The following is a 132,875-nucleotide window of genomic DNA, read 5'->3' on the forward strand; positions in this document are numbered from 1 at the left end:
CCAGAAGCTCCTCCAATGGAAAGTATGACCTTAATCCCCTTGGCTTGGCATGACCTGATCTCTGGGCTCAACTTGGTGCATTCATCGGTCGTTGGGTCACAGTGACCGGCTAGGTTGATGGCGGGGGTGCGGCCATTGCCGAAGGTGGTGAGAAAAGCTACGTTTACAAATTGGTAATTCCCTGTAGCACAAGTTTCCGCTAACGTGCCTTCATTCCCATTTTGACCCCAATATATAGCGATTCCACCGGCATTAGCCCCCAAAGCCAGAACTAGTGTAACTAAAGAGAGCAATGCTAGGGACATTGTGGACTTTGGAGCCATATCTTGAGAAAGGTTTATGTGTGGTTTGATTGTGGAAGTTTTGGTGGGAAATAATATGAAAGAGGTGTTGCATTATATAGAAGAAGAGACCGTAATGTGCTGCTGGTGACAATTTTGTTATATTCATTGATGCGTGGCATTGAAGTTACGTTTGCCCTTTCTTTGTAGTATTGCTAATTATTTTCTAGTTTTAGATTGAAGCACGCTTGAGCTGATATGGTATGTATTGTCTGTAGGCACTTGTCAGTTTCAATATTGCAAATCAAAGGAAAATGGTGAGACAACAATTATCTTCCAAAAATTATTTGCAATTACTTGTGAATGCTATTATATTTATGGGGAAAAATCTATGGCACCACTTTTTTTTACATAATTTTTACACATGTTGTTTTGGAGCCCACACGTAATGTATTTTGACGATCCGAACTGTATATCTTTTAAAACATTGTTCAAAGATTATCTTAGCTAAATTAGACAAGTTGAAAATTATTGAGACATTCATTTGTAATGTAGAGAAGGTCGAATACGATTCTACAAATAAACCATAAACCCTTAATTCAATGATCATATGGTTTTATATTTGGGTAAGTTGATAGGCATGATCTTTGTTTAACCAATCAAGGAGTGGATTGGTACACACTTGTCCGCATGTACTCCAAAACACAAGTCCTGTGGACAGGGAGAGACGAACGCTGCAAAATATGTGCCTTATAAAATATTAAGATAAATATATTTACTTGATCGATCACACTCACATTAAGGTTATTATAGACCGTGACCTTTTTTATCCTTTGGATCTTGAGGGACCCTTTTATTTCATAACACCATATTTTAGATCAATCAAGGGGTGTGCTATCCACACACCCCATTTTACTTCTCACACACTCCTTGATAATTTATGTCGGTTGATCTTCTTCAATTCATCCGATCCGACGGCCGAAAATTAAAAAGGTGTGTGAGAAGTAAAATGGGGTGTGTGGATATCACACCCCTCAATCAACTTTTAGATTTCAATGCGTATAATGACATTGGTCTTCACTGATTTCCATGTGTGTGTGTGTGTGTGTGTGTATGTATATATATTCAATAATGCTCAACACACATAAAAGTAGTGTTGACTTTAGAAATTACAAAGTCTACGTTGTGCGCTAACTACGTCTTTTTTGTGAGGCAGGCATGCCAATTCGCAATTGAGCTCGGTTGGATAAGTATAATAGATGTGGTGGTAGTGGCTAATGCATTATGGTCGAGAAAGGCACATGTATCGGCCTTGGGTTCTAGAACTTGAAGACAAAGGTTGCCTAAATCACTGTAAAGTTTAGGATCTCCTGTATCAAGCTCGGCTGTCTCGACTATATTCGTTAGAATATAAATGAGCCGAATCGATATCAGACTGTAGGGACACATGTACTCAAAAGAAGATGAGGTTTTTTTACGGTGAACGTGGTTCAACCCTCTAAATGCTGAACTACAAAATGCACTTGAGAGTAACCAATCATATAACACTCAACTTCGCTGGTAAGCTAATGAAGTGACCTCTTTCGGTGAATTAGTTGAAAACCCTTCATTGGCCAAGACTTGGATAGATAACTAATCGACTAGAAGCAATGTTGTTAGTCCAAACTGAAAGTGCTTCTTAATCGTTGGTTCTACGGCTCTAGTATTGTTAGTCCAAACTGAAGATGTGTTGACGAGATATGTTGATGGGTGAGTTATGATAGTTAGTGTTTTTCTCAATATTGTGAGAAGGGTTTTGCGTAGAGCGTTTTGAGTTGTGAAGTTGAAGGGGCTTCTCTATGTTGCAAATCCCCTGTATTTATCCTTGATGCCTAAGTCAGTCGAGTGGTAAAATTCTAACAAGATTCCAATTCTTTGACATATTCTTTGAATATACGTGGAATTATTCTCGACTGAAACTTCATCATCATGCTTCACCTTCTTCAACTCAAACCAAGATTCTGAATCTAGTCCTATTATACTATTAATTCAAACTCCATCCAAAAGTCAATCCCGATCCTCAATCACTTTAAGATAATTGCCAATAACCCATGAGATAATACTATCAAAACCATTATAATATCTAAAAAAGTTAGGGGTGTGCTATCCACACACCCTTTTTTACTTCTCACACACCCCTTGTTAATTTATGTCCGTTGATCTTCTTTAATTCATCTGATCCGACGGCCGAAAACCAAAAATGTGTGGGATAAGTAAAAAGGGGTGTGTGGATATCACACCCCCAAAGTTATTATAAATCATCATAACCTTCTTTTAATCTGACGGCTCGAAACCAATGGGCCGAGCGCAAAATCAGATATAAACACATAATCCGTGAAAAGAGGACGATCCACTTGGGCATGGTCATGACTACTGGCACTCAGCCCAAACAAAGTAACATGCCAGGTTTTCCAAAAAAAAAAAAAAAAAAAAAAAAAAACATGCCAGAGCCCAAATATCCCTCTCAAGTCAAATGGCCATGGTTTGAAAATGTCAGCAGAAAACCACGACTTTGATTAAACTAACCAGAAGAAAACCACCTTACGATTATTCCATGACATTGACTCATATTGAGGAAGTTACATGGCAATGAACTTGCAATTGCTCCGAAAGCACAGTCGAAGGGGCTATATATAAAATCGTGTAATGCAAAAGTACTTCTGAGTTATTATATTAGAGCTTAATTTAGAAGCACTTTAAATATCCCTCGTACATGATTAACTATGAAATTAGAAGAGCTAGAAAAAAGCTTAAACGAGTTGAAGATTGTTGATGCACAAAATCAATGAGGACTTTGGTACAACAGAAAGTGTCAAGTTTGTAACCTTCGCTAGATTAGTCCGGTCACTAGTGTTGATAAGTATGAAAATGGATAGAGACAGGGAAGTAAACACAAGATGTATGTGGTTCACCCAGATTGGCTACGTCTACGAAGTAGAGGAGTTCTCATTAATTGTGAAGGGCTTACACAAGTACATAGGTTCAAGCTCTCCTTTAGTGAGTACTAGTGAATGATTTAGTACAAATGACATTAGGAAATATTGTGGGAAAATGATCTCCTTTTATAGAAGAGAGTTTCTAGCTTTGTTATGATATTGACACGTGTCGTGTTGTGATTGACTTCTGATGTTGACACATGTCGCGCTATGATTGGCTTCTGGTGTCGACACGTGTCGCGCTGTGATTGGCCTCCTGGTTGGAGGGAAACTCTTCTGAGTCATTGACGGTATAACATTGACCGGTGCTCGGTAGTTTCGGGATTGGTCAAGTATGGTACAAACATTGCTCCCCTAAGTTCCCGAGTGAGGGAAACTCCTCGGTTGGGGACTTGCAAGATCCAAGCCGCTGAGTAATCACGAAGATTCTAAGTACCGAAGTGTGATATCGTTTTCACTTGCCTTATCTGTCTCATAGGTAGATGTGGCATCTTCTCTGGAAGTACTTTTCCTCCATCCATCTTTAACCGGTGGAGATGCACAAAGTAATGTATCAATTTCACTTGAAGCTTACTTGTAATTTCGGGCTTGGTCAAACAAGAAGGTTAGAGCAATCAAATGGAGCTTCACAGGATAAGTTTGTGAGGGTGAGTTTTTTTTGTTTTACTTTTACTTAAGTCTTGATTTCGGTTGCTTGCCCAGGTTATACAGAACTCAGGTGGTGCAAACCTTGCTGTAGATGTATGGAGTCTTGGACATGAACCACCTTGGAGCCAGTATAAAGGGGTATGAATTTAGATCTGCAAACGAATACTTTTGTATATTTGGTTTTATGGTTAATTTCACCCTCTGGGTTTATGCTGGGTTTTAGTACAATTTTAAAGGGAGGTATAATCTGGTGAGGTTTCTCAAGATCATGCAGAAGAAGGCAGGGCTCTATGCTCACCTTCGCATTGGCCCTTATGTTTGTGCTGAATGGAAATTTGGGTAATTTTTTTCTCTAGATCTATAATTTTTGGCTTTTATTTTTGGGAGTTTTAACAAAACACTCATAGTACTGTTCACTTTTAACGAAAAATCACATTTATACCTTTCCCTGGTACTATTCACTATACTTTTAAAAATGATTTTTCATTAAAAGGGAAGTTTTTTTTGAACTTTTCGTTAGTTTTTCTTTTATTTTTCTTATTTGTAAGATTTTCCATTATCATTCCATTTTCCTCTCCTAATTTTAGAAAAAAAGTATTTAATTTTTCTGATTGTGTGGTTTGTAGGGGTTTTCCTATTTGGCAGAGGCAAGTTTTGATTTTTGCCTTTCTTTTTTCTCACAGGGGTTTTCCTCTCCTAATTTCAGTGTAATGTTTTTTCATTAAGAAGTTGTTCTAATGATAATTAGTGATTTCAAACAAATTATGTGAAGTGAAAAGTCAAATTTTGTATGTTTATCATTTCAATTTATCTTTATGCGGACTTTTTTTCTGTTGAATGGAAAGCATTCGTTTTTTGGTCTTTCTTTTTTATTTGTTAGTTGATTGCTTGATGCATTTTATGACAGTGATATGCAAAATGCAAAACATAATTTCTTTGTTTCTGTATACTGTTAAGATAATTCTACCAAAGGAAACAGAGATGAGTGAACTGCATGTTGCTTTTGTTTCTTATGGAAACAGAGGATTTTTTGCAACCACATCTTTTGTAATCAAGAACGTTCAACTTCATCTTGTTAATTGTACAGAGGATTTTTTGCAGCCACATTTTTTGTAATAAAAAACGTTCAACTTCATCCTGTTAATTGTACAATGTCCTTTCATTTCAGGCACTCAGCCCAAACAAAGTAACATACCAGAGCCCAAATATCCCTCTCAAGTCAATTCAATCAATTTTTTCCAGGAAAAATCAGCAATGACTGACTTATACAAACATAAAAAAGCACGACTTTGATTAAACAAGAAGAAAAACGCGTTACGAATATTCCACCATGACTTTGACTCGTATTGGGGGAAGTTACAAGGCAATGAAGTTGCAATTGCTCCGAAAAAGCACAGTTGAAGGGGCCTATTTATATAATCGTGTAAGTATCCCTCGTACATAATTAGCTATGAAGTTAGAAGAGCTAGAAAAAAAGCTTCAAGGAGTTGAAGGTCATCAACAGAAAGCAAGAAAAACGCGCCCATTACCACGAGACAAGAGCTCATAATTTAGCCATCGGTTATCTTCTATTGCACGCCCTATTTTTCCTAGGGTTTTCATCACGGCAGCCGCCAAACGGTTTGGATTCCGGTTACAGTTGCCAATGGTGGGTGCCCTTCAGCATGATACTAGTTTCTTCAGTAATATTCTTCATGGCTTTCCTATACGCCGTGACAATGTTCTACCGGATAGAGTATCATTTGGGTGTCAGCTATTTGGAGCAAGATCTCATATACAAGAAGATACAGGAGGCTAAGCAGCCACCCCCTGAGAGTCATGTGTCCATACAGTTAAAGGAGTGTCATACCTCTGGTGAAGTTATCAAAGTTGATGTTTTTAAGCTCTTGAAGCGCAAAGTTTACATTTACTTCACAACTTTAAGTTTGTTTGCTTTAACAATACTTCAGTTGTATGTGTGCCGGTTGTTTTTCCCAAGGTTTTAAAAAAACGTTAGGTGCTAGTCGGGTGGCGGGCTGGGTTCTAGTGCCTAGGCGGACTATACGGATTTAAGTAATACATTATATAAATTAATTAAATTTACTACATAATATATATAAATAAACATTGATACTATGTTATCTAAAAATATATATATATATATATATATATATATATATAGGTAAGTTGTATCATTTTGTAAGCCCATATTATAAGCCCAAGGTTCTAAAAAACGCTGGGCGGAGGGCTGGGGCCTAGCGCTTAGGTGGCTAGGCGGACTAGACGGATTTAAGTAATACATTATATAAATTAATTAAATTTACTACATAATATATATATATATATATATATATAAATAAACATTGATACTATATTATTTAAAAAAAAATAAAGAATATATATAGGTATATATGTTAAATATGAGTATATATGTAAAGTTCCAAAGGTGTATCATTTTGTAAGCCCATATTGTTGGGACTCTCAATAAAATAAAAGGTTGGCCCTCCAATCTTTTTTTAATTAATCCTTCACCGACTCAAACCTAACAAATGCTAGCTAAAGGGTTACTAATTGCTTAAAACCCTAACTAAAGTAGTCGCTCTCTCCAATTACAAACTATCTTCTACAACCTACCGCCGCACCCATCTCTGCAACCTTTTACAACCCGTCGCCATCACCCATCCCTGCAATTGCACAAATCTCATCTACCTCTCTCTCTCTCTCTCTCTCTCTCTCACCATATTCGACTTCTCTTCTAGCAAACAGAGAGGCAGACGACATGACTCGGGGAGACAAGAAGGTTGTGAGTCCGTGCCATAAGTTTTTTTCCCAGACCGCCTAGCGTCCGCCGAGCCTGCCTAGCCCGCCCAGGCGGCCGCCTTACACTGCTTAATGTCCTTGCCGATTTAATGAACGATTTCGGGTAATTCACAGCAGAGCACTGCCGCCTAGACCGCGTTTTAGAACAACTTTTTCCACGCAGTATGACGACGTAGTTTCATGGTTGGATGCATGGTGGTCCGATGACGGTCGTAGAATCGTAGGTTAACGTACGTACAATAAATTCAATGTATATTCTATATAGGGAAAAGCTATGTATTCTTTCCCGTCCTATAAATTGAATGAATGTATACTCTATAAATTAGCAGCACCATTACTTGCCTTCATGCAGATTGCTACATGACCAAAATAATTAAAGAAGATTGGCTTACCAAATTTCAAGGCTATAGCAAGAGGGGAATAGATCTTCTCTGGATCCCCTTCTATCCGTATCCTGCATACCTCCCTACCGTCACTCACCTCCGCCTCCCACCCCAATTTCCACTGCATATTTCCCCGACCTTCAACCCCTCCCATTTTCTTCTCTGAAGTTCTGCTTCGTTGATCGCCGTTGGAGATGAAGACAAGGACGTTGAGGAGAAAGAGAAAGAGTGAGAAGTTGGAGAGGACGCGAGTGATCTCATCCTCACGATTTTACGTGAACAACTGAGATAATTTGGTCCCCAAAATCTATATGAAAATGATCCGGAGAGGATCCTGTCCCATAGCAAGAGGGATAGACTTCTCTCTTTGACGGAGCAAAGAGAAATAAGTTGACTTCTCCACAAGAAACTGCTTTGAAGTTTCTTGCATCTTGGCATTTTCCTTTTTCGTAGTTTTGTTAGAGGGATGGACTTTTATTAAGACTTTTATCATTCTATAAATTATATCGGTAGAATCCTAACAGATACAATTTTGGCAAGCTAATCTCTAGTTTTGAAAATGTTATTAGAAGTCTAAAATAGCCTTTCTGCACTTGTTCCTCTCTCACTTTTTTTTTATCAGAAAAAACACATGATGACTTTTCGGAAATGCCAATAACAGCTCAGTTATTATATACACAAAGCGTGAACAATTTTTTATTTGAAAAAAAAAGGGACATCATGAAGTGAGACCCCAACAATGGCTAAATTGGTATATAATCATAGATATTATCCCTAATTATAATTAGTATCTCGCTCGTTCCATGTTACTTGTAAGAATAATACGTCGGGTTTTACCCAAGAATGCCCTAGCAAGGTCCTCCTAATTAGAAATGGCCCAATTAACTACGTTTGGGCTCAAAGCAACATGTTTGGGCTTCAACGACTACAATGATAATAGTAGCAATAATTTAAGCGCCAAACTCACTCCACCTTCCCACCTTCCCACCTTCCCACCTTCCACCCTGCTCAACCTGGACTGGAAAGCTGAATCGAACTCCCCTCCTTTGACTGTAACTTACAAATCCCATCCGGTTCCTCTGCAATTCCGCAAGGTACAATCTTGCCTTCCCCCAATTCCTGAAATTTCAATTTCTGCAAACCCTAAATCCCTTTAAACCCTCTTTCCCTTCTTATTATTATGCTTCCAACTTGATACGAATTACCACATAAATACAATCATGAACTGAGTTTAAAGATTTCCTGATCACCCTTTTAGTTTTGGGCTAAATGTAATGTAAAACTAATCAAAATTGAATTTTTTTGCAACTAAAAGTTTAATTCTTTGTAAAAAAATCGGTGAAAAATGCAACCTTTCAGTACCCCACTTAGTGGGATAAGGCTTTGTTGTTGTTGTTATTGTTGTTGTTTGAAGAACAGTGATAAGTAGTGAAAGATGCACTTTTTAGTATTTGTTATCTGATCCATGTGAGACATGGATGTATAATAACCTGGTATACAAGTTAAGGTGAATATATGTGTTTGTAGACATAGCTGGGGAAGATGGAGAATATGCAGTATGCTGAGGAGCTTGTGAGGGAGTTTCTTGTGTTTAAAGGATTCACTAACACTTTGCAAGCTTTCGATTCTGAATTATCTACGGATATCAGTAAAGGGTTTCAAGTAGATAGGATAATGGAATTAATCTTCTCAGTGTATGTACCTAAGTTTCAGGCAGAAAAATTAGTTGGTCTGTTCAGTTTTTTCAAGCAGTGTCTCTCTTCATCATCCGAGACAGTACTTTTGACTACTCTTTCGAAACTGGAGGTGTCTATTCTACGCTACTACGTTGTTAATGCCATCCAGTCAGGGAGGAGGGACAAGGTTTTAGAGTTCTTTGGAATGATTGGGAATGATTTGTTGCAAAGGGGCCAGGATTGGACTGCATGGTTTGGTGGGTTTGTCTTTTTGTCTTTCTATTTTGATATAGTGATCTACTGTCTTTTGTTGATTTACCTTTTTATATGTGTGATGCAGCCATTCCTTATGTAAAGAAACCAAACTCTGATCCTGAGTTTCGTATATACTTTTCAAAGGAATGGTATGAGGCCTTGCGTTTATCTGTCAGAAATTTCTTTAGTGAGATCTTCAACGGTACTCATATCCTTCAGAATTTGGCTAATTTCATTTTTATATATGTTGTCTTTTGAGAGTGGGCTGTTCGTCGATCTTGGTACTTGTTGTCACATGGCGCCCAACTATGTAGGCTTTTGATATTATGATAATTTGAATTTCTCAGCTACCATATGAAAACCAGTTTCGTTTATATCAACCTTGTTCTTATTTTTTTGAGTTTATATATTTCAAGTGAAGAGGTCGCACTTGGTGCGATGGCAAGTGCCTTCGCCCATGAGCGGTAGGTCTTGGGTTCGAGACTTGGGAGCAGCCTCTCCATAAATGGGGGTAAGGCTAGCCGACATTCACCTCTCCCAGATCCTGCGTAAAGCGGGAGCCTTGTGCACTGGGTACGACCTTTTTTTTACATATTTCAAGTGAAAACCAGGTTAGTTTTACATTGATTTCTGCCCTTTAATTGCGCAATATGACTAAGTTTGAAGAAAATGCCCTTAACTAAACCACGCATACCAGCCCTTATGAAAATTAGTTCAGAAAAGACTACTGTCAACCATCTGAAAAAAGACATCAAGCAACTCAAGCTCAAGTTATCAAAACTTCAGGCTTTGTTGGAGGAAAAAGATGGTCAATTATGCCAGTTAAGAAGGTGAAGTTTTTCATTGTTTCTTCCCTTTAGACTTGAGAGTATCACGTTTAAATAAGTTGTATAGACTTGGTGCAAGGGATCGTCAGTATTTTGAGACTATCATGTTTTTGTCTCTTCCTTATTCCTTTATTTTACTTTTGAAACTCTGTAGTTGTTCGTCAGTAACCGATGCAAGCACTGAACGAACCATGAGTTCATCAAGTGTAGTGCATGAGGAAAATCGTCTTATATCTAAGGATACTCAGGAAACTTGCCCTCCTGATACTTTTCAAATAAGGGGAGCAGAGGTGGATCCAGATTGGGTTGTTGCTGGACACATGGGAAACAGACCAGAGTTTAACATATCTAAGTCTGATCCTAATTTAAGTTCTCAATCAACTCCTCGCGTGAGAGATGGTGGAACTGCTGATAGTATTCAGCTATACGAGGATGACCCCTATAATGGTAAGTAACTTCTGTACTGAATTATTTTCCCTTTGTGTTGTGGGGACAGTGCAGTAGCTGTTACGGAGATTATCTGTTTAGTAACTATGGAATGTGATTACAGAAAATGGCAGGGAAAGCCATTTAGAAGACTTCACTGAATTTAAGGTTGACTTCCAGGTAAACTGCTTCTAAGGCATGATTGGTTTGTGATGCTACAAGCTCATATTCAATTCGTTGCGCTTTAGTATTTTTGTAGCTCCTTGTTTTCTGATAACTTTTTTTCAGCTTCAGTTGTTTATGTTTTATCGGAGACTCCATAACTTTCGAATCATCATTGTTTATAGGAGACATTTTTGGGCCACACAAGTCCAATCAGTCGCTGCCGCTTTTCTGCATCTGGAAATAATATAGCCAGCGCATCTGAAGATGGAACAGTAAGGTATTAGTTCTATAGTTAGTAGTTACGAAAGTGCTACATTTATTGCTCAACTCCTTGACTATTGGCTGATTTCTCAACTCTTTGACCATCGGCTGATTTCAAATCGTAATCTGTATTTGTTCATTAAATAGGATATGGACCTATGACTCGTCAACTCCGGCATCTAGAAATGCAACCATTTATTGTGGAGCCAAGATTATGTCACTTGACTGGGAGTGCAAATCTGACCGATTGGTATGCATGCAGATTAGATTTTCAAAATGCACTTAGATATTGCTTGGCATTGGAATCTTAACCTGATTATTTGACAGTGGAATATCTAGTTTAAGTGTTTTTGTTCTTTTGACAAAAGCTTCTGATAGGCACTGCTAATGGAGGCATTAAAGCATGGAATGTCGATGCAAAGAGAGTTGTCTGTGATCTTAGCACGAGTGAAGAATTTCCAAGGTTCTTCCTGATATTACTCGTACTATTGTGTACTTCTTGGCTCTGTTATTTACCCTTTTTTTCCCTTGCTACAGTATCCTGGATATAAAGTGCAGCCCTGTAGAGCCAATTTTTGTTACTGCAGCAGCATCCAAGGGGTACATTCTTTCTGTAATCTTATCATATTTTCATACTAGACTCCGTGTTTGACCAAAAATTTTCCCCTATTGTAACAGCTCTATTCAACTGAAGTATGATACGAGCACTTTGCTTGAAATGATTATAATTTAAACATGAAACCATTCCTTTTACCATTACGTATATGCATATATGCTCATGTGTGTTTTTGTGTGTTTGGGGATTAAATTCTCATGAATGTCAGAATTATGACTTTTATTGTATTTGTAGGCACGGATCAAGTTATGTTGATAGTATGGGGTTCGCTTCATTAACTGTGTGGAATATGAAGACGTGGAAGGCTATGGTATATGCTTTCTTTGTACCAGAAGATCATTTATGCATGCTATAGCAACTTATATTCTTAAGCCTTTCATTTCCGACACTTGTAAGTTTAGTGCTTAACCTTTTGGGTTTCGTGAAGACAGTTCTTCCTCTTGGTAAAGATCCACCTGCAATAACATCCCTTAGTTTCAATCACAATGGGAAAGTTTTAGTGGCCGCTGCAACTGATGGAATGATTCACATGTTTGGTATCCACACATATTTTTGAACACTTTTGCATTTCTTGTGTTATTTATTTTTATTTTTCCAAGGTGGTTAAATTTTTGCCCTCAACAAAGGCATTTTAGCTGTGTGTTTAATCCCTCGTCTTAATAGAATCATAAACTGGTGCCCCCTTCTGCATAGCTTAGCTTGCCTGCATATGTACACATACTCATACAAATACGAACACCTTAACAAGCCAAAGATATGTCTGCCTATCTACAAATAACCGGGTGGCCTGCACATGACTCTGCTATAAGCTCCATTCTTTTCGGCCCTGATGAGACAAGTATTTTCAGTTTGGGAGTAGATGGAAAGGCAAGTGCTTTACATTCATTTTTGCATGAAGTTTGATTAGAGCATTTAAAATTTGCCCCCTCGTTATTACTTGAACTACAGCTGGTCTTATAATTTTGTCCTCTCAAAAGTATTTGCCTAACAGAACTGTTTTTGCGCTGTCAGGTGTTTGAATGGAGCTTGCAAAACCAAGGTCAAATCCTATGGTCAAGAAACTGTACCAGGTACTTTTTCTTTGGCATCCCATATTATTAATAGATATTAGTTACACTGCAGTCTTGTCAAACAAAACTATTTCTCCATACACCTGATTAACTAGCGCTGCTCTCTTCCATTCCGTAGGTTCTGTGACCCTGAGAGCTCAAAAAGTTGCAGACATGAAATGGCTTTAGATGCTACCGGGAGGAGACTATTGGTAACATCCGGTTCCGTAAGAGCGCCCATATACCAGGTTGTTCTCTCTTCTCCATGCGTTTGTGTGAGTGGCTTCATTATGTATAGGGTTTCCCTGATTGCGGTGTTTTGAATATCTATGTGATGCATTGCGTTGATACAAATTTTTGTTTTGTTAACTTGGTTCAGGTTCGGGGTCATGTGAATGGGTTGAGCCCTCTCCCACACAGTGCTGCTATAACTACTGTAGATTGGCACCCGACTTTACCCATCTTCTTAACAGGATCGGCTGATAACTCTGTCCTGGTAACATCTATGTCATAAATGTTTGACTTTTATCTCCGTGTTCTTGGTGTGCCTGACGTTGGATGAAGTTCACTTCCGGTGTGTTTGAACTGGTTTCGTTCTGGCTTTCATCTGAGCAATGTGTCTTGTATTAGTGTGTAGGTGTAAATCATTGAACAGTTTTTATAGAGCATAGCCCTTGAGACAAACAAGCATCATAGTTGATGACATTTTATTACAAATCGGAAAATACAACTGAATGAATCTGTATAAGTTCGGAAGTATATAACAGATTAGGAGAGTAGAGCTTTACCGTTTACCTTTGAAATCTCCCCTACAGCTTTTCCTTCACAGGCAACGGTCGTCACATAATCCGATCTTTGATATCATCCAAGAACCGGAAATAGGCATATCGCCAAGTTGTCTTGAGAACTAAAGTACCACAGACACTCCAGAATCCTATGACGAAACCAAGCACCAAGCTGACATAAAATCCTAAGCTTATGAAACCATCATCATCTTGTTTGGTCTTGTCACTTCCACTGCCATTAGGGACTGCAGGATCTTCAGTTGTTGCATCTCCCGGGCATTCTGGTGTGAGCGGTTGCCCGCAAAGTCCAAGATTTCCCGTAAATGCAGAAGCATCAAAGGTTTGAAGTTGAGTGCTTAGCGGAATCCTTCCTGTTAAGTTGTTGTATGACAAGTCCAAGACACTAAGATAATGTAAGCTGGAAAAGCTCGAAGGAATGCTACCAGATATCTGGTTTCGTGACAAATCGAGCGATTCTAACATCTCCAACTGGCCAAATTTGTTAGGAAGCACCCCAGTGAAACTGTTTCTTGAAAGGTTCAGAGAAATCAACTTCATCAAACTTGTTACACTTTCTGGAATGTCTCCATTTAAGTTGTTGCTTGAAATGTCAATGCTTCTCAAACGCTTAAGATTTTCGCCGAACTCAATCTCTATTCCTTTCCAAATCAGTTGCACAAACCCAACAATAATGTTGTCCTCAACCTCGGGGGACATAGAAGACAAAGCTGTTATGTTAGGGAGGCAAAATGGTAAGGCCCCAGATATATTGTTCTTGGAGAAGTCCAAAACATGAAGGGCAGGAAGACTGCATAGGCTTAAGGGTATGCTTCCATAAAACTCGTTTGACCTTAAGCGAAGAACCAGCAACTTTGTTAGGCTCGGGCCTATCCATGTCGGTATCTCTCCAGATAGTTTATTGGCACCGAGATCAACAACCCTTAACTCTGTACAGTTCTCCAAAGATGGCAATTCTCCAGAAAGGTTGTTGTCATGTAAGCGTAACAATGCAGCATTCTTTAAGTAGCCTAATGAGCTTGGAATTTTTCCGAAGAAATTGTTCTTAGCCATGTTCAAAGAGAACAATCCTTGAAACTGCATCCAACAACTAGGAAGTTCGCCGGATAGCTGGTTCTCGGAAAGGTCTAGATTAAACAAGTTTGGAGTTTCTGTTTCACAAAAGGAAGATAAGGGTCCCGAAAGCATGTTTTTGGAGAGAAGCAAGATGGCTACACTTGAAGGAAATGGCGGAAGTGGACCGTCCAAGCGATTAGATGACAAGTCAAGTGAAAAAAAGGTGCTGTTTTTTGTTGATAGATTTGGCAACTTTCCATGGATTTGGTTCATCGATAGGTTTAACTCGAATAAGCTGGAAGACAGGTCCCAAAACTTATCAGGTATAGAATCCGAAATCTCAGCATCAGACATGTAAAGTGAAGTAAGTTTTGTCTGAGTTTGAATCCATTTCGGAAAAGCAGGGCCAACCTTGCAGGAGTCCAATCCTAGTGATTTGATTTGGAAAGGCGGAGTCCAATCCGAGCTCAAGTTGAAAGACAAAGGATTATGAGAAAAATCCAAAGAGTTTAAACGCGAGAGATTGGAGAAGTGTACTTCAGTTACGACACCATTCAAAGAATTCCAAGAAAGATCCAAATCTTCGAGGCTGGAAAGTTGTCCGATACTCTCTGGTATAGATCCGTTGAGCTGATTTTTGGAGATAAATAACTGCCTTAACAACGAAAGACCTGTAAAATCAGGCAGTGATCCGGTGAACTGGTTTAGAACTAGGCTCAAGGATCTTAGCTGGGAGAGTGGCTGAAAACTTTCTGGAAGAGATCCACTTACATTGGTGCCATCAATGTACAATTCTTTCAAGGATGAAAATCTTGTAAGGTTATCAGGAAATGAACCCGAAAATAGGTTCCCACTCAAGGACAAGGACTCGAGGGTGTCTTGAGCACAAGACAAGTTTTCGACAGAGTCTTCAAGTCTGTCAGAAAGTTTGTTTTCCAGTAAATTCAACAACTCTAAGTTGCAAAGGTTTCGAAAGGACTTTGGTATCCTGCCTTCAAGTTTGTTATACGAGAGATCAAGAGACACGAGAGAAACCATGTTTGCAAAAACATCTGGGAAGGGACCTTGCAACTGATCACCAGCTAAACCAATGTGAACAAGGTTGGTGCTAACATTGGCCATCCAATAAAATATCGAAAGATTAAGAAAATTATACGAGAGTTCAAGGACTTCAAGAGAGTTAGAAGAATTGACAAAAGAAAGCGAACTCAGTTCGACATTGGGAAGATTACATGAAGATAGCTGAAGCTCAACAAGTGAAGGGAGTTTGCTTATAGACTCTGGCCAATTTACAACCTCGGAAAAATTAAGACCCGACATGTTCAAGTACCTCAAAGAAGAAAGATGAGATAACCACTCGAGATTTTCAAATGTGACAAAGTTCCATGCAAGATCAAGAGCATACAAACTAGAGAGGTTTCCGAGTTGGGGAGGAATTGGTCCGCTAAGACTAGCACCTGCCAGTTTGAGGTGCTTCAACCGGCTTAAAGAACCGATGAACTTGGGAATTTTTCCTTTGAAATTATTGAAACTGAGGTCCAAGTAAGTTAGATACGGCAATTCAAGTAGAGAAGGAGCAATGACACCACTCAAAGGAGTTTCAACATTATAAACATCAGAAGAGTTATAGTAAAGATCTAGTGTGACGACATGACCTGTTTCGTTGCTGCAAGTGATTCCTCTCCACTCGCAACAATCTTTGCCGGTTTCCCAAGAGGCAAGAACATTGGACTCATCGACGAGGCCTTGTTTGAACTGAAGCAGAGCGGTTTTTTCTGTTTGTAAGCACCTGATGTTGGAACTGATTCCGGCACTCAAACAACAATTGACAGATGTAAGCACAAACAAGACAGAATATATGACTTTGAACAACATGGTATGTGAATTTGGGAGTGAAAAGCAAGAGATGTTGCTTTAAAGATTGATCATTTGCAGTGCGTGAATGGTTTCATATCAACACGGAATGTGATGGGCGGAGGTGAAAGGGATGTTGTTAACTTTAATACATTTTGCTAACAAAACGGAACCGAAAGTCATTGTGTTCATTTGATATAATATATGTCTATGACCATTTGTTTGTTCTTAAGCTTTCTATGGGTGGCAAAGTCAAAAGTAAACGCCAATATAATATTTATAAATCAATAGAAAAAAATGGGGATTTCATTTTTTTTAAAGGACCAACTTGTGGCAGAGCCATGTTGATCTACTTTTTTGGGGTTGAAAGGACTCACAAAAGTATTTTAGCCTTATCTAACCATCATTGCATGATTCAACATGGCCACGAATCAGACCTAGGACTAGCTATATGAAGATGGGAATTTAATTGGAATAATAAGGTGGATTGAGGTGTTTTGTCCCACCTTTTAGGATGCTACCCCGAGTGGCATCTAAAGGTCTGATTGTCCGGAGGTAACCTTCCCCGTCCACACCAATCCCTTACAGAATGTATGTTTAAGAAAAATGGATGATTTCACCACTTCAATAAGCTCGGTGAAACTGATCACACTGCCATACTATAATAAAAGAACGACTCCAATCCAATAAGGTTCTTCGCTTTGTGAGGATCGGGAATACGTTTATCGTACACAGTCTTACCGGCGCTCATTAGGTGTAGCCCAAGTTTTATAAATCAAATGAAAGAGGAATGCTAAAGCACTCTAGAATATAAGATTCTAAAAGACGTTAGGTGCTAGTCGGGGTCTAGGCAGACACATAGGCGGACTAGACGGATTTAAGTAAATCTATTATATTTCGTGTAAATAAGTACTTGTTTATACTTAAAAAATATATAATTTCATCATAAATTATAAAATAGAATGACATATATATATATATATATATATTATAAAGTATTGGAACATAATGAAAATATGGAAAACAAACATATAATGTGCGTTCATTTAAGTATTCAACAAGTTTCTTACAATTTATTGAAAAAAATAAAATGTAAATGGAAGTTATCTATTTTCTGTCTAAGTAAGTCGCAACCTAGAGTGTCTAGGCGGGTCTGGATGGGCTAGACAGGTGTTTAGACGATCTAGGCGGCAGGGACGAAGCCAGAGATTTGTGTGAATGGGGGCATCCTCAAACAACAAAGTCATAATTAAAAACCTCAAGAATTTACTAAACACAATACTTATATATTAATCCAAAAAGTTTTTCATACAACAGTCCCTTACAATATCCCTCGACGCGTTTTCATGTTCTGAAAGCGTTGCATGACAACATCATTACCAATACCATCAAATATCTCTCTCTATAAAAATAACCATGTTATCATTCATCCATTGATCTCCCATTCGATTTCTCAATCGATTCTTCAGAATTTTCATGGCCGAAAATGCTCTTTCAACGGTTGCAGTAGCAACTGGAAGAGTTAGTGCTAATGTCACAAGCAAGTAAACCAGCGAATACACCTTGTGTTTTTTGCATTGAACCATTTTTTTTGCAAGATCTCCAATCTCTTTTAAACCTGAAAACTCAATGCTAGACCGCATATCCATAATGTAAGTCTCAAGTTGAATCTTAAGTATCACTAGCTCATTCATAGAGAAGTCTTTAGGATAAAACTGGGCAAGACGCAATAGCTTTTGGCTATCAAAAGCAGAGAAGGAGTCAGCTGGACATAAACATGCCAAACAAAGAAGTAACTCAGTGTTGGTCTCATTGAAACGATTATTTAGTTCTTGAAGCTGCCAATCCAAAACAACATAAAATATCCCAACACAATAATGATGCATATTTGTGACTGCTTGTGCTTTTCGTTGCCCTCGCCTTCGAGAAAGAAACATATCATCCATATTAGGCACATCAATATCATGTTTAAGACAAAAATCTGAGACTTTACTAAGTAAAGAATCCCAACCACTTTTCCTCATTATCTCCAACCTTTGCTTACAAACTCCAACCAACTTCATTGCATTTACAATATCCTGATCCTTCCTTTGCAATGCTTGTGACAATTCATTGGTTATTCCTAGTATATCTTTCATCAACTGTAGATTAAACACAAAATCAAATGATTGCATGGAATCCAATAAATTATTCGCTTTACATCTTTGTTGAGAGCTTACTCCATCATCTGCTATTACTTCAAGTACATAAAGTATGGATGAAAACATAGTCATGATACTTACTAAAGTACCAAAGTGTGAACCCCAACGTGTTTCTCCAGCACGTTTCAAAGTAGTTTCTTGATTTTTGCCTTTCCCACTTGTAAACTCACCACTGTTAAGTGCTTCAATAACTGCAATAGATTGCTTCTCTCGAAGAAGATCATAACGCTTCGATGAAGCTCCAACAACATTTACCAAAATAGTAACTATACTAAAAAAAGACTCAATTTGGATGTTCTTCTTTGCCACAACTACAAGAGCTAATTGAAGTTGATGTGCAAAGCAATGAATATAATAGGCACAACCACTGTCTTTCATAATAAGAGCTTTAAGACCATTGAACTCACCTTGCATATTGCTGGCCCCATCGTAACCTTGCCCACGCAACCTAAACATGCTCAATTTATGCCTAGAAAATACCTCATCAATGGTTTCGTTGAGTGAAAGAGCAGCAGTACTAGTAACATGCTCAATACCAATAAAACGCTCAACGACATGCCCATTCTTGTCCACATAACGCAATACAATAGCCATTTGTTCCTTCGTTGATACGTCGCGAGATTCATCAATCAAAATAGAGAACAGCGAAGTGCCAATGTCTTTAATAATAGTCTTGATGGTCTCAGTTGCACAAGCATTTACAATGTCTTTTTGAATATCTGGTGATGTCAATTTGTGATTCTCCGGAGCATTTTTCAAAGTAACAGCTTTCACATCCTCATTGTGGTCGGCAAGAAACTGTAGAAGCTCAAGAAAGTTTCCATGGTTGCTTGAATGTTCAGATTCATCATTACCACGAAATGCAAGCCCTTGTCTCAAAAGAAATCGACAACAATCAATTGATGCATTCAACCGAGCTCTATATTGAATTCGAGCTTCATCATGAGTTTTAGAGAAAAAAGATTGGATATGTTGCTTTTGACTCCTTAAAGCTTCAAAATTACTCCATGCTTGATTATGTGCACTATTGACGCCTCCAATATGAGTTAGAAGTCTTTCTTTCTTCTTCCAGTTAGAAAATCCTTCTCCAACAAAGAAATCACCACCTGTTTGTTCTCCAATGTTTGGTTTAAAAAGGTAGCAACACAGACAAAAGGCAGCATCTTTTTCTACACTATATTCCAACCAAGTAGGAAAATCATCAAACCAAGCAGGGTTGAATCGTCTTTGCGTGTCTCCATATTTCTTGTAAGGAAAATTATGGGTTTTAGGTTGTTGAGGACCAGCTAGCACATACGCTCTTCGTACTTGATCTCGAATATTAGGATTGTAATCCAAAATTCGAATTCGCTTACCAGGATCTGATGGAAGATTTGATAAAATAAATTCTGTACTATCTTGTCCCCGAGTATCATCATTTTTCTCAATAACTGGGGATGGCGGCACTGATATTTTTTTGAAAAACCTCTCCATGATGTTTTAGTCTGCAAAGTCAATCATATTGATACCAATAACATATAAGGTTCATACGTAATTTGTAGAATTTATAGAATAAAAATCTCAATAAAATTCTTAGACTCTTAGTCCTAGAGTATACTGTGCTAATATGCCTAATAACTAATCCATATCCAACCTAGGCAACAATTCAATTAACCAATATGGCAATACCAATAAGCATACAAATTCTTCAACAAATAAACATTTAATTCAACTAATCATATGAATAAATGTATACCCATATTCATAGAATTCGTAATTTCATAATTTCATTCATCAATAATCATAGAATTCATATCAATAATCAATAACCAATTACCATATGATTCTATATTTCTATACCAATTAAACAAAAATTCGTCTTAAATAATTAATTATGGTTATGGATTATAGATTTAGGAATTAAAAATTTTACCCTAAATATATATATGTCGGCTAGAGAGTAGCTGGCTGGAGTGGCTGGCTATTGGCGTGGCTGGGAACATCACCTTGCTCTTGTTCCGTTCCGTTTCAAGATGTTGGGAATTTGGGGAAAGAGAGCAGCACCACGCTGCTCTCTGATTGGCAAGGGAAATAAAAAGGAAACGGAGAGATGGGAATCAGGGAATGGGGGTGGACTGTGGAGACAAGCGGTCCCCCTTTTAACATACTTTTTTTTTGTTAACATATACGAAACGACGCCGTTTCGTTTATTTTTTTTTTGTACCAGGACCAAAACGACGTCGTTTTGGCCTGGATTTTTAAAAAAAAAATATAAGACCCAGCTCTGCTTCTGCAGAACCAGGTCGGAGAGCAGAACCAGATCAGTTCAGTGAGGGCTCTGCTGCTGCAAACCCAGCTCAATTTGAGCAGCATGCCAGCGTCAGAAAAATCTTAGTGGGGGGATCCACCCCCTAGGCCCATGGCAGCTCCGTCCTTGCTAGGCGGGCGTCTCAGCAAGTCTAGGCGCCATTTCTTAATTTTCAAACGTTTAGGTATTAATCGGGGCAGTGACCAGCCGTCTAGCGTTTAAACAATACCTAAACGGCATTAGACGGAAATTTTTAAAATAGTGCTGGAATATCACGATAACGGTAAACCAGTTATGCAAGTTAGGTGTCCTGGCAAACCACCCAGCAGCCCGCGTGTGAAATATGCCCAGCATATGCGTAGGCAGAAGTGTTGGTCCGAAACAGGCCCAAAACCGTCTCGTGACGTGACCCACCCGTGCCCCTTTCGAGACAAGCTCAGCTTTGAACGTAAGAAGTTGAACAACATTTTACTTTTGTTCGATACAACCAAAGCCCTCCCGTCCCTCCTAAACACTCTTTATCCATCTGTCGCCTCAAAACCTCCGCCAAATTCAGCGGCGACTTCAACACGATTTAACCACTCCCTACCTACATACATACGTTCTTTTAAATCCCTCCGCCACACACTTCCCCCTCACCTTCCTCCTCTCCCTCAGAACCTCCGCATTCCCCTTCCAAAAACCCGAATCTCCCTCCCTCTTCCTCTCTCTCTCTCTTTCCTTCCAAACAAAATGGCGCACGTGGTGGCTATGCGGGCGATTCATAGCTCGATCCTCTCTCCCAGCTCTGGATCTGCACGCGGCCGCGCCGCCGACAAGCTGAAGCCGCCGACGAGCTTTGCGTACAAAGTTATGGCTTTTGAGGAGAAGCAGAAGGGATGGAGGTGGAGAGTGTTTGGGAATAGGAGGTCTGAGATCACCGCCAAGCTTCCCCTTCAGACGGAGGTCGTTCCCGTCTCGCCCGAAGACTCGCCCAAGGTTCGTGCTACTGTTCAATCTTCCTTTTTTTTTTTTTTGGGAGCGTGATGTGTTTGGTTGCTGCCGTTAACAATGCGGTCTAGTGGTATTCCTCCTTATATAGTAACTCCGAGGTCTCAGGTTCGACTCGCTTGGATGGCAAGTTTGATACTTTAATTTAAAAAAAAGTATAATCTGTTTCGTTGCCCAGAAATTGTAGGAAATCATGACCAAAAGTGAATTTCTTTTGTTTTTTCGATGTTGAATTGATAGTAATTAGACTGATTACTAGATGTTTAGCTTCTTAGACTGTAGAGATGTTGCTTTTGGTGGCCGAGGAAGGACCTCCTTGGAATTGCTTTTATAGAAAGCACTTCTGCTCATAAGCGCTTTTATTAGAATGACTTGAGAGATTTCGTTTAAAGTTCGTGTGCTTTAGAATGCATGCTCAGTTTGTTTAGTTTGTGTTGCTGATCAGATAGAGGATCAGCTGAGGGCAATTCAGCAACTTGACGACACAGCAGTGGGTATGTGGTCAAGGCCTGTGGTCAAACGTAAGACAAAGATTGTTTGCACAATTGGTCCTTCCACCAACACGCGCGAAATGATCTGGAAGTTGGCAGAGGCCGGAATGAATGTTGCTCGTATGAATATGTCGCATGGAGATCACGCGTCTCATCAAAAAGTTATCGACTTGGTTAAAGAATATAATGAACAACATGAAGACAATGCCATTGCGATCATGCTTGATACCAAGGCAAGGCTCCCCCTATTGTTTCTTGTTTCCTTCAATATCAAGTCATCAGTTTGAATTGCTTATCTTTTACTATTCGGAGAACATCTAAGCATTCCATTGATGAATGTTGTTCTGTATCAGGGTCCTGAGGTTAGGAGCGGTGACCTGCCACAGCCAATCAATTTAGAAAGTGGGCAGGAATTTACCTTTACAATCAAAAGAGGGGTTGGCACAGCAGATTGTGTTAGCGTGAACTATGATGATTTTGTTAACGATGTAGCACCGGGAGACATGCTTTTGGTTGATGGTATGCTGAATTTTACTTTTCTTTTGGTTAAAAATTGAAATTATGTTTATATGCACTCTGAATCTTGATTTGTGCTGCAGGTGGTATGATGTCATTTCTGGTGAAGTCCAAGACAGAAGAATCAGTGAAATGTGAAGTTGTTGATGGAGGAGAGCTTAAGTCTAGGCGACATTTGAATGTGCGAGGGAAAAGTGCAACATTGCCTTCTATCACTGGTTGGACTCCTAGATTGTCGATTCAATCCTTTACAATCCATTAAAGATGTTTTCTTTTATTTCTTTATGATCTGTTTTCCTAATAATATAGTTGTCTAAACTTATTTATTGCAGAGAAAGATTGGGAAGATATTAAATTTGGAGTGGACAATAAAGTTGACTTCTACGCTGTTTCATTTGTCAAAGATGCGCAAGTTGTTCATGAATTGAAGAATTATCTGCAAAGTAACTTTCCAAATACTTTTATCATATATTCAGAAAATACATTTGAATACTACATTTTGTGTAATGCTTTTGAATAAATGTATCTTAACCTATTTTATATTGCAGGTAATAATGCAGATATACACGTTATTGTTAAAATAGAAAGTGCAGACTCTATCCCAAATTTGCATTCGATTATCACAGCATCCGATGGGGTAATTTCTCGAATCAATGAGTGGAAACGTGATGCTTAATAAATGATTTACATGCTCTTTCTCCTGGATATTTGCATCTTAATATGTGAATAACACATTTTGAAGATAATACTGACATGCAATTATCTGATTTTAGGCAATGGTTGCAAGAGGAGATCTTGGTGCAGAGCTCCCTGTTGAGGAAGTTCCGCTTTTGCAGGTACTTAACGATAAACACATTGCAATTGAATCCACTTAACAAGATTGTTACATTAAGTTGAGTTCATTTAGTACATTCTGAATTCTCTCTTTTATTTCAAAATGTAGGAAGAGATAATTAGGATATGCCGTAGCATGGGAAAGGCTGTTATTGTGGCAACAAATATGCTGGAAAGCATGATTGTTCATCCAACACCAACCAGAGCTGAGGTATCCGACATTGCCATTGCTGTTAGAGAGGGTTCTGATGGAATTATGCTTTCTGGAGAGACTGCTCATGGAAAGTAAGTTGTTGTGGCTATTGGAATTATACTGTCGGAACCAGTTTTGGACTATATACTAACATTTAGACCGTAGCATAATGTAATAAAGAGATTTCATATCCATGTAGGTTTCCTTTGAAGGCAGTGAAAGTTATGCACACTGTCGCACTTCGGACTGAGGCGACTATCTTGGGTGGCGCAGTGCCTGCCAATCTTGGTAAAGCTTTCAAGGTTAGGGAACATATACTTATTCATTCAGTTTCAATAGGCAGCATCTTATTCATTCAGTTTCAACCGACTCTGAAGTCGTTTTTCCTGCAGAACCATATGAGTGAGATGTTTGCTTACCATGCAACCATGATGTCCAATACTCTTGGTACCTCAATCGTTGTCTTTACCAGATCTGGTTTCATGGCTATTCTATTGAGCCATTACCGACCTACCGGGACCATATTTGCCTTTACGAATGAGTGAGTTTTCATGTTAACTGTCACAGAGGCATTATTTGTGATAGTGTTACTAGAATTTTGTTTTGATTCTCCTTGATAGATTTGTCATCCCCCTCCTCCGGGCGGGTGCACGGCAAGAATTTTGTTAAAGTTGTAACTGTATCAGTTAAAATATGCTGTGCAAGTTCTATTCATTAGGAAAGTGAATTTGATTTTTTGACTGATCAAGTACTTTGATGGCCATGTAGTAAGAGCATACAACGGAGGTTGGCTTTGTATCAAGGCGTATGTCCCATATACATGGAGTTCACAGAAGATTCTGAAACAAGCTTTAACAATGCCTTGACTGTGCTGAAGGTGACGTTATGCTGCATATTTCCTAAATTTACGGCAACATAAGAGTAATTTAAATTTGTATTTGGTCACATACGGGAATTATCCAATCGGCCATTTTTATATCGGGTTTCATTTCCCTTAAAGGCTCATCCTTGAATCAATCTTGACAGTATCAATATTTTCGTTTATTTTAACTTTTTCATACGACACTTTTGGTTCTGATTTGGACTAACATAGCTATATGCTATTCAACCATGCCAACACTGATGATGCATTTTCCGGTGCTTTGTTTACAGAAGCAAGGATTGGTAAAGGCAGGAGAAGAGGTCGCACTCGTTCAAAGTGGCAGGCAACCCATTTGGCGGCTCCAATCCACTCACAACATTCAAGTGCGCAAAATTTAGGTGCAACTGAGATGGAAATGTCTCCCTCGTAACATAGATTTCTTCGTCTACACTACGATAATTTCCAACGATAGCGTATCTCTTGTAGTTCCAGCGGAATTGTTGTGGTAGTTTCTTGCTTTGGTTGTTTTTTCTTGTATTGCACTCTTTTGTGATCCTATATGCTTATTTTTTGTTTTACAATTTTTCCTTAAATAATTTTGGTGTATGTTTTAGAACAAGAAGAAGTTGTTGAGTTATAAATTTGGCAGTTGGAATGAAATGTCTTAACTTATTACTCAAACTGTAATGTCTTTTAATAGTTTGATTGAGGAAACAGATCGTCACCTTTTGATATCCGCTGCTTACCGTTTGTTGCATAGCCGTTAACCACTGGCTAGGGTGGATTTTACGTCGGCTGCACGAGTGTGGGACTAAGATTGAGGGAGTTTCGTGCTTGAAAGTTGTTCTACCGATGATGTGAATTTACGGATGGTTTGAACTTGAAGGGGCATTGATGGAATGAGGCAGATTTTTTGTTTATTAAAAAAGTTATTTATAGCTACGTTTTTTAAAATCAATTTTAATCTTACTTGTCCCGTAACTCAAAAATCACCACTTTACTTTTTAAAAATCAAAATTTGTTTCATTTTAACTTGTGAATTCTTTTTTTTTTCCTGAAACTCAAAAGTTCTCATTTTACTCTTTGAAACTTAAAATTGGTTCTATTTTAACTTGTGATACTCTTTCCCTTGAAACTCAAAAGTTGCTCCAGCACTTATGTGAAACCCACCACCCAATAAGATTATGCCACACGTGTCATTGAATTTGATTATAAATCTTCACTATGCATAAATATTTAATAATATTAAGTTTAAAAGAAGAAATTAAGAATTTGAATTTTTTTTGGGTTGTTGTGCTTGAGTTACAGAGATGAAAAAAAAGAAAGAATTGATTAGTCTGTTGTATCCAAATCAAGCACAGGTAACAAAATAACATAATTAAGGCGATGTTGAGCGAATTCTGAGTTTTATAGAGCAAATGATGACTTTTGAATACTAGGGGGCATGAGATCAAAATCGAATTACAAAGGGTAAAGTGAAACGAATTCTGAGTTTCAAAAAGTAAAGTGACAACTTTTAAATTATATGAATAAAATAAATTTACAAACGAATTCCAGATGACGTTAAAAATAAATCTTAACAAAATTTCAAAAGTTAAACAAAAATTGTTGATATGGACGGACTTCATAAACAAAATTAAACACATTCATTAGGATAATGACATCCGATTTATTTATTGAGATAGTATTTTAAGGACAAACCAAAACATAGAGTTACAAAAGTCAAACACTTTTGATGATGGAAGAACTATATCCACTTTTATCATCATAAAACTTGGACCATAACATCACACCACCATACTTCGACGACTTCTTTATCACCGGCAGAATTTTCGATTTCAGCACAGCAGCCGGTATATACCCACTTCCGGCTGCCTCAGGAGCGGCCGGCAACCCCATAAATATCTTCCCTGCCTTGACCGATGTAGTCCATCGCTTCCACGAGTTTATAAGGTTATCGGTGCTACCAGAGCTGTACTGGCACGAAGGATTGTTATAGAACTGAACCCAAACATAGTCGAAAAGCCCTGTATTAAGAGCACGCCCGAGAAACTTATCAGGAAACGGACATTGAGGAGCTCCTGCTACATACACACTTCTTCTCGGCTTGCTATACGCCTTGAGGCGTCGCGCGAGGACGTCCCAGTACTGAGTAGAACCGAGTTCTATGTCAAAATCAACACCGTCCAAAACAGCGTCGCCTAAGGGGCGAGAAGTTGATTTCTTGCCGCCCAAGAAATTGTTCCATAGATAATCAGCGACATCTTTTGCATCAGCAGCTGATGCTAGAGAGTAGTTTCCAGCTCCGCCTCCGATAGACAGCAACACCTTGATTCCTCGGCTGTGGCAACTCGTTATGCCACGGCTGACGATAGCGCAACCACCGGATGCCGGGTTGCAGTGGCCTGCAAGGTTGATTTCGGGGGTCTGGCCGCCGCCAAATTTGTTGAGGAAGGCTATGTTCACGTACGAGTATCTCCCCGTGGCACATGTTTCGGCTAGGGTACCTTCGTTCCCGTTTTGGCCCCAGTAGATAGCGATGCCGCCGGCGTAGCAGAGTTCGAATCGAACGAGCTGTGCTAAGAGGACAAGGAGTAGAAATGAAGCTTGGGAGTTTCCAGCCATTCTTGCTAGACTTCTAGTGTTATAGTGAAAACTAATGAAGTTATGTTTTTTTATAGGAGTTTAAAGTGCCCAACTATACCTTTGAACAGTTGACTGTGGAAAAGGACACGGTTTGCTTTACTGGACATAAGGAATCATTGACCTTTTTTTTCGGTCGAGAGGATTCATTGACTTAAGGGCAAGATTAATGATGATTTTAATGTGTTTGGAGAATAAATTTAAGGTTATTAAGAAATTTTAAGATGATGAAAATTGAAAAGATAAAATTTAATTTTTTAAAATTTGTGAATTTTATTGTTTAGTTAAATACAAAATTAAATATGTGTATAGAGTAATAATATATAAATGAAAAATTATAATTAGGAGATGTGCTAGTAATGGTGGTAATAGCTGCTATGATGATGGTGGGTGGTGGCGGAAGGCAGTGATGCATTATGGTTGCGATGGTGATGGTGGTGGGTGCGAGCCGTGATAGTGGTATATGGTGGTGACATGTGGTAGTGATGGTCACTTATAGTTGAGTTTTTTGTATTTTTTATTTTAAACTCTCACCGGTGGAATTTTGGATATGACCTTTAAACTTGAGAATTTGAGGTTCTAAATTCTAAGTTTTTTTTCCCACAAAGAAATTCTAAATTTCTATATTTATTGAATCCAAACAATAAAATTGGTGCATCTCAATGTATAAATTTTGAATTTTGTCCAAATTCTTTCTCTCAGCCGAACATATTGGTATATCTTCTATTGTAGATGTTATCTATATATTGGCCAATTAAATTGGGGTTAGAGGTAACCTAAAGAATAAAAAATTGGAGTTAGAGGCTACATAAAGCATATGGAATAAATTTAAATTTCAACCAAAATTGCAGTCAAACTACAAGTTCGCACGTCATAAGTATAATATACTCGATCAGTGGCGGTGGATTAAAATATAAGGGCTTGTAATTTTTCATGGCAAAGTCTAACAGATTAATGAGTTGAGGGCTTGTTATGCCAGCTTCAAAGCAGTTCAGATTCCCTTCAACTACTCAGATACAGAACATAACCTATACTGCCAAAATGTCACTTGGCATCCTAACATATTCTTCTAATTTTTCATTAGTTGAAGGGGAATCTGAATTGTTATGAAGCTGCCATGATACATGCATACACAAATACAAAACTATGAACAAGTAGAAGCCAATACATTTGCACCTATTAATTAGAAATAGGGGCAAAAATTGAGGATTTCTGCACCTAATAGTTAGGAGTGGCGGATATTGAAATTGCACTTAAAAAAAGCGTTGCTATTAATAAATAAGGGCAAATAAGCACTTATTTCCGCCCCTAATAGTTTTGTTGTCATGTAGGCAAGTGACATGCAAACAATATTAGGTACGAATGTTTAAAGTATTATGGGCGATTATTAAAGCCCATACTTTATTATATATTTAATGCATTTATATTTATTATTATTGCATTTTGGGAATTATATTAATTAAAAACGTTTTTTAGGGTCAAGTATGTTTACGATTATTTTATTTTCCCCCACCACCCTAGACGAAAAAATAAACTGTCAATAAAAAAATTAATATTAAAATGATTCATACTTCATTTATTATATACAAATGGTACAAGTATCAAGAAGAAGTTTAAGCCTATTAGATACAAATGGTAGTCTAAACAAAATTTATATGTCTAATCAATCTTCTGCATCTGAAACACCGAAAAGATGAAAAGTTAAAAGCAAGTGTCTTCCATGATCCATCTGGTAGATACACCAGAGAAGGTAAAAGCAAATTAGAGTAAAACTATTTTTAGAAAAAATAAGAACCAAAACAATCAAATTATGGAGAACTCACAACCATGAAAAGAAACGAACAAATTAAAACAATCAAATTATGTACCTACCGTTCACAAAACATCAAAAAAAACAAAACCTCCAAAACAAACAAAAAATAAAACCTAAATTAAGCCAATAGGGGTTTATGATGTAATTTATAATTTTGATAACACACCTATATTATACAAAAATAAAATGAAAAAAAAATATGTATGAAGAACACACCTAACAAATTTCACTTCCAAATTTACCTACAAAACAACAGTTTGAGAGGAAAAAACAAAAAAAACTTCAATCAAACTAAATAAGTTTAGTTTTTTTTCTCTACTACAAACCTTTTTAAATCTCTCTTTCGCTATATTAGACTCATCAAAGGGAATATTGAAAGGTAGAAAATTAAGAAAAAATAGATATGAAGAGAAAACAATATTAGATCTAGAACAAAAAGTGAAGAAGGAGGATAAAAATATGAAGGAACAAGATGTTACAGCAATATTAGAAAATATGAGAAATACAAAAGAATTTCAATAATAATAATCATAAAGAAATTTCACAACATCAATTATATATGAGATTAATATAAACAACTAGAGATAAAGTTAGAAAAACTGACAAACTTGAAGATTGAGGCTTGCATAAATGCAATGTCCTAAAGATATAATTTCGCCCATACTCTTGTGCTTGTAGTTCAATAGGCTTCCATCTCCCAGGATTCAACAATCTATAATCCGAAGTCAAAGCAGTTCAATCTTCGGACTCTAGCGAACTTTATATATTCTGTATTCTCAAGACACGACTAGAAATTTGACACACGAAGCATGAGAGAAACAAAGTGGGGAAACCCTATTTCTCAAGAGTAAAAATTAACTTTAATTTTCTATATCTTAATGATAATGGTTTCATGAGTTTATATAGAACCCAAGTACTTCTTGTTAAGGAGATGTAACTTTTCATCTATAAGTATACATTACTTATCAAGGGAATACACCTAAACAACATAACCTTTCTAAGAAATTGGTTAACATTATTTTTCATTCAATTATTAAAATTATATATTACAATATTTCATATTATAATATATAATTTCCAACAATCCCCCACATGAATGAAAAATTAGGAAGAATTTGAGAGTACAGGCGGACAAGAGATGCATCGGGAGAGGTGTCTTTTGGACTTGAACCTACCCTAATGAATACTTATCGGATTTACTTGGTGACACAGTGAATATAGAATCTTGAACTGTTCACCGCAGCAGTAAACCAAGACAATAAGCAACACACATCACTAATCCTAATATATTACGGTTCATACGGTTGTGTTCATTTTGGTCCTGAACAAATCCTGGATTCATGAAAGCTTTAGAGAATTTAGCCATCTCATACTCATAGAAGCGACCCACTTCTACTCTCACATAGGTGACCACTAATTAAGAATAGTCTGCTCTATTCCTCTTATTTATAAGATATCACTGTCATTAAGTATAAATATACACCCTGAAACTTCTGCAGACAACATACTTCTTCCATCATAGGAATGAGGTATATAGTGTGTTAACTTCTTTGAATCATGCTCAACCAGTTTGCCTGTTGAACTTAGACCATGGGATCTCCAATCAATTAAGTTAGGTTTCCGCTCGGCTGATTCATTAGTTATGTTGGTTTTAGCCTCATTCCCCTCGATGATCAACTTACTCTCTAGTCTAACATTTAATAATGGGGTGTGCTATTCACACACCCATTTTTACGTCTCACACACCCCTCGTGAATTTCTGTCCATTGATCTTCTTCAATTCATTCGATCTGACGGCCGAAAATAAAAAAGGTGTGAGAGAAGTAAAAATGGGTGTGTGGATATCACACCCCTTAATAATTGAATCCACCACTAGGTTGACTGTCATTAATGGTGTGCACAATCCATCTTATGAAATTATATTTCATACGAGAGTAGTTGTTTTCCAATGTTAAGTCCTCGAAACATATGTTAGGACTTATGTAATAATTTGCTAACACTAGGAAGTAGACTTCCCCCACATTTAAGGTATCTATAGAAGGTTTATAACCTTGTCATACCTTAAACAATAACTCATTACAAGAGATGACATTTTGATTATCTAACTCAATTAGCAAATTACATTTTCCATTCTTCTTATGTAAATCTCATATCTCAAAGATACGTGCAGCTACTCAAATAACGAAGCCAAAATGATGCTATTCAAAGGGCACCGTAACAACTATCAAAGGTTACAGTCTGAGAAAGAACTATCATCTCCATAACTAGTAACCAAATTGTTACAGTTTGAATGAACCAAATCCATGACCCTACGACGGAAATGATCGTGCCTTTCCATGAGAAGCACTTCTTAGCTTTTATTTCAAAATTGTCAAGGATCTAGAACCCCCAGAGGAATATTATCTTCTTTTGATTATAGGCCTCAGCCTATACAATGTAATTTGTGAATCGTACATGCAACCCTTAAAATTGCAAAATATTCCCCATACTTTTAGTGTCTTTTAATTTGATTCAACATAAGTCTTGGACCTTGACCCCATAATTAAATAAGCGTCTTTTGACGTTGACAGATAACTCATCTAAAATGAGTTAAGTTTATCATTTTATTTTCGTTGCTTCTCAAAGCCAAATTTATCCACTTTCTGGGTTCTTATCATGACTGACCATGACTAAAGACTAAACCCAATTTTGCATATGCACACATATGTCTGAGTAATTGTTCAATTTCCTTCATATGTATTCCATTCTTTCCATGAATAAATATGAATAATCTGCACTCATCTTATATTCTATGATACCATGGAAGTTGGGTTCATATCTTCTACTAGAGTTTTCCAAACTGTTTCAATACAAATTTAGAACAACCCCATTTTATTTGGGTAGTCATTCTTCATCAAGAGCTTTCGCTAACATCTTTATGAATATAAGGGTTTTCTCAACAAAACCCGATTAATCATCCTCGTGCCCAATCAAATATTGATTTCCTTTGTCCCAAGAAAGAAACATTGCATCAGTCCACGAACTGGTACACATAATTGCCCTTTTAGATTTGCAAATAATGCAAATTTTTGAATCAAGCCATTTCATTTAGCCTTAACCGTTACCTCCTTTCTAATAGAAAAGTCAATGCCAAACATACTTGCCAGATATTCATGAATGATGCAATTGAATCATGAGAATCGCATATGTGAAACAAAAGATTCATGATTGCAGTGCAACATATATTATCAATATATCCATGTTTTCTCTGAAAATATCTCAAAACCAATCATGATAATCAAAGAAAATTTAGAATAGCCATATCTGATTTCAGCCCCTAACCACAAACCACACTAAACTGATTGGTTAAAGTACCGAATACCTTTTCATGGAGATATCCAGGTCACTTATCAGTAACTCATGAAATAATTTAATTTTGTTCTTTGAAAGAAACACTCTGGGCATCACCCCATATGACAATTCAAATTTTAACATGGTGGTAAATGGCCAGAGACATCAATACCTTATCACTGTCAAATGTAGAAAAATCTATTTATTAATTTTCTTTTAATCTCATAAGAATGACAGATTCATTTTGGTGAGAATAACCAAGCAAGAAGGCATTTATGTTGTAACAACATATGCAAACAATGAAAGCACACATATAGCTGCCAGAAGAAAACCGAAAAATATCTTCCAGTATATACACAACGCAATTTCCATTAGTGTGGCAACATACAGACATTATTGTATATATCAAACACATCAAATAAACTAATACACATCAATATGCACATAAAATCCAGCTCCATAAATTTTCCAAACCAAAATCAGAGTTTCTTCTACTTAGCGTTTAGGGCTATGTTCAATGTTATTGATTTTAACTTCTTCTATTATGTACTCAGACTCATACTCTCTAATATTGCAAGAGAAAAAAATTATATCCTTAGATTGTTAGAGCAATATTAGAAAATATGAGAAATACAAAAGAATTTTAATAATAATAATCATAAAGAAATTTCACAACATCAATTATATATGAGATTAATATAAACAACTAGAGATAAAGTTAGAAAAACTGACAAACTTGAAGATTGAGGCTTGCATAAATGCAATATCCTAAAGATAGAATTTCGCCCCTACTCTTGTGCTTGTAGTTCGATAAGCGTCCATCTTCTAGGATTCAACAATCTATAATCCGAAGTCAAAGCACTTTAATCTTCGGACTCTAGCGAACTTTATATATTCCGTACTCTCAAGACACGACTCGGAATTCGACACACGAAGCATGAGAGAAACAAAGTGGGGAAACCTTATTTCTCAAGAGTAAAAATTAACTCTAATTTTCTATATCTTAATGATAATGGTTTCATGAGTTTATATAGAACTCAAGTACTTCTTGTTAAGGAGATATAACTTTTCACCTGTAAGTATACATTACTTATCAAGGGAATACACCTAAACAACATAACCTTTCTAAGAAATTGGTTACCACTTTTCAACAATTATTAAAATTATATATTACAATATTTCATATTATAATATATAATTTCCAACACAAGAAAAATGGAGATGAGAAGAAGAAAATGAAGGAACAAGCAAAATGGAAATGAGAAAAAGAATATGAAGAAGCAAGAAAAATGGAATGAGGTATGAAGAATCAACAAGAAAATGAAGATGATGAGAAGAATATGAAGGAACATGAAAAATGGAGATGAGGAGTTTGTGCCGTGAAAGAAGATCAAGAGAGAAATATGGGGAATGTGCGTGTTGGTTATCCTATAATTAAGGTTTTGATAAATATCTTATTTATTTGATTAATAATTAAGAAAAAAGTTAAATATAAGGAGATAAATGCTTCTAATGTAAATTATTAAGTTAAAATATATATATATATATATATATATATATATATATATATTAAAGGCTCATTCATCCGCCACTAATAACTAAATTTTGTAGATGTGTTTTTTTTCGCCCCTAAAAGTAGTAACACTAATAGGGGCACTTATTGTTTCGCCTCTATTACAATTAATAGAGACAAATCTATATTTCTGCCTCTAGTAAAGATTAATAAGGGCAAATCTTTATATCCGCCTCTAATCCATTGCCCCTAATAATCACTATTCTTGTAGGCAGATGAAGGTGTGTGGGTGTGGCTGGGCTGGGATTAGGGTGGAAGGGACAAGGAGTCTCTCCTTTTTTTTCTTTTCTCTCCCTTCCCTACCTTCTTGTTTGAGCGCTCAAGATTTTACCTTTGTAGAGAGAGAGAAAAGGAGGGGAGGGAGGGAGGAGAGGAAAAAAAGGAGGGGGAGAGAATCCCCATCTGTGTGGGAGATTCCAGATGGGATGGAGGAGATGACATCTCTTGGGCTGCTGTTGCCTTTAAAAGCTTTATTTATTTATTATTAAATCAATTTTTAAATTGGATGACTAAAATAATGAGTTGAGTCAATTTCACGAACTATTTACAGTCAAAACTGAATAAGTTGATCTTATGCCATTTGTTGAAGAGGTTAATTAGAGCGATCAAATAGTAATAGACTACTACTGTGTACGTGACTGGGTTAGGAATAAACAACTTGCTCTTTTCACCACTAGTGTTTGGAATGTTGAAGGTGTGGTGGATGATGGATCCCTGATCCAAGTTATAGTATAAAGATAGCCTTCTCTATCAGTCTATTCACATATTAGTATGCATGAGCTAGCTAGCCTTCATACATACCATTGACAATTTATTTGGACCTATATATAATTTCATTTCATACCCACACACATGGACGGACGGAGTCAAAAACATTTTTTAGCGGGGGCAAAGAATAATGAAATTAAATGAAATTTTGATACAATGCTATTAATTTATTGTCCAACATGATTTTGGGTAACTAGTGCTTAGAACGGTAAAATTGTAAACGATTAACTAATAGAAAAATTACATGGTTCGGAAGGGTGAGAGAGTAGGAAAAGTATAGAACGTGAGAGGATATTTTGAGTGTTTGGAGTAAAACTTCATTTCCAAGTATATAAGTAATTTATAGTTTTAGTTGGAGCATTTTTCATGATTGGGAACAACTGCCCCGATGCGCATATGCTGCCTCCGTCCATGCCCACACATGTAAAATTATTTTATTCCAGTTTCAAAGTATAGTACATGCAATAAGATGTTTTATTGTCAAAAATACATATGCATGTAATTAACTCTAGCCAGTAGGTTAAGGAAAAACATGTTAACAATGATGCGTAACTTATGAGTAACTTGTTCACTAAAATAAAAGTCATGAGTGTTTAAACATACAAAAGTAATATCATCGCTAACACACTTTAATATAAGTGGTATGGCCCACATCTTTAAAAATATGTCTCAGCAATGAGGTTGATTTTATGCGTTCAGGTTGCATTATTAAAAACTTATTTAGCATTCATGCATTTCGGGTTCGAAACTGTCATTTCCTAGAAGTTTGGAACCCTTCCTCCCGCCTTAATAATAATCATTTTAAAAAATAAAAAAACTTGTTTAGCAACATAGTGTGGATAAGCAAGCCAGGAAGAGAACTTAATTAGATGCTGTCCTTGATGAATGCGCTATAGCCATTGTCACACTGCCAGCTCCAAAGCATAACTCCTCCGTACTTGGGGCGAATTCTTAATAGTTGGAAGAACCTATGAATTGAGAGCATCAGCAGGAATAAATCCACTGCTCTTATCAGCCTCCGGAGCCGCCGGTATCCCCAAAAACACCTGGCAGGCGGGAACCGAGGCCCATTGGTTCCACCGGCCGCTCAAAAGAGCGTCAGCATTACTGAGTAGAATTGTGCTCTATGTCAAAATTAACGCCGTCCAAAACATGGGCGCGAAGTTGATTTCTTGCCACTTAAGAAATTGTTCCATAGATAATCAGCGAAATGTTTTGCATCAGCAGCTGATGATAGAGAGTAGTTTCCAATTCCGCCTCCAAGAGACAGGAACACCTTGATTCCTCGGTTTTGGCAACTCGTTATGCCACTGCTGACGATAGCGCAACCATTGGATGCCGGGTGCAGTGGCCTGCTGATTTGGGGGGTCTGGCCGCTGCCAAATTTGTTGAGGAAGGCTATGTTCACGTACGAGTATTTCCCCGCGGCACAGGTTTCGGCCAGGGTACATTTGTTCCCTTTTTGGCCCAGTAGATGGCGATGCCGGCGTCGCAGAGTTTGAATCGAACGAGCTGCGCTAAGAAGACAAGGAGTAGAAATGGGGCTTGGGAGTTTCCACCCATGCTTGCTAGACTTCTAGTGTTATCGTGGAAACTGACGAAGTTATGTTCTTTTTTTTATTTTTTTTTAAACATGGGTTTAACTTTAAAGTAACTCCGCCTATGTAAGTTTATCTTACATTGCCGGTCCCAAGCCCGGATAAAGGAGGAGGGGGAGGGCGTCAGGTAGTCGACAGCCAGCACTCCACAGTTACGTCGAATCCTTATGACAATGAATCCAGAACGAAATCGCGCTAAAGCTAGGACGTCATCCGTAAGTGGCGCGCTATGTGGCCCGAGCACAGTGATAAGTGAGAAAGGGTCGCTGTATCTCCATCGACACCCGGATGCAGTGTTAAATGAGCAAGGGGGCCATAGAAACTTCTTTTCGAACGACTCCACTCAAAGTTGTTTGAGAGCATATGCTCCTATCAACTTTACACAGGACACACAAAAGAAGTACTTTGATCCTATTAGACGGGGGATGGTAAAGAAGCTAGGACAGAATGGTAGAGTTCAAGAGAGTAGAATGCGTTTAGGAACGTGGAATATAGGAACCTTAACGGGAAAATCTATGGAAGTAGTGGAAGTTATGGTGAGGAGAAGGATAAATATTATGTGCCTACAAGAAACTAAGTGGGTTGGTCTTAAGGCAAAGGATCTAGAAAACTCAGGGTTTAAGCTTTGGTATTCGGGCACAAATAAAACGAGAAACGGTGTTGGCATCATTGTGGACAAGACATTGACACAAGATGTTGTACATGTCAAGAGGGTAGGAGATAGAATCATGGCAATCAAGATTGTAATAGGACAAGAACTCATCAATGTGATTAGTGCGTACGCACCTCAAGTAGGGTTGGATACGAGTTCGAAGGAGAAATTTTGGGAAGAACTTGGAGACTTGGTGCAAGGAATTGCTCAGACGGAGAAGTTATTTATAGAAGGAGATTTAAATGGACACGTGGGTAGAGAGACATGCAACTATGGAGGTTTTCATGGTGGCCATGGTTTTGGGGAGAGAAATGAGGATGGGGAAGCTATCTTGGATTTTGCAATGACATATGATCTCTTCTTAGCCAACACATTCTTTAAGAAGAGAGAAGAACATGTGATCACCTACAAGAGTGGGTCGTCAAAAACACAAATAGATTTTCTTCTAATGAGGAAAGGGGATCGTATAACTTGTAAGGATTGCAAAGTTATACCGGGGGAGAGCTTGGCTAATCAACATCGCTTGTTGGTGATGGATGTACATATCAAAAGAGTGAGAAAAAAGAACAAGACTTGGAAGTGCCCAAAGACTAGATGGTGGAATCTAAAAGGAGAAAAACAAGTCATTTTCAAAGAGCAAGTAATCACCCAGTGTGTGTGGGATAGAGAGGGGGAAGCTAGCCAAATGTGGGATTCCATGGCTAGCTGTATCCGAAAAGTAGCAAAAGAGGTATTAGGAGAGTCCAAGGGCTTTGCTCCACACCAAAAGGAATCTTGGTGGTGGAATGAGGAGGTACAAACAAAGGTAAAGGCTAAGAAGGAATGTTGTAAAGCCTTATACAAGGATAGGACCGATGAAAATGGTGAAAGGTATAGAAGAGCGAAGCAAGAGGCGAAGGAAGCTGTGAGAGAAGCTAAGTTAGCGGCTTATGACGATATGTATAAGCGACTAGATACCAAAGAAGGAGAGTTGGATATCTATAAACTAGCTAGAGCAAGGGAAAAGAAGACAAGGGACCTAAACCAAGTGAGGTGCATCAAGGATGAGGATGGAAAGGTTCTTGCTACAGAGAACGCGGTCAAAGACAGATGGAGAGGTTATTTTCATAATCTTCTCAATGAAGGACATGAAAGGAGTACTCCTTTAGGGGAGTTGAGTAACTCAGAAGAGTGTAGAAACTACTCCTTTTATCGTCGAATCAGGAAGGAAGAAGTGGTTGTAGCTTTGAAGAAGATGAAGCATAGAAAAGCAGTGGGCCCAGACGATATACCGATTGAAGTGTGGAAAGCCTTGGGAGAGACAGGTATAGCATGACTCACTGACCTTTTCAATAGTATTTTGAAAATGAAGAAGATGCCAAACGAGTGGCGAAAGAGCACCTTGGTGCCTATTTACAAGAATAAGGGCGACGTACAAAATTGCATGAACTATAGGGGTATTAAGCTAATGAGTCATACAATGAAGCTATGGGAAAGAGTCATTGAGCATAGATTGAGGCAAGAGACACGGGTTTCGGACAACCAATTCGGGTTCATGCCAGGGCGCTCAACCATGGAGGCAATCTATCTCTTACGAAGATTGATGGAAAGATATAGAGATGGGAAAAAGGATTTACACATGGTCTTTATAGATTTGGAAAAAGCGTATGATAGGGTCCCAAGAGACATTCTTTGGAGGATTTTAGAGAAGAAAGGAGTATGAGTAGCATATATCCAAGCTATAAAGGATATGTATGAAGGAGCAAAGACTGCCGTAAGAACTCATGAAGGACAAACCGAAAGCTTCCCCATAACTGTAGGATTACATCAAGGCTCATCCTTAAGTCCTTACCTTTTTGCGTTGGTAATGGATGAGTTAACAGGACATATTCAAGATGATATTCCTTGGTGTATGCTTTTCGCAGACGATATAGTGTTGATAGATGAAACTCAGGAAGGGGTAAATGCGAAGCTTAACCTTTGGAAAGAAGTGTTGGAATCTAAAGGTCTTCGCCTAAGCCGATCAAAGACAGAATATATGGAGTGCAAGTTCAGTGCAAATGGAGGCCAAAATGAGTTAGGGGTGAGGATCGGAGATCAGGAAATACCAAAGAGCGACCGTTTTCGCTACCTATGATCTATCTTGCAAAAGAACGGAGAATTAAATGGAGATCTCAACCATAGAATACAAGCTGGATGGATGAAGTGGAAGAGTGCATCCGGCGTGTTGTGTGATCGTCGTATGCCACTGAAGCTTAAGGGAAAATTTTATAGGACGGCAATAAGGCCGGCGATGCTGTATGGCACAGAATGTTGGGCAGTGAAACACCAACACGTACATAAAATGGGTGTAGCGGAGATGAGGATGCTTCGTTGGATGTGTGGGCACACGAGAAAGGATAAGATTAGGAATGAGGATATTCGAGGTAAAGTAGGAGTAGCCGAAATTGAAGGAAAACTGAGAGAAAATCGGTTACGGTGGTTTGGATATGTGCAAAGAAGGCCTACTGACGTTCCGGTTAGAAGATGCGACTACGGGACAGAGGTTCAGGGCCGAAGGGGTAGAGGAAGACCTAGGAAAACTTTGGAAGATACTCTAAGAAAAGACTTAGAGTACTTGGATCTAACGGAGGACATGACACAGGATCGAGCACAATGGCGTTCTAAGATTCATATAGCCGACCCGACTCAGTGACTTGGATTTTTCAAGTCTTCAATCGAGAAGTTTTCCCCACTCGGGAAATTAAGGGAACACTACCTCAACCTACAGGCTCCACTCACAAAGCTTCAACATACAAGCTTCAACAAAAGAAAAATTCAAAGAACTTAGTGAAGAAGGCTTTGGTGTATTTAACACAATACGTTGAAATGAAACAAAGCTTGTTTATTGATATCTCCGATAAGTTAAAAATATGTACATATACATGAGTCAAATAAACAAACAAGAGGGAGCCTTCACAAAGGTTGCTTAGGAGAAGTCTCAGCAGTCGGCAGAGCCCCAGAAAGAGAAGGCACTGGAGAGGGATCATTCGGAGCCTCAGTACTGGACAGCACCCTAGAAGGAGGAGGCATCAGAGGTTGATCATTTGGAGCTTCATTACGCGGTACAGCCCCAGAAGACGAAGGCAATAAATGCCTTTGGAACAAACCCACAAACCTTTGATGATCATGTAAAATCTGACCATCAGATTCCTTCATCTGGTCAAGCTTCCTCTTCATGTTTGTAGCATAGTCATGAGCGAGCCGGTGCAACTGTTTATTCTCATGCTTGAGCCCTCTAATCTCCTGTTTGAGACTCATCACTTCAGCCGCCAATGATTTAACTTGGCGGGTTCGAGCAAATAGGCGTTGGGCCATATTAGACACAGAACCTGCACACTGAACACTGAGAGCCAGAGAATCCTTAACAGCCAACTCATCAGACCGTTTGGAAAGTAGTCTGTTATCTTTGGGAGTGAGAAGGTTCCTGGCCACTACCGCAGCGGTCATATCATTCTTCATCACGGAATCCCCAACGGTAAGATGACCAGTAGGGGATAAGAAGGATGGGCGCCATATGTTGTCTGGAGAAGGCGTGGCTGCCTTTTCAACAAGGTTCAAGTCAAAACGACGGTCGGAGGGGCCAGACATTTTTAAAGGTGTTGAAGAGAAAAGAGGTCGGACAAATCAAGATCTTAGAAATGCAAGAATGAAGCTTCTACTGGTGGAGATTCAAGTGTGCTTTGGAATTAATACCAGTCTCTATAAAAATCCGCACTCGATGGAGCTTCAGAAATCGAAGAGGCGCCTGCTCAGAAATCGAAAAAGCGTTTGCTTTCTCAAAAGTTAGGCTGCTCAGAGACCACGAGGGCCGATCTCAAGAATCGAAAAGGCGTTTGCTCTCTCAAAAGCTGGGCTGCTCAAAGACCACGAAGGTCGATCGCAGAAATCGAAGAGGCGCTTGCTTTCTCAAAAGATGGGCTGCTCAGAGACCACGAGGGCCGATCTCAGAAATCGAAGAGGCACTTGCTTTTTCAGCCTTGTCAGCACCTATCACATGCACACTCAACTTTGCGGAAATTACGGGCATTTTGTCGAAGATTTCTAGTGAAGTAGAAAGCACGTAAATGTTACTGTTCAATCATTCACTTTCCACACGCAACATCAGCTCACGGGTACCACAGATAACTTTGCCAAAAATCTCTGACAAAGTTTAGACACGTGAAGCTTGCAGCTCCCATTACATCGCTATGACCAAGAAGGGTAAAAGAATAGCAAAGAAACAGCACTAACAAAGTTTAGACACATAAATTTTGAAGGTCTAGCTACCATATTATTACCCACAAAGGTAAAGGAACATGACCATTGCTGGATAATTGGAAAGTCCCTGTGGGTCAACCTCTGTGCTCCGTGGCAAGGTAGACTAGCAAACAGGCCTAACCTTTACTCACATTCGAGAAAACACTCCCAACAAGATTGCTTGCTTCAAGATCGAAGAGGCACCGTCTTCCGAATCTCGAGAGCCAGACTCCCAACATGATTACTTTCTCAAAAAGCGACGAGACACCGCTCTCCGAATCTCGAGAGCTAGACTCCTAGCAGGATTGCTTTCTCAAAAATCGAAGAGGCACCGTTCTCCGAATCTCGAGAGACAGATCCCCGACATGATTGCTTGTTCGAAAACCAAAGAGGCACCGCTTTCTCAACTTCGAGAGCCTCTTAACAGACAGGCAGACCTGCAAAAATGCTCAACCCTTCCTCATATCTGAGAGGGCACTCCCAACCATGGAAGAAAATATCCAAAATATCGGCGAAATATCGCCGATATTTTCGTTTTTTTGAGTTACCGATATTTTAATGAGTATCCAATGAGTTTTCGTCAAAATATCGCGATATTATCGATAATATCACGATATTAGCTATAATATCGCGATATTAACTATAATATCGCGATATTAACTATAATATCACGATATTAGTCCAAAAATTCCTGAAAATTTTGAAAAGTCTCAATTTTGAGCATACAGGGGTTCGAACCCCTCCCACTTAACTCCTTAACGCCTTAACCATTATACCACTTATGTTGTTGTGATAATATGCTACAATATTTATATATATGCTTTTGTTTTGAATTCTTTTTACAAGAAACAAATTTGCACATATTCCAAATTTTTTGTGGTATTATATTTTAAATTGTGTCAATTAATTACTTAGTCAATGGCATGTGGTTTTTAATTTTTCTATTTTTTATTTGGTCACTTACATGGTAGGGCTGGAAAAAATTCTGGAAAATCCCAAACCAAACCGAAAAAGTCCCAAACCCAAACCAAAAAATCCCAAACCAAAACCATCATGAAGTTTGGGAATCCCATCTCGAAAAATACCGAAATTTTCGATATGGGATTGGTTTCCAAATCCCATTTGTTTGGTAATCCCGAAAAATACCGAAGTATTTGGTTTCCTATTGACTTTTGGGTTTTGGTTCTTGAAAACCATTGCCATGGTTGCTAACTACTCTTCAAAATACACTCACTCTACACATAGAGATGATGAAGATAGTGAAAATTTTGAACCTCATAGGAACTCTATGTGGTACTAAGTCACTCATGTATCTTACCATGCAATGTATAAAGTGTAAAATATTGTACTAATTCATTATATATAAATGATTATGGTGTGTTTAGACTTCTTTCATTAATTTCTACATATTTTCTACACTCACAATGTTTGTCAGCTCGCTATATAATCAACTTGATAATGTTAAATCCATCATGCAATGCATTTCATTCCAATTTTTTGTGATAAACTAATAGATAATTGACTAAATAAACATCCTGCAAAGTTTCAATAAAAATTTCCAAGTTTTTCTTACAATTTCCGTGGTTTCCATGTAATTTTTATCGATATCGATATTATCCCGATATTTCCATCGATATTCCTTGTTTTCGAACTACCGATATTTCCGATATTACCGATATTTTCTTCCTTGCTCCCAACGAAGCCTCTTGAAATACTCAGCTTTCTTTCCCCCCGAGAATACCTCTGCAAACAAGCTACACTAGAGCAAGAATATCTCATATCATCAGGGTTAAAAGCAAGAGTATCCCATATCATGCTTTTTCCCTGTCTTTTCCTTTGGCCTTGTTCTTACCTGTAAGACAAGGAGAAAGAGAGCAATCAGCCAGCACTTGGAATCAAGCTTCCAGTCCGGAACTGACTGTTTGGAACCTCATTGCTCTCGAGTACTCATCTTCAACATCTTATGCTTCCCGAGAAGATACCACATCTGCCTGAGGAACAAATAGGGCAAGTGAGAAGGATACAAGGAAGCATGTGGAGACAAGCGCAACAGAACACGTGCCGATACATCCACTACTTTGTCAACAGCAAAAGTATCCCATATCAGCAGGGTCGAACGTACTCTAGATTTGATGGACTTGTTTTGACCCTCAAATTCTTCAGTCGGCCTTATACTCTGGCGGAAACAAGAAAACCCTCTAGCCCAGTTCAAGAATAAGCCTGTGGAAAGTTACTTCTTTGAAAGCAAAAGTATCTCATATCACATTTTCTCATTTTCTTCTCTTTATCCTTCATGCTACCTGCAAGATAAGGAGAAGGATAACAATCAGCCGGAACTCGAAATCAAACTTCTGATCTGGGACTGATTGCTTGGAGCTCTGATTGCTTACCTTGTCTGTCACCTCTTTCAGCAGATCCCCTAGCTCGGCGACTTGGGGGACTCCTACTACATGGTTTGTATCGCGCTTGACCAAGCCTGAATCTACAAGTAAGCGTCAAGTGAAATTGATACATTACCTTGTGCATCTCCACCAGTTAAAGATACCACCCCTGGAAGGAGGAAGAGTACTTCCAAAGAAGATGCCACATCTACCTATGAGACAGATAAGGCAAGTGAAGACGATACCACACTTCGGTACTTAAAAGTTTCGTGATTACGAGATCATTCTTCCACAATATTTCCTAATGTCATTTGTACTAAATCATTCACTTGTACTCATTAAAGGAGAGCTTGAACCTATATAATGTGTAAACCCTTCACAATTAATGAGAACTCATTTACTCCGTGGACGTAGCCAATCTGGGTGAACCACGTACATCTTGTGTTTGCTTCCTATCTCTATCCATTTACATACTTATCCATACTAATGACCGGAGCAATCTAGCGAAGATCACAAACTTAATATTTAAGATGATATTCTTTGGTGTATGCTTTTCGCAAACGATATAGTGTTGATAGATGAAACGCAGGAAGGGGTAAACGCGAAGCTTAACCTTTGGAGAAAAGTGTTGGAATCTAAAGGTCCTCGCCTAAGCCGATCAAAGACAGAATATATGGAGTGCAAGTTCAGTGCAAACGGAGGTCAAAATGAGTTAGGGGTGAGGATCGGAGATCAGGAAATACCAAAGAGCGACCGTTTTCGCTACCTAGGATCTATCTTGCAAAAGAACGGAGAATTTGATGGAGATCTCACCCATAGAATACAAGCTGGATGGATGAAGTGGAAGAGTGCATCCGGCGTGTTATGTGACCGTCGTAGGCCACTGAAGCTCAAGGGAAAATTTTATAGGACGGCAATAAGGCCGGCAATGCTGTATGGCATAGAATGTTGGGCGGTGAAGCATCAACACGTAGGTGTAGTGGAGATGAGGATGCTTCGTTGGATGTGTGGGCACACGAGAAAGGATAAGATTATGAATGAGGATATCCGAGGTAAAGTAGGAGTAGCCGAAATGGAAGGAAAGAGGAGAGAAAATCGGTTACGGTGGTTTGGACATGTGCAAAGAAGGCCTACTGATGCTCCGGTTCGAATATGTGACCACGGGACAAAGGTTCAGGGCCGAAGGGGTAGAGGAAGACCTAGGAAAACTTTGGAAGAGACCCTCAGAAAAGACTTAGAGTACTTGGATCTAACGGAGGACATGACACAAAACTGAGCGCAATGGCGCTATAGGATTCATATAGCCGACCCCACTTAGTGGGAAAAGGCTTTGTTGTTGTTGTTGTTGTATGGGTTTAACTTTAAAGTGCCCAACTATACCTTTGAACAGTTGACCATGGAGACACGGTTTGCTTTACATAAGCTATCAGACTTAAAAGCAAGATTAATGATGATCTGTTACAGTGTGTACAAGATTCTAAACACGCAAATTGAACATGGAATTTTATTTTTTAGAATTTGTGAACTTTATTGTTTGACTAAATCCAAAATTGAATTGACGTATTGAGTCATTAACATGAGATATTATAGTTAGGAGATGTAATGGTGGTGGCAAATGCGGTAATGATGGTGGCGGCAACATCAGTGATAATGGTATATGATGATGACATGTGGTGGTTGTTGTCGTTCTTGGTTGACTTTTTTGTATTTTTTGTTTTTAAACTTCATTGGCGAAATTTTGAATAGGACAACTATCTACATGAATTTAAACTTGGGAATTGAGGTCTTAATTTCAAGTTTTTTTTTTCTCACACGGAAATTCTAAATTTTTATTTTTATTAACCAAATAATGAAATTGATGCATTTCAGTTTGTAAATTTTGATCGATTTTCAAATTGAGGGACCAAAATAATGAGTATTAGATCTATTACATAGATCATTTGTGATAAAACCCCAAATAAATTGACCCTTTGCCATTTGTTGAAGAATTAGAGCGATCGAATATAGTTATATACTACTGTGAGAGTTGGTTATAAGAATAACGAACTTGCTCTTTTCACCTCTAGTTGTTCGAATTGTTGAACGTGTGGTGGATGATGGATCCTGATCCCAATTTATACTTATTTTAGATTACTTAGTTAAGTGAGGGCTTATTTAGAAGTGCATTTAAAATAACTGAAAACGCTTTCGGTGAAAATATTTTTGAAAACAATCCTTAGTTAAATTGCAAGTGAATCCCGGAAAATCACTTAAAAGTGTTTCGTACAAAAAACATATACTGATGTTTCTTGTACAAAACACTTCAAATACTTTTGGAACCCAAAAACATTTTTTCTAAAAGCGTTTTCAGTTACTTTAAAATCACTTACAAATGATCCCTAAATTTAGATGGAGTGTATAGATCAACTCAACCAAATAGTTTTAATCAAACAACCTTGAAACACTTTATTTATCTAGTGTGTCGAGATTACATTATTGGGAACTTATTTAACAACATAATATGGACAAGCAAGCCAGGCACAGAACTTAATTAGATGCTGTCCTTAATGGATGCGCTATAACCGTTGTCAAACTGCTTGCTCCAAAGCATAACTCCTCCATACTTAGGCGAATTCTTAATAGCTGGAAGAACCTGTGACTTGAGAGCATCAGCAGGAACAAATCCGCCGCTCGGAGCAGCCGCAGGAGCAGCCGGTAACCCCAACAACACCTGGCTGGCGGGAACCGAGGCCCATTGGTTCCACTTGCTCAAAAGAGCGTCGGCATTACCGTTTGCATAATGGCATTCGGCGTTGTTGTAGAACTGGACCCAAACATAGTCAAACAAGCCGGTTTGGATAGCGCCGTCTAGGTGAGTATCCGGGAACGGACATTGTGGAGCTGCAGCTAAATAGACTGTTTTTGCCTGTCCTTTGTGTCCGTTCAGTGACCTGGCAAGCTCATCATAGAACTGCCCACCACCTGCCTCAATGTCGAAATCAACGCCGTCCAAAACAGCGTCTCCAAGCGGGCGCGAAGCTGACTGACCACCTAGGAAGTTGTTCCAGATGTATATCAGCAACTTGCCTGGCATCATCAGCTGAAGTGAGAGAGTAACTTCCGGCAGCCCCTCCAATCGAGAGGAGGACTTTTATGTTTTTGGATTGGCAGGCTCTGATGTCGGAGCTCAGCCCCTTGCAAGTACTGCCGGGGTCGCAGTGGCCGGCGAGGTTCAGGACAGGGGGTTGGTTGTTGCCGAAAGTCGTGAGGAAAGCTATGTTAACAAACTGGTAGTTGCCTGTGTTGCAAGCATCTGCTAGGGTTCCTTCGTTGGTGTTTTGGCCCCAATACGTGGCGATTCCGGCAGATTCAGAGGACTTGCATGAAGAAATGAGGACCAAGAGGGACAGCGTTAGGGCTAGGGTTTGTGTTTTGGTTGCCATTTTTGTACGTGTGTTTTTTGGTTGTTGCTCAAAGTGCTTGGGAGGGTACATGCATTTATAGGCGCAGGGGACATATCTGGTTTAAGGTTTAGGGAAGAAAAGTATGACAGACGTGTCGTGCGGGTAAGAAATTGGTGCCATTCCTTCTGCTTGGAAGCTTATTGGCAGACGTGTCTTAAAATCTCTGTGGAGATAATTCTGGACTGTGGATTTTAGTCAAGTTCACTTGAAAATTTAGAACCGTCATTCGAATTAGGGCGACTTTAAAAGTGTTTTTGCTTAAAAGTGCTTTTAGTAGAAGTAGCCTATCAATTATTTTTTTTTAAATGTAGGCACTTTAAGAAAAAGTATTCGGAAGTGTTTTTTTTTTCTCTTCTATTGTTTTTTTTTTTAATTTATAGGCACTTTGAATTTTTTCGCTCAAAAGGTATCAGAAACACTTTTAAACATGTTCTTAATAAAATGAAAGATTTCTAAACTTAGGATGAAAAACGAAATGATTTTCAAACGAGACTTAAACCATCGATTAGGTTAAAAAAAACCCACCAAACCTGACAAACAATCCCGATGGAACGTCATATTTATATACATATATAGAGACAAGCTAGAAACAATACGTGGAGAATCAACACAGCCTTATCATCACATAAACGTTTGGAAGTTTGTAAGTATGAAACCGAATGGAATATGCTGTGTGAGAGAAGGAGCATAGACTCCCAATTACTTTAGTCTAAAGAAGGCTTTTCAATTGCACTGTACAAATGAACAGTGTATGGAGCCGAATTTCACTTTATTTGCAAAATTGCCACAGCCCTTCTCTGCTGTTCAGATTGGAATTTCTATTTATTTATGAAATTGCCACCGCACGGTGGAAGAGCGCCCACGCGTCAATCATCGTGCAATACTTTTCCGTCCGTTCCATCCCCCTCTTTCATTCCCTCTTTTTCTCTCCTGACTCTCTCTATAAACATCCATCCCCCATCCCTCCCTTTTCTCACTCTGTAATTTCCCTCAGATCCCTCACCGATTCTCTCTCTCGCCAGCCGCGAACTCCTTGACAGCTCGCCATTCTCACTCTGTATGTTCAGCTGAGATAACTCATTCAACCGCAGAAACGAGGTGTGAAGGTGCGGACTTTACCAATTCTGCGCTTTATTTTCCAATTAATATCTGAAAATTGACAATTTAAAAATTTTTGTTTTATCAAAAACGATCGGAGGAAGTGGGAAATGGCGAGCGCAGTGGACCCAATTTCATGGCAGGTTGGTTTAAACTTTAAAGCAGTTCCAAAATTTGGGATCGTTTCGGATATTTTTAGGTTTTTCTGATTCTTGAAAAAACCATGGTTAAGAGTAAATTCATTATATTTTAATTTTTATTGAATTCAGGTAACCATCTTCAGTTTTTCGGTTTGATTTAAAGGAATTTTTTAGGCAGAAAAGCTAGGGCTTTCCGGTGAGTTCTTCGGGTTGTACATCCGGGTGGCTTTAATTTGTTTAAATTTGGGGCTTTTGTGATTTGGTACTTATAAATGGTTTGAAATTTACGTTATTCTAATTTTAGTTCCCACTCAGAAGTTTGTACTGCCTCATCATTAGAACTGTTTCCGTCTGCTCTTCTTCTTGAAACAAGGTCGCAGATCCACAGGCCATCAAGGTATGTCATTTAATTATATATTGTATGTATTGTATTATGCATGTGTGTGAATGCGTTTTTCTCTGTTTATCTGTATTGGTTTTCTTCTGATTTGGTTAATGGACTTTGTTTTTATTTCAGATAATTTGGTTCATGCTAAAGTTATTGAACGTACGATGGAACCAGTGATCTTTCAAAAAGGTTGGTTCTTCTATATTTTTATCCGTTTGGTTGTTTTGAATGGACTTCCTATATTCTTAATGAAGCTAAATTGAATAGCTGTTTTTCGTATACTGTTTTTGCTTTGTTAAATTAGTTCTTTTTTTGTTGAAAAATGTTATTTGGTTTTGCAGATCAAAGTTTTTCAGCAAGAAAATTATCTGTCAAATTAAATTTATTGTTATAATTCTACATGTTCTTGGTTTGCATTTATTTTACTTGATTGTTGGAGCTCTATATTTTTCCCACAGTCACTGTGCTTATTTGTGTGGAGCTCAGTTTTGGTGATGTTTGGTGCCCAACAGTGTTGCAAGAAAAACAATGAGTGGAAAAAGATGAAATTAGATTCTGTATTTGTCTAATTTTTTAAGCAGTGCTGAAATCCAGTGGTTTATTTGACTGTATATATTTGATTCGAGTACGGCTTTTGCCATGGTTTTGTATTCAGTGTGTATCCCAGCTGGAAAAAAAAAAGGAGAGATGTGAGATTCGTGAAACCGTTTTCATTTGGGTAAAATTAGTTTTCTTTTTTTTTTTGTAGTCTGTGGGGATTGGTTTTCTGTCTTAATTTTTTATTGAGATGTTTTTTCGCAATTGGTAGTCTCAGATTCGTTCATGTTTCATGCTTTTGTGTAACTGAACTAGGGTTTATTAAACTCATTGGCACTTCGGATTTCCAGTGGACTAACCACCCCGGATTAGGAGAGATCCGTTGTTTGGCTCCGTTTCTGGGATCCCATTTCCTGTCCGGACTTCAAATTCCCCCGGATTTTTATCCTTTCTTTTTTGTTTTGCTTGATTTGTTGTGTATAATTATGGTTAGGATTGCTCCTGGGAGATTAAGATCTGCTTCTGCTTCGCTTTTCTTGGATAATTGGGTTTTGTTTGGTAGCGGTTTGGTTGGTACATTGCGTAGAGATCTGTTTGGTAACCATATTTGCATATCTGTTTGGCATTAGGTGTGCTTTTTCTAACAGAAATCGACCAATAGATCTACCTAACTTCACCATTTGATTTTATCTGCTTACCTGTAATTGTTCTGTTAACCCTAAGCCGTAATTTTCGAAACAAGAGCTATGATTTTTGTTTGGATCATGTAATTGATATGTGATCACCATGAATTAGTAGTTGATGTTTTGGTTTTTTATTCTGTGATCAGAAGCCGGAGGTTGTCTTGACCTTGCTTTAGACTAAAGACTGTTAAAGGCAGAGGCTGGGCTCTAAACTATTGACTCTTTAAAAGAAAATTTGAAATTTAGTGTCATTACATCACGCCGTTACCTAAGTTCTCTCATCCTAATCCCTTGCATTCAGTTACCAGTCCATCAGAAACTCCCATTCAGACTTACAATAGATTATTAATAAAAATGAATTCACCATGCATTCCGAAAGATAACAGAAGTAAAAAGTTAGTATCTAATTTAGTGTTCTGTAATTTGAGAACTAGGGTTTTGTTTCTTTAGAATCTTTAGGGGTATTTGTATTTGCTCAGAGTTCTCTTCTTTTTTTTTTCCTGTACCAAATTGCTTTATTTTAAGATTAATTAGTTACTTTCAGTTTTTTAATGAGCTTTGAATTATTCGAGCTCTGGACTGCAAATTGTTTATGGTAGCTATTTTGAATGAAGCATAAAGGTGTGGCCTTCTAGGTGATGGTGGTTAATTAGTTACTTTCAGTTTTCTTATGAGCTTTGAATTATTGGAGCTTTGGACTGCAAAATGTTTATGGTAGCTATTTTGAATGAAGCATAAAGGTGTGGCCTTTTAGGTGATGGTTGTTTTAGTATAACTATAAGCAGCATGACTATATTATTTGCTACTAACTGAGAGAGTGCACCTGCAATTCAAGCCCTTAACGTGTTCTTTATTTTTTTTAATTGAAAATCATGTTTTTGTACCCTATGTTTCCACCTTTAATTAAGGAAGTGGTGAGGTGTTGGATTGTCTACTAATGTGTTATCTGATTCAGTGTTTGGGTAATGCCTAAATCAGTTGTGTCTCTTGCTGATTGTTCACATGTTCTCAAGCATAAATCAATAAATCTTAGAAAAAAGCATTTTCTTTGGTACCTATACACAGTTGAACTTTTTTTTTTCTTAACTTTTTCAGCTGGTTCTTTTCCGTGATTTAAGAAATTGAGGATCCATTTGAAAGACAGTAGTACAGATAGAAAATAGGGTTTAGGTACTTTTAATCATAATCCCTGCCTTATGCTTTCATAATTCATCATCCCAGCATTGTTTTCTATCTTAATTCTTGCACCAGTTGTTACCCTTGACAAAATCACGTAGAATTCATATTCTTTGGAATGATTCAAAATGATATCATGTGAAGAAGTTACATCACTGCTTTGATATCGTGACTTTCAATGTGCTTAAGAGCTTATGTGCAGTTGCATTTTTCTCTGTGCATTGCAGTTGATATCATGACTTTCAATGTACAAGTTTGATGGTTTTAAAATTTTAATTGTGGAAATGGGGTTGAATTGATTATGTTATTAATTTAGCCCGGAAAGATTGAAGACTTTGTGTTTATGCTTGCAAGCTTGGTTTTTTAGAGGTTTTTGGTCAGGGAATTAATTGTGTTTATGGTTCATGTATTATTAAAGTTTTTGTATAGTTTTATATTGGGTTGCAGATGCTTTTGGCAGTACAAGAATTTGTGCTTTTGTGGATACGAAGAATTTGTGCGTACTGAACTTGATAATGAGTTGCCGATAGATAACAGCCCTGTGTAGTTTGTCGGAGTTTAGAGCGAGTTCATTGAACTCTTTAACTCAAACCCATAGAAATAGCGTTGTTTCTACTTCACCAGAAATCTTCGACAGATTGCCCGTAATTTCCGCAAAGCTGAGTGTGCATGTGACAGGTGCTGACGAGGCTGAAAAAGCAGGTGCTTCTTCGATTTCTGAGATCAGCCCTCGTGGTCTCTGAGCAGCTCAGCTTTTGAGAAAGCAAACGCCTCTTCGATTTCTGAAGCTCCGTCGAGTGCAGATTTTTATAGAGGCTGGCATTAAGTTCCACAGCACACTTGAATCTTTACCAGTAGAAGCTCATTTCTTGCACTTCTAAGATCTTGATTTGTCTGACCTCTTCCCTTTTCAACACATTTGAAAATGTCTGAACCCTCCGACCGTCGTTTTGACTTGAACCTTGGAGAAGAGACAGCCACGCCTTCTACAGACAACATATGGCGCCCATCCTTCATATCCCCTACTGGTCCTCTTACCGTTGGGGATTCTGTGATGAAGAATGATATGACCGCTGCAGTGGTGGCCAAGAACCTTCTCACTCCCAAAGATAACAGACTACTTTCCAAACGGTCTGATGAGTTGGCTGTTAAGGACTCTCTGGCTCTTAGTGTTCAGTGTGCAAGTTCTGTGTCTAATATGGCCCAACGCCTATTTGCTAGAACCCGCCAAGTTGAATCATTGGCTGCTGAAGTGATGAGTCTCAAACAGGAGATTAGAGGGCTCAAGCATGAGAATAAGCAGTTGCACCGGCTCGCCCATGACTATGCTACAAACATGAAGAGGAAGCTTGACCAGATGAAGGAATCTGATGGTAAGGTTTTACTTGATCATCAGCGGTTTGTGGGTTTGTTCCAAAGGCATTTATTGCCTTCGTCCTCTGGGGCTGTACCTGGTAATGAAGCTTCAAATGATGAACCTCCAATGCCTCCTCCTTCTGGGGTTTTGTCAAGTACTGAGGCTCCGGATAACCACCCTCCGGTGCTTTCTCTTTCTGGGGCTCTACCGACTGCTGAGACTTCGCCTAAGCAACCTTTGTGAAGGCTCCCTTTTGTTTGTTTATTTTGACTCATGTATATGTACATATTTGTGGCTTATCGAAAATATTAATAAATAAGCTTTGCTTCATTTCAACATATTGTGTTAAATACACCAAAGCCTTCTTCATAAAGTTCTTTGAATTTTTGCTTTTGTTGAAACCTGTATTGTTGAAGCTTTGTGAGTGAAGCATGTAGTTTGAGGTAGTGTTCCCTTAATTTCCCGAGTGAGGAAAACTTCTCGGTTGGAGACTTGAAAAATCCAAGTCACTGAGTGGTTGTGAGACTGCCGAGTATCAAGGTGCAGTAGCATATGGTGGGAGTCCCCCAAGTCTTCAGGCGAAGAGAGTTGCCGAATGAGGTGTCTAGCTAGTAGTCAATGTCATGAGTAGGAAAACTTCACTTGTTTCTTTTCGAAGTGGTAACCCAGGGCTCTTTCTTCATATATTGTTTTTTTGTTATGAAGATGTGTTAGGCCCAAAGAAGTGGAGGCCTAGGCCCTTTTTTCTTTTTTTGTTTTTTTTTTTTTTTTTGTTTTTTGTTTTTTGTTTTTTGTTTTTTGTTTTTTTTTTTGTTTTTTTGTTTTTTTTTTTTTTTTGTCGACTGAGTGAGATGTTTTCAGCTGAATCCAAATAGGGGGATGTTTTCAGCCGAATCCAAGGAGGGGGGAAAGCATGACTCATCATCATTTGTCATGATGTTGTTCCCACACTTCATCATCATTTACTACTTTTCCTTTTCTTCTTTCATAATATGCCATCAATGTGTTTAATTTTCTTTTGCTTTGCCTTTCCTTTTTGGCTGGAAAGATTGCCATCTTTCCTCACAATCTGATTTGCTGCAGTCTTGTTGAAGGAAATGTGGGTGTTGGAGCTAGGTAAACCAAGGAGGGTGTCTACGTAGAGGGAGTGGTAGCTCTTCAATATAACACCATTTTCTGTGGCTCAAATCGCAAAACCATCTTCATGAAAGTTGTTCCTTAGCTCGTGAACTATAACATATCCGAATTGGAGATCCACCGGAGCAGTACAACTCCAGAAATTCAGGTATGATGAGTGATTGTTCGTCATTTGTATATCAACGCGTCAGACTTGTTGTGAGCTTCAAAAACTCCATTTTCTCTTGCTCAGATCAACATACTTTCTTCATCGAAGTTGTTCCTTAACTTGTGAACTACAACATATCCAAAATTGAGATCCCTCGGAGCTGTATAACTCAAGAAATTCAGGTATGATGAATGACTGGTTATTATTTTTCTGTCAACCCGTCAGATTTGTTGTGAGCTTCGAAACCCCATTTTCTATTGTTCAGATCAGCATGCTTTCTTCATTGAAGTTGTTCCTGAACTTGTGAACTACAACCTTGATATGGACACTTGGACACCTATATATATGTAAGTTATTGTAAATATGTTAGACATTGTAAATGTGGTTGTAAATAGATTTTCACATTTATTTAAATATGTTAGTCATTGCAGTTTCTGGTCTTTTTTTACTGAAATTGTTTTGGTCCCTGCCACTAAACTCTGATTTCTGCTATTAATTGCTGCTGAAATGTGACTTTTGCTATTAATTTTTTACCCTTTATATTTATGCTGCTTTTGGATTCCATTCGAATTAAATAATGTAGTTAATCTTGATATGAATTCTCTCTGCAACAATAGTTAGGGATTTTAGTTTAAATTATTACTGATTTGTTCTTGATCTGGCATTGAATCTTTGTTAATTTGGACTGTAGGTGGTTCTGATGCAGAGGAGAAGCTGTAAGAGGTTATGATCTTGCTGCACTTAGGTACAACTATTCTTCAACTCATATAAACTTTCTGGTAAGGTTCAAACGGTTAAAGAGTTTTATGATTTTGTAAAAGCTTTTTTGCAGTAGAAGCTTGGTCTTTTTGTAGTTGCGTTATGAAACTGTAACTTGAGTTAGTATGGGTTTCTTGCTAACTGATATGACTTAGGAATTCTAAAAGCAGTTGCATTTTACAATATACAGCTTCAGTTAGTATGATTTTCTTAATGAGTGGCATGTGAATTCTTAATTTAATTTTGGAAGGAGATCCGTTTAAAGTTGGTGCTATGTGATGAATTTAGCATTCGGTATTTTATTATATACTGGTGGCGAACATTTTTAGCATATTGGTTGAGAAAGATTTATCATTTTCTATAAAATAAATCTTCATTCTCACCATGTTGTTGATGTTTTTTGTAATTTGAGTTTATAGTGCTTCTAAATGCTGTTTTAATTTAGGAATTTGAATAATTGTTTTAATTTCGGTTAATGCAGGATTTGAAATTTGTGATGATCATTTTCATATTCCTATACATTTTGAGTGAAAAAAAGCATGTGAAAAACCACATTAGTCTCTAGGTATAAATCACATTAGTCTAATTATGGCTAGGATAAAAAACCATGTGATAAACTATGGCTTTTCAATTATTTTATCATGCATCTATAAACCAGAGGTCCGATTAGCAAAATAAAATTTCTCACATACCTGTAGTTTTCTTGCACTTCTCTCAGCTTTAGACTCTAGCAGATGATCCTATTAGTCTTTTTCTTTGCACTTCCAATCTTGCCTGTTATTACACCATTGCCCGAGTGTTCCACACAGAACAAAACGGATTCCTACAGCTCCTTAAACTATGCATTAGGAGATTTTCACAACCACACTAAGAATGAATAGGATATGATTAGAACTTCTGAAGACTGAGTCTTTCAAATAATATATTCAGCTTTATCCAATTCAATTTAAAATGTACAATCCCCGAATCTGAAAGATGCTGAGTGTATATCTTTCATCAGCATGAAAACTTCTCTTCCCCATAAATTGTGCTACTTCTGTAATTAAGGCGGAAGAGAAATAGAATTGCCAAAACACTACTATGTCGTCGGGTCTAAATCTTTAAGACACAGTTAGGTTGATTTAGGAAAAGTTTAGGACAAAGTTAAGTCTTTGTTCTTCAAAAATCAGAAGGGTGACAATGTAGTAAGGGTGTAAGAGTTGTCCAGGATCATGCAAAAAGAGGAATACATTCAGCATTTACACACTAAAATAGGCCAAGAGTGAAAACCAACCAGCAAAGATTATGGTAATTCACTAATTTAAACATAAACCAGCTTTGAGAGTGATACTCACCCATTGTCGGTTTTCCTTGCGAGCATATTTCCTACCCAAAGTTTCCCAAACTGTTCTCCAACCGCTGCATCGGCATATCTTTCCAACTTCTAATAGTCTCTGGTGCTAGAACATCTTCTAACTTTATTCTAAAAAAATAGATTCATAAGTAAGACTAGAAGCAGGTAAGTAAACAATTTAATGAAGAGGAAATTCAGAAGTAGAACCAAATAAACCACAGTCCAACTTTCGCGTACCCTCCGGCGTAATTTAATATCAGAAACTGTCTCCTGAATATAGAAAATTAATGGATCATTTACATAAAACTCACAAATTATGAGTTTTATTGCATATGCACATACTGCTCCTAAATCCTTATCAATCAGTATAATTTGATTTTGGAAAACTAAGTTTAATTCTGGATAGGAGGTAGGTAGGGATTAATTCTGAGAATCGTTACCCTATGAGGATATTCACAGTTAATGGTGAAAGTTATTTTATTTTTTAAATTATCTCATGAATAAATCTGTTGAAGGAGATGATAGTTTTCTTAAAAATAGCATCATAGGGGAAAATGGATATTGAATTTTTGGGTGGTTGTTTGTTTCTGCATTTGCATCTTTCTGATTTTTCCTTTGTTGTGTGCTTAATCTATTATCGAAGTAACGTTTACAATTACCTTGGGCAGTTTTATACTAAACTGGAGGAAAAGATACATGCAAAGGAGATGGAAAAGAATAATTTGCAAGCCAAGCATGAGGTGGTATTCAATCAATGGTGGTCAACTGAAACCTGTGTGTGCAATTACATTCTTATTATGAATGTTGTTTGTTCTTTTACTGGAAACTCTAGAAGCTGACATTAGGATGTTTAGGAAGAAACTGACTTAAAACAACTCCAATGCCAATCTTCTATCAAGAGCCTCCACCTCCTAAAGCGGACATGAAGAAGGTATTCTTTTTTTCTTTGAAAATCACGGCATGATGTATATTATTTTGTTCATGTGCAATTTCCAGTTCTCTGGTGAATCTAATTTCATGCTTGAGTTTGGAGAACTCTTAATTTTTGTCATATATAGAAAAGTGGTGTGGCTGTTATATGATTGGCTGACAAATAGTGCTTTTAGCACTAACTTCTCTCTCACTGAGCCCTAGCTCAACCCCTCCTCCGCCGCCGCCTGCACCCTCCACTGCCCGCACTTCGAATCATAACTCTCAGCTCAAATCCCTTATAGTTTTTTTTCTCATAATTATTGTTCGACTTGATTTAAATTTTGTTTTTTGTTCGGTGTATAATCAGGTGCTCCGGGTCTACGCACCAGTTCAATCTCCACCGTCCGGTTATCGTCGATGAGGCGACAGAGTTCTTCAACACAGTTGGAGTTTCAGATTTCACTTTGATAGTTGCAAATTGGTGCTTTACTTAACCTTTTTTTTCCTCTTAATTTCGTAAAGTTTAGGCCTTTTCTTAAAATTTAAATAAAAAGAAATATCTTTCTGGTAATGGTTAGTTTTGATCTTGATATTATCTGGGTTTGGTGTTAGTGGGGATGGCGGTGTCGTGCAAAGTTAACCCGTTCGTGGCTCACCGGAAAACCCCCTGATTGGGCTTTATAAGGAGAGGGAACTCATAATGTAGTAGATATTCCTCAATGCAAAGGTCCCAATCCAATTGACTTTATACTTGACATTTAATCCTTGGATTAGTGTTAAATTCTATATTTTTTTTGTTTAATTTGTGTTTTCTTTTCTGTTTTTGCCGCTCATCGTCCAAGTATAAATGATGTTGTGGAGCTGCTTAAACAAGGTCCCCTTTTGGTTATTAAAACTCAATGTTACCTGTTTTCATTTTCAGTTTTTTAGTCTTCTATTTGTTTGCTTGCTGCAATTATTCAACTTATGCCAGTATAATATTTGTTTCCTTCTGTTTTGTCCTCTGCATTAACTACCATTTGGATCATGTGAATGACAACTTTCATGTATATTTCGAATAATTAGCAGTTTATTGCTGTTAATCTTTTGATCACTGTGTATGTTGCTAATTTACCTTCTCAAACAATGTACATGTAAACATTGATATATAAAACTTATTTATATGTCAATATTATGGTTTCTTTACTTTTGAGTTTGGTTGAACAACAACATTTTCTACTTTCTAGAGTTCATCCTCTTTATTTTAGCCCAGGCCGTCCTTAAATCTACATATATGCAATGTGTAAAATTACATCTGTTCTCAAGAATGAACCTGTTTTGTTCCATCCTTCTCTTAAGGATTATAATTTGTATAGAATTTATAAGTTTTCTCTCTTTCGGGCTCTTTCAGGTTGCTTTATGTTTCGAATTAGTTGGATTTAGCATTCTTCCCAAGCTTTGATAATTGTTTAATTTCTAAGTTTTGTTTAATGCATGGTTGATTTACAGTTTGACATTCTCGACGATGATGATAATGTAGTTCAGGATTATGATTCGCCCCGAACAAGAAGGATGGATTTGCTGTCTATGCCAACAAGGGGGTAAGGTGAGATATAGTTTTCGTCATGTCTTTATAGTAGCTAGGCATTTTTCAAGGACTTTTAATTGCTGCTGCATTGTTGAATACATTAAGAATGATGCGATAAACCAGGGAGGGAGTCATCAGCTTATGGATTGTTAACACATCCAAAGTGCTGTAATCTTTTCGCTACTTAAACATGTTAAGAATCTATATTCATCTTAATGTATTCATAATTGTGTTGAATTTATTCAACTTAAATGTGTTTTATTCATTCGATTACGCCTGAAACAGCTGGTTCCCGCAGCAACGCGCAGGCATTATTTCTAGTACCATCTAAGATGATGCCAAATTGCTGGCTGCTATATCTTGACCTTGAACTTGATGTCTCATGACTTTGAACTATTTCGCGGTCTTACACAAACATTTGAAAGATAAAGTTACATGATTGATAAAATAATTTGGAAAATAAAAATTATCTACTAGAGCCAGGTGTGTTGTGTTGTGATCTGTTTGACAGAGACGATTTTGTTTGCTGAAGTTCATGCTTCGCTATCAAGAGTACAAATGAAATGGTTATCAAACAAGACTTCGATAGTTAACAAATTGACTAGTAATCAACCGTTGCAGCCAGCAAAGGGTTCACTATACCACATGCAGGGGCAGCTCTGAGATTTTAAGGCCTTGTGCGGAAGATAGTAAATGGGCCATTGCATAAAAAGCTCATGCTACAAAGCTAATTTATTTGTCCACAGTTGTATTAATAAGGGATCTAAATGTGTATTATTACTTGTGAGTTATATTCAAATAAAAAATCATGAAAAAAATAAATAAAATACAATTTACAGCAGAGCTGTCATAACCAAACTAAAAACATAGATCATATTTCTCTTATTCACACGCTGAAAAAAATTCAAAGATTAAAGTTTTGCCACAAACCAAGTTGTTACATATGTAGATGACATCATCTTTTAGGGGGGCCTTTAGGGTTGGCGGCCCAGTGCAAGGGCACCTATATGCACATGCCCAAAACCGCCACTGACCACATGATGCTCTACCAACGCAGTCACCATCCACAGTCATTTAGTTCATGTCTTGCGCTTGAAGGTTTTAAGAAGTCCGAGGTACAGGGCAACATTGTGCGAGTAGCGGGTGGAGGCTTATCAGTCACCAATAATCTCCGCAAGAACATAAACCGTCCTTGAAATGGTGGAAGCGATTAGTATCCCTGACAACAATTTCCCGTTCCGCTATTTTGGAAATGAGCTTAATTGCAATATGACAATCGCTACAAACACGAAGATTCTTGGTAATTCTGATCGGTGTCCCTGGCTCTGTATTTAGAATGGCAAACACTACTGCCAACTTCTCGCTGTGAACTGCTAGATGGCATTCCTTCTCCTCCTCCTCGACATCATGGAGAGCGGAATCAGTCTCAGGGATATAGCCTAACTCCTTCATTTTCCCTACCAACACGTCTAACTCTTCGTATATTTCTTTAGATTGAGGATGTGATCTATCACCAGCAAGAAAAGTATGGACCTGATCGTTGAGCTCAACATTGCTGACACCGGGAATTTTCTTGATTCCTCGGCTCTTCATTATTGATCGGACAGTTGTGACATCTTGCCATCTACCGGCTTTTGCATAGATGTTTGATAACAAGACATAATAACCTGACTGCTCGGGAGCCAATTGGAAAAGGCGATCAGCAGCTAGAAGTCCAACGTTCATGTTAGAGTATACCCGGCAAGCACTAAGCAGAGCACCCCACACTCTTTCATTAGGCTCCAGTGACATCTGTTTGACAAAACTGTAAGCCTCATCCACTTTTCCAGCACGCCCAAACAAATCAACCATGCAAGCACAGTGTTCTATCCTAGGCTCTATCCTGTACTCCTCAGTCATCATTTTAAAGTAATGCTGTCCCTCATCCAGCAATCCTGCGTGGCTGCACGCGGCCATTACCGATACAAATGCAATTGAATCCGGAATCAGGCCCGAATCTTGCATTTTCCTAAAGAGTGTCATGGCATCACGACCTTGTCCACACCTACCATAGGCAGACATCATTGAAGTCCATGATACAACATCCGGAAATTTCATGGCATCAAATACTTCTCTTGCATCTTGTAAACATCCACACTTAGCATACATGTCGATCAATGCATTCTCCAACGACAAATTTGGCCTGAGTCTCTTTTTCTCAACATATTCATGAATTCGTTTCCCTAACAACAGAGCCGAAAGATCCCCACAAGCGGGAAGAACACTGGCGATTGTGACTACATCAGGCTCTATTCCACTCGCCTCCATCTGTAAGAAAATATTAACTGCTTCACTGGGCATTAAATTATTTACATACACCGCTATCATCACATTCCACGAAACCAAACTCTTTTTCACCAATTTCATAAACATATCCTTAACAGACAAAACGTTCTCCGATGAAGTGTTGGACACAGCCGGGAATAGGCTAGCCATGGTACCGGCATCTGGTTTAAGCCCGAACGCCTCCATTTCCCTACAAACCTCTAACGCATCATTGAACAGTCCATTTTGAGCATACCCGGCAACCAAAGAATTACAAGAAACCACATCTTTACACGGCATCTCATCTAGAACACTCCGAGCCTCCACCAAACAACCGCATTTCCCATACATGGCAATCAAACCATTCCCAATAAACAAATTCACATCAAGGCCAACTTTCACAACAGCACCATGAATTTGCAACCCAACCCACAAATTATCCGACCCGGAACACGCCTTCAGCACACAAGGGAACGTATAATTATCCGGGTTAAAACCCTTGGCAGACATAGTTTTGTAAACAAGAAGAGCATCATGGTACAAATGGTTGTTCACATAGCTCCTGATCATGACATTAAAGAAGACAACATTCTTCTCAGGAATTTCGTCGAATATGTGGCGTGCGATTCCTGGTTCTCCGCAAGCAGCATAGGCCCTCATGAGTTTGATGCCCAGCGATGCGTCCGAATGGAGATTTTGGTTGACGAGGATGCTGGAATGGAGTTTCTTCAGTGTTTTGATATCTGGGATTTGATCAAGTATTTTACCAAACACTTGGTGTGCAAGAACTGGGTCCTGTAGGAAAGGTTCGGTTTTTCGAGTAGATGTTATGATGGCTGGTAGTTGTCTGGCAGTTGTAAACTGGCGGGAAATGGGAGTAATGGCTCTCATGAATTGGACTGTGGTGTTGTGAACATGGGTTTGGGTTAGTTTAGTTTAGCAACGACAAATCTTTCGAGAAACTTCGGTAGAACTGCTGATTAGGATAACTCTTACACTGATAGAAATAATATAAAATTGAATGAGATAAGAATACAAAAGAATTTTTTCATGACTCAATAAATAATTTAATAAGCCAATAACTTTTTTTTGTGTTTCAGAAGCTTTATTACACAATTTTTTTTTTAAGACCTCTTGCTTCTACTTCCCTACTTTTGCTATCACCTCGACAACTTTCAACCTAATGCTAAATGCTAATATAAAAGAAAAGAACTCTTTTGTTGCCAAAAAATAAGAAAAAAAGAAAAGAACTCTTTCTATATACTTTTTTCAGATCCGTTGCTACCAAAATAGTCTCCCGTGAGTAGTGCTCTATGAATGACGTGATTAGATAGTGACAACAATTTTTCTGGTATATTGAACGGGAAAAATGAAACGGGTCTTGACAACAACAACAAAGCATTTTCCCACTTTGTTTTGAAAAATTAAAAATCACACATTGTTTTTTATTAATTTTTGTTGTTGTATACCACTAAGAAAATAATAGAACTGTTTTACTGAAAATTAATAATACAATTAAAGAGAGAAGCTTGCACTTGAAAATCAAATGGTTTAAGTTGAGCTGCTTTTGGTAAGACTATAATATATGCTTTCCGTGTCTCATTGCAGCTCCATTTCACTGGTCATCATCCTGGAACAATGCTTTCGAAACAGAACCACACGGCTGGCTACTGTATTCTCGGCAATCTTCTTCGTCATCCCAGCTGCTTTGCGAGCATGAGCGTTTGATTCCTGTCATTGGGGTTTCACATACCCTGTCATCACATGACCCTCTATGATCCTTCCTTTTAAACAGCTTTCGAAGCGGATTGGACTTCGGTTTCAATGGTTTTAGCTGTTTTGGGGCCCAAACTCTCTGCAGATCGGGCATCCTTCTTGTGAAAGAAGCGAATCTTCGAGCTCTCTCTCTACTCTCTTGAGCTTCAACTAACTTGCGAGCATGGTCGTCGTTTTGTTTAACCTCTTCAGCGGTTGGTCTTCCACTATCAGTTTTCAGCAGACCAAGGGACTCACCTTCTGCTGACAATGAGTCCCAGATTTTGTAATTTTCATCCACTTCATCTCTCTTTGGTTTTTCTCTACAGGATCGATTGCTGTCCTCGCTGTTGAGTAAACTATTAGGGAGTTCTTCCTCGTCAGCAAACAGCAACAAATCCATTTTCATATAGATTTTGTGAACCACGTCCTCAAGTGTCTCACAGTACCTGAAAGTATGGGAGTTCAAAGATTAGTCTATCAGCTTAATCTTCATCTAACAAAAATGGAGTGCCGGCAAATGTACTTTAGGGAAAACGAATGACAGATCATTTGACTCCATGTTCAAGAATCACATTGTAGATTAATATGTTATTGCAAAAGTTGTATGTGCACTCCCAACTCACTCAGAAAAACATGGGTACGATGTGCGAATAACTGGCGGAAATCCTGCATATTTACACTAAAATGGAAAGACACTTAACTCCTCTAAAATAATAAAGATAAACACTTTCCTTAAATTTTGCAAAATTCAAAAGTACATAGGACAGCATTTGGTAGACGAGAAGTAATATCCAATAGCAAAAATGGAAAACAATGGCACTTGACATGCCTACATGTTGAGATGTGAATCATAGATTGAATTTAGTGTGCTCTAGCCTTTTAGAGAAAGCCGTGATGTCTCAATAAACATCGAAAGAAGGTAAAGATTACGATTTCAGAGGTAGGAGATTTCAACCATGTAGAGACTCATTACCTGTTTTTTATGATCTTTTCAACATAATCATCTACACTCCAGTCACCAAAGAAGCCTCCCTCCAGATGACACCGAATTTTCTCCAAAAATGAGCAAATATGTTTTACAAACTTCTGTTTCATAGACTCTGGAATACTTGCACCAACCTCTGATTGCAGTATCTCCATCCGGAAAAATATCTGCAATTCATATCTAGTACTCGGTGAAGGAAAAGTATGAATGTAACCAGAGACAAATTATCATAGTAGTTAAGTTATAAATGAAAAAGGATACTCTCGAACAATATTTCCCGAAGCAAGTCCTTCAGATTCTGAATCAGATGCTTTAACAGAGAGGTTGCAGCTTTTCTGCCTTGCATTGATATCCTTGGGATCTCTGAGTAGAAGTTTTAACACCTCGGCAGCAACCAAATCATCAGTAGCACCAGAATTTACAAGAGGAGTTTGACTCTCTGACAGGGCTTCTGTTTCCCGCTTTGTATTTAACCAATATATGGATGAATTCACAAGCCGATATGCCAAAGCCCCCAAGTCTACTGCTTCATATTCAAGTCCTTGCTGGATCTTGTTGGATAGACTACTGAAAAAAGCTTCCAACGTTTCTGATCTAAATTCCAAAGCAGCTTCATCTTGTATACCAGAAGCCACAGTCAAAGAATTTTCTCCAATGGAAGGAGATGAAGAAATTGGCTGTTCACTTTCTTGGTGCAAGTTATCCAACCTATTGTCCATCTCTTTTTTATGGAGCTTGTCTGCCTGGGATTCTTTCTCCTCTATTAGGCCACATTCGCTAGACTTTTTAATCTGTTTCATCCAGCATTTCAGAAATCTCATCTTTTTTGAGTTATACGATTCCCTGGCAAAGTAAACCTCTTCCAAACTTAGCTCTGAGTGTTCAAATGCTGCCTTGCAGAAAGCACTCCATGTGAGATCTTGTAGCAAATGTGAATTTCTTTTGATATTCCGCTTCCTTCCATCCTTGCCTGCAGAATGCTTATTAGGTGGCCCAGTTTGGTCCAAATCAGCATTCGGTTTGCAAATCTCATTCTTCATCTTTGGACTTAATCGGTCTGCTTTTGCTCCACCAATATCATGCACTTTTGTCTGAGGGTGAAATCCTTCGTCCACAATAAACAGAAGAGCCGAAGAAACTGTGAAAGGCTTAAGGATTGCGGTATATGATACACCACTGTCATTTGAAAGAGACACTAATGCTCCATGACCATTCCTATATAAGAAACTCAAGAGAATCTGCCAACTGGGTGTAGATTTTCTCTTTGCATTCTCACCCAAGTCCACTGCTAGCATTTCTAGAACCTTATCTGCATAATAATTGCCAAAACTTTCTTTTCCATCTTTACCAGGTTTTTCCGAACCTTCACATACAAGGAGAGGATCAGATAAGTGCCCCCTGAATTTCAGAAACTCATTATACTTTTGCAAAGCCATAACCTGAAACTTTGTCACGCCTTTACCAAAATTCCCCCAGAACAATTCCTTCAGTTTACCACCTTTTGTTTGTGAATTCATGATTTCTAGGGAAAAGAATGTATCATCAGCTGCATTTCTAGGCAACATCTTCAAATCAACCAATTGAAGATCACAAAACTTGCATTCCAAAGGCTTCCCACTTACATCTAATATCTCGAGACTCAACTGCGCGTTGACTTTCTTATGACTATCATTACAACCGAAAAACTTGGATGAAATCCCAATCTCTGGATAAATCAAACCAAAAGGAACAAGAGCAGAACCAAGAACAATCGAATCAGTTGAACAAAATCCCCATCCCAAACTCCTAACCCCACTCTCGAAAAACTCAAATCTCGTCTTATCCTCATCGTTCCCAACCTCACCCTCACCACATTCTAATTCATACCTGACATCAACCCAACTACATTGAATATCCCTACTCATAAATGCATCATTCACATTCTCAAAGAAACCCCGAAATCTCTCGGAAAACGCATTCACATTTTCCAAAGACTCGTCACCCACACCCACATTCAGGAATTCTGTCAAACAGTTGGCAGGTACACAAAGGGGCGAAAACAGAACGACCAAATTGGACCTCACAGCAGTCGAATCACAATTCGAAAACATACCCGTTACCGGATCGCAGACCACGGGGTCCCAGGCGTAATCGTGCACGAGCTGGCGCAAGGAGGCGGCGAGGTTAGAAGCCCGGGGGGGCGACAACGGGTCGCGGCGAAATGCGGGGAGGGAATTGAGGGTTTGGGAGAGGGAGTTGAAAGATGGGCCTGGGAGGTGGAAAGAGAGGGAGAGGGAAGTGGGGATCTTGGAGGAGGAAAGCAGCGGAGAGAGGGAGGAGAAGAAGGGTCTGAAGGCGAAGAGAGAGGAGGAGAGAGGTGGGAAGGAGAGGAGGGTTTTGACGGCCGAGAGGAGGGCGGTGAGAAATGGAGCTGGGTTTTGGAGGTGGAGAAGTGGGTTGAGGTCTAGGAGGAGGACGATGCGCTGCGTTTTGCCGTAGTCGGCGATTGGGTCGCCGGAGCTCCGATCGGATGCCATCGCATTTGCAGGCGGAAAAAGAGACGGACTTTAACTGCAGAGAAGAAGTGAGCTGCAAATGATGAATAAAGGCAGTATAACCAAACGCTGTCGTTCGACGAGAAAACGGCGGTGCGGTGGATGCTTAGGCGGGAAACTAAATTTTGGCGGTAAAGGAAATATTTTTAATCTGATTGAAGGACCTGTTTGGCATGCTTCTGAATTTGTTGAAAGCGCTTTTAGAGGACAAAAGAGCTTTTGACATCAGTGGGAAAAAATAAAACTAAAATTAAAAACATTTAAAGTACTTCTTCACGTGAAAAAACGCACCACTTTTTACGAAAATTTCAATATAATTGTTACATATGTGATTTGTTTTTAGCAAATGATGTCGTTTTTAGGAGAAACACGATGGCACAAATGATGCTTATGCGAGAAACCAAATTTTACACATCATTAAAAAGTGAAAAGAGGCTCATAAGGCCCAACGGCCAAGCGCACATGGAGAAGATAACACGTTCTGTGTACTGTTCTGTTACAAACTCTCTCTCCCTTCGACCCCGAAAGCTCCAAACTTTCTCTCTCTAAAATCTAACCCCTGAAATATTGTAAAATTACAACAGAGTCCCAACATGTCCGCCATCACCTTCTCCTCCATTTCTGTCTCCAAATTCATCACCTTCTCCTCCATTTCTTCCTCAAGTTTCCCAAAGTATCCAACTCCGTACCCTTCACTTTCACCCAAATTCCCACCGTATCCCCTCACTCACTCTTCCAGAAAGCTCTCGGTCCCGGTGTTTTCCAAGCCCTCCGAGGCGGAGGAAGAAGAGGAGCAGTCGTCGGCGCCGGAGGACGAGTGGCTGAAGAAGCTGCCGGACAAGAAGAAGCCGCTGTACGCCCACAGCCTCCCCTGCATCGAGGCCTGGCTGAGGAACTTGGGGTTTTACCAGAGCGAAGAGGACCGGGCGGTTTGGCTGGTGGAGAAGCCCGAGTGGCACGCGCAGCTCTCCCTCGACGTCACCGATTTGTATGTGAGGTGGGTTTTCTGTTTTCTCATCTGGGTTTCTGCTATTTCGTGCTATATATGTATGTGTATATGTATATGTGGAATTTTTGGATGATGTATCGATTTGGTGGTTTACTTAAGGGTTTAGTGTTACTTTTATAGGAAAAAGATTGTGAATTCAATGAGATTGTAAGTTAAGTTTTAGAATTTGCAGTATGTTTTTTGCTAATTAATCCGCCATTAATTAGAACAAAAGAGTAATTGAAGTAGAGGCATTGCACCTGAACTCCGATGAAAGCAGAGTTTTGTTAGGGCCTCTTTGAGGCTTTCATGTCTTTGGTCCACTCGTAGCTTCCAGTTTCTGTAAGTGAGTGATTTACTTTGGTAACTTGACCCTGTTGGCTGCTCGAATTGGAGGTCATGATCGTGGGTGCGACTGGCAGTCGCGGAACTAGTGTCTATTCACAGAAAAATGAGAAAAGAGTCAATGTGTGGTAGAAAAGGAACGATATAAGAGTTTGCTTCTTTAGGATTGGCCCTCTTCGTTATGCAGATACGTCCCCTTATCACATTCAAAATTTCATGAATGAGATTGGCCGCTTGATGACATGAGCTAGTTATAGACGATGGGAAATGTTTGCGGTGGATGAAAGTGGGAAGCTTAAGGTTGTGGGAAAAGAAGATGGAGGTGAAAACGAGGTAGATGAACGGCTGAATACTTGATAGTGTTCATTTTACCCTGCATCACCTTTAGCCTTTCCTAATCACATGACTGTCTCCGTTTTTTCTTGATGATGCTCTAGATCATCGCTTGAAACTATTTTATTATGAACCTTTTTGTTATATCAATTGTTACCGCTGCTAAGTGTTGCACTGGTGATGTAGGTATCTAAAGACTGGACCGGGAAATATTGAAAAGGATGTGGAGAGGAGATTTAGTTATGCACTGAGCAGAGAGGACATTGAGAATGCAGTGCTTGGAGGGCCATGAGGACAACAAAAGATTATTCCTGCAGGCATGTGGTTTGCTCTTCTGAATTTATTGACCTCTCCGAAGGCACTAAATACTTCATTGGTTGATGGACTTCTGTGGACAGGTTACTTTCGAGGGTTACGAAAGTATTTATCATCCTTTCCACACTAGGAATTTGAGGCAAATAATAGGCTGTGTTATTTGTAACTTGAATTGGCCGTGTCATAAGAGCCTCCGTGATCAGAATCGTAATTTTTCGGTTAGAGCTGGTACTGTAGGAGGTGCTGATTGGTGCAAATGCTTTAGACAATTTCAGATCGAATGTATACTTCTCTATGATTAATCAGAGATTTTATTTTCCTTTGAATGTGTTATGTGGATTACATTTGTTGCCTTGGCTGGTTATGAATGTGCTAGCATTGATCTCTACTGAGTGGCCGATTATTTTTGTTGCTTCGTCGAGCACCAGTACCCGACTTCTATTCAAAAGGGCACGTCCCAAGCAGAACAGTTGTCTTTGTCCCATGCTCCAGTTTGATCCATCCTCCACAACTGAAAAACCAGGTCATCAGTTAATACTGCTGATCAGAATTCACAGGCAAAAGCCAACACCTCAAACTGATATACGAAAACCTTACCTAACGAGTCTAAGCCGCCTTCTTTCTCCTGAACAGCCTCTCAAAGCTGACACTACCGAAGAACCTTCAACATGTACAGATAACACTTTGCTAAGTCCAAATTTGCAACCATGCCAAAATAATCAACCGAAAAGGAATGCACCATAGAAATTATAGAACGAGCAGTACCTCCCATATTTCCTGGTTTGAGTGCTGAGATAAGGGATCCAAGTTGAATCTCACAGTCCCATTGAAAAGAGTAGGATCTTGAGGTATTATTCCAAAACGTGATCTGAGATCATGAAGACCGATTGTTGAGATGTCAATGCCATCGACTATAATCTTCCCTCCGGCTGGTTCCACCAGACGAAACAGAGCACCTATGAGAGACTTCCCACTGCCTGTGCGACCAACTATACCAATCTTGTGTCCTTCAAAAATGCAACTGATCCCGTTCAGAACAAGTGGTGTATCAGCCCTGTATCTGATCTGTTTAACATCAAAACTATCAACAACCTTCTTAAACTTCAACCTTCATTAGTTTCGACACTACAGGAAGCAATATTTACCCGCAAATTTCGTATCTCCACCTTCCCTGCGTCTGGCCAATTGGCTGGGGGACGGTTTCCTTCTACTATCTCAGTGACTTCGCTTGGTATATGCATATATTGATTTAGTCTTTCAACGGAAATGATGCAATTTGCAATAGTGCACTGGTTCTGAATTGAATACATTAAGGAAATGTTTAATAAAAGACCATAAGAAAGTGCCATTCCGATGAATCCTGCAGTGACACGGTAATTGGTATGAGGCTCGGGCTTTTTTCCCATTAGCTAGGAACTTACCGGAAAAGTAGAAAAGCTTACCCGAGCTAAAAGTTCCGGAAGGAAGCAAACTCATGCACAGTGCTGCTGAAGCAAGTACTGCTGCACTGATTATTTCTAACCGTTGGATAAACCATTCGTTCGCTGCAAAACTATGGAAAAAAGGACTTGCATTTGTGTCAATGAGGTCAAAATTCTTCGCCAAGAACCGCTCTTCTTCATTGAAAGCTCTTATTGTAATCGCTCCAGAGACAGACTCGGCTAGGTGGTTTGCTACAAAGGACTTAGTTGTACCATTGATCTCTTAAATTTCAGGTGGACGGGCCATGGGCCCACTCCAACAACACCGATACTGTCCCCACTTGGCCACCTGCTCAATCCGTCAAGTGTGGGGTTTTAATACAAAAAGCCTCGGTGTTAGTTAGAGTGGGGTAATTCTATATAAATGACTTGTTCTCAAGCCTTCTGGCCGATGTGGGACAAAGGGTTTTAATACAAAAGTAGGAAAAGTAGTATTTCTGAAAGAAAATTTCTACGCTCTCAGTTTCTGTTTCAGGTTGTTCGTATATTCGTAATAGAAAGAAGTATCAGTAGTTGAAGGTATGTAGTTTCTGCATCGTTACCTGTAGGCGAAATGCCAGATAGACCATCGGTATGCAGACGAACAGAACTTGCCAGGTAACAGCAGCCAGTACTACAAGATTAGAAGAAGCATTTATGGCAGCTCCTCACGCAAAGACTAGGCAGAAGGGAATATCAAGATCGACGATACTAAGATCAGATGAAACCTATATAAGAAAAACACAACATGTAAAAACACTAGTTCCTTGAATTCCTCCTAACTCATGACCAAACTCTCTTAGAAATGCCTGCCCGACTAAGTATCCTTCCCAGAGGTGTCGAGTCATAAAAAGACATAGGTGCACGAAAAAGCGAGTTTAGTAGCTGGGAGAACAAAGACTCGGATGCCTCAAGCCCCAAAACAACAGTTGCAAGAGTTCTAAATAGTAAGATAATGTTGCAGAAAATCCAATCAGCAAGTAAACTGCGATCAAGCGCAATGTGTTAACATCTGGATTATCAACATTAGCAGCCATCCAAGAGTTCTGCGCTATCTGACTGATAACGAAAATGAGGTGTAGAAGTACCGCTGTTGAGAAGTAGAAGAACCCGTTTTTCTGTTTCAGATACTGTATGAACGGCTTCAAACCTATGTCTCCTGTTTCTCTCTCTTCTTGTTTAATCAACCGGTCACATGACGCTCTGTGTTGATTTACTATGTAAGTCTTCTTAATCTCTTTGGACGATATTCCACTTTGTGCGGAAGTGGCATCTGCAGGCGTTTCAGAACCGGCGGTTTCTTTACGTGCATTGACAAGGTCCTAAAATTCTTGGCTCGAGGCCAACAGGTGGTGATAAGAAGCTGCTTGTAGGATCTCCCCATCTACCATCAACTGTCAACAAAATTTAACTTGGAAGGTTTGTGCTCGATTGCCTTTCGATGATTGATATATGACTAAATAGGCTAGAGTTGAAAGTAGACTAACCAAAACTGAATCAAATGGGGGTAGGAAATCGACTTGATGGGTCACAAGTAAGACCGTCTTACCCAAAAGTGCTTCCATAACATATTCCTGCAGTTTACAAATTAACTTTCGGTATAAGCAGAAGTTGATCAACAGAAGCACTGTCTGTGCTAGAGAAGTGTATTTACATTGAATAAGTTTGTAGCAGTATGTGCATCAACAGCGCTGAATGGATCATCCAAGAGATATATATCGGCATTCTGATAGAGCGCACGGGCAAGTTGGATTCTCTGCTTCTGACCACCGCTCAGATTGACCCCTCTCTCCCCTATTTCAGTTAGGTCGCCGTAGGGAAGCAGCTCAAGGTCCTTAACCAGTGAACATTTCTCGATCGTCTCTTGGTATCTCCGACCATCCATAGCTGCACCAAATAAAATGTTTTCTTGTATTGTTCCAGTCTGGATCCATGCCGTTTGAGAAACATAGGCAATCTTCCCAAAAATTTGAATCTAAAAGTCGAAAAGAGAAATTTATGAATTGATTGTATTATCTAGTTATCGAGGGAAACGAAAATAGGTACTTACATTTCCTTGAACGTTTCGAATTTCTCCAAGAACTGCAGCTAGAAGGCTTGATTTTCCCGAGCCGACTTCTCCACATATAGCCACCATTTCACCCGGTCTGACCTCAAAATTTATGTTTCTCAGAGTAGGCTTCGATAAATTCTCCTCCCACGAAAAACTAGCTGACTTAATAACAATGCAGCAGCCTACATTGTCCACGTTGCACTTCCAAACATTTGAAGTCTGCAGTTCTGGTGCCTCGAGGAATTTTACCATGCGTGCAAATGCAACCTTCGTTTGAATGACTACCCCAATAACCTCAGGAATTGATCTAATTGGGTTCTGAACAAGGCGTAAAGTTGTTATGAAAGTAAAGACATTGTTCGCATGCAATGGAACCTCAAGAAAATAACATGCTCCAAATGTTGCGGCAGAGACCAGAACAGGAGATGACCAAAACAGATAGGTATTATACGCTTTTCTCAGCAGCACTGCTGATAACCCTTTGTGTTCCTCATTCCTCAATTTTTCTATCGCATTCTTGAAATGTGTTTCCCAGGCGTACAATTTCAACACCTTCATGCTTGCAAGAGCCTCGGAACAAGCCTTCGGTCTTTTGTCTTGTGCCACCATAAGCTTGCTGTGAAACTTATGCTGCAACTTTGCGAGCGGAGCATTGCAAACCACAGTCAAAACTATCACCACCAACGCCGCAAATGTAGCTAGGCCAACCGCACGGAAAACTATTACCAATGCAAGACAGAGCTGGAGGATGCTTGTCCAAGTTTGGTGGAACCAAAATGGGAACTCTCCGATCCTGTAAGCATCCACCGTAACATAATTCATTATCTCACCACCCGAGTGTATCAACTTAGCAGGATTGGATAATCTCAGTTGCTTCTTGTAAATGGCCGCAGTGAGCAAAGACCTAATTTTCATACCAATTAGCCTGGAACGCCAGTACCACTGCCTTTGCGATAAGGACTCAATGGTTTTCGAAAGAAAAAGTGTCATGGCTAACGCATAGCTTTCGTATCTGAAAGTTTTTTTTCCCTCAGCAACCAAAATGAAAGCATTGAGTAGCAGAGGACTTGCCGAGAGAGTAAGAATTTTTAGCAAAGCAAAGAAGCCGGACAGGAAAATCTCTTTCCAGTGGCATATGATTATCGTCTTAAGTACTGAAGGTTGGGAAGTAACAACTTTCTGCTCGATCTTCCTCTCGCAACTTGGGTATGTCTTCGTCCTCAAGAGTCTTCTCCCTGCCCTTTTTCATCAACGAATTTAGCCACCAAAGCGAGGCTTTACTTAAAAATCCAGCTGTGCTAAATGGGGTGACACGATCATTTTTACCAATTCCGCCATTGAGAGGCCTATAAAGGCCATTTTCATTGGCTCTGTCATCGCCATCTTCGTATTTATTCCCCTTATAAACACATAACAGCAACAATGTTGCTCCTGGAAAAGACAGGACATCTAAAAAGGTCTTTAGCGACAACTCATTCCGAAAAATGGCAGCAGACAACGAAGGAACAAAGACAATGCCGGAAAACAAGAATGCAAGGATAGATAACAGCCTTGACGGTTGTTTTGGAAGTTGTTTTCCATGGAGGCTGACGGTTAAACCCACGAACAACCACGCGAACCCATGAAACAAAGTAAGCAGGCACCAATTCAAAGGCAATGCAGTGTGTGCGTTCCTCAGCCTCTCTTCGAGAATCCAGATTCCCAAGCACATGTACACAGTTCCAAGGCAGCCGTTGACAATGGCGGAGACTATTTTGAAGCACGAAAGGCCTTGGAATCGACGTGGAACGTGAACTGTTTTTGACGAGGACTTGTGAAACATGTTGATCAAGAGCAGTACTAGAAGCAAAATGTCGAAGCCAATTATCGAGGCGTGATTGATGCATGAAGAAGGACGGATTAGAGACTCGAGATTGGAACTGCATGGCTTTCCGGCTGCGTCTGAACGGCCGGATTCCCCGCAGAACACAGTCCATAAATCCTCCATCATTTCTTTTTTTGTGCTCTTCAGATTCAAGTTGATGTTATACAATGCAAGACCAAGACATATACACTGTATCTACGAAATGGAAAGTTTCTTGCTGGTGATTTACTGCAGACGTGAAGTGGTAATTCTGTTTGTTAATAACTCGAGCATATGCATGCAAGCTTATCCTTCCTGCGGGATCGGGGCGTCGCCATGCAGTTGTCGAAGTGTTTATTTCTAATTTAGTATAATTAAAAATTCGAGTTGTAGAACCAAAATATATATATATATATTTTCTTTTTTATACACATTTTGACACACATCCTATAGAATTGGGATCAAGGACACCTATTTTTTGATACACGGTCCATTTTGACACACGTCGGTTCATTCTGTAGTTTTATTTCAATGATCCGGTCCGTCTATCCTTTAGGTATTTCTTCAAAGATCATAAGAAATCATCCACATCCGAATTCGTCCATTTTCTCACTGTAAATGAATGTCTTAATAAGTTTGAATTTGTCTAATTTTTTACGAAGATGATCTATTAACGATAGATTTAAAAATACTCTTCGGATCATTGAAAAAAGTTACGCAGTGGACATATAAAATGGGTGTGAAAATCTCGAGGGTAGCAAGTGGATACTGGATAGTATGGCCAGAAACTGAGAAAATAAATTTAAGATAAAAAAAAATGGAGGAAAGATTGCATCCACCAAACTCTCTAATTAAAACAGAATATGAGTAAGAAATATAAGGTAGAAATGTAATTTCACACAATCAAATTTTACTATTTTTTTTTCAAGGCCTTACCTAAATGTAATCTTAATATATCTTTAATTATTATAAAAATAAAAAATAAAATAAATAAATAAAAACTTCTCACTCCCACATTCTCTATCACTTCCTTCCTTCCTTCCTCCTTATATTTCAAAAACAAAAATAAAAAAATTTCTCACACACTTCGTGTGTCATCATCATATGCTAGTATCATTTAAGGACTCCAAATTCAATAATTGATAATCATTTATCAACAACCAAAATTAGTTGTACCTTAACTGAGCTCTGAATTTTTCGTTAAAAAAATAAAAAATAAAAAAACCCCCCATCCAGCTGCCATGTCTGTCATAATTAGATTTCTTTGCAGCATATGCATCACGTTGAAGAATACATGAATTTTGGGTGGGAAGATTGCTAAAATTAAATACGAATCTTCACACTTTGTGGTTTTATATTTAATCGCATTTAATTGTCTTGTTGTGCAAGTATTAAAATACAAGTTGGGAGACAGTATTAGCATGATTAGTAGTGTACTGCTCACCGTATTTCCAAAATCTTGACATATATAAATATATATATAAAAATACATATGTGATATGTGTTACTCGGTCCCAACTTAAAACATAAATCAACCACAACACAACAATCAGAAGATTATAAGAAATGTTTTAATTTTGTTTTTTCTTCATTAAGTCATGATCAAGTAGTAGATTATTAAAAGCATTCTGTATATATTTTAGTTTTAGTGAGCCGGATCAAATTATGTTATCGAAACTCGCATGATGAATACACATTATCTTCATCAACCACCGGATATTAATATTGTGTCTCCATCAACTGGCACATCTGACTCAATAACTCAAATTTGGACGATATTGTTGGTGGATAAGCATGGCAGCTAGATCACGGAAGCATTGCAGCTGAAGAATGAAAGGAAGAAGATGGAGTTCGAATGGTGCCAAGTGTTAAGAATACCTGAAGTTCAAATAATGTCATGAACGGACATGATTATATCACCTCTAGGGTGTATATTCTGCCACGTGTCTAGTTTGTTAGAAGTTAAATGAAAACATGTGTTGTGCATGTGATCATAGTCACATTGCAAGTGTGTGCGAGTGAGGGTATGCAACGGCTATAAAACCCTCCATGTAAGCCGACTTTGGTGGATCGAATCCAACGTAGATTCGAAGGGAGCAACCCTCCATGTTAAGCGTGTGTGGTAAAATCCCTATAAGTGATTTCCGTCAATTAGAAGACGAGATGATTGCATTAGGTTTTAACTAATCCAAATTAGTTTTTGTGTCATGCTTACCAGATGATGAGCTGGAGTGACTAGGGTTTGTCTTGATTATTTTCCAGCATCATTTGTGGTGGTGTGTGACAAAAGTATTAGTAATCACGGTCCTTTCGTTGCATGTTGCCGCGATTTTTCGCTTGCAGAGTAATTATTTTTCGATTAGAGCTGGTAATAGGGAGGAGGTGCAGTACTGCTGCAGAATGATGTAACGATTTTGGAATCAAATCCATGTACTTCTCTTTTTTATTGATCTTGAAATGTATTGTCCTGCTCTTGCGTTCGACAATAACTTCTTGCGCAAGAAATGACAATTTCCAGTTTCCGAATCCTGATACATACAATACAGTTCATCGTCATGATCCGTGTTTAGATTACATTCATCGCGTGGCTGGTAACGATTACCTACAACCTTATGCAACCCTGATGTGCTACTATTGATCTCCACTAAGATGCTGACTTTGCCTTCGAGAAAATAAGGTGGAGAGATTATACACACCACCTTGAACCTGACCTCCCTATCCTCGCCAACGCGCTTCTTCGGGCAAGCAATCTTTGCTATAATTTACACCAATCCTCCTTTTCACTATGTTTCATCTTTTTGCTACCCGGCCGTGGAAAAATGGCGAGATATGAAACAATGGAACTGCTACATTCAATGCGATTCTGCAGATTGGAGATGAGACCAGTATTGCTTGACAAGCTGCCCAAATAGCGAGCCTTCTCTTATCTTAAATTTATCCAAGTTGACTACACAATGTGCCACAATCTCTACACTCAAGTTCGAATTTCCTTCTCTAATTTATCAGTTGGTTAACGGAAAAAAAGGAAAAGAAAAGTTACATATAAAGATCTCCATACTCTAGCATTACGTGACAATTATCTAACGAACGGATGATTAGTGATAGTGAGTAGTGGTAGTGCTTAACCTCAGTTATCAAACTTATCATATGGTATGATTCATACATTTGATATAGACCCACTACTAAGCAACACAATACATTGATCAACTTAACTACATGCACAATTCAACGAGTGTGAACTTAATTAAAAAATAATAAGTAATTAATAGTGTAATCACTCAATATAAGTTGTATTTTAGTTTATCAGATTTACAATGCCACATTCTTCAACAATTGAATTGTTGGCAAAGAAAAGAGAACAATTTCATTATTCTTTTATTTTTCTTTTGCCGAAGTCTGAGGTATCTCACGTCTTAAGAGTAGAATTATCAGTGGGGCCCATAAAAGCCAAAAGCATTTCGCTCATTTTTTACCATAGTCAAATAACACACATTCTCCTAAAATTTTGAACGAAAGAAGGGAAAATAGTATATTGGGCTTTGTACTCATCTTAATATGTTATATTAAATTAATATCAAACTCATTATCTCAGATAATGAAACCAAAAACCCTACCTACAAATAGGGGTGGATCTATTAAGGAACCTAGGTGGTCCTAGGACCACCTGGAAGCTTGGATAATTGGCTGTGAGAACTTCGAAGGACCACCCAAGTCGTGGGCCTCATGGCGAAGGAGAAGAGCAGCGGCCACAATGTTTTGGCTTTTTACAAACCAGAAGGAGAGAAGAAGACAATCAATTTCTATTAAAAAAACATCCTAAATCACGTGCTATCTAGGCCACGTGAGTTTTTAAGTAAAACGGTGAGCATTGATGTGTTGTATGACAACACCACCTAGGTCGTGTGGGAGGCTGATAACCTCACCATTTTTTATTTTAAAAAAATACAAAACAAAAAGACTCTACTTTCTAAGAAAGTCCACCCCACCCAAATTAACTCCCTAATCCTCCATTTCCTAAATCCCACTCCACCCAACCGAAGTCCACCATCATCAGCACACCACCAATCTCTTCCCCAAACTTCATGTACGACACTTCAAAATCAACTTAATTAGGCATTTCAAGATCAATTTGATATTTATATTTATTCTATTTGTTTGAGAAATAACTTTTCTTAATTGCAAGGAATTAGAGATCTTTTTAAAAATGATGGAAAAGGTTACACTAAATTGTTGTTTGTATAAAGATTATGAATAAAAAGTTGTAATTTATCATTTAATATTTCAATGGTATTTTCATCTCTCTTTTTTTAGCTTGAATATTGGGATCACATGATATTAAAATTCTTGATCCACCACTGTCTACAAATGCATACATCAAATATATAGGAAATTGTTATTAACACTTCAAAATTCTCATTCTACACTTCTAACTTTCTATATTTGAAAAAAAAAATACACATATAAATAACGTAGAATGAAATTTTTAGAGTGTCAATAACATTTCTTTATTGGTAGAGCAATATTAAGTAACAACGAAAACGTGTGACACGAAGACGCCAAAGGAATTAGAAAAGGTAGGACCACCGACTTTAGGCAGTGACATTGAAACGTAAACATTAAGTCACAGCCTTTTAAGTTGTCCTTTCACCCCACCAGGTCCACCACCAAACTCACTGCGAAAGCAACACACCCACCATTCTCTGTCTCAATCTGAAATAATCTGCCAATTGCCGAAAAAAGAAAAGCAAAAAACAGAGCACGAGTCTATCCGTCTCTCTGCTTGATTATTCTGACATTAAAAATCTCGACTCCGGTCAAATTCGAGATCTGTTTCTTGCCGGACAATGTATTGGTAATAGTCCACCCCCCCCCCCCAAACAAATCCATCGTCTTCTCCGAGCTCACTCGGCAATCTGCACACGCCACGGTTCTATCGGATTACGAAACGGATTGGTTGGGATTTCAGAACCAGCAATGGGAGAGAAGATGCAGAGCAGGGGATCCAGTGCTCGTCTCTCCGGCGCCGTTTTCCGGTCTCGGATCCCGACGCTCTTGGTCTCCATGTTCGCCACCTTCGCCTCCATCTACGTCGCAGGCCGGTTCGTTCTCTTTCTCTTCTCTCTCTGCAGTCTGCACCCATTTGATGTTTCAGAAAAATGGATTGGACCCATGCGATAAATTTTCTTTCTTTCTTTCCCTCCCTTTTTGTTTGATCTGGGGATTGTGTGTAGGCTGTGGCAGGATTCGGAGAGCAGGGTTTATTTGATCAAAGAACTTGATAGGATTACTGGGCAGGTGGGTTTCTCTTGGTTTTGTATTTATGATTGAAGTTTCGGTTCTTTTCGTACTTTGAGTCATGCGGGTGCTTTTGTAAGAAGCAATTCTGTTCATAAAGGTGTTTACTAGAAGTGCTTTTATTAAAAAACACATGGAAGTTTTTACTAAAAATCCAAGCTTTATGAAAAAGCACTTGGAATTGCCCGTAAACACTTAAGAAGTTTTCTGCCATTGGGTTCCAGAGAGTGCTTTTAGCATAAGCAGTTCTAAACAGGTCATTAATCTGCTTTTTGAGTCAAAACGAACTGATTTTTCCTATTTGGTGCCTTTTAACACAGTTCAAATCAGATGTATATTTCAATGCTTGTATAGGTAGTTGAATTGCTCGGGAATTAATCACTCGAAACTCATTATTTTTTAGGGGCGATCTGTCGTATCAGTGGATGATACATTGAAAATCATAGCCTGCAGGTAAGATTTAGTCATTTGTTCCCTGGTGTAGTTGAAGATTTGTGATTGATCTTTTAATGATTCTTAGTTGACATATGAATCGATGGTTCTGATGGGGGTGATTGGTTGTGTTGTTAGGGAACAACATAAGAAGTTATCAGCTCTTGAGATGGAGTTGACTGCAGCTAGACAAGAAGGTTTTACTTCGGGGCGATCAGCAGAGATTAACGGAACTGATTACAAGATAAGACCACTAGTGGTGATTGGTATTTTTACAACCTTTGGCCGCAAAAATAATAGGGATGCAATTCGTCAGGCGTGGATGGGAACAGGTACATTACCGATCTTTCTACCATCGCCTATTGTCTCTTCCTTACAGTTAAGTTTGGTGTACTGTAACATATATGATTTGGTCTTGCATATAAATGGTTGAACAATGACAGATAATGTGGAATGTTGTGAAACACTCCCGTCTAAGCGTTTTGGTTTCTAGTAAGCACATTGAAAGTTTTAATTTTCGCAGGTGGTATCTTGAAAAAAATGGAGAATGAGAAGGGAATAATCGCTCGATTTGTTATTGGAAGAAGGTTTACTTTTCGCTGTATTCCCTTTATTCTGTTATGCTCCATGCCAGACATACTACAATAGTTTGGTAGAGCCCTTCATTTGATGATATGTTGTCCTGCAGTGCAAATCGTGGGGATAGTTTGGACCAGGCCATCAACAATGAATACCGGAAAACTAAGGACTTCATTATTCTTGTACATCCTATCGATCATCCTTTAATTTGGTACTCATATGCATCTGGCAATATCAGCTTTTGTAACGTGGTCATTTTCACTCCGATTATTGTCAGGATACCCATATAGAGTCGCCTGAAGAGTTCCCAAAGAAGAGTAAATTGTTCTTCGCTCATGCTGCTGAAAAATGGAATGCTGAGTTTTACTCCAAAGTCAACGACGATGTTTATGTAAATATTGGTGAGTAACATTGTTCATGAGACGGACTCATTTTCCATTTTGCATTTTTTGTCATTAGCATTTCTTAACGCTGTAGATTGCTGTTCATGACTTATCCTTTTTGCTTTTGGTCATCTCTGCCCAGATGCTCTGGGAGCTACACTTGCAACTCATTTGGACAAACCTCGGGTTTATATGGGGTGCATGAAATCAGGCGAAGTTTTCTCTCAGCCGTGAGTGTAGTCTAAACATTGAAATACAACCTGTTAACAAGATAAGAGGTACGTAAGTGCGATGATCTGTAAATTTCTCATGTTTGTGCTTGCTGGTCTTTGTCAGGAGCCAAAAATGGTATGAACCAGAATGGTGGAAGTTTGGCGATAAAAAATCGTAAGTTGCACCGCAACTCATTTCATCCTGCAATCAATAGTACGTCATGCTTCAGGTGAAGTGGGAAAACGGTATGAACCAAATACTTTCCTCTTAATACTGAAAACTGTGTTTCTACATCCAACAGATATTTCCGCCATGCTTCGGCTGAGATGTACGTCATATCTCAAGCTTTGGCCAAATTTGTTTCAATCAATAGGTGAGTTTTCTTCTCCGTTGAACTGGTTCCGTCATTAGTCCTCAATCACTATGCAGAGCAATGACTGAGCTATGGTGGATTGATTCTGCAGAGATATACTCCGTACCTATGCCCACGATGATATCAGTGTCGGATCTTGGTTTATCGGTCTTGATGTTAAACATGTCCATGATACCAAGTTTTGTTGCTCCTCGTGGGCGGGAGGTCTCTTTCTCTCCCTCTCTGACTTATTCTCACACACGCACTCACGCACGCAGACTATCACACGAGAATTACGAGGCCAGTTCCATTTCATTTGAGTACCTCCCCAGAGGTGTTTTGCTAACATATATCTCTGCTCTCATAGGAGCTATTTGTGCTGGTGTTTGATTTGATTCGCGTTGCTGCCGTGGAGAAATTATCAACCAGATGCAGAGAAACGGTATGAAAGACATTTTTCGCATCCTTCGCGATGTCACAGTTGATTCTGGACCTCTTGCCCATCAGATGAAATGGATTTGGCTTGCAGCATGTTGTACACTGGAGATCGGGAAGATGCAATTTCGAAGTCATGATACTTGTATAGGTTCAATTATACGAATTAGGGTGTTATTTTTTATTAGACTGGAATGTCACGGTGACATAGTTAACTCGCAAATATCTCACAAATCATTAAATTCAATGCTAGATGACGTACCTTTGGATTGTTAGAATGGTCGAGATATAACGAAATGCGAGTAAATGTACAAGCGCTAAATGTAAAGGCTCGTGACCAACTCACATGTGCTTATACTTGTTTTATTGCCAGAAAAAATTTGTACGAATGTCTCCAATAAAAGTAACAGTATGAAAAGCACGGTAGCAAACAATTCAGGCAAATTACAATGACAACGACAGTTCTATACAATCAGTGTAGATTGGAGTAAGTACAGGAATAGCGTTAAACGACCGCTCTCAAGATGGATTGTTGAGAAAATGTGCCAGTGCCTTGTCCGTGTCGTTGTCATACATCATTAGGGCTTCAGCAACAGCGTTCTGTGGAAATCCCATCTCTCGGAGAAGGGTGAATGCATTGACATATTCTCGAACCTGGAGAACAAGAACAGAAACATTCATACGGTTAAGCAGCTAAATGTGATTGTAACTACCAGCAACATTTATCATTGGCATAAAAGTTCAAGCTTAACGTGCAAGCAAAGAGCTCAAGAAAGCACCTTAGTAGGATTGTCTCCATGATTTGCTACTGCAAGAGGGACTGCTTCCCGGCTGAGCCCTGAAGCGATATATTTGCTGACAACCGGATCTGCGCTAGAACCCTGCAATACCAAAAATACCCACAAACCTAATTTCAAGAAACAAATCCAGCCAAGAAACATCATGCTCAAATGAAACAAATACAGAAACTGAAGCCAATTTCGTAGCAACGGGTTTTGCGTACTAATGACAGGTCCAATACACAGAAAAACTACTTCTCCAAGTAACTCGCATTGGATTTGCATTCATTTACAAGGATTGCACAATGGAAACTAATTACCAGCTATAATAGCTAAACAAAGAGAACATACAGATGCAAAAGCAACAATCACATACCGACGGAGATGGTGGTTCTACAGCCCTCGGTGGTGGAAGGTTTTGCAGACCAAGCTTGGCCCAATTCGGAGTTTCCTTTTCTAATTCAGCCAAGACTTTCCTCTCCAGATCAAAATCAAACTGGAACTTGCTCCGCGGTATATCTCCAACTTGCAATAACAATGGAGGCTAAAAAAAGGAGCAAAATCAAGGCCAAACCGGCAAACCCAATAGTATGAACCAAACAATATCTTACACAACTTAGTCTAATTAAGTAAATAATTAAAACACAAACCTTGATTCTCAATACACATTTCTCCAATTGAAATTTACCCAATTCTTCAATTTTTCACTTTCGAAACACAGCTCAGACATTTACCCAATAATCATGAACACAAAGCAAACAAAAACGGAAACTTTTACCGATTACTTGTAATTAGAACTCAAGGCTTACCGGAGGAGTGATCCGATAATCCGGTTTTATAGTAACTCGAATGCCCAATCCCGCTGCAATTTAAGGAAAAACAACAATCGATCAATTTAAAAACCCTAAACAAAAAAAACTCTAATTGATTTAGGGAAAAATTAGATGATCGGTTAGATCAAACTTACAGGAGGAAGACGAAGGAGGGTTTGCCGTTTGGTGGTGGGGAAGAGGACGGCCTGCGCTACCTCCGTACGGGGGAGGAACCGCCGCGTGGCTCTGTTGACCCACCCGCGGGTACATGGACGACGACGATGACGGGGGACCGTACATCGGATGGCTAGACGGCGCTGATGACGTGGCGGGACGGTAGTTCGGCGTTTGACCGGACCGGGATCTGTAATCGTAGTCCATTTATCTCACCGGACTTTTTCTTTCGCAGGTTTAAGGAAGAAGAAAACTGAGCAATGTGAAGTTCTTTGAGACGAATGCGTGAAAGCGCGCTTTGCTACGCGGGGTTTATTAAACGACGCGTCGTTTCACTTGTGAAACCGTTGCGACAAGGACCATGAGCCGACGGCACCAAGTAGAAGGTCGTTTTGCTCCCTTTTCTATGATCTTTTAGCCTAAATTGCACAAATCATCCATATACACTAAAAGGTGGATGGGTGGGCTCACATTTTTTAGCTCCTTCCTCGTTGGAAAGTTCTTTTCTGGCTACTAGCTTTTGACACTAGTATTTGGACTTTGAGTGCTACAAATCTTCATTTACCGTCTCGTACAAGACAGACAATGCTGTTATTTAGACCATATTACTGATTACTTTTCTAATACAGATAAATCTTAAGTTTAAAGGTAGGCTCCCCTTTATAAGAGAGGTCATCAGTTAACCCTAAACCCTAAACTCTAAATCCTATACAAATAACAACATTCAGAAGGACAAAACTTCGATGATCAATCTACATAAGTTACAAACACATACAGGAGGGAGTACCTTTCAAGGAATATATACAAACGGCAATGACAACATAAAAAAACGACACTGATTGCTACAAATAGATGGTTTTTTCTTAACAATCATAAACCAAAGATGTGGTCGTTTGAACCAAAAATGGCAGCACTAACTGTCTTGTATTCAAGTCACTCCCATCCAGAGCAGAACCAAACCGATCAAGCCACTGAGTAGGGCTCGGACTATCACTCTTCTCCACCCACTCCGACGTCATTTCAATGTCATCGAGTTGAATAGGATCCGCTTCCAAAGCTTTCGTTCTCGTCTGCCTTGTTAACTTGAGGTTGTAATTTATGTAGACGAGGTCGTTGAGTATTTCTCTATCGATCTTATTTCGCTTCTCCGAGTGAATCTGCTGGAATGCGCTCCAGTGCCTCTCGAAAGTGAATGTGCTGCAGACTTGGCTGAGTATTCTGATGGCAACTCGTTGCAAAACGGGTGCTGCATCGCCATATTGTTCCCACCAAAGCCCTGCCGTGCATTGCAAGTAAGTTTACAGATCCAAGAAACAAATATCGCAAACAGACACGAGAAAGCATGTACAGAAATCTATGTAATTTTGAATTTGTACTAACCAGGTGACACTGCATCTCTTGCTTCCATTGCAAGGCTGCAACCAAACATCCCAGTTGCCTTCGTAAATGTAAATATTTGACTAGTGATGTCGCGTCTCATCTCAGGCGCAGGCAGAAGCTTCTCCAGAACTTTGAAGAAGTCCTCCTTTATGGATGTAAGAAATTTGATTTCCGGATTGTATTGGATGCCGGGGTTTAAAAACGCTGCTTTTGCATGTAGAGAAGAATGGAGTTGATCCCGCCACTTTCTGTCTACGATATCTAAGAATGTCTTGCACTTATTCTCGTTCATTATATAGTATGTCCTAATCGATTACTAGGCCCTGGTCATTAGCTCATATATATAACCCACAACAGGTTTTCCTCCGGACACTTCCCTCAACACTTTGAGAAATGGCTCGAGATGGCCACACTCTCTTCCACTGCCCTCCAGAAATCATTGTCCTCGACAATGGAAAGACACGAAATGCTGTGTGTTTTATTGGCATAAGATGAGTTGGTGCAGTACTTGGGGCTGTTGAACATGTGCTTCAACAAACAGACTTCGTGGTGCCGGTTCTAATGAGTTCCTGCCCCCCACTAAACTTTTTCATCAGATCAAGCATCAAGGCATTGTTATAGATGAACTTCGAAATGGTTTGTGCTTGCAAGATGCATCTATTCACCCAATCTACCTTCAAGAATTCCTCCAAAACAAGATTTAAGCATTGAGAAGCACATGGAGACACGAAAATGGTTGAAAATATTTCCGCAAGATATGGTTTACAACCCCGGTATAGTTAAAACTACTATCCATGATGACCTGCACAATATTTTCCGGGCCAAAATCTTGTATAACAGAATCAAATAAATCCGCCAGGCATTTTGTGTTATTGAAATATGCAGATGCATCCACCGACTTGTGAAAAAAAGGCCCGTGAGGGTGATGAAACCAAAAAGTTGATTAAGGCTCTTTGACTTATTGTCAGTCCGTGTGTCGGCAATGATAGTGCAACCCGTGGTAGTCCACTCCGTTTCACTATCTTTTGACTGTAGGCTCATTTCGGACTTGATGCTTTCCGGCCATGTAGTCTTCAAAGTTTCTGGAGATGGACCTACAAATCCAGGACCACACTTTGTTATGGCATCAATCATTAGCTGATAGGACGAAGAATGGGCTATACTGAAGTCAAGCTTGTTCTCGAAAAAAACAGCGCAATACTTCTCTCTGCATAGGACGAAGAATGGGCTGTACTGAGGGTGCAAAGCAAAACTCAGCAGAAGGTAGTTGATTCTCGCGGTCTCTGGTGTGCGCATGCATGCGCCTGTTCAAACAACAACAAAGTCTTATACCACAAAGTGGGATGTGTACGCCTGTTCAATTCCATAAATTTCAGAAAGGTCAAAAAATAAGAAACAAAAAGATTGTGGATGAAATTACATATCAAAAGAATCCTTATGGGCAGAAGCAGCTTTGCAGTGCAACACAAGCAAATGAACAAGAGAAACAAAAAATAGTGTGCCAATTAATAACTCCCACTATGAATACTACTTTCACTTCAAGTGATTTTTTTTTTTTTTATATTCTAACCTACCCTAATCTACTGGGAGGGGAATTCAAACTCAAGTGAAAGTTCCCCTCCCGACAGGCACACTACCCAAGTCAACTTGCCTAACCGTCGCCTACAGGCTACAACTTTCACTACAAGTTCATGTTCAATTGTTCATACTTCCATACCAGAATTTTGTAAACTTTAATCCCTTCAAACTAAAAACCTTGATAGTAACTCTCAAACAGTTGCAAAGGCAAGCGTAATCACATTGGTTAAAACAAATGTACAAAAACTCTCATAATTGTACAAATTCATATTATTTGATTCATTTTACCAAATTAGTTGGAATGAGTTCAAATTCATATTTGGCTCCCCCATTATTTTCCAGCTAACTTTAAGAAACTAAAATTATTTTCCCTGGAAAGCAACAAAATAACACTGCAAAATACCAGAGTTTCTCTCTTCATCCCCCATTTTCAACCAAACAAACGAATCAAAATTCCAAGTTAATCTACGATACCGAATTCCATATCAAAGATTCAATTTCTCAAAAATATACAAATGTTTCAATGGTTGGAGAATTTAAAGAGAATTTAAACAAGCTAATCGATAAGAGAAATAGCGAGAAATTTAAGCAAACTTACAGAGAGGGAGAAGAGATTGGTATTGGTTCTCGACGGAGAGAAGAACGGAGGCGAGCAGATTTTTCAGGGGTTTTCTCTAATTATCGCGATAAATCGGAGGTTTGGTGTTTCCGTTTTGTATCGCTCGGACTGTGTTGATTTAGGTTTTTCTACTTTATCCTCTCATTTCTCGACTTTTTGTTATGAATTTTTATTTGTTACCTTTTTGGGTTTATTTGACGATATATCGCCGGTCAAGTTGTGTGATGTGGGCTTGTACATATAAAAAATTCATCGTAAGATTTGATGGATTTGAGGACATGTCCAAGATTAAGTAAAGAAACACATATAAGTTTTGAAATCATCCACGCTGAAATTCAGAGGATTGAGATAACACTTCTAGAAACTTCATTCTCGATGAAAAAGATAATCACTTTGCAAATTAGCATTGACTCTGAGAACTTCTATGCATAAAATTTTGAACATAACGAACATGAAGACACTTATTGTCACGAGCTAACTCCGAAAAAGAATTGACAACGAACTAACTAACGTCCATACCAACATGAATTTTGTGCACAACATTATCATACCGATTTTAACAAAGTAGACCCAAAATGAGCCTACACACCAACACAAAATTAACATACATACGAAGAAAGACTTACAAATAATCTCACTAAGAAAATACTTATTGATGGAAATACTAAGAAAAATAGATATGCAACAATCCATGGAAGATAAAAGAGGAAGGCTAGAAAAACGAGGAAAGGTGCTGACACCGATTATTGGAGTTTGTACAATTAGGGTTTGGTAAGAGGAAGATAGAAGTTTTTCTTTAACTAACGAAAGAGATAGTATTCCTGTTTGGGGTGTGATATCCACACACCTTATTTTACTTTTCACACACCTCTTGATAATTTTTGTCCGTCAATCTTCTTCAATTCATCCGATCCGACGCCCGAAAATTAAAAATGTGTGTGAAAAGTAAAATAAGATGTGTGGATATCACATCCCTTCCTGTTTTTGTGTGGAATATAAAATAGATGAATCGCATGCATTATTTTTCACATGCTGAGTCCTAATCTCGTTTGACAATGGTGACTAAACAAGTGATATCAATGAAATTTTCAAGTTAAAATTTAAGTTAAATCAGTTAGTTGGGACAACGTTCATCTATTTTGTATCAAAGTCTAAATTGTGTTTTTCGCTAGTATAAGTATCTTAGAGTATCATCTTGTCGAGAAAAAAAAAACTTCATTTAAAAATATAGAATCGTATAGTAATTTTCCTTTGATTTACGGCCGCCTTGTTATTTGCCTCTTGGACTGTTAATTTTATTTTATATTTTTTGGTAAAATTTTCGACTGTTAATTTGGTTTTGAGCTCCACTAGTCTTCTTAAACGTTCCAATTTTTTCTGTTTAAAGTTATACTAAAAATGTTACAAATGTAGCAGTTACGATAAATAAACACATTTTAAAAGGTAATGAAAGTTTTGGGGGACATTGCTACAACAGTAGGTAACGAATTTGATTGTAACCTTTGGATGAATGGCTCTGATTGGTTCCAGTACACTCGTGAGCTCAACATCTGAAGGCCCACGCACGTGGCAACATCTGGTGGAGCACTGTCACATCGCCAACAAAGCCGTCACCGTTTGATTTATGCCTCCGTCGGCCTAACTGCCCTAACCTAACAGCAATTTTCGCGCCACTTTCGGTGGGTGCGTGAAATTTCTAATGGCTTACGGAGGTTGGTGACCAATGCATAAAGATAGTTGCTAATTAATCATTAACACGTGTATTTAAGAGAGCCGGTAATTGTGTTGACGTGGCATGTACAATTTAGTCATTTTAACTACGTTGGTTGAGTGGCATGTTGGTGAAACTCATGTAATGGGAGGTGGGTTAAACTCAAACTAGTTTGATTTATCCTGATGAGGAGAAAAGTATAAGAAGAGAAGGTTGATTTTTAAGATTTGCGAATCAATATCAATGTTTTCAGATTCTCTTTCAAGGATTCTTAGGGCGAATGTCTACCTCTATCGCTCTTCTCTTTTTATTTTCCTTAATATGGAGAAATCAAACCCTGATTTGAGTTTACCTAAATCCTTCCCTCATGGGTCTGACTAATATAGTTGAAAATACTAAATTGTTTATGTCACGTTAGCACAATTAATGACTCGTTTTAACTTATTTGACGGAATATGATAAAATTGGACAACGAGAAATAGTACAAGTGTTAAAGTGAGACAATATAAATTGTAAGATATAAAGTGTGACATGAAGAAAAAGTACATGTGATAAAGTGAGTCAATAAAAAATGTAGGGGCTAAAATGAAATTTGATGAAGAGTACCGAAGTCATAGCTAAAAATAAGTCTTTAAATTATTGATGACCCATGTGAGATCCCACATCGTCCGGGAAAGAGGAGGTGATGTGTCTTATATGTACATGTCCACCTCTCTATAGTAAGACGCGTTTTGGGTGAAAGCCCAAGAACAAAACCGTGAGGGCGTGGCCCAAAACATACAATATCTTACTATGCAGACTGAGCTGTGACAATTTGGTATCAGAACCACTTCTCGCCCGGAAGTGTGCCGACGAGGGCGTCTAACCCCTAAGGGGGGTGGATTGTGAGATCCCACGTCGCCCAGGAGAGAAGAGGTGATGTGCCTTGTATGTACATGCCCACCTCCCTATAGTAAGACATGTTTTGGGTGGAAACCCAAGAACAAAACCGTGAAGGCGTGACCCAAAGTGGACAATATCTTACTATGCAAACTAAGATGTGACAACCTAGGCAATGAATTTAACACTAAAAAGCTGATTGCTCCATCTATGAATAACAATTGAAAATGTAACTAACAATACCAACTTCAAAATCCTAAGAATTTATGCATAATCACACACGTAAGGAAGTACCTAATCCATTTGGACCATTGCCCTTTCATTGTCATTAGCAAATCTCTCGTTAAAGAAATAACCTGCAAGTAATGCGATTTTTTGGTGCACATTAATACGTATTAAGTACGAACACTAATAACTAACTCATCAGACAGTGTAAAACTTTTAAAATGGGTACACACCACTTAATTGGCCAAATTTAGTGGTTAAAACGTAGCCTTTATTTAAAAGGATTCTCAATTTTTTTGTAAAAATGAGAACTAGTTATACATCGAACTTTTCCAAATGGTCTTTTTTTAAGTCTTCATTCCTAGATCTTGCTTGGAGTAATCAATTCAATCCGAACTCATTTACTCATTTGATTGACATGATGAAATTTCAATGTTTTTTTTTTAACGAAAACGATAGATGATTCTCATTCATAAACATAGATCATTACTGAAGCCAATCATGGCTTGGGAGTATCCTCAATGCGGATGTCAATGATCAAATTCGGTGGCGAATCCATCAAACTACATTCATCAACAACTACAAGACCGTATCTAGCTAGTTGGTGAGCAACCTCATTGGCTTGGTGGCGAGAAAGGGAAAAAGAAGCCTCATTGATCGTAGAAAACAATGCCTTGATGTCCTTGGTAATCTGACCAACTGGGGAAAGTTTAGTCGAGGTATCCTTCTGTGCTTCTATAATCTGAAGTGAATCAGATTCAAAGATAATATTTTGAAATCCCCTTGATCTCGCCCAAACCAAAGTCGAACGAATCGTCGTTGCCTTCGTCTAAAGGGGAGTTAGATAAAGAATCAATTGTCAATATGAAAAGTAGCTTAACCTCTTAGAAATCTATACAAGGTCTCTCATCCTATCAATATGAGATTCATTCTCAAACGCCCTGTCACGTATGAGAAATTTTCAAGCCAAACAAGTGAACAACACAAACAGGGTGACGTGGAATGTGTGTTGATGTTGGGCTTCATACGTGAGACAACATGTTCTAATATTACGAAGAAGTTGAGGTTCCACCATAAAACTAATTGGCAATATAAGGAGTTGGGCAACTCCTTATAAGTCTTTGCATAATTTGATTTCTCACCAACGTGAAACTTTGTCCTAACATTCTCACATTCCACTGTTTAATACCCATTGCATATAAAAAAATGAAAAGAAACTAATGGAACAAATTGTTTTTATGTGACTTGAAAATGGTAATGTGCACGCACTGATTGATAATTGGAATTAGGATTGAGCAGCATTTGACTATCTATTTATCAAATTCGATTACTGGAGTTGTTGTCCATCTACACATCATTACCTCGCAAGAAAAGTGACAAAAAATATTCCCCAAACTTTGAAATTTAAAAAATAGGAAAAATACAAATTTCTTTTTGGTACGTAATTAGAAGTTTGAACAAAACGATAAAGATAGAAAACTACAAGAACCTAGTTGTTCGTTTCATCGTGGCTAGAAGAAAAAAAAAATAGTAGAGAAATAGTGTTGATATTCTCTCAAAAGTTAGGACTTTTTTTTGAATTTTTTTGTCACCTTATATTTTTAGGAAAACTAATGAAAAGGGCTTGAAAACTTTGAGTTTTAATGATAAGGACAAAATAAAGGGTAAAGTGAATAGTACCATGATTGACTTTTTAGTGTAAAAATGTGGTTTTTCGTTAAAGTGAACAGTACCGGGAGCTTTTCGTTAAAGTTCCCTATATTTTTAGCATAACGTTGTATGATATTGGCACACTATAAAAAGAAACTAGCTAGTGGCTTCGCAACGTTAATTTACAATTCCGGATGTTGAAAAGACTTACATAAGCATTTCAGTTCCTTCTCAAAATCACAAGGTGCTGAAGTGGCAAGATAGGGACCCGTAGGTTTATGTTAAAGGGATGCTCTTATCATATTATTGCTAAAAAGAAAAACCGAATCCTCTATTTGATATCGATTCATCCACGCTTCCAATCTTTGTAGAGGAAGGCTAATTGCTTATCATCGTGTGATTTACAACTTAAGAATCGAGCTTAAAACGTGCCGTGAGAAATACGGGTTTAAAATTCATCCCCAACCACTAGATCACTAATGGTCGTTCCTTTGCAAGTTTAAATTAGACAGAGTCCTTATCTGTATCACAAAAATAAACAACTTTTTATAATTTTTTATGGTCACAATCTATTAAGAATTGTTAATGATTTACTAACTTTTACGCACATAATATTTAAATGACGGTCAATAACGAACAAAATTCTTATTCTAATATCTCTACAATTAAAATACGTTAACCACAGCCGAATAAACAAAACAATACGACGCAAGATGAAGTTGACGCGCAAATATTTTCTCCATAAAATATGCCTAAAAATGAATAACAAATTATCGAGCACACCAACTGCACCACCAGCGTTAGGCAAAATTAATCAAAAATTAATCAAACACTAATTAACTAATAATATTTAGCTTCGTCTTCGGCTTCCCTTATCGTCTTCATCTCTCGGTCTTCTCCAAAATCCACATTTCCACATGCATCCTCCTCTTCCCCCGCTACAAAATAAGAGTGTATTTTTGCTCACTATCATTATTTAATGTGGTATATGCTTATAATCCTATTTATTATTATTAGATGAGTTTGAATATTGAGATTTGTGCCTATCCATTATATGAATCTTGAAACTCAAACTCATTTAACGGTGATAAATACCACACTAAATGGTGGTAGGCAAAAATGCTCTCCATTGGCTCGAGAGATTTTTCAATGTAAGCGTCACATAAGATGGTACACCATATGTCCTCATATAAATGGTGGGTTATATGTGTTAAAATGTTAATAACTTAAAAATTAAAATTTTTCACCGCTTACATAATAAAGTGTGAAAATTTCTCCATTGGCTCTTCCTTTTCTTCTCCACCAATAAACAAATCATGATTATTTTACTCATGGCTTCCTAACCTCCCTCTGCATGTGGCCATGCTGCTCGCCCAAGCAAAGCCCAGCTCATCATCTATCTCCATCACCATCATAACTTCGCCACCACCACCATCATAACTTCGCCACCACTACCATCATTGCACCCCACCTGTTTGCGGATTTATCCCAATGGAACTGTCTCTGAAACCCCAGCAATTCGTCTTGTGTTCCCAAACGGCCCAGCTCTGAAAGTTGGGTTTTGCTGCAGGGAGCAAGAAGGGGAGATTTCAAGAGTTGGGTTTGTTTTTGCCATGTTTATGGTGTGATCTGAAGCAAAAAGTAAGTTTTTTTGTGCTGATTTTATGTGAACGTGATGGGAATTAATAAAGTAAATAGTGGGATTTTCTTGGCGGCCTAACAAAGTAGGTGGAAATTAGGAAAATATTGCTTTTCATCTCCTCCTGATTCAAAGTTTCAAACTTACTAGAAGTCTAGAACTGCTTTTTTTGACTGGAGCTCCAAATTTAAGGATTTGGGATTTAAATTGTCATACATTGATGATGTCTTTTAGAATTTTCGCCCTACGTTTTATGATCATAGCAAAATACATTTACTAATGTTTCTAATGAGTTTCTGATTCTGTTAATTGTGATTTTTTTAATCCAACTTCATGGTGTAGTTGTGACCAAGACTGCAGAAGCAGTTTGTGTTAGGATTGCTTGAGAAGATGGGGAAAAGATTAGAGCTTTTGGTCGTTTTGTTCATTGGGGTAATTTTCTTGCATGTCACTGCGGACCCAGTTGAAGATAAGCAAGCTTTGTTGGATTTCATTCACAATATTTCTCACTCGCGCTCTATCAAATGGAATGAGAATTCTTCTGTTTGCGAAACCTGGAACGGCGTGATCTGTAGCGAAGATCAGTCCAGAGTTATAGAGCTTCATTTGCCTGGAGCTGCCTTACTTGGTCCAATCCCACCGAACACTCTCAGCCGGCTTTCGGCGCTTCTGGTTCTAAGTCTAAGGTTGAATAGCTTGACAGGTCCATTCCCTTCTGATTTTAACAAACTCGAAAACTTGTCTTCCCTTTATCTTCAATTCAATAACTTCTCTGGCCCTTTGCCTTTAAATTTTTCGGTTTGGAAGAATCTTACTGTCATGAATCTGTCAAACAATGCATTTAGTGGGAATATCCCTTCCTCGATTTCAAATTTGACTCACCTCACAGTTCTGAATCTCGCTAACAATTCGCTTTCGGGTGAAATTCCTGACCTCAATGTTCCTAGTTTGGAACAGCTTGATTTGGCTAACAATAACCTCTCAGGGATTGTTCCTCAATCTCTTCAAAGATTTCCAAGTTGGGCCTTTTCAGGCAACAGTCTGGCATCAGCCCTTCCTCCAGCTCTTCCTGTTGAACCACCTAATTCTCAACCAAGAAAGAAAACGAGAATCAGTCAGCCTGCAATACTAGGTATTGTGATCGGCGGATGTGTTCTGGGATTCGTTCTAATTGCTTTTTTTATGCTCGTTTGCTGCCGCAATAAGGAAGGCGAAAATGGGAAAGTTGAAAAACCAAAGAAGAAAGAACTCTTTTCAAAGAAAGGGGTTTCTGAGAAGCAAAATAAGGATACCAAGCTTTCCTTCTTTGAGGGTTCTAATCTTGCATTTGATCTGGACGATTTGTTGAGGGCATCTGCTGAGGTTCTTGGCAAGGGAACGTTCGGGACAACATATAAGGCTGCTTTGGAAGATGCAACCAATGCAACCACTGTTGTGGTGAAGAGGTTGAAGGAAGTGAGTGTGGGAAAGAAGGAATTTGAGCAGCAAATGGAGATTGTGGGAAGTATCAAGCATGAGAATGTAGCCGCACTAAGGGCGTATTACTATTCGAAAGATGAGAAGCTTGTTGTGTATGATTACTATGAGCAGGGAAGCGCCTCTTCGATGTTACATGGTATATAAGCACTTCTCTCTACTTTTCGATTCATTTGCATCAGAGTTTTTAGTTATATTCACCGGAAACAATTAGAACACAACTAATTTCTTAGTGTTTATGCATCTTTAATCTTGCAGCTAAAAGAGGAGAAGGCAGGATTCCGCTTAACTGGGAGACTCGACTCAAAATATCAATTGGTGCAGCAAGAGGCATAGCTCATATCCACACTCAGAACGCTGGGAAACTTGTCCATGGAAACATAAAGGCCTCAAACATCTTCCTCAATTCTCAAGGATACGGTTGTGTGTGCGATGTTGGTTTGCCAACACTGATGAGTCCAATACCCCCACCAGCAGTGCGTACAGGAGGATACCGAGCCCCAGAAGTGACAGACACCCGCAAGTCTACCCCTGCATCAGATGTCTACAGCTTCGGGGTCCTGATACTCGAGCTTCTCACCGGTAAAAGCCCCATCCACACAACAGACGGGGAAGAAGTTATTCACTTGGTGAGGTGGGTGAACTCTGTGGTCAGAGAGGAATGGACGGCAGAAGTGTTCGATGTAGAGCTTTTAAAGTATCCCAACATAGAGGAGGAAATGGTAGAGATGTTACAAATAGGAATGTCTTGCGTCGCAAGAATGCCGGAGCAACGACCAAAGATGCAGGATGTGGTGAAAAGGGTGGAGGAAATTCGTCAAGTAAACACCGGAACTCGACCATCATCAGGAATTTCGACTCCAATCTTAAATACGCCGCCTCCTCCATTGGAGATAGCAGGACCTTCCTCTGTAACCCAGTGAATTACTTTCGTAGTTCTTTGTTAAGATAATCATATGCTTCATTGATCACTAATAAACACGCTGCCTCCGTGTGAGATATTGAGGCAGTGCAGTGAAGAACTATAGGTTGTGGTTTCATATCGGTTAGGGTTTTGGTGTCGACGAATTCAATCATATAACCTGTTTTTTCAGTCAATTTTCCGACTCTACACATCTCGGTCTTCAAATTTACCGATCCCCATAGCCGAAGCAAAATCTGGTTCGACCTGAATTGCTTATTAACAAGAAAGGAACAGGAGACCTGCGCTGAAGGCAAATGTCTGCAATTGCAAACAGTTTTAGATGGATTTTCGGAATCTACATACAATGTCAATTCGATGATTTCATACATCCAGATAAAACTGGTTTGAAGTCAGAAAAAATTACATGTATCTTTCTTTGGTATAAGAATCACACAGAAATGAGATCAAAATACAACGCTGTCCTCACAGGGTCGGACTATGCTGAGCAGAACCTGGCCATGCCATAGCTAAACAATCATTCATGTTCTGATGACAGAGCCGATATCTTGCCGAGTTTAAGAAACACGGCAAATCTAATCTGCAGTCACTTGTTCAAAATTTTTGTTCTAACACCCCCTGAAATTCATATAAACAGATACGATTTGGGGTCACATTATCCAGCGTAATCATTTACCGGAGCTAATAGGGAATAGATGGGAAAATTGGAAGTGGCAAAATCGTAAACAAGAAAGGTACCAGACCTTCAACTTCCTCAAACTGAACCTCCTTCACGAATTCCGCAGTTGCATTATACTCAAAACTGCAAAATTGTATATAACACGCATTCCGTTACAACATATACATTACAATGCTAATGTAGTTGGCAAATAACAAAACTAAAGGAATGCCGAGTATTAGGTCCTCCACCGAAAAAGTAAAACTGAACCTAAAAACGATGCTTTCAATCCTTAAACTCTTATATCATGAAGATTCTAAGAACAGGCAGCCATCCAACAAGCAACATCTTTCCTTTTCTCTTTCTTTTTTCTTTTCCAGAATAAAGCAAAGCTAACATAGATGCCGCATTTGCAATATCCTACATGTTGCCCTCTCGGAAAGTAAAGCTGATATTCCCGTCCCATGGCATCTAACGAGTGGTAAGCTGATACTCCCATCCCATAGCATCTAAGGAGTGATAAGGACGGGGTTACACGCTGCACTCAGAAATGAATCTATTGACTCTCTACGATTGGCTGTAGGTGTGACAGACACGAAGAATAGTCCGATACAAATATAAAAACAAAAAGATTGTGTGTAAGATTCCACATCGTCCAGGGGAGTGATTCTTATATGTATATTCTCATCCCTACCTAGCATGAGGCTTTTTGGGAGCTTATTGGCTTCGAGTTCCATCGGAACTCCGAAGTTAAGCGAGTAGCACGCGAGAGCAATCCCATGATGGGTAACCCACTAGGAAGTTCTCGTGTGAGTTCCTAGAAAAAAAACCGTGAGGGCGTAGTCGAGGTCCAAAGCGAACAATATCGTGCTATGGTGGTAGAGCGGGCCCGGGATGTGACAGATTGGTATCAGAGCCTAATTGTGGTCGTGGTGTGCCGACGAGGTCGTCGGGCCCTTAAGGGGGTGGATTGTAAGATCTCACATCGTCCAGGGAAGTGATCCTTATATGTATATTCTCATCCCTACCTAACATGAGGCCTGTTGGGAGCTCACTAGCTTCGAGTTCCATCGAAACTCCGAAGTTAAGCGAGTAGTGCGCGAGAGCAATCCCATGATGGGTGACCCACTGGGAATTTCTCGTGTGAGTTCCTAGAAACAAAACCGTGAGAGCGTAGTCCGGACCCAAAGCAGACAATATCGTGCTACGGTAGTGGAGCGGGCCCGGGATGTGGTGGACCCCGGGCCGGGATGTGACATTGTGGCTGTGGAAACTTGTCTAAGATACCCAAATGCATAAGCTACAAATGAACATGGCTGAAAGATAAACCAATCCACAATGCAATCAATCTCGAGCTTCCTAACTATCCGTCTAACACGAAAGGCAATCAAAAATCATAATAAGAAGCATAAATTTGCATTTACCTGTTAGCGAAACAAACATTGAGTTCGTAATCAGAAGCACTCTTAGTAGCTTCAACTAAGACAGTAACAATTTCCGTCTTGCGAGTACTGGCCATCAGCACATCATACTCCGTAGGAATGATAATCGCGAAAAAATTATCGCTCAATTCGCTCAAGCACATCTTCTCCACAGCTGCAAGAGCTATCCTCCGTTTAAGCGCATCGGCAACCGGGTCAACAATGTAGATGGCGAAGTCAGTGATCATCAAAATGCGGCGTTTCATCTTCCCGGAAGCAGTAAACTTCAAGACCTTATCGGCGAACAGAACCTCCTTGTCACCTGCAAAATCCAATGCCAATGGAATTCAAACAAATGATTGCAATTTCTAAACCCTAAACCAAACACAGGAATTGGATATCCCAATTCTTCATCCCATTCAACACCAAAAAAACAAACGAGAACGAATTCAAAACAATTGAAGTTTGATTTACCAAAATCGAATACAAAAATCGAAAATTTGATGAAAAAATTGAAGACCTTGTTTCTGCAAGACTTTCATCAGGTACGGATTGGAGCGGACGTCGATGTAGTCGCCTCTGTATTCTCTGCGAAACGAAGCTTTTCTGCGGACCTTGACTCCCATGAAAGGCTCCTGATCTTCGGTCACGTTGCCACCGGACGGCCTTATCCGCGTTCGGCCACTACCTTCTCCGTCGTCGTTTTGGCCGTCCAGGGCGTCCGAGGGGTCCTCTTCTTCTTCATCCGCCACGTCGTACTTGGGAATATCGGGTTTGGATTCGGCCACTTGGACCCGCCTCGAAACCTTAAACCGCTCCATTTTCCGGCGTCGATAGAGAATCAGACGGTGAGAGAAGCGGAGCGAGGTGGCGTGCGCGCGTAGTGGTGAACGCTAACTTGCTCCGGATGTGCGCTGCGCACCATGTGCCGCAGGGGGGACGCGGGTGGTGAGTTGGATTCTCGAATCTCTAAGTAATCATCCAATCTACGCCAACAGCGCACGTTAGCCACGTCGATCATTGGGTCCCTTGGTAGTTGGTAACAGTGAGATCTTCTGCGACGGTGCGACCAGCTGAGGCACTGGGGGACCCACGCGTAAATCCACCGTCTATCTGATAAGAGCAAGAGGGCACAGTGGTTTCCCTCGTAATCGCCGTCCATTCTCGCGCGCTGGTGGATCGCAGTAACGTGTAGGACCAACTTTCATCAAGTGGATGAAATTCATGAATTTTTTTTTTAAATTTTTCTTACAGAAAAAGATAGAACTTCAATATAGGAAAAAACCTACAACATGAGTGTAACATGACGAGCACATTATTGACTAACGCTTATTTTGGTTTTGGTTTTGGTTTTGTGTTGCAAGCTGAATTAGAAGCGATTTTTCATGGATTAGGAGTGGCTTTTCTACAAAATTGGTTTCCTCTTGTTATTGAGTCTAATTTTAAAATTACAATGGATATGCATCATTGGAGGATTCGGCACTCTATAGAACAGGGAACTATGTTACATATAAATTAGTGAGATTTGGCCTTTCTTTGGAGTATGGTTTTCATATTTTTGAGGTTCCTACATGTGGTGTTTGTGGTTTAGTTTATGAAGATTTACGAGGTTGCAAGATTCATATTTGTTTAGTTGTTTTTGTTTTTTGTGGTTATACCGTTTATTGCTAAAAAAAATTGAGCCATTCTAATTAAAAATTATATTGTGATTTACACACCAATGAGTGATTAACATTATATTAATTTACTAACGAGTTAGCTTATATAATTTACTTCAAATATAATCTCAAATATTGGACCCACCGATCCAATCATCGATCTCCGTCCGTATGGTTGACCAATGGTCAAAAACATTTAACCAATGGGCCAATTGGCGGCAAACAAATAGACCAAGTCGTTTCCAGCCGTTCAACTAACGCGCCTATTGACTTTTTACCGGGAGCAGGAAGCGACGTCGTCTTATCGAATAGACTTTCGGCGCCAAAATAAAAAATAAAAACCCAAAAGAAAAAAAAATGAAAAGGAAGGAGCGTGCGATAATCGTAAAGAGAACGCCAAGTGGGACCCAGACAGACGGAATAGAATTTAAGCCAATCAACAGCAAGTCAACAACAGGTCGATTCCAGAAGGAGGGCGGACCGCAGAAGCATTTTATAAGAAGTCGTTTCCCCCATCGGCAAAAATCAATCGCATTTCCCTACCTCTTCCGATTCCGTTTCCGCTTCAATCGAATTCGATTCTCCGTCGTCGTCTCCGTCTTCGTTTTCTCTCCCTGTAACTCTTCCAATCAGGTACGAATACGATCTCTTCTTCTTCTTCTGTGAGAGAGAGAATTGAGCTGCGTTTTTAGGTGTGTAAGCTGTTTGTTGTGTTGCGTGGCTTTTGGTTATGGATTTTGATCTGTTGGTGTTGATTAATCTAGGTTTTCGCAGATGGCGTCCAAGCGGATCTTGAAAGAACTCAAAGATCTGCAGAAGGATCCTCCTACGTCCTGCAGCGCCGGTAATCTCATCTTCCCGTTGTGAATTTTGAATCTGTGTAGATGCTAGCTTGAAATTTCATCTTTTAATTCATCACTTTCGTCAAATTATACCGCCGGTTATGATCATCTGGTGCTCTGTAGATGTTTGGTTGTCACTTTGCAATGAATAGTATGCGAAATTGAATTCCGTAATTTATATAGGGTGTAAATTTGTATGGGAAATCGAAACTTCTGTGAATTAGTTTTCTGGATCAGAATTAGTGTAAGCACGCATGTCGTAATTCGTGTTGGTGATGCGCTGCCCGTGCTGAGATTAGAATTGTGGCAGATAAGTAAAGAAGAATGTTTGTCATAGCAGTAGGTGCTTTTCATCATTTAACTGCCCTCCTCTAATGATTTGTGTTCTTGTGTAACGAATATGCGTGCTTAATGCTTTGCTCTGCGTATATAAAACACATATTGATGTGCTCATAAACTTTGTAACTTTTGCATTTGACTAATGTTCTCGCTTCTCACTATTGCTGTTGTACCGTTCATGAACCATGGTTTGGCGTACCATTCTTGGGCAAGCTCGTGAAGAACTTGCTTAGCTAGCTAAAAGTGATACCGGGTTTAAGTGATTTTGTACGCGCCATTTCTGGAAATTTTCACCCTTTCCAAATTGTATTGGATTATATTGATCCGGCTTGGCTACGTGGTCAGATGTTCAGATTATGACGTCGTCTGCTGCTGGATTATCCAGTCCGGTCAGGGGCTTTACATATGACCGGCGGGTTTAAATTGTGAAGTTTGCTCAACATGCAAAAACAGTCAAAATGGTTGTTACTCTTCCTGCACCGCATATGGAAGTCACTCGAATATATAATCTCATTTGCAAATGCTTCTTTTTCGCTTTACGATTATGCATGAATGCCTCAGAAGATACACATGTGTATTTTTACATAGGCAAACAGTTGTTTTCAGGACAGATAACGTCCTTTTAAGATCTTTCTTGTGCTATTCGAACTAAGACCTTGTTTAAGCAAACTGTAAAAGTCCTGTTCCATTTCCTTCTGTATTTTATCATTTCATTAATTCTTGCCTTGTTTTCTTTGGGGATATTGCAGGTCCTGTTGCCGAAGACATGTTCCACTGGCAAGCAACAATAATGGGTCCCCCCGACAGTCCATATGCTGGGGGTGTTTTCCTAGTTACTATCCATTTTCCTCCAGATTATCCCTTTAAGCCACCAAAGGTACTACTAAACTATCCAATTCTAGCAATGAAGTGTTTTTATCTTTGAACTTCAGTGGTCGACATGATTCATTTTCTCTCCATTATCCCTGGAAACATTGGAAATTTTAACCAATGATGCGATGGATTTAAGCTGGGGTTTGAACTTTAATTAATCATGTTATAGTAACTTACCGATTTTGTCAGAGTCGTCTTCTTTCTTCCACCCTTGGCACAACTTCTACTTTGAATACCCATATTGTGAACCGTTTTTCGTAGTTGCACAAAGTTTTCTTCGTCTACCAATACCTTTTCAACGACCACCAGCACTTGTTGGTGCATCCATTACCCCTCAGGTTCAGTAATTGTACTGAGAAAAGCTACTGCATGTCTCCAACTCTTCCAGAAGAGGAGACTACGAGGGGACGTATACTTTTATAGAAAACAAAAACAAGTCTGTTGTAGATGCTTTTCCACCATATAGCAGAATTACCCTTGCATTCTTCGTTTTCATCATTCAATAATGTGTAGTTCTTCCAATGATGGAGTTCTGGTTCCCTCTTTTTGTCTCCGTCACTGATGCCGTGATGGTTCTGTAGGTGGCATTTAGAACGAAAGTATTCCACCCTAACATAAACAGCAACGGAAGCATTTGCCTTGACATCTTGAAGGAGCAGTGGAGTCCCGCTCTAACTATTTCCAAGGTATTGTATCGTGGTCCCGAAAAGCGAAGGCTCCAACGTAGAAAATACAAAAAACCATTCGTTCTAGAAATCAAGTTATTCATTGGAAACAAATCTTATTCGCACCGGTCTGTTTACATTATAAGTTACCGTTGTTAATTTTTTGCCATCAGGTGTTGCTTTCCATCTGTTCTCTGTTGACGGACCCAAACCCCGATGATCCGTTGGTGCCGGAGATTGCTCACATGTACAAGACGGACAGGAATAAATACGAGACGACAGCGAGGAGCTGGACCCAGAAATACGCCATGGGCTAAAAGATCGCGTGGTACGTGCCGTATGAGGCTTCTTCTATCTTTCTCGTGTTTGAGTTTGTGTAATGCCTTGAATCCCAAGAAAATTGGACTAAAATGAATAGAGTTCCGTAACATGTCCTCTTGATTTAAAAAAAAAAAAATGAAAGAAAAGCCAACGCATGTTGCTTTTTTTAATTGTTTGTATGGATAATGTGGATCTTTTAGAACAAATGATTTGTGTCTCCGATTTCGTTGTTTATAGTTTAGATAAATTGGGCCTGGGCTTTATAATTTGTAATGGGCTTGGGCCGAAGCAAAATTAAATTCACAAACTAAAACAAGGGACACGAGTCCGACATCGGATAATACGCCTCAATAAATCTTGTCCCCTTAGGAAGGGGGGCACCCGAAGCCCATCGAACAAATATATAAATTAAAATTGAATTTACGATTAATACCAACTCGAATACACTGGATCCCATTTGAACTCAGCTTTTAAGCAAGTTCGGGCTCTTAACTTCGAATTTAAGCGAGATTGGGTGAGACAATACTAAGATAGGTGATCTCTTGGGAAGTCCTTGCCTTGCATATTATAGGTTGTAATGACTATTAACAAACAGGAGATTATATGTATCTTATGGTTATGTGAGATTGTAATTTATAAATTGTTTGCTGGCATGAAATTTTACTTAATTGAAACTGAGTTCTATTCGATTTAATGAACTTTTTATGTTCCGAAAAATTTAAGCTTTCAATTGAATTAGAATGCATGAAATGTGTGAATGTTTAGAAGATTAAAACTCTTGAAATGTTGAACATTTTTATATATGTGTTGAATAGACTCAAAGCGACCGAACTAAACTGAATTAAATCGATTAAGAATGGCTTGGTTCAGTTCGGTTTCAATGTCGGCATTTGTCAAAAATCGAACCAAACTGAACCGTTGAATACTAGTTGATTTGGTTATAATTTTTAGGTCAACCCAAATCAAACCAATCCCAGTCCACCACTATCAAGTGGACATCATTTAAATTTTGAACAATGCAATGAAGATTAGTATGACCCATGAACAAGAAAACACATATAAATCGAGAAATTGTCTGAATTTTTTTATGCCCATTTTTCTCTTGATCTTTGTCATGGTGTTCAATGTGTTTACATCAATCGAAAAGAGAGAATTAAATGTACTTTTGACATAAGTAGCATTAATTCGAATAGACTGAAAAGTTCAAAACATCCACCTTCGAATATAGCAGCAACAAATAACCTGTTAGATTCGATAAGAGCCCAACCCAAAATCTAAAATCTTTAGATTTGGGTCATGCTGGACCAACCAGTTTTACATCCTTGAAAACCTAATTAGGTTTGTTGGGCTGTATCCATAAAAGCATTGGATTGATAACGTCCATTCCATTGTGTAAATTGTAGCCACGCTAATTAGATTAGGTCAGTTAGTCAAGAGAGTACGTCAATTCTCAGGTTGAGACCTATCGTTTAGATAGATTGGGATAGAGTTATCCTACTATTTATGTAAAACGATTTTTGATTTATCGGAACAATAGTTTTGCCATCTCTTAATAGGGTTTTCAATGAGGAACCGCGGAAATTAGTAATGTGTAAGAATAAATTGGTAATGAAGGTTGTGGATACACTTCTTGGTAACGAAATTTGCGGACAACCAACAAGGAACGCTCAAGATAGGGTTTACAAGGAGGGAGGTTTTATGAGACTATGTGTGGTAAACGAGCCGATTATTCAGGTCACTGTTTCAATGCAATAGGTCCGTCACCTTCATTACATTGAGATAGGTACATTGCCTTGCTAAATACCTGTAGAGCTAATTAGCTTGAATCCATTTCATGTAAATTCAAGTAATTTTAGTTAGAAAAAAAAATGCTAAGGTGATGAGACTCTTCATGGACTATCTATCATCTTACAGTTTAACATCAATTTCTGTGTCAACATTATAAAACATTATGATAACAACATCAGGTGACAGAAAGTTCACGAAAAATCCCGATTTTAAAAGAGTTTCCTTCGTATTGCATGTTTCATGCTAAGAGTCAAACTTATCGGCATAGGCATTAATCACACAGCAAATTGTCCACTCAACTCATCAAGGGTCACAATCACTCATAACCTCGCAGGAAAACTCAGATCAATCTCGATCAAGGTGGCCACAAATGATAAGATTAATTAATATAGTGGTAACTGAACCTGGATTGATGTATTAATCTTGGTTTTAGTCATACTTCCTCGAGCGTTTACTCTGTCGTGGGATCTTAATATTTCTAATTAGAAGGATTTGTTATCAACATATTATTTTAAATATCGTATTGAAATTGGACAACAATTCTTGAAAGAGAAATGTTAAGAAGATTATTTCAAAAGTGAAATTCTTTATGGATTCTCGATCATCTCACCCCTTAACATCAATTCACGTGCCAACATTATAAAATATTATATCAAAACATGAGATAACATATAGTTCATAAAATGTTCAACTTTTAAAAAATTACCTTAACATTTCTTTTCCAAAAATAAAGATATAGATGAAGCCCCAGAAGGGACAGAGATTCCAGCCGAATCTCACCCTACCAAATCCTAAGGATTCGGAGATCCGGACCGTTGAAATTTAATCCAACGGCTACAAACAGGGGGCCTCTAAAAGTGATAATAATTATAGCCGTTAGATCAAATTTCAACGATCCAAATCTCCAGATCCTTAGAACTTGGTGGGGGAGATCCGGCTGGGATCTATGTCCCCCCAAAAGGTCGCAAAAGAAGAACAATGCCTAGGAATGCAAAAACCAATTTAATACGTTCAACTTCCCATAAATATAGTATATATGTGTATATGCCCCTTCGAAATTTAGGTGCCATAAAATTAATACCCTTTGAATTTTAGGTGCCATAAAATTGATAAACTTAAAAAATGGACATGGTGACCCATGTTGAAGAGAGATTTTTTAATATGTCAAAAACACTAGTATGTTATATGTTATTATATAAGTAGAGAGAAATTTTCTTTTTAAATGTTTTTCTACTTATATAATAGAATATGACGTACGTGTTTCTGTTCCAGGTACACTAAAATGTCTCTCCATGTTGCACATAATTTGTGTATTTGGAAAGGAAATTACAAGTGTCAAATCGTCATCCATGCATGAATTTGAGTCCAAAGCCTAACTCAAAGAATAAAATAAATCCGGCAAAAGGGTCGTGCCCACGAGTGTGGGTGAGCATGGTCCCTAAAAATCTGGTTCATTATTTTTAGTTGGATTTAATCTTGATTAGTACCTTAGTTTTATGTACTTGGTGTCTCCTGTTTCTAACGCAGGCGAGATGCGACTTCTACTTCTTATTGACAAGATGATATTCTAACTTTGAAATATACGAAGAAAGAGATCTAAACTTGGGTACATCTACAAGATGCCACTCGAGCAAACTAGTCGAAATCACATCTACAAGAACTTTGATCTCAGATCTCAGATTTGTAGTATCACGAAAAGATTCTACATCTTACAAAAAAAAAGACCAAAAACATAAAAGAAATAGAGTTTTCTTGACGTACTTTGTTTTGTTTTTAAGAAAGACAAGACGTCTTGTACAAAACCGAACTAGTCTATCAGTGTGTGTCATGTTGAAGACTCGAAGGAAAGGAGAGAAACTATGACTTCCAGTTCCACTAGAGACTTTTTGGTGGAAGTTAGGTGCGTGTCATTTGTGAAGCTGCTGCTTGCCGCAGGAAAGCAAAACAGTTATCGAGCAGAACATGTCGATCAATAATTCAAATTCCAACCGCTTCTTAAACCACTAATGATGGTTCAGATGATTATTAAGCGCTAATCATTGTCTAATTTCGCACTAATAATATTCACTGAAAAAGAGCACCATAATTTGATAAAAATAGCAATTCATAGTACGAGAGGAAAGGCTCTCGTCTCATGCACTCCACCGAGTTTTCACAAAGAATATTGTTAGCTAAAAACTACAAATTATGGAAAGAAAATGCGAGTAACTGACTTGGACAAAAACATATACAAGTTCAATTTCTGTTTTCTTCTGGTTTATTTACTTAGAAAACTATAACTTGCAACTTTGCTTATTTTGTCTTAGAAAGGATACGATATTTACATTGATACCTTTACGAGTCGTAGCAAATTAATGTTTAACGTTGAGTTCACTATAAAGACATTGTTCTAGCGTAGGTAAAATTCATCATTCTTCTTTATGTTTGTGCAATTAGAAGTTGTATCTATATAATCTTGGTCTTATGTTATAGGGACAATAAAACTTATGCTCTACCAAATCCTTTTATACACTTATATTCCTAATTTTTTGGCTTTTCGAAATGAAAACCCATTATTCTAATTTCTAACCAAACCCATTTACTAATTTAAACGGGGTTTAATTCCACTTATTTATAAGTCCTTATAAGGTTTATCCTCTTGTCAATGTGAGATTCATTGTCAACATGCTGCTCACATGTGATGAATGTTCAAACAAAACATGTAGACAACACAAATGGGGTGACGTGGAACATGTGTGGTGTTAGGCTTCACATGTGGGGCAACATGTTTTGATATCATGAATGAAAGTGAGATTCCAGTATAAAACCAATTAATAATATGAAAAGTAGCTCATTTTACTTACAAACCCATACAAAATCCCTCGTTCCATTAATGTTAGATTCATTCTCAACAAATTGTAGACTAAAAGATGAAAACATGTTCCACCAAATCCCTTGCTTTGAGGCACAAAACAATTGCATTATTCATTTTACAAAACCCTCATTTCCCTCAATGTCAGAACATTTATAGATTCCACCCAATAAGCAAAAGTGCAAGTGTACAAATGAACTTCATCGTGCAAAATATCCTGCTCTTCTATATCTTAATTAATTAGGTAATTGTGTGCAAATTAATGTTTAAGTTGCAAATCTGAAGCGAGGCCACATCACCCCACATGGGGAAGCAAATGTGGCAGTTCCGGGGTCATCGTCAAGGCGCAAACGCCGCCGGTCACCGGTGATTGAACAGTGATCAGTGTCGGTAGGGTCCCCACTGGCTGGCTGAGCCGGTCACCCACTGTCGTCCAGTCTCGAGACAAATCTGCATTCCATGGGGCCATGGCCGATGTATCTCTGGATGTAGTTTCTCAAAAACTTTTCCACCATGCAGAAGATATTGTATTTAATGTTCAACTAAACAGTAGTTATTAATAATAATAATATAGAAAATTTGAGATTATCAGAGACAATGGGAATGGCTGGACTTGGACTGAATACAAAATGCAACGCACGTACGATCATAAAACATATTTTAGGGTTGATGTTACTGTTCGCATTTTCTGTAGTGCCATCTCATGGTTCACATAGGACATTTTATTATATAAGCGATATTACTTTCTTAGTTGCACTACAGTGAAAAGAAAAATTTAATTCCAACGCGTAGTTGATGAAGAAGAAAATTATATACATCATGTTATTGGTTCGAATCATGGAAATAGTTTTTTTGCAAAGTAAGAGTAAAGATACGTACGATAGATATTCTCCTTTATCCCTTACAAAGCCGGAATCCTTGTTGGCTTGAGGATCAATCTAACACTTACAAATAATGGATTTTATGCCTCATGTTTATATAGAAATTTTAAGTTTCTATTTTGAAGATTTTAGAAAATTTAGTTTCTATGCTAAAGAAGGTAAAATATATACTACTAGGTAGCTAGTTTGGACAAGTATATGGAGTCCAGGTGTAATCCTCAGAGAAGAGAGAAATAGGTGGTTTTCTCTGAACATCTTTCCACACGATGCCTCCACGTCTCTGGATTGATCATAAATTTAAACGATCATTTTCAAGTGATTTACCTTTGTTGAGTAGCCGTAAAACCCATAAACGCATGTGACAACTTTGTGAAAAAGATAGCTAGGATTAAGATAGCTTCTGATTATGTTCAACTATATCTCTACGTATGAATTTACAACGTGGTTCTTCATATACCCTCGCAATACGAAAAGGATTTGCTTGAAGCATGTTACCGCTATCGTGGTATTTTCTGTCACAAACACAATCACAAAGAAAAACCTTGCACATAAAATATAATAGTAATCTGAAACGCCATAATAAATGTCATAATAATAACCTACTAAGTATTTGATGTGATGCATGTTAGACATATCTTGACATATTGCATCAACAATATTTAAACAAATTTTCTCGATATCACTCATCAGACTGTTATATGTAGATATCGTTTAACATATGCGCAATATGATTTGGCTGAAGAAAACAAGCTTACCAAGAAATTCAACGAAATGTCTCAGTAAATAAACTACAAAAAAAATTACGCACTTCACGTTCTATTTCTATCTTAAAAAACTTATACTTTAACATTGAAACTCGCCAAAGTTCGAATCCTGGATCCGTCGTTGCAACCAGTCATTGCAAAGCTAAAAACTAATTATGACGGGGTTGTTTTTTCTGTTAATAATGCTTTGGATTGTCTGGCTTGAAAATTGAGAACTTTAACCAAAAACTTCCGGTACTATTTACTTTAAAGAAAAATCATATTTTTACACTAAAAGTCAATCTTGGTACTATTCACTTTACCCTTTATTTTATCTTTATTGTTAAAACTCAAAGTTTTCAAGCTCTTTTCATTAGTTTTTTTTTTTGAAAATTTACATATGTGTTGAGAGAGAGAGAGAGAGAGAGAGAGAGAGACCAACATCTCTTGCTTCAAAGAGAAGCTTGTGGTGGTTTTCTAAACGAGATTAATTATTATACTAATTCAAATTTGAATTAGTTTAATACTAGTTCAATGGTGCAACCTTTAAATTTAGGCTACACGGCCATGAAAGTCTGAGCAAAGTTGTTTGACGCAGCAGAAGAAACACACACGCACAGAAAGACCGACGGAATAATAAAGCAAAGCAAACCAACGCTAGCTGCTTCGAAGTCGTGTGGAGTGCAGCGCACTGCGAACTCTGTGGACTGGCTCTTCTTTTCACGATAGATCTTGTTCCATTATTTTAATATATTTTTGGGATTAAATACCAGAACAATTATTTGGATACATTTACTTCCCCTTAATTTAATTTTCTCAGCTTTTATGGCCGTCCCTGCAATAAATTTGGAACTGCGGTTCGTCCTTGGCACAATGAAATTCTCGTTTATTGTCTTTCAAAAATATTTCTCGTTTATGGCATTCCAGACGAAGATCGGGTTTCTTGTGATCTTAAAAAAAACTATCGGATTATACTAAAATAAAGTATTTTAATAACACAACGTGACATATTTCATAACTTCAATTTGTCCACTGTCAAAACCCTCTCAGTATGATCTTTGTCATGGTACCTTTTCATCCTATACTTCTTGCCCTCATGAATTGCATTTTTTTCTATGAATGTGGTAACTAATTCTAATCATTTGTCTAGTACGAACATATATGAATTGAAGGTAAAGAAAATCTGACAATATCATATCAACAGCCAATAAATTAATATTTGACATTTTCTTTAAAGATACTCTTATATTTTATATCAAGAGCAAATATAATTAAGAATAGTAATAGTGTTGTTTTCCAATGCTAAGATAATTTCCATGAGTGGGCTTTTCTATTTTTTTTTTTCGGTACAAAACGGGTCCTGACTCCAAGGGCCCAGGACTCAACCGTAATGTACAACCAAAAAACAAAACAAAATAAAACAAATGTCACACTCAGATTAAGTCACACAAATCATGAAATAACAACTCGAGTTCTTGAAAGGAGTGGTAAATCTACCATGCATGCCCAGCTGTTCTGAGCACGTAAAAAATCTGGTTGACTTTTATTGGTCACATGCTGCAATACCATGCATTCTTTTCTTTTCCTTTAATTTAGGAAAAATGGGTAGACTATTCTGGTGAATGTTGAGACAGATTTTACATTGGTGACATCATAAAATAATATACAATTAATATACGAGAGTATATATTCATAATATCATCAAGATATTTTGTGATTAAATTTAACATCTAGTAATAGGAGATTAAGTTGGAACAATAGTGGTGACGAACTGTGCTTGTGCATACAAATTTTATCATAGTATAAGAGCATGCTATCTCTCGACACGTCCTCGGCCCAAGTTACTGAACTCAAACATGCTTCCTGAATTTAGGCTTTCAAAAATATGTTTTAGCTCCAACTTAAGGCAACTGAATGAATGAGACTTTGAAAAGATTGGTGTTGACTTTAGAGACTAAATATGACTCACCAGGCTCTCGAAAAGATTGATGCTAGTTCCGGTATAATGACTTGACCAGTTTCCAATGAGGGAATTGGTTTCCCTTGTGACCCTGTGTAGGGCCACTTGTGAGGGAGTATTTTGGAGAATAAGATTCCACATTAATCATATCACATAATAATAATGGACAATATCATGATATTGGTGATTAACCATGCTTGTGTCATCAAAGTTTATCAGTGAATAAATTATTCGTATTATGAGTTCAAACCTTCTTGTTTTTCATTTTCTAATTTGAAGTGAAAATATCTCTTGTTTACTAGAAAATGGCAAAAACTAAAGTTTTAAAAATAAAAAAAAGTTGAAGACACCGGGAGGATGATCAGCCGGTAGCACTTACATCAAGGGCGTCTAGGGCATCCTCCGGATTAACATAATATTCATGATTAGGGAGAGTAATTAAAGAATCAAGCATGCATCTTGGACTTGATGCATGCTAATAAGCTCTAGCTCTTTCTCTCTATCTCATATATGTCGACTCAACTCGACTCGACATTGACTTATCATCCCAACCAAGTATATATTCAGTTTTAGGCTTTTAGGAAACTGGTAATATATATAGTTCCAAATATATATAAACAAAAAACAATGCAAATAAAGTATGTACAAGTAGGAAGCAAGCCACCCAGTGTTTTGTCGAATTTGGTGTTCTTCTTTAGCTGTATTTAGGATAATGGTTCACTTGGCTCAATGGCATGGGGCCAAACTCCAAGAAACAGCACAACTCTCGTTTTGTCTACTTTCCCAATCCGTATATAATCCCCATGTTAATGTTTTTTTTTCATCTCTCCCGATTAATCATGATGATGATGATGGGATCTTCAAATTAATCCTCTTGTTTCTACAAATCTCTCCTGTGAAGATTTGAAGTTAAAAATGTTTCATGTCGGAGAGCGAAGAAATATTGCGAAAGCTTGTAAGGAGTTGAGTCACTTCTTATGTTGCCAGCTAATTTAGAAGGGAGAGAGACAACAAACCAACACATAAGTGAGGAATATGATTACATTAAGGGATACTTTGGATGCGATCCCTAATCTTTAACATTCTTTGATTAAAACCTTTATAGTATTCAAAGTTTGATCAAAGTCCATTGACTTTGTACACCTCATTATATTACTATTAATATTTATATTTTTATAGTTTTGACATTAATTGTTTTTTATATTTTATGAGATTTATAATCCTATAAATTTAAAAGCCCTCATTATAATGCTATTAGAAACGGTTATAATAAAAACATTTAAACATTTTGATTGAATAAATGGATAAAAACTATGTCAAAATAAGAAATAATAAATGGCAAAAGAATGTATCCATAGTGTTAAAAAAATTGGTACATTTTCCAAAAAAATTGGTACATTTCACATATAACAAAGTGGTACATTAATAAAGAAAAATGAGTACATTATAAATAAATTAGGGTACAGATAAAAGATTAAAACATTATGAGTACAAATGAATTTTTAAAAAATATAGGCACTAAAAGAAATTGATACATGGGTACAAAATAAAACTAAAAAGAAAATACTACAAATTAAAAAAAAAATGTTGCAAATTAAAAGTGGATACAAACTAAAAATATAATTATATGATACAAAGTTTAGGCATAAAACATAAATATACCATATGTAATTTTTCTATCATTGATTAAATACACAATGTCACGTGATGATATACACATGGGTACAAACACAAATAAAACTTTAAAAAATATGGGCACATAAAGAAACTAATATATGGGTACAAATTAAAAATGAAAAGAAAATTGGTACAAATTAAAAAATGTTTGCAAATTAAAAATAGGTACAAACTAAAAATAAAAATATATGATAAAAAATTTAGCCATAAATATAAATATACTAATTGTAACATTTTTAACACTAAAGGAATATATTTAAAAATAAAAATATTTTATTATTCAAATAATTAATGATGTTATTAATACCCAAGGACCTTTGTCACAGCCCGTCCCGGGATTTTCTTATTAAGGACGTGAAATGACGGATTTACCCTTAGCGGGTATTAAGGTATGTGTGTGACATTATTTGGTTTAACCTTAGATATGTTTTGGAAGAAAATAAATAAGATGAGTTGGATTATTAAATTTGGTTTTTGTTAATTTTGGTTAGGGATTTAGATGATGGATGGTGTGGATTGAAAGGGACCATCTAAACCCTTAACCTCTCTCTATCTCGTAGCTCTCTCTCTCCTCCATCTCGACACTCTTTCTCTCACACCCATATTGTACGGCCACACCCAAAACCCCCCAAAACTCAGTGGATCGAAGTAAACAAGGTAAGAATCTTCATCCTTGTGATGTTTTGAGTTGATTGGTACTAGTTTTAGGACGTGGAACCTTCGATTTCACGTGAACCCGAACCCCCCATTTTTTGTCACTATTCATGCACACGTGAAATGTTGTGTTTCAGGGAATTCTAAGCTTATAGTGAGCTTAGTGAGGTCCCAAGGAAGCTCGGAGTGCTTCGTTTGAAGGATTTGGACGTCGGGATCACGAGGGTTGAGTTTGGCCGGTTTTGCTTGGATTTTTCCGGTGAGATTTAGTTGTTTTTGGAGCTTAAAAATAGTGTATCGTAATTCTTCATGTTTGGGGCTTCATTTGAGAACAAGGCGTTTAAAGTTTGGCCGGAAACCGGCCGCCGGAAAAACCAGTCCGGCGAACCAAGGTTGGGGATGATGCGCGTGGGGCCGCGTGCGGCCTCCAAAAATTTATTTAAAAATTTCTCGACGTCCGTGACGTCGAGTAGGTCGATGTGGTATATTCATATACCCAAATTGAGCAGCGTATGATAAGTTATTTCGAATTGTTGGTTATGTGTTTAAATTAACGTTTTTATAGTTGTTTCGCATATAGGTGACACTTATCCCGAGGACGAGCGCATCCAGGGACGTCACGGGGGTTACGACCCATCGACTTATCAGTGAGTGGGCAATTTTGTTTTCGTATTACCTATATACAACTGTTTTTCCCAGAAAATGTGTTTATATGAAAATTATGATTTAAATTGCCATGCATGCAAATGTTGAGATATTTAGTTTGATAATTGATGCATATATATGTTAATGGACGCGGTGGACGCACAGGTGAGTTTTTATATTATTCAGATGAGTTATTTTATGAGAATTGCATTGAAAGCTCATAACCTGCACCCTAGGTGTTAGTCCTTATATTATTTTTCACCACACCGCACGCTCGTCTTGGATCCAAGTAGGTGGATGTCGTACAGACCATGTGAGGGTTCCGACATGCTAGTCGTATAGATCACTAGATGTGATTCCGACTAGTGGGTGACCTTAGTTATGCGCGCTGATGATTGATGAGAGAAACACTAGAGCGTATTTATACACCTTTCATCGTACAGACTACTATACGTAGTTCCGAGTGATGTGCAGTGTAGTGCCGTACAGGTCACATTTGGTGACTCCGGCAGGGCCGTATAGGTCACTGTGGTGACTCCGGCTAAGTGGGATGTTGAGCTTTAGAATAAGTCGTACAGGACCATTGTAGGGTCTCCGATTGATTTATTATTTCACCTGATTGATATTGATGCATTTCTGATTATATTTGGCATGGCGTGGCATATTAGTTCTAAGATGTTATGTTGATGGATATGAGCTGAGTTTTGATGATATGTGTATATATATGTTTATATACTATTTTTCTGGGAAAGTATACAGGTTTTACGGTGAGGGGTTAGAAATGTTTTAAATGAAATGTTTTGGAAAATCTTTTATTTTACTGACCCACTCATCTTTGTTTTGCGCCCCTCCAGGTTCTAGTTAGCGGTTGGTGGCTCTCGAGGTCTTTTTTTGGCATTCTGACAGACGTTCTGCATGTAGGACTCACCTGCGGGTGATGTATCTTATTTTGGTCCTACTTGACTGCACTTAAACCTATGCTCTGAATTTATGTGTTTACCTTATAACTCATCCTTTTATTCTAGTAGGTGGTTCTACTAGAGATTGGTTTGAATTCCTTCTTGTTCTGTTATATCTTGCTTCCGTGTCGCACTTTTGGTAACATCACGCTCATGTGACGGCCAGCACGCCTTGATCCTCTGGGTCGGGGTGTGTCAACCTTGATCAAAAATTGAAAATGAATAGGATTTTAATCAATGGAGTAACAAAAAGAAGGATGTGAACCTAATTTTTCCTTACATTAATCGAATCCAAAACTTTAAGAGCTCGTTTGAAAATACTTTTAAAATGACTAAAAGTGCTTTAAAAAATGTTTATAAGTTCTAAAAACAGTTTCAAACGAGCCCTAAACTGTCAAAATAAAATATAGACCAATAATGCATATCACACTTAAAATTACAACTGAAGTAAACATGGATAAATTAGGCCCTTAAACATAAGCTCGTGATATACGACTAGTTAATTGCTTTCACACATTCTCTTCAACTTGTATTTTTCCTATGATTAAGATAAACGAACAGTCTATGAGGTAATTCTATAAATCCCAATAGAATGAGTTAGAATTTGCTTTGTATTTAATCCCCAACCTAATCAATCATTTCCAAAAATAGCAGTATCGGTATTATGTCTTTTCTCAAAAGAAGAAGTTAAAAAATGGAAAGTTTCAGACTCTAGTTGGAGGACCAAGGTCGAACTACTAATTCAGTTACTCTTCTTCTTTAGTCTTTTCCTTCAAAAACAAATTCGGAGTTGGATCATTCGTATGTATGTAAAGCATTAATTCACTTAATTCTAATAAGCATATATGAAAATATCACTTACGAGATCACTTACGAAATGAAATAGTAATGAATTATTATATATTGGATGAAATAGTCGGTTCAATTCATATATAATACTATTAAAAAGGATCAGCCAATGATTTTGTCATGGCAGTCTACTTTTTAATTTGGATGCCGGAAAGATTCAGAGAAGCATTTCAGACTCTCCTTGGCTACCATCGTCTCAATTGTATTCAATCATGTTAAAACAAAATGTATTCATTCATATAGGTTTCTAAAATATTTGTCATATAGTTTACTTCGTATGGTTGAATAATGTAAAAAATCTCAAACTATAACTTATAGCTTAGTAGTTTCGCTTTCAATTTCAAATGACTGAAATAATTTGTAGTAGACTCTGATGAACATACTTTTCAAAATTCTTGACATGATATCAGAACTGAATCCAACCCCAGCGTTGCAGTTGTGAATATAGACTGTTGGTGAGTCATCCTAGAAAAGGCGAAGGTGGAAAATGACTTTTCATGCAATTACAATAAACACAGAGTGAGAGGTTTAGAGAAGTTCCACACTTCAGAGAAGTCCTAGAAATGTGTTCCATATTTCATATCAATTCATCATCTCATGCATGCATGTGACCTTGTGGTACTACACAACTACAAGGCGATGATCGATAACATATGTCATCAGATTTTACGTGCAGGCGTGCTACGCGTGACAAGTCGATCCTCATGCTTTTGCTTGCCTACAAATGGTGCTCTATTGGACCGCCACCACCTCCCAATTTTTTTGAGAAATTTTAACCTACGTGTATCAGCCGCAATTATCACGGTTATACGTGTTGTAATATGAATAGAGGATACAATTACGTTTATATTTAAAAGAAATAATAAAAAACAAATACAATTATAATTATGATGAAGTATAGAACCATCATATTTAACTTAAATAATACTATCGTTTATCATAATAAACACTACGTGACAGTATCAGGATAAACGAAAAAAATCGTTCCATCTTTTGCTTGTAATGATTCAAAACCACATATTTTCAAACGCAAGCTGATGCTATGTAAACCAAAACTACTCCATCATCAAAATCGGCAAATTTCAACCATTTATTTATTTTCTTCTTCATATATTCATGTAAGCAAACCTGCAACTCTCTGTGACTGTGAGGGCCTAACAAACCAATCAATTTCTGCCACATAAAAACATTTGCATCGCTGGAGCTACGAGTCTAGACAGGTCACCAGTAACATATTTTTATATTAATTTTTGTATGATTTGAGTTTGAAGTTGTAAAAGGAAACAAACGAAGTCGGCCTTTTTGTTTGATTCACCGTTTTGGAGTCAATGTCCGATGTTCAATAACTAACGTTCAAGCCATGCAACCCATAATACACCCCTTAATTATCCTTTTCATACCTAATTTTGTTCATTCAAAACCCTAAAACTATTTATGCCATATATTTCCAATCGCATTACTTATCATCTCTCTCGAACTCCACATTTACATTACCTTGTTACGAGGTATGCGGCACATATGTAACTTGTGCAGCATTACAAGTTAGGTTTGTAGAGTGGTAGAATACTGACTTCGCACTAAAGACTGAAGTTCGACCCTTGTCATACCCATTTATAGAAAAACTTAATATATATTTCATATATCAAACAGTTACAAATTCATACATAAATAGAAGAAGAAACGGGAAAGAGAGTGAAGAACAAAAGGTAGGGGACAATGGCAGCTAAGCTAGCTTTACAGCTAGGGGACAATGGCAGCTAAGCTAGCTTTACAGCCACTAACAAGCTTTACACTGATGAGGGAATAACAACAGCTAGATAAAGACTTAGTGCTAGTATTAGCTGTTGTTATTCTTCCAACTGTATTAGGGTTAAAGACTGATATTCAATACTCCCCCTCAAGCTGGATCGAGAGATTTTCTGGATCCAAGCTTGAAGAGAAGACGATCAAGTTGTGCAGAAGGAAGAGGCTTGGTGAACACATCGGCAAGTTGATCACTGGAGCGAACAAATACAGTTTGTAACAGCTTGGACTGAACTTGGTTGCGGACGAAATGACAGTCAACCTCGATATGCTTTGTGCGTTCATGGAAGACGGGGTTGGCAGCAATATGCATCGCTGCTTGATTGTCACAGTGGAGGAGAATTGGCTTGGAAGAGATGATTTCAAGATCACGTAGCAAACTCTTTAGCCAAATTAGTTCGCATGCAGTAGATGCCATTGCACGGTACTCAGCTTCTGCGCTTGACTGAGCTACAACGGATTGCTTTTTGCTCTTCCACGTGACGAGGTTACCACCAACAAGAGTGCAGTAACCAGTTGTGGACTTGCGATCAAGTACGTTGCCTGCCCAATCAAAGTTTGTGTATCCTTCAATGGTGAAGTGTCCGTTGTTTTGCATGAAAATCCCGGTAGACATTGAGCTTTTCAAGTACCGAATGATCCTTTTAACTAGTTGCAGATGATGAGATGAGGGAGAATGCATGAACTGGCTGACAAAGCTAACAGCATAAGCAATGTTAGGTCGGGTTATAGTTAAATAGATAAGTTTTCCTACCAACCTTTGATACTCCGATGCATTTTCAAGCTGGATGCCTGAGGTTTCATCCTTGAAATTTGTTGGTAGTGGTGTTTTGGCAGGCTTGCAATGCATCATATTGGCTTCTTCTAAAAGATCGAGAACGTACTTTTGTTGATTTAGAAACAGACCAGTTGGAGATTGATCCATTTCGATTCCAAGAAAGTATCGGAGTCTGCCAAGATCTTTGATTGAGAAGGTTGAATGTAAGGTGGCTTTGAGAGCAGTTATTTCTTCTGGATTATCTCATGTGACAATAAGATCATCAACATAAACAAGTACCACCAATCTTCCATGCGTACCAATCCTAGTGAACATTGAGGAATCTGCTTTGCTTCGTTTAAAACCGGATGACATAAGGACTGACCTCAGTTTTGAGTACCAAGCCCTTGGAGATTGCTTGAGACCGTAAATGGCCTTGTGAAGCTTGCAGACTATTCCTTATTCCTTCTCTCGTTCATGACCAAGTGGTAGGTGCATGTACACCTCTTCTTCTAACTCCCCATGTAGGAAAGCGTTTTTTACATCCATTTGATGTAGAGACCAGTGTGAATTGATAGCCACCGAAAGAAGCACTCTAACTGTATTCATCTTTGCCACCGGGGCAAAGGTTTCTTTGTAATCTACCCCGAAGGTTTGTGTGAAGCCCCTTGCAACTAACCTTGCCTTGTGCCGCTGTATGGTTCCATTTGAGTGAAATTTTGTCTTGTAAATCCATCTTGCCCCAACCACTCGTTGATCTTTTGGCAGAGAAACAATGCTCCAAGTTTTATTTTCATCAAGTGCCTTCAGTTCTTCAAGCATGGCACACCTCCATACAGGAGATTGGTTTGCCTCTTCGAAGGATCGAGGCTGAGAGTTTTGAGATAACTTAGTAACAAAGGCTGCATGAGATGGGGAGATCTTACTGTGGTAAACCATTTGTCCAATAGGATATCTAGGCGTGTAGATTTCAAAATCATCAAGCCTGGCTGGAGGTTGTCGGTTTCGAGAAGGATTCCTTCGTGGAGGAGGAGGTTGTTCAAGTTGGGGCTCTCTCCTTTCGTGGAGGACTTCTTCATCATTTGCTTCCATATTTTCAGGAGTTGGCTCTATCTCAACAGCTTCATTGTGCGGTGTTGACAGCCTTGGATCATCAAGGAAGAGAGGAGTGAGAAACACTTCATATGAGAGCTCCCCCTGAGGTTCATCATCATGCTTCTGAAAGAAGGAGTGTGTCTCATCAAACCGTACATCCCTGGATACAAACACCTTTCTGGTCTTAGAATCATAGCATTTGTATCCCTTTTGGGAAGTTGAGTAGCCTACGAATGCACACTTGATAGCCCTTGGATCAAGTTTATCTCTGTGAATAGTTTGAATGTGCACATAGCATACACATCCAAACACACGGAGATGACTTATGTCAATATCTCTCCCCTTGAGAATTTAGTAAGGAGATTTAAACTTCAAGATTCTGCTAGGAAGGCGATTGATGATGTATGCAGCGGTTTGTATAGCTTGAGACCAGAACTTCTTTGGAAGATTTGCTTGTAACATTAGTGATCGTGTTTTCTCAAGCAAATCTCGGTTCTTCCTTTCTGAAATGCCATTTTGTTGTGGCGTTCCTACACAACTTGTTTGTTGCAAAATTCCATGCTCACTTAAGTAAGTTGTCATGATTTTGGAAGTGTACTCAGAGCCATTATCAGACCTTAAGATGCCAATATTAGAGTTAAAATGATTTTGAACTAAGTTATGAAAATTTTTGAAACACTGGAAAGCTTCGTGCTTGAATTTAAGTAAATACACAAAGGTAGTTCTAGAGAAATCATCAATGAAAGATATATAGAATCTGTAACCATCAAAAGACTCTAAGGTTGCAGGTCCCCAAATGTTGGAATGGACAATTTCAAAAGCTTTGGTAGCTCTAGAGAGAGAGTAGGGAAAGGGTAACCTGGTAAACTTAGATTTGTGACAAACTTCACAATCTGGGATCTCTTTACAGAAACTAGGAAAAATAAAAGACATAACATGTGAAGAAGGGTGAGCTAATCTCATGTGCCACAGCTGCTCCTTGTTTACTGTGTTTGAGTTTACGTAGAAACTCTTTGGAAAACTTGAAGAGAAGTTGACATAGTACAGGCCATTGAGGAAGAAACCTTTACCAATCGTTTCCTTCGAAACTCGATCCTGGAAAATCACACAGTGAGTGGAAAAAATTGCAAGACAATTGAGCAATTGTGTTATTCTTCCTACTGACAGCAGTTTGAAAGAAAAAGAAGGGACATGCATGACAATGGATTCTTTTTTACTTGAGAAGATTTTGAGTTTCCCTATGCCTACTATACGAACTTTGGTGCCATTAGCTACGGAGACAAAAGGAGTGGAAAAGTTTTGAAAATCATTTAGTAAAGATGCATCGTTAGTCATGTGATCAGAAGCTCCTGAGTCGACTATCCAAAAATCACGACTACTACTAAGATCCAATGCAGTGGAAATAGTTGCAACAATACCTAGCACGTCTTTTTGTGACACTGAGCTTGATTGTTCGAGGAAGCCAGCAAACTTGCCGAGCATGGCTGATGGACTTTCATGATTTGTTGTTCCTTGTTTCTGTTGCAAGAAGTTAGAAAACTCATTTATGAGAGTAATGGGACTAGAAGAAGAGTTCATCACATTATTGGAGGCATTGTCGCAAACAAGGTTTCCTCTAGGAGTGTAGGCAGGCTTCATTTGGTTTCTTGGTGCTCTTCCATCATCGTTGAACTTGGGTTTAAGTTCTGGATGAAGAATCCAGCACTTTTCTTTTATGTGTCCAACACCTGGACGACCTATCTTCACACAGTGAGAGCACTTTAAGTCTGGTCGTTTTCCCTTGTATGGTCTGGAAAAGGTGAAGGCTCTCGCTTCTGATGGCCTAAGATCTGATTCTCCAATGACCACGTCTGCATTCATGACCTTCTTTCTTATTTCTTCGCGTTGAATAACATTGCAGACCATCTGGAAGGTGGGAAGTTCAGGTGTCATCAAGAGATGGCTTTTAAGGTCTTCATACTCTGGTCCAATGCTGGCAAGCAACTGGAATACCTTGTCTTCTATAGCACGCTTTAAAAGAATGGTTGTATCCGTGGTATGAGGTCTGTAGAGATCCAATTCATTCCATTTGGCCTTCAAGTTGCCAAGATGTTGAACAAAGGAGAGATTTCCCTGTTGTAATTCTGTAAGATCTTTCTTCAGCTGGAAGACTCGCGCAGCATTGTTTAGATTTCCATACATGTCTCGTACAGAATTCCAAAGGTGGTGAGATGACACTGAATAACTAAAAATCTCAGCCATCTTTGGTTCCATAGAATTTAACAGCCAAGACATGATAAGTTGATCTTGGGACACCCATGCTGCATAATCTGGTGAAGTTGTTTCGGGCATGATATCATCCTTTTGAATGAACGGGAGCTTTCCACGTCCTCCAAGAGCGAGAGAAATAGCTCGTGACCAAGGCAGATAGTTGAATTCGTTTAGGAGCACAGAGCTCAAACGTTGAATTGGGTTGGTATCCATGGTTTCGTTTTTTGAAATTTTCTCTGATGGTGTTGCCATAATGGCTTAACTGGTTTGGATTTGGTAAGATTTCAGAAGAACATAGATGCAGGTCCAAAAGGGATCACTGCTCTAATACCATATAGAAAAACTTAATATATATTTCATATATCAAACAGTTACAAATTCATACATAAATAGAAGAAGAAATGGGAAAGAGAGTGAAGAACAAAAGGTAGGGGACAATGGCAGCTAAGCTAGCTTTACAGCTAGGGGACAATGGCAGCTAAGCTAGCTTTACAGCCACTAACAAGCTTTACACTGATGAGGGAATAACAACAGCTAGATAAAGACTTAGTGCTAGTATTAGCTGTTGTTATTCTTCCAACTGTATTAGGGTTAAAGACTGATATTCAATACCATTCTTAAACTGCCGTCGTAGACCAATTAAACAAGGTCAAATTCTTCCAAGTAAGGCCGTCGTCCATGTCTTCGTTATTGCAGGCAAGAGTATCGTTGAAGTAACATGTTTTTGAGCTAGTAGTCAATTAAAATCGAGTTCCTTAGTCCTTGGAGTTTGTGTTACTTGCATTGGAATTGACGGTAACGATAACGATGTTATTACAACGACAACTACATGTACTTATATTACCCACATTCCTTAAGCATATATGTAGAGGACAATTTAGCTAGCCAACCTAATTGCTAAATGTCGTACTATGATTGCATAAGACGATATAAACTATGGACAATCTGCAATTACGATATGCACTTAAGAAAAATCAGGCCGGGTGAATGAACAAAGCGTTTGACAATTCACAATTAACCCTAAACCCTAGTTTTGAGAGGCCGAGTCAACTATTTTCTTTTTGATAGAATTTCATTAAAATTAAAATCGAATATAAATGTTTACATTTATTGATAGAATATTAAAAAGAAATTTAGGAAAAATTAACCCCATTTGAGTTTGCCCCCAATTCTACTTACAAATGAAGCCATTGAATCAGCCACCCTATTGCATCGCCAGTCAACTATTTTCTATACTTTTAAGTTTCAAAATCGAACAAATTTTGATATGAGCAAACAATCTTTGCCGGTCCTCCAATAACTTGTTAACTTTGTGTTACATTTAAGATGCAATAGGGTTCGACTCGCATCACATTGATGATAAATCACCAAATAATCTTGAGTAAATGAGCAAATCCCTCGTTTTCAAATTCCTATCTTGTCTTCCAAAACTTTGGTAACTTGAGAGGAAGTTTGACTAATTATTAGCCGATATCTTACTACAATTAGATATGATTGAACAAATTTTGACCAATTTTTTCGTTTCTGTAGGATGATGTATTATAATTGGAAAATTTTCATTTCTTAAGAATTGTTTGTGTCAAGTAATTAATGGACAAAATGACTCGTAAAACAAATTAAAGGCCCAAATTGTAACCGAGATTTGTGACGTGATTTCATTTGAGTGCATTTTATCTTATTTTATTTTTCTTTTCTTTTTGGCTTTATGTGATAATTCCAGGCTACAAATTAATTATGTAATTGCAAAACTAACTCATAAAATTGACACTGGATATTAGTATTGGATTATTGATGTAATTAAAAAAATTATCATTTATTTAATTAGGTTATACAAATAAGCATTTGTTTCTTGAATGCAAATAAATTTATATTATGGAAATTATTTAATGCCAATAATTTTTCCCACAAAAAAATTTCAAACGACCGTTACTTACTATGACGATCTCACTTGATGCTAACGGAAGATTTGGTCCCAAGCAGTGCGCAATGACGTTATAAGATTCATATAGCTAACACCACTTAGTGGAATAAGACTTGGTTGTTGTTGAGGAGACATTTCAAAATAAAACTCTCTTCGAACTCTAACCATCTCATATTTTAACGTTAATTTTTATATAAATATTTAAAATATTATGCCTAAAATATGAGATGATGAAAAAATTCATATAAAGCGTTATTTTGAGAAAGTTCCTTGTGATTTACTTGATAAATGCTAAGTGGACTTCGTCATGAGTGACGTGTGCGGGGAAAATCCCTAAAGACTTGGCTGCCAAGAAATTGAAATTGTTCCTTTTTTGGGGGTGGTGTAAATATATTTTTTTAGGATTTTTTAATATTTATTTTCCACAAGAAATTACCGTGTATAAAATTTAAAGTGATGGAGATTGGGAAGGTGAGCATATCTCGGTAAAACCAAAAAAATAGGGCAGAAAATACCCACAGACATACAAACACCCGCCACGTTACTCCCAACTGTTAAAAACATAAATTCTATAAAAAAATACAGGTAAAAAAAAAAAAAAACCCAAATCGCCACCGGCATTTGTCAAATGACGATTACACCCTCGGTTCTCACCTTATTTACCCACTTGCAGAAAAGAGCGAGGGAGTAAATTAACCAATTGGCCCGTGTGAGCGGTCAAATTGTTTGACCGGCGAATGGAGCAGGGCCGGGTATCTTGGGCCTCACGTGACAGGCCTCACGAAACTCAAGATAAAAACAAACGAAACGAAACGATATTTTGCTGAGTCAGCACCGTGTGATGTTCGCTCATTGCGCCCGTACTCTCCCCGGGCCCACAATGTCTACGTGGAAGAGTCTCAATGCGTTCTCGGGATGCGGCGGTGCGTATTTGGTATCTCTCTCTCTCTCGTATCCCCCACGGGTTGCCTACAGAATACAAAAACACAATTACCCGATATTTTTCCCATATTTAAAATAAATAATTCAAAAAATAGAATTTTTTATGAAGTGCTAAAAATTAGGAGGAAAATTTAAATGAAAAATAAATAAATTTAGAGGGAGGGTTTTCTAAATTTGGCTGTTGGATCCTATATAACAGCGATTTCTGTGTTGGGTTTTCAACCCTTGCTCTTTTGCTTCGTCTTCACTCAAATTTTCTCAGTCCTCTCGCCACAACGCCACACTCCCTCTCAAGTCTCGAGCTTTCCGTACGCTTTTCCACCTCTCTCTCTCTCTCTCTACAAATCTCCTTCCGTTTCTCTCTCTAAAATACTTGCTAGATTTCTCGTTCCTGGATTTTGATCAGCAATTTTTTGTTACCATTTTTGCTGTTGTTTTTTTTCTGTGTTTGAAGGTCTTCTGTCTTTCTGCTTTTTGATCTGCTCATCTCGCCCTGTTCTCTATTGGGTTCTTGATTTTTTTTTGCGTTCGATGCGAATTTAGAGAAGGCGAAGAACCCAAAAGAAAAAAAAAAACGGAATTTGGGTACAAAAATGGAGTCGAGTATTCTGTGTCCAATCAAATACTCAGAGCACAGAAGCACGACAAAGAAGCTGATGAAACCTCGGAAGAAGGCGACATCCGAGTCCGCTTCCACGGTCACGCCGAGAATCGTACGGATATCTGTGACCGATCCGGACGCCACGGACTCCTCCAGCGACGAAGAGGAGGAGTTTTTCGGGCGGCAGAGAGTGAAGCACTACGTCAACGAAATCAACATCGAGACCGACTTCAGGAACAGCCTTGTCATCAACAACGGCCGCAAACGGCCGGCGGCTGAGGTTCCGGTGAATCGGCGGCCGATGAAGAACGCGGTTTCGCCGCCCAACGGCGGCAAGAAGTACCGCGGCGTAAGGCAACGGCCTTGGGGGAAGTGGGCGGCCGAGATTAGAGATCCTGCCAGACGTCAACGGCTGTGGTTGGGGACCTTCGACACGGCAGAGGAAGCCGCCATGGTGTACGATAATGCCGCCATTAAGCTCCGCGGTCCTGATGCTTTGACTAATTTCGTGGCTCCGCCGCCGAAGGAAGAGGAAAAGCCAGAGCCACCGGTTATTGAGTCCATCGAGGTGGAGACTAACGGAACGACGTCGGCTTCCGGTTACGATTCCGGGTCGGAATCTCACAATCTGGCGTCTCCAACCTCCGTCCTCCACTTCAGAAGCCAACCCAGCATTGAAGACGCTGGCAAGCCCCAAAAAATTCAGGTGTTCGACCGAGTCGATGAGGACGAAGACGAAACCGAAACCGGTACGAACATTTTATCCGACGATTTGTCATATTTCGGTAACTATTTGCCTCTGGACTTGCCGTACTTCGACGACGCATTCAGTTTCCCCGCACCGGAGTCGCCGCTGTTCGATTCGCCTCTGTTTTTCGACGACGTCCCCGCCGCGGCAGCCTCTCTTCCGGATTGTTTTATGAAGGACGATTTCAGCGAGTTGTACCGAGACACGTACGACACGTCGTTGTCCCATACGGCGTCGCCTATGTTCCAAGGGGATGACTACTTTCAAGACATTTTGTTTGGTTCCGACCCTCTTGTGGTCCTCTGAGCCACCGCTGACAGAGCCAGAGTCACAGTTTTGCCGCCGTTGGCTGGCCGATCGATTTTTGTTTCGGACGCTTTTTATTTATTTATTTATTTTGCTGTGTTAGTGTTTAGTAGTTAATTATTTCTCCGTTAAAAAGTTGACGGAGACTTTAGTTGATAAGTGAGGAGTTTTGTTCAGAGTGTATAATTATTATGTATTAATTTTGGAGGATTAATGAGAATTTATATATAATAAAGTTATATATATTTTTGCAGATGATAATATTTGTGGGGAATTGTTATTAGCATTCAGAAAATCTTATTTTAAACTCTTCTTAAGTTTATATTTTCTTCTAATTATATAAAAAGTTTGAAGTGTCACATAAGATTTTTAAAATACTAATAACAATTCCTTATTTGTGTCAAATTGTTAATTGTAATAAGTATAATTGTTTTTAACTATACTTGTCTCATAAGCCAAAATTGTCATTGTTCTAACTCGTCATTTTATTTCTGAAATTTGAAATCAATAAAATTGATTTTTGAGTTTGACCAACGTCAATTATTTTTTGCTCTCTGAGATTTGAAATTAATAAAACTGATCTTTAAATTTATCTACCGTCAATTATTTTGGTTCTTCTGTTGAAAGTCTTCGATAAGTAAAAAACCAAAATGACAAACGAACCAGATCTATACCAAAATAGGAGTTAATTAATCACTGATCTCACCCACCGTGGCATTCTTTTTGCTCAAACGAGTTGACTCGGAGTGTTACTGTAGTACCGCGATTTGCGGTTGTGGCCGGTTGGATTGGGTCCAAATAGCAAATAGGTGTGTGAAATGTGCGGCCTCCAATTTTTGTTGCTTTTGTTTTCTTGGTCAAGATTTATTTGTCACACGTTCACATAAAGTAAAATTTATTTCGTTTCTAGCCACTTTTGCTATGTCATATTGCCGGGCTCAAAACGCACACGCGTTCAAACGTTGGCAAGTTCGCACCATTTTGTTCACCACTTTTTTGGTAGAGCTACCGAAGTTACTAGTGAATTGCACCGTTATTTGGGAGGTGACGGAAAATAGTCTTCGTAACATTTTTTAAAACAGTAAAAGTACCAACGAATAAAGGGATTCCAATGAGACGTGAGTTGTTACGAGACATGACAAAAAATAGTCTTCGTAACATTTTTCAAAAAGAATATTTGGCGTTTTATGGTGAATGCAATTATAGGTTTAGAAAATACGGCTATGATACGGAAAATCATGGCAAAAAATGGGTAAATAAAGACTTACAAAGATTGCAAAGAGATGAAGAAAAAATATGGAGTACTTTTAACTAACGAAAGATATGGCGTAAAATCGAAGGCAGTGACATTTAAGAATTCATATAACCGACCTAATTTAGTAAGATAAAACTTGATTGTTGTTGTTGCAATGACATTTAATGAGATTCAACTCGGAGTTGATCTGTTATAAGAGAAATTACTAAAAATAGTCTTGGTAACATTGACCAGAGACAATTGTTGACGTTTTACGTTCAATACAATGACAGATAAAGGAATGCAAAACAGAAATCATATGGATTAAAAAGGTTAAAATTGTAATCCAATAATAGTGGGTTCAGTTTGGTTTCAATCTTTTCATATAATTCAAATACTAATAGTTTGAGAAATGATGCGATACTCTTTTAAAAGTGGAATTCTCTTTAAACTTTCTGTCACTTATTTTTTACATAATATTTTATAATGTTAGCACGATAATTGATGTTAAAATGTGAGTTAGCAGAGAGTTTATTGAAAGTTTCACTTTGAAAGAGTGCCCTTAGTATTTCTCTAATTGGTTTATTGAAAGATAACGCTAGGAGACCAAAATTTTAAACTAAATTTTGTAAACCAAATGATGTGGTTGTTGATAATTAGATTATTACTTAAGTGTTGATTAACGTGTTTATTTTTTATTGATGACATAACATTTTGTTTAAAAATATAAGTTCTCTAACATTATCTTTCGAATAATATGTGCAAGGGGCTCTTAAAAAATATTAAATTTAGTCATTGGAAGGCCTTTAGAGAACATAAATACCCTGCAGAAACTGGTACTTGTTTTGCTTGAGTATTACTCAATAAGTTGGAGTTAGCAAATAGAATTAAGGAAAAACAAGGGGAACTTGCCCCCATGATTATGTCTCAAATCATCAGTTGATATTTCCATCTTGATTAATCATACACTGGGAAAGACCCAAACGAAGCAGAAAAACTTGTCATAGTCATATATCTTAAACTTGATTAATGCATCTATACTTTTTAGTTGTTACATGATTTTTTTTTTTTTTTTACTACAACCGATATTCAACAGTAACCTATACTAAATGGTGGGAGAGAGTTTAATCCGAAACATAATAAGTTGAACAGAAAAAACCCTGATCACCAGAACACTCCACCACTTATAATTTTCACATAATAATTTACAACAAATACGATGATTAAAAATGAAACAAATATAATAATCAAATAAAGTCAGAGTCAAAGAGTTACTGTCCCGCGATAATTATAATTTGTTTGTACCCATGATAATTAATTTGGTAATGTGTGATTTTTATTTTGAAACGATAGTAATCTATCAGATTATGAAATATTTTAAGTAAGTTTATAATCTTCGAATATGACATTCTAAATTAAATTTTGGAGGCTCCTTAAACGAAAAACAAAAACAAGGCCAACTTAACAAATTTTATGCATCATACAGAATACTAAACTGCATAATAATTGGTAAACACACATATATATATATATAATTCGATATGAGTTGACCATTGCCCCAGTTCACCATTATTCCAAGGGCTCCAGCTCCATGATATACAAGATAGCATCAGTGTAAAGGTCGAAAAGGCATTGGAGATCGAGGGGTCCTTTTAAGCTGGTTGCCGGTTGGTAACAAAAATGAATGAATTGTGTTCTATTTGATTTGTAAAAGTCTTTTTAGCCAAAATGGTTCTTGTGATTTGCATAACTCATTATTTTGGTCAATTTGAAATCAATAGAAGTGGTTCCTGAGTTTGTCCATCATCAATCATTTTGGTTATTCTTTGAAAAATCTCCATTAAATAAAGATAAAATGACAAAAACATCCTCAATTTTTGTCAAATCATTTTGGCCCATTGTTTATTAAATTGAGGGTATTTTTATCATTTGGTCCTTAATTTTTCAAGGAATGACTAAAATGATTGATTATGGACAAACTCAGGGACCATTTTTATTGATTTCAAATCTCAGGGACCAAAGTGATGAGTTATGCAAATCTCAGGGACCCTTTTAGCTAAAAAGCCTTTGTAAAAATATATAAATATTGCATGCAGTTTCTGCTTGTGACACATGAAATGGAATCGGATCCTCTTCAGATCCCAATAATCTGAGCCCAATGATCATTTGATCCAGACCGTTAAAATTTGATCTAACGACTACAATTATTATAACTTTTAGAGGAATCCCTGTTTGTAACCGTTGGATTAAATTTCAACGGTCTAGATCATTTGATCCTTAGCTCAGATTATTGAGATCCGGAGGGGATCCAGTTCCACATGAAATTGCTGCGAAAAGGCTATAATCTGCATCATGCTGCGTTAGGTCATGCAAAAATATGGCGCTTTATGTTTCCGTCTCTTATTTCACACACAATTGTGGTCTCTCCTAGACCTTATCACTATAGATTTACCTAAAAACTACAGGTTTCGGATCATTGTAACGCATTGGAGTTTGACTCGACAAGAATATTTCAATAATTTCTCAATTTAAGCGCCCTTTATATGTATATATATATATTGTACTTATGAAACAGAACGATCGCTTCATCATATTGCATTATGTATTGAAACTGTTATGGAATATTACAAACATATATTTCTTTTAAGATACAATTTTAAAGGGCAAGTTGCTTTCAATTTTAAAATAAATTATTTGTACAGTGATGACTTCCACTGAATATTAACAGGCACACAGAAAAAATCTCTCTAGATCATGAATTTCCTTATTGGTGGAATTCATATTCAACATATTAATAAATTGATAAAAATGCTAAAAATGATAAAAATGTTAAAAGTGATATTTCACCATTGCATGAAAAGTATGTAATAATTGTATGATAAACCATAGTGATTTTGCGATACATATTCAGTTTAAAAAAAAAAAAAATTGTTAACTTTGAGCTTCCTCTCTGGAGATGTTTACAGAAAAGAGAGCAAGATTGTCACATGTTAAATGTGATTTTTCTTCACTTTTCTAATATATTTATGTCATGCATGCATGTCACCTGGAACCTTTATAGCATTTTCACCCATTTTAGTGAATTTGACTTTAGGAATGGAGTTATGGCAGTTACTATTCACTTAAATGGTAAATTGACATGGCTGTTACTATATTCTCCACCCATTGTGAATAGTAACGGACATGGTTTTACTATTCAGAAAGATTTATTTATTTATAATTTATAGTTCAATTATAGTAATTATTGAACAGATGAGATTAATTTAGAATAGGTGACTATGATTATGTCACGTGTTCATGTCTATAAAAATATTTGTTTAGATTTTAATAAATGAATTGTGCTACATCTTAAAAACTTAATAAGATATACGTAATAATTACATGTAAACATTGGAAATTTTTATTTATATTTTTCCTAAAAATTTTTTTTGAATTTTTAAAAAGTTATTATTACAGAAAATAATAAGAATCATTGGATTAAAATGAGAATTTGAAACCGAGGTCTTAGATTTGGCCACGTGTCGAGTACATTGGAAATAGCCGTTGTGGTGGACCCTAGGCGACAAAATCTTTGTCGCCCCACTCTTTTAGTTGGGTGCGTGTACTAATAACACATTGCATGTGCCTGGTGCAAAAAATAAAAAATCAGAGGCCGCACTGACGTTAATGCCATGGATTTAGATCCGGACTCATAATCGACATGGTTGGCGGCAACCTTGGTGACCCAAAAAATGGGTGGATGTGTTTTGGGATGGATTTGAAATCTAACCATGTCAATTTAACATGAATAGAAATGCTTTTAAGATCTCAATAAACGTACCTGGATCTTTCGAGGACCAATTTCTGGACAATATATAGCTAAACAAATTAAAGCTATTTATGCCCTTGGCCAAAGGGGGTTGTTGCATAATTTAGTGAAATACTCAATAATAGACTGTCAAGCACACAAAATTGAAAGTAAAGAAACAGCCATTATTTGCCGCTGCATTTTCACCTAATATCAATTGAATGAGAAAAAAAAAAAATCCAGAGCGCATAATATCAATTGAAGATGATGATACTGTGCATTAAGACACGAAAGTGATGAACAGTTTAAAGGTAATCGTGTATATTTTGGTTTAAGAGATTCTACTTTACACCGTGTAAAACACATGGTGTTTAGTTCCTACAATTTGAGTAATCATACATTTTTTTGCAACCATATATAAGTTAGAGAAATTTTTTGTATGTATTAAAAACACAGTACTGTAGTATTAACATTTCACGCGTCATAACTTTAAGCTAATTTTTCATTGCTCAGACCATTAGCGAGTGTGTTAAATTCTCACAACATTATATTTTTAAAGATAGTATGTGGATCAAATAGATTATTTTAAAAAGATATTTCTGTAATGGGATGAAATACATACACACACTAAAGCTATGTCACTGTAATGGAACTAACTTCTAACCACATTATTAGGTATCAAACTCATCCAACCAAGTGCAAAAGCTACCAAGCTTAAAGCTAAATGGTTAGATTAATAAAGTATAAGTTTCACAAATTGTATTCCAAATATAGATCATAAACTATACAGTGTGCACAGAGGTGGACTGGTGATGCAAGTCATGGTGTGTAACACAAGAAGATCTCGATATTTTAACAATGGCATATTATTTATATAAGGTGGGAGGGGGCATGGGTACACAATAAATCAAACGACGCACTACTACCTCAAATTCTCAATCATCACAGGATGATTGCAAACAATTGTGTTTGAAAATTTGAAAATATTATCCTTCTGCATAAGTGTGTGAAATTTGCTTAGTTTCTGTGTCAGTTTCATGATGTTTATTTTTCACTTGAGAAGCTGCTGCATCTGGTTTCTTAAATCGATTACTTTATTACTGTATATATTTTTTAACAAAGCTAGGATTACGAACTATGTGCAGGTCACACTGGCAAAGTGGCATCATGCAAGATGGTGAAGATGGTGCGATGGTAATAATCCCGGGTCCAATAATCCCCGCTTGCCGCTGACAACTTTTACCAAAACATGTAACAAAAACTGACACTTTTAGGTTTGTAATTCAAAAGGTTCAACAACTTTTTACACTGCTCACTTAATTCCCAATTGTGCTCGCAACGGCCATAACATTTTTGATAATTACGGGTAGTTGCCAAAACAGTAAAGTAGAAATTAGATCTTTCTATATATATATATATATATATATGTATACGTATATGTATATGTGATTAAATAGTTATATTTAATGAGGGCAGTCCATGCAGAGTATTATGCAAGTCACTACTAGCTAGCACGATTGTTTTGGATATGAACAATACTTGGCTACTAAAAAATGAGTAAGAATTCATACTAAAAACTCTTAATGTTTTAATTATAGAGTTTTGTGCTTATAATTAGAACCGTTCATACTATGAATCACATTATAAAGACCATCTTTGTAAAAAATAAATTAAAACTAAGATCGTTTAGTCAATCTATTGTAGAAAATAAATAGACGGTCCGTAATGCTTTTACCAATACCGTTCATTTGTTTTTAAATAGTTTGATGACTAAGCGACTTTAGTTTTAATTGATATTTTGCAAAGGCGATCTTTATAGAGTGACTTATAATATCAACGGTTCTAATTATAAACACGAAGTTCTATAAATTTACAACGAACAATTTTAAGTAAGAGTTCATACTCGTTTTTTAGTAGCCAAGTATTATTCTTTGGATATTTAGTCTATCAGCTCCTCACCAGTTACCTAGTTTAAGGTTATTTGTGTCAAATATTCATAGAGACAGGTCATTAGGCCATTTAGTGTCCCAAGTTCACCATCTATTATTAGGTGTTCGGCTTCATAATGATAGGTCTTGGGAGTCGATTGGTACTATTAGAAGTAAAACCATACACTTATATTTGTATTTTATTTTCTCAATTTCTTGATATGAGATTTATATTCAACAATTTGGAGTATTTTTATCTGGTCTTTTTTTTTATATATAAATTTACTTTTTTAGACGGAAATTAGACTTTTTTTTGTCAAACGACAAATGTTTATTAAATACGTAAAGAAAGTTTACATCAATAGCAAGTAAATCGAAAAGCCACTTAAGCATAGTTCATTTTAAAAATGAAACAACCGTGTCCTGTTACAGAACCCGACAGTCTTTACTTTTGTTTATAGAAATTAGATGTTAGATAATTCGATTTTACTTGCTAATATCTGAGTTGCTGTGGAATCAAGCAAGAAAACAAATAACAAATCCAAGGAAAGAAACAAAAGTGAAAGATGATGAGAGCAAAATCTTATCGAGTCAAACACTCGAAATTGATTCAGAAGCCAACTGTCCAGATTAAGATTGTTTATCATACATTGACACACAAATATATATATATATATATATATATATATATATAATGATTATGTATGTATGTATGTATGTATAATATATTAAAATATTATTTGTCATGAAATTGCATTAGTATTTCTTGCGCACTTTGGCAGATGCACGAATAACCAGTAATTAGGATATAAAATGGAAATATCTTGTCGACGTTTTACATGTATATATAACGACATATATAGTATATCTTATCAAAATTCTCAATTTCCTGTTTGTTGTAGTCTGGACGCACTCATCGCACTGTTCTCTGTGGAAGTATTTATGTACAACAAGAGGGGGCACACACTTCCTTACATTCTCAAAGGACCTAAAACCCCATCCCAATGTCTCCAATAGGATAATACTACTTCACCATCAAGGTATCTGAGGAGCGGGGTAATATTTCTCTGTTAATAATTGACCGAAAAATATTAGAATCAGTCACCCACGCACGTAAGTATATAAAT

The 132,875-nt window shown here is 38.1% G+C and overlaps 14 protein-coding genes, 2 long non-coding RNA genes and 5 pseudogenes across 27 annotated transcripts in view; 10 read left to right on the plus strand and 11 right to left on the minus strand.

Moving 5' to 3' along the window:
* Nucleotides 1-463, minus strand: part of LOC103439826 (hevamine-A-like) — a 1,133-nt gene extending 670 nt beyond the window's left edge. Inside the window, exon 1 of the mRNA XM_008378446.4 lies at nt 1-463. This exon is cut by the window's left edge and continues 670 nt beyond it. Within this exon, the coding sequence (XP_008376668.1) occupies nt 1-323 (323 nt within the window). The 5' untranslated portion in view covers nt 324-463.
* A 7,480-nt stretch (nt 464-7,943) lies between these two features.
* Nucleotides 7,944-13,155, plus strand: LOC103439829 (uncharacterized). Of its 3 annotated transcripts, none has more exons than XM_070825512.1 (16): nt 7,944-8,180; nt 8,794-9,019; nt 9,103-9,222; nt 9,703-9,847; nt 9,999-10,291; nt 10,395-10,450; nt 10,618-10,712; nt 10,844-10,946; nt 11,065-11,159; nt 11,234-11,296; nt 11,547-11,622; nt 11,740-11,848; nt 12,067-12,179; nt 12,324-12,382; nt 12,501-12,609; nt 12,741-13,155. In XM_070825512.1, exons 1-16 carry the CDS (start codon nt 7,959-7,961, stop codon nt 12,873-12,875), a joined length of 2,019 nt encoding a protein of 672 aa, XP_070681613.1. In that variant the 5' UTR covers nt 7,944-7,958; the 3' UTR covers nt 12,876-13,155. The 3 variants fall into 3 exon arrangements, with proteins under 3 accessions (XP_070681613.1, XP_028962026.1, XP_070681614.1); XM_029106193.2 differs by having other exon boundaries at nt 8,053-8,180; nt 8,614-9,019; nt 9,103-9,225; nt 9,706-9,847; XM_070825513.1 differs by having other exon boundaries at nt 8,053-8,180; nt 8,614-9,019.
* Nucleotides 12,831-16,297, minus strand: LOC103439827 (receptor-like protein EIX2). Its single transcript, XM_008378447.3, has 2 exons — nt 13,157-16,297; nt 12,831-12,968 (listed from the first exon to the last, which is right to left on the minus strand). The coding sequence occupies exon 1, from the start codon at nt 16,093-16,095 to the stop codon at nt 13,201-13,203; it is 2,895 nt and encodes a 964-aa protein (XP_008376669.1). The 5' UTR covers nt 16,096-16,297; the 3' UTR covers nt 12,831-12,968; nt 13,157-13,200.
* Nucleotides 16,298-20,946: 4,649 nt separating this feature from the next.
* On the plus strand, nt 20,947-25,108 carry LOC103439830 (plastidial pyruvate kinase 2). Its single transcript, XM_008378449.4, has 12 exons — nt 20,947-21,540; nt 21,998-22,276; nt 22,397-22,562; nt 22,643-22,777; nt 22,892-23,002; nt 23,108-23,196; nt 23,333-23,395; nt 23,503-23,678; nt 23,786-23,888; nt 23,979-24,127; nt 24,355-24,463; nt 24,739-25,108. Exons 1-12 carry the CDS (start codon nt 21,295-21,297, stop codon nt 24,844-24,846), a joined length of 1,734 nt encoding a protein of 577 aa, XP_008376671.1. The 5' UTR covers nt 20,947-21,294; the 3' UTR covers nt 24,847-25,108.
* Nucleotides 25,109-26,075: 967 nt separating this feature from the next.
* Nucleotides 26,076-27,104, minus strand: LOC103439831 (hevamine-A). The gene has a single exon (XM_008378450.4). The coding sequence runs from the start codon at nt 27,071-27,073 to the stop codon at nt 26,171-26,173; it is 903 nt and encodes a 300-aa protein (XP_008376672.1). The 5' UTR covers nt 27,074-27,104; the 3' UTR covers nt 26,076-26,170.
* Nucleotides 27,105-35,440: 8,336 nt separating this feature from the next.
* LOC114825921 (hevamine-A-like) lies at nt 35,441-36,138 on the minus strand (annotated as a pseudogene).
* A 9,744-nt stretch (nt 36,139-45,882) lies between these two features.
* Nucleotides 45,883-47,088, minus strand: LOC103420787 (acidic endochitinase-like; annotated as a pseudogene).
* Nucleotides 47,089-47,844: 756 nt separating this feature from the next.
* LOC103410312 (uncharacterized) lies at nt 47,845-58,329 on the plus strand. 8 transcript variants are annotated; one of them, XR_011583181.1, is made up of 13 exons: nt 47,845-48,147; nt 48,274-48,340; nt 48,449-48,541; nt 48,662-48,721; nt 53,369-53,570; nt 53,655-53,752; nt 53,836-53,917; nt 54,262-54,349; nt 56,331-56,436; nt 56,517-56,593; nt 56,942-57,055; nt 57,187-57,301; nt 58,063-58,329. It is a non-coding gene; the product is annotated as an uncharacterized lncRNA (long non-coding RNA). The 8 variants fall into 8 exon arrangements; XR_003775090.2 differs by having other exon boundaries at nt 56,331-56,402; XR_011583180.1 differs by having other exon boundaries at nt 54,262-54,315.
* Nucleotides 58,330-58,887: 558 nt separating this feature from the next.
* LOC103439834 (putative pentatricopeptide repeat-containing protein At3g49142) lies at nt 58,888-61,617 on the minus strand. Its single transcript, XM_008378453.4, has one exon. It carries the CDS (start codon nt 61,334-61,336, stop codon nt 59,300-59,302), a length of 2,037 nt encoding a protein of 678 aa, XP_008376675.1. The 5' UTR covers nt 61,337-61,617; the 3' UTR covers nt 58,888-59,299.
* Nucleotides 61,618-61,869: 252 nt separating this feature from the next.
* Nucleotides 61,870-66,141, minus strand: LOC103439835 (uncharacterized). The gene is made up of 3 exons (XM_008378454.4): nt 63,450-66,141; nt 63,177-63,368; nt 61,870-62,649 (listed from the first exon to the last, which is right to left on the minus strand). Exons 1-3 carry the CDS (start codon nt 65,702-65,704, stop codon nt 62,061-62,063), a joined length of 3,036 nt encoding a protein of 1,011 aa, XP_008376676.2. The 5' UTR covers nt 65,705-66,141; the 3' UTR covers nt 61,870-62,060.
* Nucleotides 66,142-66,155: 14 nt separating this feature from the next.
* LOC103439836 (uncharacterized) lies at nt 66,156-68,029 on the plus strand. The gene is made up of 2 exons (XM_008378455.4): nt 66,156-66,719; nt 67,575-68,029. The coding sequence occupies exons 1-2, from the start codon at nt 66,316-66,318 to the stop codon at nt 67,678-67,680; spliced, it is 510 nt and encodes a 169-aa protein (XP_008376677.1). The 5' UTR covers nt 66,156-66,315; the 3' UTR covers nt 67,681-68,029.
* Nucleotides 67,973-73,203, minus strand: LOC103440141 (ABC transporter C family member 10-like; annotated as a pseudogene).
* A 4,485-nt stretch (nt 73,204-77,688) lies between these two features.
* On the plus strand, nt 77,689-81,133 carry LOC103439837 (hydroxyproline O-galactosyltransferase HPGT1). Of its 2 annotated transcripts, XM_008378456.4 has the most exons (12): nt 77,689-78,158; nt 78,291-78,354; nt 78,758-78,807; nt 78,925-79,118; nt 79,310-79,373; nt 79,475-79,547; nt 79,643-79,766; nt 79,891-79,978; nt 80,085-80,135; nt 80,263-80,334; nt 80,426-80,538; nt 80,681-81,133. In XM_008378456.4, exons 1-12 carry the CDS (start codon nt 78,034-78,036, stop codon nt 80,701-80,703), a joined length of 1,041 nt encoding a protein of 346 aa, XP_008376678.1. In that variant the 5' UTR covers nt 77,689-78,033; the 3' UTR covers nt 80,704-81,133. The 2 variants fall into 2 exon arrangements, 1 of the variants encoding a protein (XP_008376678.1); XR_011583186.1 differs by lacking the exons at nt 80,263-80,334; nt 80,681-81,133 and having other exon boundaries at nt 77,722-78,158; nt 80,085-80,206; nt 80,335-80,443.
* On the minus strand, nt 81,096-82,934 carry LOC103439838 (uncharacterized). The gene is made up of 5 exons (XM_008378457.4): nt 82,495-82,934; nt 82,337-82,389; nt 81,904-82,071; nt 81,528-81,629; nt 81,096-81,402 (listed from the first exon to the last, which is right to left on the minus strand). The coding sequence occupies exons 1-5, from the start codon at nt 82,718-82,720 to the stop codon at nt 81,268-81,270; spliced, it is 684 nt and encodes a 227-aa protein (XP_008376679.1). The 5' UTR covers nt 82,721-82,934; the 3' UTR covers nt 81,096-81,267.
* Nucleotides 82,935-83,261: 327 nt separating this feature from the next.
* LOC103440143 (uncharacterized) lies at nt 83,262-86,209 on the minus strand (annotated as a pseudogene).
* A 5,603-nt stretch (nt 86,210-91,812) lies between these two features.
* LOC103439839 (probable inactive receptor kinase At4g23740) lies at nt 91,813-94,768 on the plus strand. The gene is made up of 3 exons (XM_008378460.4): nt 91,813-92,196; nt 92,537-93,809; nt 93,929-94,768. The coding sequence occupies exons 2-3, from the start codon at nt 92,585-92,587 to the stop codon at nt 94,591-94,593; spliced, it is 1,890 nt and encodes a 629-aa protein (XP_008376682.1). The 5' UTR covers nt 91,813-92,196; nt 92,537-92,584; the 3' UTR covers nt 94,594-94,768.
* A 111-nt stretch (nt 94,769-94,879) lies between these two features.
* Nucleotides 94,880-97,683, minus strand: LOC103439840 (uncharacterized). The gene is made up of 4 exons (XM_008378461.4): nt 97,192-97,683; nt 96,675-96,993; nt 95,336-95,394; nt 94,880-95,210 (listed from the first exon to the last, which is right to left on the minus strand). Exons 1-4 carry the CDS (start codon nt 97,490-97,492, stop codon nt 95,179-95,181), a joined length of 711 nt encoding a protein of 236 aa, XP_008376683.1. The 5' UTR covers nt 97,493-97,683; the 3' UTR covers nt 94,880-95,178.
* Nucleotides 97,684-98,713: 1,030 nt separating this feature from the next.
* On the plus strand, nt 98,714-101,591 carry LOC103439841 (ubiquitin-conjugating enzyme E2 10). 2 transcript variants are annotated; one of them, XM_008378462.4, is made up of 5 exons: nt 98,714-98,962; nt 99,094-99,173; nt 100,260-100,387; nt 100,965-101,069; nt 101,222-101,591. In XM_008378462.4, exons 2-5 carry the CDS (start codon nt 99,104-99,106, stop codon nt 101,363-101,365), a joined length of 447 nt encoding a protein of 148 aa, XP_008376684.1. In that variant the 5' UTR covers nt 98,714-98,962; nt 99,094-99,103; the 3' UTR covers nt 101,366-101,591. The 2 variants fall into 2 exon arrangements, with proteins under 2 accessions (XP_008376684.1, XP_008376685.1); XM_008378463.4 differs by having other exon boundaries at nt 98,752-98,962; nt 99,104-99,173.
* LOC139197624 (uncharacterized) lies at nt 99,643-100,031 on the plus strand. Its single transcript, XR_011583187.1, has 2 exons — nt 99,643-99,777; nt 99,856-100,031. It is a non-coding gene; the product is annotated as an uncharacterized lncRNA (long non-coding RNA).
* Nucleotides 101,592-102,345: 754 nt separating the features above from the next.
* Nucleotides 102,346-102,454, plus strand: LOC114826214 (U6 spliceosomal RNA; annotated as a pseudogene).
* A 20,909-nt stretch (nt 102,455-123,363) lies between these two features.
* LOC103439842 (ethylene-responsive transcription factor CRF4) lies at nt 123,364-125,054 on the plus strand. Its single transcript, NM_001328966.1, is given in 2 exon segments — nt 123,364-123,452; nt 123,599-125,054. A coding segment is annotated over 1 exon segment (1,062 nt). The 5' UTR covers nt 123,364-123,452; nt 123,599-123,737; the 3' UTR covers nt 124,800-125,054.
* The last annotated feature ends 7,821 nt before the right edge of the window (nt 125,055-132,875 follow it).

This window comes from Malus domestica, chromosome 07 (genome assembly GCF_042453785.1).
Source record: "Malus domestica chromosome 07, GDT2T_hap1".
In the NCBI taxonomy this organism is placed as follows: Eukaryota; Viridiplantae; Streptophyta; class Magnoliopsida; order Rosales; family Rosaceae; genus Malus; species Malus domestica.

Bases quoted from the DNA above. Each gene is read 5' to 3' on its own strand.
- LOC103439829 (XM_070825512.1), top strand. From the start codon at position 7,959: ATGGCCCAATTAACTACGTTTGGGCTCAAAGCAACATGTTTGGGCTTC. The intron at 9,223-9,702 runs CTCATATCCTTC...CCTTAACTAAAC, and splicing joins TAGTGAGATCTTCAACGGTA to CACGCATACCAGCCCTTATG. The intron at 11,297-11,546 runs GTACATTCTTTC...TTGTATTTGTAG, and splicing joins ACTGCAGCAGCATCCAAGGG to GCACGGATCAAGTTATGTTG.
- LOC103439827 (XM_008378447.3), bottom strand. From the start codon at position 16,095: ATGTTGTTCAAAGTCATATATTCTGTCTTGTTTGTGCTTACATCTGTC.
- LOC103439830 (XM_008378449.4), top strand. From the start codon at position 21,295: ATGGCGCACGTGGTGGCTATGCGGGCGATTCATAGCTCGATCCTCTCT. The intron at 21,541-21,997 runs GTTCGTGCTACT...GTTGCTGATCAG, and splicing joins CGCCCGAAGACTCGCCCAAG to ATAGAGGATCAGCTGAGGGC. The intron at 24,128-24,354 runs GTGAGTTTTCAT...ATGGCCATGTAG, and splicing joins ATATTTGCCTTTACGAATGA to TAAGAGCATACAACGGAGGT.
- LOC103439831 (XM_008378450.4), bottom strand. From the start codon at position 27,073: ATGGCTGGAAACTCCCAAGCTTCATTTCTACTCCTTGTCCTCTTAGCA.
- LOC103439834 (XM_008378453.4), bottom strand. From the start codon at position 61,336: ATGAGAGCCATTACTCCCATTTCCCGCCAGTTTACAACTGCCAGACAA.
- LOC103439835 (XM_008378454.4), bottom strand. From the start codon at position 65,704: ATGGCATCCGATCGGAGCTCCGGCGACCCAATCGCCGACTACGGCAAA. The intron at 63,369-63,449 runs GTATCCTTTTTC...ACCGAGTACTAG, and splicing joins TCGGGAAATATTGTTCGAGA to ATATGAATTGCAGATATTTT. The intron at 62,650-63,176 runs GTAATGAGTCTC...CCATACTTTCAG, and splicing joins GAAAAGATCATAAAAAACAG to GTACTGTGAGACACTTGAGG.
- LOC103439836 (XM_008378455.4), top strand. From the start codon at position 66,316: ATGTCCGCCATCACCTTCTCCTCCATTTCTGTCTCCAAATTCATCACC. The intron at 66,720-67,574 runs GTGGGTTTTCTG...CTGGTGATGTAG, and splicing joins GTCACCGATTTGTATGTGAG to GTATCTAAAGACTGGACCGG.
- LOC103439837 (XM_008378456.4), top strand. From the start codon at position 78,034: ATGGGAGAGAAGATGCAGAGCAGGGGATCCAGTGCTCGTCTCTCCGGC. The intron at 79,119-79,309 runs GTACATTACCGA...TAATTTTCGCAG, and splicing joins TCAGGCGTGGATGGGAACAG to GTGGTATCTTGAAAAAAATG. The intron at 79,548-79,642 runs GTACATCCTATC...GATTATTGTCAG, and splicing joins CTAAGGACTTCATTATTCTT to GATACCCATATAGAGTCGCC.
- LOC103439838 (XM_008378457.4), bottom strand. From the start codon at position 82,720: ATGGACTACGATTACAGATCCCGGTCCGGTCAAACGCCGAACTACCGT. The intron at 82,072-82,336 runs GTAAGCCTTGAG...TCCTTTTTTTAG, and splicing joins ATTATCGGATCACTCCTCCG to CCTCCATTGTTATTGCAAGT. The intron at 81,630-81,903 runs GTATGTGATTGT...TTGGTATTGCAG, and splicing joins TAGAACCACCATCTCCGTCG to GGTTCTAGCGCAGATCCGGT.
- LOC103439839 (XM_008378460.4), top strand. From the start codon at position 92,585: ATGGGGAAAAGATTAGAGCTTTTGGTCGTTTTGTTCATTGGGGTAATT. The intron at 93,810-93,928 runs GTATATAAGCAC...TTAATCTTGCAG, and splicing joins CGCCTCTTCGATGTTACATG to CTAAAAGAGGAGAAGGCAGG.
- LOC103439840 (XM_008378461.4), bottom strand. From the start codon at position 97,492: ATGGAGCGGTTTAAGGTTTCGAGGCGGGTCCAAGTGGCCGAATCCAAA. The intron at 96,994-97,191 runs GTCTTCAATTTT...TGGATTTTGCAG, and splicing joins GAAAGTCTTGCAGAAACAAG to GTGACAAGGAGGTTCTGTTC. The intron at 95,395-96,674 runs GTAAATGCAAAT...ACAATTTTGCAG, and splicing joins AATGTTTGTTTCGCTAACAG to TTTTGAGTATAATGCAACTG.
- LOC103439841 (XM_008378462.4), top strand. From the start codon at position 99,104: ATGGCGTCCAAGCGGATCTTGAAAGAACTCAAAGATCTGCAGAAGGAT. The intron at 100,388-100,964 runs GTACTACTAAAC...ATGGTTCTGTAG, and splicing joins ATCCCTTTAAGCCACCAAAG to GTGGCATTTAGAACGAAAGT. The intron at 101,070-101,221 runs GTATTGTATCGT...TTTTGCCATCAG, and splicing joins CCGCTCTAACTATTTCCAAG to GTGTTGCTTTCCATCTGTTC.